The following is a 144,179-nucleotide window of genomic DNA, read 5'->3' as shown; positions in this document are numbered from 1 at the left end:
CAAGACAGGGAGAAATAGAGGAGTGTCTGACACCAGCCTCTGGCCTCCACATTCACTCCAGCATGTGCAGGTACACACACACACACACACACACACACATGCACGCATGCACGTGTGCACACGTGCACACATACATATACACACTCATATACACTCATATGCACACACACACTCACATACACATATATGCATACATACACATATACACATATACACACACAAACACACATATACACACTCACATACACACATATATGAACACACACACAGCATTATCCTTGACATCGTCAAAGCCTGACTAGGGGCCAGAAACTGAATCTCTAATTTTACCAGCAGTGGTTGCCAATTTTGGTTGATTGTACCAGCCCTCTCTTAGTCAAGCACTTTCAAGCACGTGACCTGTCAGAGACACAAGTATGTCTTGGCCTGTGGTGGGGTTCTGTCCCAGTGAACCCACTGGAGGTTGAAAACACCCTGTTGTTGTATAGGCCTCGCCTGCTGACCATCCTAACGTCATCGGCGGCGGCGGCGGCGGCGGCATCTCTCCCTGTGATGTGGTGGCTGACCCGGAAGTGCTGTCGCTGTCGGGGACTGTACCACTGTCACCACCAACCTGGGGAAGATCAGATCGGCTATGGCTTCTGAACCTTTAGAAATTCAAACACTCCATGCCAAGCTGTCATAAGTTGGGAGTCGTCTTGCTGAGAAATGATACTTACCCAAATGTAAGTCACAGACTAAACATTAGTGATGGTTCTTTTAACATCAGAAAACAAAGAACACGTGGTGTTTTCTTTCTACCTCCCAATAAATCATCTTCAGCCTGTGGAGGACCCTCACTGAACTACAAATTACACTTGTGTTTGCATCCTCCCCCTCCGCACTCAGAAAAAGCCTATTTATTTTCAGGCTTCAGCTCATGAATCTTCTTTGGGCGGCTCTTCCAGACCCACCTCCCTCAGGTGGAGCTGAAGGCTGAGCCCCAATCTGAGCACGCCACACAGATGTTACTGCTATTGACTTACCGTGATGAATTGCAAATGTTTGTTTAACCTGTCAGCTCCCAAATCCTGGAGACCCTTTATCCATTCCACCTGTGCCTTGCAGACGGCTCCCGGAGCACAGTATGAATATTGTTTTAGTGTTTGGAGAAAAAAAATGAGCAAACTCATGCATGCAGTTAATCAATACTTTAAGGGAGCCATTGCCTTCTCTGTGGAAGCAGATTCATCCCGCTGCCTCACGGGAAATAACCCACACAGAAAAATGCAATGCAAAAAGCCGTAGACAGCCATGGTGGACTTTACATTTGCGTTTACACCAATCCTAATTTACAACAGAGCTAGAGCTGGAAGCCAGTGAACAGCCTAGACAATCAACAGCAGAGCGAACAGAGTATGTGTGTGTGTGGGGGGGGTGTCTTTTTAACTGAACTTTTTAATTATTCAATTGTCTTACAATCAGGACCCTTTGGCCAAGTGATAATGGGTGGTCTCTGAGGGCTTGGTGAGTTGTCATGAGGCAGGACAAAGGTGGGCAGAGACAGGAAGGTTCGAGAGTATTACAGTCAAAGACTAGCTCTACTCAGGTCTAGTTAAGAATCACCTAATGGAAGCGCCAGGAATTATGTGGCTATAAAAAGAAACTCTGGGAAGCATGGGTCGGACATACGGTGTGTGATAGCAAGTGTCTGCCCTTTGTGAAGTTCAGGTTGCCTGGTTTCTTAGGCACTTTTCCCTCAGCTCCATCAGACACGCTATGATCTTTCCCCAGCTGTCTCCTAGGCAAGGTCACCCTGACCGGAAGAACCCACAAGGTGTGCCCTTCCAAGCAGTAGGGTCCCAGCCGATGAAATAAATGTCACGTGGCCTCCTTGTTGCCACAGAAGCTTCCCCTCCGAAACGAAGTTATGCATGATAGGTTTACCGTCTCAGAGCCAGTTAGCAGAACTGGCCCTGTGGTTTGTTAGAAAGGAAAATACAAGTCTGCACTTTTTTGTTTGGTTTTTGTTGCTTTTTTGTTATTTGGGGTAATGGATGAGTAGCAGTAGCAAGAAGAAAGATCTGATGTTGTTCCCTAAGAGGACTACTGTCAAAGTTAGCTGATAAAAGTACAGAATGCCCAGCTAAATAAGAATGTTACACAGACAATGATAATTTATCACTGTGCCTAATAACTGAAATACTGCACACACCCTCATCTGGCAAACATCTCAACAAGAAGAGGCTCCTTGGGCTCCTATGGGAAGAATTCCTCCCGTGTCTTTGCAAAAATAGCTGAGGTTATATTAACGAAACTCTAAGCCTGAGAATGGAGATGTCTGAGTTCTCTTCTAGCACACTCACTAATGGCTTTGTCATTTTGCATTCTGAATATTTCCTGCCCATCACTGTGTGCCAGGTCCTGGGTTCACTACTGAGGACTCAAAGTGGAGGAGAAAGGCATAGTCTCTGTCCCTGGCCCTCTCTGGCCTCATTTTCACTCCATGGAATATATTAGTTGACTCTTTAGGGACTGTCCTTTGTATGGTGTCATCTAAGCTAATAAATATCTTACCAAAGGAATTTGATGGTCAGAAAATAGTAGACTTAAAGTCAACATTTTGCTTTAAGGTTTTTGGCTTTTTTTTTTTTTTTTGGTTTTGGTTTTTCGAGACAGGGTTTCTCTATGTAGCTTTGCACCTTTCCTGGAACTTGCTTTGTAGACCAGGCTGGCCTCAAACTCACAGAGATCCACCTGACTCTGCCTCCCGAGTGCTGGGATTAAAGGCGTGCGCCACCACCGCCCGGCGGTTTTTGGCATTTAATGTGCTCACTCACTGCCCTTGTTCTCCAAATGCCATCACACTCTGGAGCTGTCTCTCCAAGAGCATTCTGGGAATGAGAGTGCTGAGGAACAGACTTTGGGAAATTTCATAAATCTGGCCTCACATGAGTCTGTGTTTGACTGTTTTTCCTTCTCTGTCTAAACTCTCCTTCATCCTCAAAGACCCTTCCAATGTCCCCTGCTCTGTGATACTGTCTCTTACAGCATCTCTCCACTTCTACTCCTGTTCCTCACACCCTCCACAGCCAAGCAAGGATGACACCCACTTCTGCATCCCAGCACTGAGCCCCGGGCATGGATTATGTCAGTGAATTTACTTGTTAAGGAATGACTCTCTAATCAGCTAACAAATTCTGCCAATGGGACTTGGGCCCTTACCTTCTCATCACATTCTTGTGTTGTTGTGGTTGTGAGACAATCGTTTCTTCAATACTGGAAATCTTTTGAGAACAGTGAAGAAATATTATGAATAAGGCATGCCCAGGATATAAATCCTAGCACATGATTTGCTCTGTGTAATCAACAATAAATTGCACTGATATCTTACTCTATAACACACACCCACAAATTATTTTATATAGGCCTCATGACAATATCATAAAAGGTATTATATATAGCCCTGTGGATTGGCTCACACATCCCCTGTTCTGGAAAGCTAACAACCATGTATGCCAGCTGCCTGTGGAGGTGAGATTTTGCAAGCAAGCTGGGTGTCACCCATCAAAAGCATTTCATAGGCTTGGGAAGGTATGAGAGGTAGAGGCCACTGCTTATCCTGTTTCATTCTGGGAAGCATGGAAAGATGGGGTTCTCTGCAGTGGAATAGCAGCCTTTCTCCTGCTTCCTGGGCACCTGAAGCAGAAGTCATGACAATACATTTCTGCTGCACGTTCTTGACCCGACCTTTCCCCTGATGGTGGCTTCAGAGGCAGTAGTTGTCCTGAAAGGCAGTTATGGGAAAAGAAGCAGCTCTGAGAAGTGGGCTTGAGTGATGGTTCCCCGAGCTGTTTCAACAACTGTGCAACTCATTTCTACATCAGACCCCTTTCTGCGGACACACTGAGGAAATTACTATTGCGAAGCCCCTCTCCAGAAGAGAAAACTAAAAGCACAGATCAACTTAACTCCCCAGAGTCCCAGTGCATTAAGTGACAGGTGAGACTCCTAGACAAGATTGCCAGGGCAGAGCTGATAGGAGAACCCAAGAAGAAAAGTCTGGCTTTATTTATCAATCAACAGCCACTCAAGGTGCCTAGTAAAATAAAAACTGGCTGCAAGAAACATAACGTAGTCACAGGATGGCAAATTACACAGCATTAAAAAGAACAGTATACAAAACAATAATAACCAGAGGAGATGATATAGAGTTCTGTAAGACAAATTGCTAAATTTTTATTAAAAAAAAAAGCCCAGAGCCAGATATTGAGGTTAAAACTGAGAGATCAGAGGAATATGACAAACCATAGCCAACCTCACCTTACCAACCCTCAACCTCCAAAGAGATCTACTTCCTGTATACTCACGCACTTCCTGTATACTCATGCCTATATGCCTTTCTGTCCCTGCCATCTCACTTCCTCTCTCCACCCAGCTGCATCACTTCCTCTTTCTGCTCAGCTTTATCACTTCCTATCTGTCTGTACAGACCTCCAGACTGCTGTGGATATCGCTCTGTATAAATAAAATGCTGATTGGCCAGTAGCCAGGCAGGAAGTATAGGCAGGACAAGCAGAGAAGAGAATTCTGGGAACAGGAAGGCTGAGTCAGGAGACGCTGCCAGCTGCCGCCATGAGTACCAACATGTAAGATACTGGTAAGCCATGAGCCATGTGGCAAGGTATAGATTCATAGAAATAGGTTAATTTAAGATAGAACTAGATAACAAGAAGCCTACCATGGCCATACAGTTTGTAAGCAATATAAGTCTCTGTGTGTTTACTCCATTGGGTCTGAGTGGCTACAGGACTGGCGGGTGAGAGAGATTTGTTCTGACCATGGGCCAGATAGGACTGGAGAAAACTCCAGCTACAAATGGCGCCCCATGTTGGGCACCAGATGTAGCGTGAATCTTAAAAGTTCTTATTAATAAAATCAGACCTGAAGCCAGGTATTGGGCTGAATGCTGGAAGACCAGAGAAGCAGAACAAGCCACAGCCACCTCACCTTGCCAATTCCTCAGCTGATCCTGTTTCATCAGACTGGAAGCCTCTGAGTCCTTATCCAGAATGAATCTCAGCTGAACTGCTGCTAGAAGCCTAAAAGCTTAACCAGCTCTAGTTACTGGTCTTCACACCTTAAATACCTTTCTGCTTTCTGCCATCACTTCCTGGGATTAAAGGCATGTGTCACCATGCCTGGCTGTTTCCAGTGTAGCCTTAAACTCACAGAGATCCAGACGGATTTCTGCCTCTGGAATGCTAGGATTAAAGGTGTCTGTGCCACCATTTTCTAGCCTCTGTATCTAGTGGCTGTTCTGTTCTCTGACCCCAGATAAGTTTACTAGGGTGCACAATATTTTGGGGAACACAGTATCACCACATCAGACCTTTATGGTTAACAAGTATTAGAATTTAAGGCGTGTGTCACCATGTCTGGCTCTGTTTCCAGTGTGGCCTTGAACTCACAGAGATCTGGATGGATCTCTGCTTCCTGAATGCTAGGATTAAGGGTGTGTGCTACCACTGCCTGACTTCTATATTTAATATAGCAGCTGGCTTTTTCTTTTGATCCTCAGATAATCTTTATTAGGGGACACAATACATCACCACAGAGTTCTAGGTAAATTCAAGTAATTTAAGTGAAAGAAGCCACTGAGAAAGACAATCACTTCCCCTTCCATATGCAGAAACTATATCTTACAAACATATGTATGCCATGGAAGAAAGAAGGGGGGACTCAGCAGAGGGAGCAGAGAAGAACAAGAAAGGGGTCTAGGGCGAAAGAAGACAAATATTCTATGTCTTCCCATACACACACAAAAGGGGGGAAGGGTGAGGGGGCAACAATGGAGAGTAAGTGTAAACAAAATATGATATACACACATGCACATGAAAATGTCAGGATGGAACTCATTTTGTACACTAAGCAAAAGTGTGTGTGTGTGTGTGTGTGTGTGTGTGTGTGTGTGTAATCCTGTGTGTGTGATCCTATGTGTAATTGTGAGTACCAAGCAGATATCAACCACAGCATCACTCCTCAGAGATTGGCCATCTTGTTTTTTGAGTCAAGGCTTCTCACTTGGCCTGGAACTCAACAATCATGCTGGACTGCCTGGCCAATGAAGATCAGGGATCCATCTCTCTCCAGGGCTGGGATTACAAAATTCATGTCACCTTTGTGGCGGCTGATGCACTTAGCTGAGAGAGAGAGAGAGAGAGAGAGAGAGAGAGAGAGAGAGAGAGAGAGAGAGGTGTTAGCAACTATAAAGCTCAGCGTCAGCCATTATTCTGGTTTCTACGATGAACCAACATGATGCCAGCTAAAATCCTCAATGACCTAAGCTTCCTCTCTAGATCTGTGCCAGTCACAGCCTGATAATCAGCACAGTCGTGACCTGGGGAACGTTAATCTCGTTCCCTTCACACTCTGTTAGCCTAGCTTTCCCCAGCCCATCTTCCAGCAACTCCTGGCTCCTGGCCTCCTCAGGACCAATTTCTCAGGTTGGCCAGGTAGACACATAAAGCATGTTTGCTTTATAACATCACAGCTTTCCAAAGATGAAACGTCTTCCTTCATAGGTGCAGAAACTGCAAAGAGATTTGAGCTAATAGTGTGCTTTCATGTGACTTTCTGACCCAGCTGGGCCCTTCGAAGCATGTAGTTCCCACCACTGCCTGTGCTTAAAGGCCCTTCTGCATCTGCCTGGAGCCGGTTTGTTGTTGTTCATTTACAGATTGAGGAGAAAAGGGCACTACAATGTGGAATGGAGCGATCTCAGGGAAAGACCTCACTCAGCTAAGCTTCCAATTTGTGAAAAGAATTTAAAGAACAGCTTAGGTTCAGGCTGGTGGTACACACCTTTAATCCCAGCACTCAGGAGACAGAGGCAAGCAGATCTGCATTCAAGGCCAGCCTGGTCTACAGAGCAAGTTCTAGGACATCCAAGTTTAGGCAGTAAAGGAAATCATCAAAACCAGAAAGCTGATGAAGGTGTAATTGAACAAGGAGACCATGTTCCAGCCACAGCCAGCAGTAAACTTGGCAGCTTTAGCCACATGGTTCTGGCTTTAGAATCAAGGATAGAAGAAAGGGGTTATGGAACCGATGACTAAGGAAAGCCACTGAGGCCAGATGTGTGGCAGGGATGTCCCTGCATGGAGGCCCAGAGAGGCCATTGTGTGAAGCTGTGAAGTTGAAGTCTAGATTTCCTTTGGAGACTCCAAGACGTTAGAGATGCCAGAGCTGTGGGATGTCTGCCAAGGAAAGCTGGTAACAGGAAATGGAACCAGCCTAAGAGAAAGAAGTATGTTGCAGTCAACAAAGCTAAAAGGAGTTGGAGATCTGAAGAGCGTTTTGACATCAGACATGGAGATGAAGAGTTTGGAGTTTGCCCAGCTGTTTTTAAGTCTTGCTTTGGTCTAATATTTCCTCACTATCCTTCCTTTTAGAATGGTAATGTATATCCTGTGCCATTGTATGTTGGAAGTATGTGATTTTTTTTTATTTTGATTTTACAGGGGATTACAATTAAGAGACTGCATGAATCTCACTTTTTAAAAAAAGATTTATTATGTATACAGTGTTCTGCCTGCATGCCAGAAGAGGGCGCCAGATCTCATTACAGATGGTTGTGAGCCACCGTGTGGTTGCTGGGAATTGAACTCAGGACCTCTGGAAGAACAGCCAGTCCTCTTAACCACTGAGCCATCTCTCCAGCCCTGTGAATCTCACTTTTAAACATCATTGAGACTGTGATAGACTATTGGAACTTTTGAAGATGGACTAAATGCACTTTGCATTATGGTATGGCTACAAGCCTATGGAGGCCAGGAAATAGAATGTGGTGTTTTGAATAGGTATGGCCCTCATAGACTCATGTGCTTGATTGCTTAGCCTATAGAGAGTGGCACTATTAGGAGATGTGGACTTGTTAGAGAAGGTATGTTACTGTGGAGCCAAGCTTTGAAGTCTCATATGTTCAGGCTACATCCACTGTGGCACACAGTCTCCTTCTGCTCCCAGCAGATCAAGATCTAGAACTCTCAGCTCCTTCTCCAGCACCATGTCTGCCTGCATGCTGCCATGTTTCCTGCCATGATGATGATGGACCAAACCTCTAAAACTGTAAGCCAGCCCCAGTTAAATGTTTTCTTTATAGGAGTTGCCACGGTCATGGTGTCTTTTAACAGTAATAGAAACCCTAACTAAGACATCCATCTTTATGTTCTAATTGGTAAGACCGAACTCATAGCCCCACTGGGCATAATGCTTCAGGGTTCTACTAGAGTTCCCTTAACACACTTTGCTAACTGCCGGTTTTGAGTGAAACCTAAAAAAGGGAAGTAGGTTACTACTTTGAAAAGAAGATGCTGGGATTACAGGAAGTTACGTCCTAAATATTGAGCTAAATGGCAGTAGAAAACCCAGTGTCTACTTCAGAGAACTTACAATTGATTTTGTGTGGAGTGGTGGGTTATACTGCATCACTGTTCAAAACACTTGCTGTCTGTCTTACCACACACTTCTTGCTGAGCTTTCATGGACACACTCTCATTGGAAGATTAAACTCTCCCCAAATCCTTGTGTTTGGTCATCTGACTCACTGGCTTGCGGCATGGGAAGCAATGACAAATGGCACTTCTGGGCAAAGAGCCGCTGTGTAATAGTTTCCTCCAAGATGGAAGTGTTCCATCCTTCAGGGAAGCTCCTTAAGTAGGGGGGTAAACAACTCAGAATAGCTTCAGGAAGTCCCTGAAACTGCCCAGATTCTCTAGACCGTGGGAGCTGAAGATGACTGTGTGAAGGTGACAAGAGACAACCTGATAGAGTATCGTGTCCAATAAAGGCTGTTTTCCCTTCTCCTTCATCTTTCCCGCCCTCCCTAAGAGTTGGGGTTCTAATCTTGGCTCTATGTGGTAGGTTTTCAGTTCCTTTTATAAAATTTAGTATACATCTTGCACTCATCAAATGGTTATTGAATGCCATTACCCATATTTTACAAATAAGAGATTCAATGAGAGACTTAATAACTTTCACAGGTCCTAATATTGGCACATATGTATTTATCTCATTTTCAATGTTTGACAATATTCAACAATATTGACATATTACAACTTACCTTGACATTCCCATTTTGATGACTATTTCCAAGTTATGTTTATATCTTTACCACAAACAAGAAACACCCTCATAAAACTATCATTATACATTCCAAAGTCTAACTACATCTGTAGGATAATTTCTTGGCATTGGATTGCAAGGTCAAAGAGAATAGCAATTCAAATTACGGTAGGTACTATCCAAAAGTCTCTGCAGATGTATCCTCCTGCCCCCACAACGTGATGTTGGTTACCCCTTCCCCAGGGCTCTGTCCCTACACAGTTGTGGAACGTCCCTAGCTTGTGCTTCCAGATCGGTGTTCATGAAACCAAGTTCCCTGGCATAGTCCACGGGGCCCTGCCTTGACCAGGCTACTAAGCAGATGGCTGGTTGGTTTTGTCCCTGCTGAGTTAAAAACTTCTTTCTCCACTTCTACACATGGTGCTCTGGAGGAAGCAGCTGGAAGTGGGCTTTGCCCTGCTCTGAACTACCCAGGAATAATTCATCTATCTCAAACGGAACTTGTATATTGATCCAGAAACATTGCAGTAATGTAGCTTTTTCATTGATTATTTGATAATGGGTTATTTCATTTTTATCTACTCCAACCTCTCTAACTCAGACTAAAAAAAAAAAGTAGGTAACTCTGAGCACATAATTCATCTCATTGGAAAGCATTTTGCTTGCCAATTCACATTAGCTCACAGGATGACCCTATGAACCTCCAGTTCATTCACAATAACACAATTCAGGGATGGCTCCTCTAACCTGCCTCATTTTTGTTTAATATTTGGGTAAGAAACTAAAGGAGTACTTGATTTGAAGTAAATTGCTTCTCATATCATCTTGGAATAAGGCAAAATCAAGTCTGCAGCATCTTCCAATGGAGCAAATGCACATGAATTTGCCGCCTGGGTCTCTTAGCCAGCTTACAACAGCAGTCATTGAATTAATAACGATCATCTGGGACTCAGAAAGGCCTAACAGCCAGGGCGCCATTCTGGGGCTGCTGGCCTGATGTTTAAATATTTATTGATGATAATTGGGTGACAGATAGGCATGAGCTGAGCCAGAAAGAAATTCAATCTGCCTTTGCAAGCAAAGCCACATCCCCAGCAGGATCTCCCTTAGGCCATAGGGCCAGAGCACAACAGACTTCAGAGGAACGTGGCAGTAAAGAAGTTAGGTCGTAATTATTTTTCTGGTTAGAAAGACAAACAGTTTTACATCGTGTGCTTTTGTCTGCCTGTTTTATCAGATTATCATCAAAGAGAAGAGAATTTGGAATTCAACCCTCTGCTTCCTCACCTTCTGCATCAACCTCCTACTTCTGTAAATAGCCAAGCACTACCATGCACCAGGTGTTTGATTGGTCTACAAGTCGTTAAGATTTGGAATTCAAGATCTGCCAGGCTCACAAGAGACATATAGATCAAGGGAATAGAATAAAGGACTCCAAATAAGCCTTCACAGCTATAGCCACTATATTTTTGATATCAGTATCAAACACATACAATGGATTAAAAAAAAAAAAAAACCTCTTCAACAAATAGTGCAGGAGATTACTGGAATCCACATGCAGAAGAACAAAACTAGATCCATATCTCTCACCTTGCATAAAAATCAGTTCAGCCAGGCGGTGGTGGTGCACACCTTTAATCCCAGCACTCGGGAGGCAGAGCTAGGCAAATCTCTGTGAGTTCGAGGCCAGCCTGGGCTACCAAGTGAGTTCCAGGAAAGGCGCAAAGCTACACAGAGAAACCCTGACTCGAAAAACAAAAAAAACAAAAACAAAAACAAAAACAAAAAAATCAGTTCAAGGGATTGAAGACTTCAACGTAAGACTTGGAACTTTGAACAATTAAAGGAAATTATAGGCAGTATACTTCAGTGTATAGGCACAGGCGAGGATTTTCTGAACAATAATCTAGTAGCACTGACTAATAGGATTATACTAAATTAAAAAGCTTCAACACAGTGAACGAAATAATCAAGTGGAGAGGTAGCCTATAGAACGGTAAAAAAGGTCATTATTAGCTATATACATCAGATAGGAGATTAATATAAAGGGCACATAAAGAAATGCAAAAAAAATGGACACCAAAAATCCAAAGCTGCTTATTTATGAACAGGTTAATGAACTGAGAACTGTCTAGCTCTCAAAAGAAGAAATACAAATGGCCAACCAATATTTTTGAAAATGTTCGTTAGGGAAATGCAAATTGAAAGTACCTTGAGTTCCAATCTCATCCTTGACAAAACGGCCATCAAGAAAACAAATGGCAACAAATACTGGCAAAGGATGTTGGGAAAGAGTAACCCGCATACACTCCTTCTTTGGTAGGGGTATAAACTGGGGAACCAATGTGGAAGTTTCTCAAAAACTAGAACTGCCATGTGACCCAACTATATCACTGCTGGGCACACACCCAAAGGACTCTAAGTCCCACCATAGTGACACCTGCACAACCATTGCTCACTCCTGCTCTAGTCACAATAGCTAAGAAATGGAACCAGTCTAGATATCAATAGAATGGATAATGAAAATGTGGTGCAAATACATAATGGAAACTTATTTAGCCATAAAGAAATCACGACATTTGCAGGAAAATGGGTTGAAACAGGAAATCATATTAAACAAAATGGCCAGACTCAGAAAGACAGTTTCCCTCATATGCAGAACCTAGATTAAAATTAAATCTAGAAGCTAGATTTAAATTAATGTGTGTGTGTGTGTGTGTGTGTGTGTGTGTGTGTGTGTGTGTGCGCGCATGCTGATGAAATGAGAAAGGAAAACATGGCAGGGTAAAGGAGGGATGGAGAGGGAATAATGGAATATGTGTGGCAGGAAACAGACACAAAGGGGTTAAATTGGAATGAGAGGACCAGCCAAGTGCCGGGAGCCAGGGAAGGGGTTGAGGGAGGGAGACAAACTAGAACAAAGTATAAACGGAAATGCCACAGTGACACCTATTACTTTGTGTGCTAACTTAAAACAAATTATTTAAAAAAATACTTAAAAACTAACAAAAAAAATCTTCCAAGTTATGCTGCAGTAACAACTCCAACATCTTACGGAGTGAAATCACAAAGGTTTCTGTCATGCTCTGTAGGTCCATCTCAGGCATGGCTCTCAGTCAAGGAAGCAGTCTGATGTAAAAGCCTGTCAGGGCAGCAGAGGGAGGAGGAATGCTCTGCAGACTGACATCCTGTCAGCAACAAGGTGTTCTGGCCTGGAAGCCTACAGTGCTGCTGAGTGCCTCTGAGCCAGACTAAGGGTAGATCTGGTTTGTACCTCCCCTGCCACTCACCAGCCTTTTGAACTTGAACTGGCCACTAAAATCCTTGGAGGCTGATTCCTATCTAAAAAAAAAAAAAAATGGGAATAATATAATCTACTGATTCACTTACCAAGTTGCCCTGAAGAATAAATGATATAATAAATATATAGATCCAAGCACATAGTCTCAGTAAGTAGTAAGACTTGGCTTTGTGCTATGTTAAAAGTTCCATGGAAGTTGAGCCTAGTGGTATATACCTTTGTCCCAACACTCTGGAGACAGATGAAGGAGGATCTCTGTGAGTTTGAGGCCAGCCCGGTCTACAGAGTGAGTTCCAGGACAGCCAGGGCTACATAGTGAGAGCCTGTTTCAAAACAAAGAATAGAAAAGCTTCCACGGAGCACAGTGGGCTGAGGAGGACTCTGCTTTTAGTTATGTCTCCTACATTTCACACAACATTCCTGGAAGTGTGCATGGACTGTGCGCACATGCACCTCAACTCGCTCACTGCCAGGGCTGTGCTTTCTACACAGGGAAGGTACCCCGCAAGTGACTGGTGAATTAACGTCAAGGTTGCTCCTCAGTTCTGAAGATGCGGTATCCAACTCTGGCATCCACCACGATCCTCCAGAGCATTCTGTATGAGAGGAAAGGAGGAAGGAGAGTGTGCTGTGCCCAGCACCCATCTCTGCCAGCTTTTAGACAAGAACCAGCAAGTTAGCAGCTAGATCTGGTGGCAGACACTTGTAATTCCAGCTTTCCAAAGGCTGAGGCAGGAAGCTGAGAACCTGAGGCCAGCCTGGACTGCATACTGAGACCCTTTCTGAAAGGGTAGCGGGGTGGGCAGTATTAGTTCTTTTCTCACTGTTGTGATAAACACCTAAGAGCAATGTAAAGATATTGGGTGTACTTTATCCCAGTTTGGGGGTACAGTCCATCATAGGGGAGTCATGGCAGCAGGAGGCAGCTGCTCACACTCTGTCAGCAGTCGGGAAGCAGAGGCAGGGTAGGATTTCCAGGCACAGAGGACTCTGGGAAGAAGAAAGGCAGAGACGCCAGGAAAGGCAGAGCAAGTGGGATGGGCAGTACGGAGATGAGGTGATAAAGCCACAAGGCAGAAAAAGGCAAATTAATAGAATGAGTTAAGTTAAGTTATAAGAGCTAGTTAGAAGCAAGCCTAAGCTACTGATCAAGTTTTCATAATTAATAATGTTTCTGTGACATTATTGGGGAGTTTATGGTCCCAACCAAAAAAGTCTGCCTACAAGCCTCATGTTATAGGAGAAAGAACCATGGCATCATGAGCTCAAAATTTCCTATACATTCCAGGGACAGTGGGAGAGGACAACACCGGACAGAAAGTCCTCCATCTTGTGTTCATGCTGAGGTCATTCCAGGTTTAACTAGAATCTGATCTCCTTGGTGGAGAATCCCATGGAAAATTACCTGCTCTACTCTAGGACCCAAAGGTCAGGATGTCCTAGCTAACCTAGCTTCTGTTGAAACCATCTGTGCATCTGTGTTGAAGCCCCTCCTCACCCCCCCCCAATCATTTGCCTTATTAGCTTCTGTGAAAATCCCTTACATCTGTGAAGCCCCCCTGCAGCTGCTGAGGGAGATGCCAGGATGTGGTTTCTGCCTTTAAAAACCCTATGTTCTGGATACTTAAGACTATCTACCCAGGTCCCTGAACACTTGGGTGAGGTCCCACCTGACTGGAATAAAGACGTTCTATTGGCTATACACTGTAGTTGAGTGGTCCTCTCTGGTGGGCTCCCTATAACAGCAGAATCAGAATTGAAGCCAGACTGTTTTATTTGGAAGCTTGTGTTCTTAGCCTCCTCAGTATGACTTTCACATACAGGCAGTATTTTGAAATCTTAGTGAATGGGAAAGGCACATGAATAAATGCAATTGGTCCACTGTTTAAGATTGTCCTAGGAACTGTATGCTCACTCACACATACTGTTTTACTCCCATCCAGGATCACACCCAGCATCTCTCTAGGAATAAACAATTAACTCACAGGTACACACTTGAGCAAGTAAAGACAGTCCAGAAAAGTGGGGTAGATTCTAACCCATAGGCTGCCATTTGATGTTTATTGAATGGATGAATGGCAAACCACCACCAGTTGAAAGTGGTGGTTAACAACATTCCTTTCATCACGAGGTTCATTGTCCCATGTCAACCCTTTAACACAAGACACTCCTGCCAGACCCCACATCTCGAGCCTCATTACAGCACTGCCTTCTTCGGGACCCAGGAACGGTTTGGATTGGAATGTCAGAGAAATGTCCATGTAGAAGCAAAGCAGGGGTGGTGAGGACCCCACAGATGGGGCAGTGGACTCTATCCAGTCCCACATTTGCTATCAGTGTTAAAGGACCAAGGAATGGAAGACACAACTGAGTACATCTTATTTTAACACACACAAAAGAAATATTTGAATTCTATATTTATGTATTTGTCAAGTAGGACCCAGTAGCTTACACAAACCCCAAGATGTCACAGTTATACTCTGTTAAACAAAACACATTTCTTTATAGGTGAAAAATACATTTAATATAAATTCTCTGTGTGTTTTATATGTATAACCATTAACAGTTACTCAAGGATGAAGTAATAGAACTTGCTGGGTTTCCCTTCCTGAATTCTCAGAAATATTTGCAATGAAATGGGATGGAATTTATTAGAGTAAGCCCATGAGCCATTTCTAAGTCCATAGCTTTATTTTTTTTCTCTCACATGATAACATGAGCTGCAAGTTATAATTTTGTGATCATAAACAATGGTCACTACTTCCAAGTGAAGGCTGAAGGTACAGTAGCAGCTTTCCAGGGTAGGTTAGTGTATTAATCCCTTTGCTGTTGCTCGAATAAATACTTGAGGCTGAAAAGAAAAGAGGTTTGTACAGTTCATGGTTTTAGAGATTGACAGTCCATTTGGCCTCTGGTAAAGGCCCACACAATATTATGGCAGATGGCATCATGGTGGGAATGGGTGTAAAAATGAGAGATTCCATTGTGAGTGGGAAGCCAGAGACGCTAGGAAGGGGTCATGTTGCTCCTTTATAATGACCCAAGAGCTTTCGAGACTGACTCAGTGCCTGCCCAAGGTGGTACCCCCATCACCCATCTGTCTTGCACTGAGGCCCTCCTTTTAAAGGCTCCAGCACATCTCACATTGCCACATTAGAGTGGAAGCTTCCTATGCATTAGTATCCAAGACAGACTATAAACCATAGCAGTGAGAATCCCACACAAGCCCATCAGTCACAGAAACATGTGACACAGCTGCTCCCTGTCTCCTTAGCTATGTTTATAGAGAAAGCCTCAGCAACCAGCGTGCTTGGGGAGTAGTCTGCGGACCCACGAGGACTGTGAATTGAAAACTCCAGGAGACAGAACTGTTGGGGGAGGTCGAGACATATCTAAACACATACGCTCTAAAACAATTACGTAAGTTGTCAAAGCTACCACTTTGCTGTCAATGCCCTTCATGGCATCCCCTGTGACACCACAGAGCTCCTATGGCTTTTGATTGTTACAGATCTTTGGTTCAGAAGAAGTGATGGGCAAAACTTCTCTCTTTGCGCCCGGAGCAGATTTGTAGCTTCCGAGAAGTCATCCTTATGCTTCTGTGGTATTCTGAGCTGGGACACAGAGGCTGTGGTGGAAATGGGTGCCTCCATCACCACCATCCACATTTCTACATGCCCTTTATAGAACACAACTTGTCACTTTCTTCTAGGGAGCAACTAGCTCCAAGTATCAAATGGCTTTGTAGAGACTAGCGCTGGTGTTGGTGACACACTCACACGCTTTGGTGAAACCAGAGATCTCTACCTAGCCTTAAAGAGTGTCATGATCTGGAAAATGTCTTCCACGTTTCCAAGCACAGTTCGAGCTTTCCACCGTTCTGCAGGTGTCAGGTGCTGTGGAAGGGCCTGTGGCGCACTGCCAAGAGAAAGGGGAGAGAAAAACGTCAAAAGGATGGAAAACCTGCACACCCCCGTCACTCCATCTTCTCTGTTGAATGTACAGGGCTGTGGAGAGGTCAGACTCTTAAATTGTTTGAAAATCACTGTTCCAGGAGGTGCCTGTGAGTTGGAGAGATCAGCTTGTATCTAGTGTGACCTAAGACAGAGAAGCAGCTCCCTTACAGAAATGTCTTGAGTGTCATTTGTGAAGGACTTTCCCATCTCAGCACTGACCCTTGGTACCCCACCAGCATCCCAGCTCTCCTGGGTGCCTTGATAGCCTAACAGAACCCTTACCCATTCACCTACCTGAAAAGGAAAAGAAATGCAGGAAAGAAGTCAGGGAGAAAAGAGAACACACAAGTCAGAAAACCACCAAAATTGGGACACCATAAAAAAAATGCTGTCTTGCCCCTTGCTTTCTGAAACTTACCCAGTTACCTCTATAGGGATGGCCTGGCCCAGCTATCACCAATACACACAGAGAGGAGCAAAGCAGGAGAAAGCGGCTGAGGAGATGCTGTGTCTGCATTTAGAAGGCCTTTGGGGACCATCAGCTCATAGTCCTGCTGTCTACCGAGACAGAGAAACCAGACCCAGGCTGAGTAATCTGTAGTTAATTCTGGACGCAGCTCCCAACGAAACAGCAGCCAGACACCCTGGCACCAGAGATATGACCAAGAAAATGTTGAGGACACGTCTCTGTTTACAAGTCTGTGGTCCCCAAAGAACCCTTTAATAAAAAGTCTTCGATTCCAGATACTTCAGTCTGCCTTAACCTTGGTTGTCCCTGGAAATAGACATGCCTTCCTTATGTTCATCCTTAAGCAAAGTAGTATCCACCATGGAGGAAGGGGATTCTCCTTCCAAAAAAACCCAGACTCCCGAACCTAAAAGGATTCTTTTGATCCTAGAAGCCCCTACATGGGAACCATTTTGTCCACATGGCTCCTAAATTTATCCTGTCTCCTTTAGAAACCAGACAAAGGGAGTTAAACAACCCAGAGAGGTAAATCTGTATTAGAGTTGGCAGTAGATGGAGAAAGAGACCCAGGGCTTGGGCAGTGGGGCCTTGGAACTCAGCCTGCCTCTAATTTTTTTTTTTCATGTGGAAACAGGTTTAAATCTCAGACATCCTGGGACATCACCCTGTTTCCCATCCCCCATTACACCCCCTGCAGTTCTAGTAAATGCTTCTCAGACTGGGGCTCCTTAGGAGACTCCACAGAGGTCACGGCTTCAGGAGATGCTCCTAGCTCTGTTCAGAGGGCCTGGTTCCCACACAGCTTCTCTGAGCTGACTGCCTGAGATTTTCAGGTGGATTATGTACTGTGGCTCGCTTCTCTGACCATCAAGGACCTTTTCCATCTTGCTTCTGATGGTCATTTTCCATCTTTCTCTGATCATCGAAGACCTGTTCCCACCCAGCCCGAGGGACCCCAAAGTCGTAGACTAATCCTTCTTCTTCCCCAAATAAAGCAACTTCTATCATACAATTGCAAAGGCTCAGAGTGGAGGCTCCACAGCTTGGAGACAGAAGGCTCTTCTCCGTGTTTTCACTGTAATATCTCAGAAAAACTTGGGGCTATTTTCTAAACTCCAAAGGCATGTGCTGGGATTTCAAGATTCATGAGCTCATAAAATCCTAGGTTATGTCATTGCTGTTCATAAGCCAATTGGAAGAGATCTGAAATATACACCTCTACTAACCCCACGGCTCTTCACAATGAGATAGCTCCATAGTAGGGCCAGTGCGTGACCAAATGTCGAGGTAAGAACCATACAAGGGCAGTGTCCCTGTATGGTTCAGTCTCAGCACCCCTAACCCAGTAGACTCAAAGTTCCAATTTTTATTTCTGTCTGTTGACAAAAACACTCATCTGTCTGGAACTCATCTGTGAAGGATCTTTCGGGAACTTGGCAGTCACATCAGAGCAGAGGAACTCATTCAGGGTGATTAGAATGGAAAGTTACGACCATAACTTTCTAATACCACCAATTCACAGCAGGGATCTGAGATCCCGGGGGACTGAGTCACCATTTAACATATTAGGATGGAAAAACACAAAGCTCAGCCAAAGGAATTTGGATCCTCTTGATGCAATGCCATGTGAAGGCTGAGGGCATGTCTACAAGTGCGCAGACAAAGAAGAAAAAGTGAGGCTACCAAATCAGCACGGAGTAAGCAAGGAATGAAAGATAGTAGCCAATGTCATGGTTTTCACCTTCCTGCTCAAACTTGCCGTGAGGACAGTGGAAATAAGGGCCCGTGCAGAGACCATCCCTTCCACATCAGAGGTACTGGGCTCTGCTTCTTTCGACAGCTTGATATTAAAACGGAAAGGTATAGGAGAGAAGTCTTGAATAGAGTTCAAACAAAACTTCACTCTGAACACTAAAGCCCATGCCGATGACTCCCCACTCTGGATTTCTTTAAAACGTAGGGGAGCCAATGCTTTAGGACATAAAATGAGTGACAGTGAAAGGGAAGGGAGTGGGGGAGTCGGGCAAGGTAGGGAATTTGATGTTTCATTGTGCTGTCTGCCGTTTCCCAACAAGCCTTAAGGAGATGCAGCTATTTCTTGGTGAGTACACCTTAGTCACACATGTCATCGCTGGCCAGACTATAGAGAAGGAAAAGGCAGCATCAGACTGTCCATCCAAGGGAAGACTGGAGAGAGGATGTATTTACCCATCCTCAATCTTGTTGGGTAATTTCTGAGTTGCATCAAATGTCCCATTGTCCTAGAGAAGCCAGGATCCCGCACCCTGTGGCACGATGCTCATTCATGTCCAGAAGGTAGCAGAAGCAGAGACTCAGAGCGTTAGCTTCAGGCATCAGCTTTATACCAGAGCTTTACCAGAATCAATCTTCATGACCGAGACAGTACAATCCTTGGAGATCTGAGAGGCAGTAGATATAATGACAGGACACTTGGCAAAAGGAAACCACTTCCCCTCAATCCCAGACAGCTATTGTCAACATAGCTGTCTTCATCTTTTAACCCATCACCCAGATGGACAGTCTGAAGATTAGTGAGCAAAGGCTCCTTGTGTGTCTACCTCTCTAGGCTGATGCTTGCTTTCCTGTTGCCATGGTAAACACCGACTTAAGGGGACAAAGGGGTTTACTTCAGCTTCCGATTCCGTTACTGACAGACATCGGAGCAGGAACTCAAGGCAGGAACCTAAAGCAGAAACCATGGTCTTTGTCATCACCATCATCTATTAGCTCAGACTATTAGGTACAGACTGAGGCTCGATCATGAGGTGAAGATGGAAAAGGAGCCACTGTAAATCACTCTCTGTCCTTGTCTTCAATAGGCATCCAGGAGAACAGGGCAAAAGTAAAGGGCGAGTCTCACAATCCTGAGAAACCAGGCAACCCAAGCAGGCAAAAGCACCTTGGCCTGAGTGTTGGCATTTTGACTTCAGACTCTCTTATCTGCAGGGTAAAATACAGTTCAGGTTTCCCAGCTCCCCTACAGCTTGGGAACCTTCCAATGGCTGATCCACCTCCTCCTTAAACCATAGAAATAGTCGTCATACATCTTTAGTTCTTTAGAAACATCATGGCCATTCCTAACCACAGAAGGAACAAATGGATCTGATTGGTCGGACTGAAAGGCTTGCACTGTATCTCTAAATCTTGATTGGTGAAAACTGTAACCATAACTTGACAACAAATGTTTGTGATGTTTGTGCTTATAAACCCCAATTCTGCTCCTGCTGGGGCTGTCAGGAGAAACAAGGCTCCTGAGTCTTTGTCCTGCAGCCCTGATCGATCAGTGACCTGCTTATGTGGTGAATTATTAAAATCTTTGGAACCCATAAGTGTTGTCTCTCAATAACTATTGAGGGCTAGGGGTAACAGCATACATAATTATTTTTTCTTTTTAATTTTTCCTTTATTAACCAAACTGTAATTTTGAGCATGGATATACTACTACAATTTACCGTTTTCCTTACACTGTTCTTCTGATAATGGCTCAGACAATAGTTATTTGCTAATCTCTTGTAATCTGGGGCAGCTTTTGTCCTTTATACCACGGACTTTTTTGTGATCATAATATAATTAGATCATTTCTCCCTTCCCTTTTCTCCCTCCAAGCCCTCCCATATATCCCTCTTTGCTCTTTCAAATTCAAGGCCTCTTTTTTCATTTATTGTGGCTATATGCATAAATGTGTATATGTATTCTTAAATACAGCCTACACAGTCTGTATAATTGTATGTGTGTGTATGTTCTGGACCGTCTGGTGGTGGGTAACCAATTGGTGTGTTCCTCCGCGAGGAAGACTGTTTCTCCCATGCCCAGCATTCACTCCTTAGGCACCTGTAGTTCTTTGTGCGGGGTCTACCCACTTTTCTTTATCTACTTTGACAAGTCTGTTGTTGTTGTCTTTGTTCAGCTCATGTTTGAGCAGTCGTGTGGTTGAAACATGGTGGGTGCGGCTTCTGATATTACTAGGAGACACAATCTCACAGCAAACTCACTGATCCTCTGACACAATCTCTCCTCCCCCTCTTCCTGAGTGTTCCCTGAGCCTCGGGTGTGGGAGTGTTCTGTAGATGTATCCAATGGGACTGTGGCCCACAATTCTGCATTTTGACTGGCTGTGGGTTTACCCATGACTTTTTGAAATGTCTAGGTCAACTGTTTTTTTTTTTTCAGAATATCTCTTGATTTAGATTTATGTAATTGTTTCTTCTTGATTCGGTTCATATTTGTCATTTGGGGCAAGAATCTTTTGCAGGAAGTGTTGTGTCCTCACATGACACACCAGAGGTGTGGACTTAGCCACCACTGAAACAAAGTCTGGTCATTTAAGTAAATGGTATCTGCCAGATTTCAACACCACAAAGGGCACCTTTTCTTGTGTAGTTAGCAAGTTATCTACCAGGCAGTACTTTGAAACAGAATATGCTGTTCCGAACAACCTTTCACTCAATGATTTTAGCATCTATTAAAATTCCTCTCCTGAATTATTATGATGATGATTGAAGTGGTGTTTTTCAATTCTACCATTCCTTTGTATCATTAACTGCCATTCCTCTACCAAAGAGGGGGGTGCTTTTCAGGGGCTGAAGACCTGGCTCAGTGGCTAAGAGCACTGGCTGCTCTTACAGAGGACCAAAATCCAGTTCTCAGTACCTACAAGGTGGTTCACAATGGCCTGGAATTATAGTTCCAGGGGATCCAGCACCCTCTGCTGGCTTCTGTGAACACTGCATGCACCTGGTGCACAAAAATTTAATTATTTTAAGGAGGTATTCCCTTCTCTCTTCCCCTTTTATTTTGGTATAAGTATAGACTGATAGTTTTGTTTGCTTGGCTAAAAGAACTCCTTCAAGCTAATCCTACACCCTTCAGTTTTGAGCACATTATAGTGGTACTTAAAATAAAAGCAAGAGCTTGAAGGACCATGAAGAACTGACAATATAAGAAGCTATAAAAATACCAACAGGGACTCATCTGTGGCCAGAACCATGAAGACAGGCCTGACCGCGGTCTGCATGCATGCAAAGTATCTATAGGCAGGCTTAAAAATGCTATTTGCTTGGCAAATAGTCCAGAAGGCTATGGGAAGGTGTGACCTGCTGTAGCGGAAGTGGGAAGCAGGCACAACTACTGGATCCTTACTTGTCATTCTGGCTTCTTTTCTGTTGCTGATAAAAACACTGACCAAAAGCAACAGGGAGGGAAGGGTTCATTTCAGTTACAGTCCGTCACTGAAGGAAGCCAAGGCACGCAAACAGGAACCTGGGTACAGGAGCCACGGGAACACTGCCTGCTGGTTCACTCGGGCTCCTGCCCAGCTATTTCTTTTTTTTTCTACAGCCCAGGACCACAGGCTCAGGAAAGGGTACCACCCACAGTGGGAAGGGCTCTCCTTCTTCTTCAACAGTCCCCTAAAGACATGCCCACAGGCCAATCTGATTTAGGCAGTTTCTCAAATAAGGCTGTCTTAGTTAGGGTTACTATTGCTGTGATGAAACACCATGCCTAAAACCAAGGTGGGGAGGAAAGGGTTTATTTGGCTTACACTTCCACATCACTGTTGATCACTGAAGAAGTCAGGACAGGAACTCAAGCAGGACAGGAACCTGGAGGCAGGAACTGATGCAGAGGCCATGGAGGAGTGCTGCTTACTGGCCTCCTCAGCCTGCTTTCTTGTAGAACCTAGGACCATCAGCCCACGGATGGCACCACCCACAATGGGCTGGGTCCTCCCCATCAATCACTAATTTAAAAAATGCCCTACAGTGTGATCTTATGGGGGTATTTTCTCAACAGAGGTTCTATCCTCTCAGAGGACTCTAGCTTGTGTCATGTGGACATAGGACTAAAAGCACCCCTCTCAGGTGCTGTGGGAGGTCTTTCTGTACACTGTGAATATGTGCTGCTCTTATTGGTTGATAAATAAAGCTGTTTAGCCAATGGTGAGGCAGAATAAGGTTAGGCAGTGCATTCCAACTGGAGAGAGAGGAGGAGAGTGAGGTAGATGCTTCGAGCCACCACCAGGAGAAGCAAGATGTGAAAGTACCAGTAAGCCACAAAGCCACGTGGCAACGCATAGATGAATAGAAATGGGCTGAGTTAAGTTGTAAGAGCTAGCTAGCGAGGAGCCTGAGCCAATAGGCCATAGAACTGGTAATTAATACAAGCCTCTGTGTAATTATTTTATAAGCAGCTGCAGGACCCCAGGCCTGGGCGGGACTGGAGAAACATGTGACCGGAGAAACTTACGGCTACACTCAGGGGACTCTAGGCTTTGTCTAATTGACAATTAACCTAACTAGGACAATTGCCTGGGGAGAGCAGGTTGTCAAGGCAAAGATCTGGGGCCACTATGCAAGGTTACCTCTGCTAGCCCTGAGGTGAGAAAGGCAACCAAGAGGAAGCTGAGCCCTGCAGTTCATGAAGGCTGGAGCAAAACTGAGTCACTTCATTAAAAAATTTAAAAAACCACTCTTCCCTCGGGTGGAGCAACCTGTTAAGGATTGGATATCGGTGTCCCCCAAATTCTAAGCCCCCAGTGTTAGGCTTGGGCTGGGTATGGTATCACACATCTTTAATTCCAGCACTTGGGAGGCAGAGGCAGATGGACCTCTGAGTCTGAGGCCAGCCTGGTCTACATAGCAAGTTCCAGGACAGCTAGGGCTACATAGAAAGAACCTGTCCGAAATAACAAAACAAAAACAAATCAAAGGAGAGGTGTGGGCCCTGGGAGATGAGCACATCCCGAAAGCTGAGCCCTCATCAGTGGGACTGGTACCCCAGTAAAAGGGGCCACGTGCTCTCTTACTTTCTTTTCAGCACATAAAGAGAAGTGGTCTGGGACACCCATCTTCATGGACACGAAGCAGGCCATCTGCAACCCAAAAGAGGTCCTCACCAGAACCTAACCACGCCTGCCCCAATCTCAGACTTCTCACATCCAGAATGGTAGGGAATACACTCCTGGTGTTTACGTCTGTCTACAGAATTGTGTTGATAGCAGACCTAATAGACCAGGAATGCTGTGATTTTAGCTCAGGAAAACCACAGAGGAATCCATTGAGGCTGGGGTTGGGGAGAGGTCACACGTATCTGGGGGAGCAGAGCAGTCCCAGTGAGGGTGTATTCACAGAAGAACTTTGGAACTGGCCTCAGGAAACCCTTGAGGAACGGAGGAAACAGAATGTGGCCAACCACAGTGCTACAAAGTAAACAGCCTTTTACTTACAGGCCGACAGGTTACCTGAAGTTACCACCTCTCCAGGAAAGGCATGGCAGGGGTCTGCCGGCCTCGAGGCCAACTAGGCACTCACTGGTTGGTATTACAGGCCTGAAACGTGGTCTGGCAATTCTTTCCACCAGGCAGAATGGAAATGAAGACAGATGGAATCTCAGAATAACGGAAAGAGAGAAGAACAAATTCCCATAAGAAGAAAAGTGGGGATGAGATGAACTAGAAATATCCAGCGTAGTATGCAAAGTATCCGAACAGGCCAACCTCAGAGGCCCCCAGGGGAGTCACATGGAACTTTGCAGGCCAATTGCAGGCTCAGATGGCGATGGGATGGGATGGGGAGGGTGAGGCACCCCAGAGGAAACAGAAACCACCACAGGTAGAGCTCCACAGGCAAGAAGTCAGAGTAGAAAAAGGCTGTTGAGCCGACATGCTGGTGACAGAGGAAGCTGCCTTTGTGTGACCAAAGCTCTAACCTCAATGAGGAGGGCAGCCAGCCCTGAAAACAAACCTCTGTTTACCTATGCTACGTCCCCAAGCATCACTTAAAAAAAAAGACTTTCCTTCCAGGACTGAGTTTGCTTATATGCATTGTCTATTACCTCCCCCTAGTGACTGAATATGTGAATGTGTGAGAGGAGCTGGAAGTTAAAGGACCCCATGATGGATGACGATGGTGATGCTGATCATGATTGTGGTGGTGGCCGCGGGGCAGTGGTGGTGAGACTTCTTTTTGCTCCTGTGCTGTGGCAGACCCCTGGGTGTGCTTCTGCAGGTAAGCTCGTGCATCTGGACAGCTCTGGAGAACAGGATACACTCTCCCACCAACACATCTCACTCGGGCACTGCTTTAGACTCGGGCTTCTTCAGCCTTTTGATATCAGAAGTCAATATTCTCATCTCCAAATTCACACTTGAGAACTGTGCAGTCAAGCTCCAAGGGAAAAAAAAATCACAAACATGGGCTGGAGAGATGGCTTGGTCATCTAAGGGCACTTTCTACTTACAGAGGACCCCAGTTTGGTTCCCAAGACCTCCATCAGGTGACTGCTCCAACTCCAAGGGATCTGTGGCCCTGCCTGGCCTCCAAGGATCATACATGTACATGGCATACAAACATACTGTGGTAGTATGAATGTAATTGACCCCCATAAACTCATAGGGAGTGGCACTAATAGTAGGTGTGGCCTTGGAGTGAGTACATCACTGTGTGGTGGGCTATGAGGTCTCCCTTGCTCAAGCTTCGCTCAGTGTGACAGTTCACCTCCTGTTGCCTTGAGATCAAGACGTAGACTCCTCAGCTCCTTCTGCAGCACCATGTCTGCCATGTCCCACCATGATGATAAAGGACTAGACCTCCAAACTGTAAGCCACCCCAATTAAATGTTTTCCTTTTTAAGAGTTGCCATGGTCATGGTGTCTCTTCACAGCAATAATAAACCTTAACTAAGATACATACACTTAGGCACATACACGTAGAATACATTTTTAAAATATTTTAAATTGTAAACAAAACCTCCTAATGTTTGCATATGTATATGGTGGTGTGTGTACTTGCTAGTGTGCAGGTGTGTGTGGGTGCACGTGGAGGCCAGCGGTGCACATCAGATGTCTGATCCTTTTTTATCACTCTCCACCTTTTTTGCTGTGGCTGTTATAATGTGAATGGGTGTTTTGCCTGAATGTGTAGCTGCACCATGTGAGTACCTGGTACCCTTGAAGGCCAGAGAAGGACAATGAGATGCAGACAGTTGTGAGCCACCAATGTGAGTACTGAAACTTGAACCTGGATCCTCTGGAAGAGCAGCCAGTGCTCTGAACCAGAACCAGCTCCCCAGTTCCTCCATCTATAATTATTTTTATCTTTTTTTTATACTTTTTACTTTTATATTTTATTATTTCTTATTATTATTAAGATATTTTCTATTCATTTTACATACCAACCACAGATTCCCCTCTCCTCCCTCCTCCTGCCCCCCAGCCTTCCCCCCTCAACCCACCCTCCATTCCCACCTCCTCCAAGGCAAGGTCTCCCATGGAGAGTCAGCAGAGCCTGGTACATTCAGTTGCAGCAGGTCCAAGCCTCCCCCGCACCCCAAGGCTGCACAAAGTGTCCCACCATAGGTAATGGGCTCCAAAAAGCCAGCTCATGCACCAGGGATGGGTCCTGATCCCACTGTCTGGGGCCCCCTAAAGAGTTCAAGCCAAACAACTGCCATCTATAATTTTTGAGACAGGTCCTCTCACTGAATGTGAGCCTCACCAAGTCACCTAGGCTGGTAGAGTGCTTTTGTTTTTTTTAACTTTTTACTGTTTGTGAATTTCCCACCATTCACCCCAATCCTACTCCTCTCCCCAGCCCTCCATATCTTCCCCTGCCCTGGCAATCTCCCCCCAAAGTAAACAAAAACAAAATCAATTAAAATTAAATTAAAACAGACAAAAATCTCGCCATGGAAGCTGGGGTGTCACAGTGTGTCACACAGTATAACTTTTCGGCCAAACAGCTTTACTTGTAAATGTTCATTGCAGAGTCATTGGTCTGATTTGAGGCTTCTGGCTTCTACTACACCATCAACACTGGATCCTTCCCAGAACTCCTCTCAGATGTCCTGTTGGTGCCTCGTGTCTTGGAGATCTTGCAGCTTTGGTTCTGCAGGACCAGCCCCTTCACTCACTCCAGCAGTTCTTAGATGGGGCAGATGCTGGGATGGGCCAGCTCAAAGCCCTGGATCTGGGCCCTGGTGAGGGGCAAGACCAGTTCACCCAAATACCAAAGCTGGCAAGTGGGGGGCATCTCTCCTGTGCCCACACACCCCCACCCAGCTGATAAGGGGCCAGCTCTGCACAGTCCTCGGACATCAATATGGCCCCAGGTTGCAGCCCAGACCAGGGACATCCACATGGCCTTTGGTGGTAACGTGGGCCACGGACATTGACCCAAGACCCCCCCCCCCCCCCACCGCAGGGCCATGGACCCAGACATGGCCCTCGGCAGCAGCACAAGTTGGGACATCTCCATGGCCTCAGGTGGCAGTACAGGCTATCACATCAGGCCACCTCTAAGCTCCAGTTCCACTTCTCTTCATAGTGCACAAACTGGTCCACTTCTTTCTCTCCCATCTCTCAACACATACTTGCTCATCGTAGCGGCACCATGAGCCATATGTAAGCAGAGGGCCTCTCTGGTGTCATCTTCTGCTCTGCCCAAGCCAGGTGGCTGCAGGTGGGGACATGTCAGGTGGTGTAGTATTTTTGATGAAAATGGCCCATAGGCTCATATATTTGAATACTTGGTTCCTAGTTGGTAGAACTGATTGGAAAGGATTAGGAGGTGTGGCCTTGGAGTTGGTGTCGCTTGGGGCAGTCTTTGAGACAGAGTAGCTCTCTTTCTCTGCCTGTGCCTGTCGATTAAGACATGAGCCCTCAGCTATGGTTCCAGTGCCAGGCCGACCTGTGTGCTGCCAAGCTCCCCACCTCGATGTTCACGGACTGGTCCTCTGAAATAGTGAGACCCAAACTGAATGCTTTGTTTTATAAATTTCCTCGGTCGTGGTATCTTATCACCGCAATAGAACAGTGACTAAGCCAGAAGTTGATACCAGGGAGTGGGCTACTATTGTGACAGGCTGGACCATGCTGGCTTTTGGAGAAAGAAATTTTGTTGTAAGAAACTTTGGACTAGAAAAACAGCTGAATACTGTAAGCTGGGCTTACCAGGCCAACCTAATAGGAACTTATAAAACAATCGTGCCAAGAGGAGTGTGAACTATGGAGGCCAGCTCAGAAGCTTTCAGAGGGGAACAATGTTAGTAGTTATTCTAGAGACCATTTCTGTGATATTTTGGCAAAGAATTTAGCTGGGTTTTTTTTTTTTTTCTAAGAATCCGTATGAGGCTAAAATTTTAAAGTTTTGGATTAATGTCGTTGACAAAGGAGACATCTCTATACTTAATATTGACCATGCCTCATGGCTGTTATCACAATAGAAAAATAACTAAGACAGCAGGGTAGCCAATGAGGTTCAAAGATCCACATTTCTCTTTGCTCCACCTCATCCCTCAGCATTAGGGATACAGGAATGGACCAAGTTGCCTGGAATTTTTTACATGGGTGCTTGGGATTCAAACTCAGATCCTCATGCCTGCATGGCAGGCGCTTCACCAACTGAGTTAACTCCCCAATCCTCCCATAATGTTTTCAGTAAGTGAACTATTTTAATGTCTTGGGCTACATTCTAACCATCTTCTCCCATGTTTAGCCTATGAGCCCACAGGTTGCACATGCTGGTTACAGCCTACCAATCAAAACGGGAGAAGGGAAAGCACCCTGGGGTTTGAAGCCCTTCTGGTCCCCGAAGCATGGTGAATTGCTGATAAATCCTGGGTCCTGCAGGGTGAGGCCACAAGCTGGAGATCCAGGAAGATCTCCAGTGTTTTAACTTCAAGAAGGCAGGGAAATACAGTGTCCTCATTCATCACCAGGCAATAGGAATTCCTTCCTATTGGAGAAAGCTGTCCTTCCTCTGGCCAAGCTTTCAACAATGTGTGGAACCCACTCTCACCAGTGTGGAGTGTTAAGGCAAACAGTCCACCAACTTCAATGTTTGTCTTACCTGGACTCACCCTGACAGCAACACCCAGAATAGCACACCCCATGTTCTAGCCTCGTGTGCAGCAGGCTTTTCTCACTAAGCTATGCCTCTGAGTTCCTCCTGGCTTTCTTGTCTTCAGCTCAGGACAGCAGCCATGATGCTCTGTTCCTTCTGATTACCAGGTTTCCAGATTGAGGGTGAGGCAAGAAGGTCCTTCTGTAATCAGATGCACACACTGTCCAGATGAACGTCTGTGCAGCCACACTATGTACTGGAACACAGGAAGAGGAAATGGCTACATCTGGCGGCCACATGCACCAGAATTCTGATTCTACCTCCTCCTGGCTGAGCATCATAATCTGTCCACCTACAAAAGGGAAATCAAGACCAAAGCAAAACCCTTGACCCTCTGAGGACCTCAGTAAAGAGGAGCTTTGTCACTGTCCCCAGTAATCCTGTTAAGGGCCTCTGATGTCAGCCTTCAGGAGCGGCCTCCCCTCGCTGTGTCACCTGCCTGGCCCTGCAGCACCCACCCTTTGCTTCCTTGTGGCTAATGGCCCTCCATCATCACTCTTGTTATCTAGCGGCTGAGCTTCATTAATTGTAGAAATCTGCTAGGCACAACCCTCTCAAGACTTCTACCATGCCACAGAATGGCGTGCAATTCTTCATATTAAAACTGAATGTGCCTGACTCTTCTTTTCCTACCCCAAGCCTCCTGGGACACATCGAAAACTATAATCAAAGCAGTATAAGCAGTTGGCACAAGCCAACTAAAGGCAGGCTGCCTCTAATCCTGTTTCTCTTAAGCTTGCTAAAAGGCTTCGGTTCACTTTAAACGAAGTCTTTCTTTCCAGGGATGGAGAGGGATGCTTAACATCCTGAAGTTACTCTGCCCGCTCCCCTGAGCTGGGCTCCCTGCTTCTGTGCATGTTCACCCTCCTTTCCATAACCTCCACACTTCCCTACTATCTTGCCCTAAGTAGGCGTGTGTTGAGTGTGAGCATGTGTGGGTTGGGGGGGAGCTGTTAACATACCGAAAACTTGCCGTGTCCCAGGCACAGGACAAGCATTCTGTACACAGTGCCTTCTCCTGCCATTCACTCTGCAGAGGAGACAGAGAACTCACATGGCTGAAGAGCTTGCCCTAGTCATAAACTGCTGGAAGCCCAAACCTACCTCATTTTCAGGATCTGCCAGCTATCTCCACCCTGTCGATTCCTTTACCGGCCTCATCCCACCCGTTTCTCTCATGGTGGAGGCTGGTTCTCTATGGCCTGGGCTCACTGACACCAGTGTCCCTCCCCCATCTCCTCGATGTCCTCCACAGGACCACATTTACTCACTCCACAGAGCACTAGTAAGTTGCTGGTCTGCTCTTACAGTCCAGTCACAGTAGTAGACTTTTTGGGGGTCACCAAAATGAGTAAGATTGTCCTCGGCGCCAAGGCACTCACAGAATCGGGAACTCTGTGACGTTCAGTGACAGGGATGGAAAGTTGCATCCGTGAAGATTAGGCAGACCGGAAGGACTCGAGTCCCCCAGTGCGGCACGGCAGGACCGGGTGGGGCGGACCAGGACCGGAGTCCCCCAGTGTGGCACGGCAGGACCGGATGGGGCGGAAATCACTGTGGTCTTTGGTTTTTGTTGTTGTTGTTGTTGTTGTTTTGTTTTTTTGCATACCCTAATGTCTGGAGGTGAGAAAAGTTTCTAAGCTGGGTCATTTTCAATGACTTATTCTGCAGATTTGGGCCCTTTCCTTCACGGACACTGGATAGCTACTGCATCCATATCTAGCGGCCCTTCTTTCTTCAAAGTCCTCACTCTGGAACTTTCCAGTTCCTTCTGTTGTCACTTAACTGTCTGAATTCCCCTCCCTCTTTCTACATTTAAAGGACTCTTGTGATTTCATTGCTCACCTCACCCCTCCCTCCTAAGAATCCAGAACCATCTGTCAATCATCTTAATTCTACCTACAACTTGACTTCCCCCTTGACATTTCACAGGTTTTAGAGATTAGAACACGCAGATCTCTGGGGTCATTATTCTGTCTGCTCTACAGGAAGCCAAGAGATACTCTTCTACCTCTGAGTTGGCAGTTAGGTGAGGAAGTTTACCAATGGGAAGCCTACCATCCCCTGGGCTGGGAGTGGACACTCAACACTGGTGAGCACCAGTGTACGCCTCCCACACATGCTGCTGAGAGCTGCTGTCCTGGAGCGAGGAGATGGATGACACCAGAGAGAAAGTGCTCCCAGGCTACCTCCTTCCTGTTGTGTTGACACAGCTTAGTCAGGCTTCGGAGGAGGAGGCTTTGGAAGACCCAGCTCTACCTTTCAGTGAGCAATGGAAGGTATACACAGAACTAACATGTAATAAAAGTGGCACCAGGGGCCTAGCATTTGGGGAGTAGGCAGGGATGGTGCTCCGTGAAGCTGGTGAGCTCACTGCTCTGAGTGACCAGAACTCTGGAGTAGTTGCGACAGAGCTGGAGGCTTTGACAGTGTGCAGCTGATCTAGCCACCATGTGTGGATGTATCATCTGGTGCATCATAGTCTAAGCCATACCCAGTCAAACCAGAGAACCCAAGATTTGTTAGGCTGGGTTCTGGGGAGCAGCCAAGGCCAGATTTGTGAATAACACCTAATTCACTAAGGACTTTCCCCAACACTTAAAGATCCTAACGCATCAAATTACACTCGTTCTCACTCCTAGACTCTAGCCCATGTGGACCCATTTAGTCCAAGCAACAATCACCAGGAAACGCACTGGTTCTATTCTGGCACACAATAGTCGTAACCGCAAATCCTCATGCTCATCTTACAAGCTAACTCAGGTTTCACCTAAATGCTGTAGTCAGGAGTCCTTTGACAGCCCTAGAAGCAGGAGGAGGTAAATATGATCCCGTTAGACAGGCTGGGAGCCAGGTGAGCTCATCAAGTGTGTTAGGACACAGATCACTCAAATACTTCAAATGAAAGACTATGGCTGCCATGAAGATGGTGGAAACAGAATCTGCCATCCTTTCCTTCTGAATGAGATAAAGGACTCCGCGTTGGCCCAACTGTGCCTGCCATCAACGTTCCCGGGCTGTTCTGTCCATTAGGCTTCTTTAGGAAGGGTGCGTTCCCCCTCGAGGCTCTGTGCCTGGCATCTGACAAACAGTCAGGCTCAGAGGAACAATACTGAAAACCTGCCGCAGCCAGTCCTACCATGGTCAAGGAAGTGGGTGCTGGGATCTGAAGTAGGAAAGGGAGCAGAAACGACACCTTAGTGCACAGGCCTATGAGGCAGGCGAGCCTGGGGGGCTGCCTGCCTTAAGCTCCAGACACACCCTCTCAATAATGCACTCAACAACCTGGGACTCCACTGGAGGGGATCTACCTGCACACGCCCTCTCCAACCAAGCAATCGGGTCACTCCAAGCCTTTTTGTGGTCAAACAAAGCCTGAAACATTCTAAAACTAGGGGTAGTGAGCCAGTGCAGACTGGTTTGGAGTGCATGCACAATCAGGCAAAATGAACTTTAAGAGAAAGCCTATTTAGCAGCTTATGCCTATGTATAATGGGCCATGAATATGATTAAAAGCAGATGCATCATGGGAGAAGATGTGTACAGTGAACCAAGGTTTAGGTGACCCAAACCTGTCAATAAAAACAGACCACCACCAACACTCTTTCCCTACTAATCTACTCCTCCTCCTGAATCCACAAAAAGCAGCTCCGGGCAGCAACCACAACTCTTGCATAAATCAGAGGCCCCTGCTCTCTTACAGAAAGCATATCAATCCTAAATGCTTGCCTTGCTCCTTTGATACTCACATGTATTTCAATTCTTTGACGTCAGGTCCAGACAGACCATTAGTAATGCTGCTAACTTTCTCCTGGTTCAGAATCCTGCCCTTCTCCAACCCCACCCCTCCCAAGCAGGATAAGGATTCTTATCTTTTACCCTGGGTTTAAACAGGTACAACAAGAGCACTAAGAACAAAACTAATATGCACTACCCTGAAGGGCGACTCTAGACATTTCATGAGAGCTTAGGGCTGGGTTGTACGTACTTAGTTATACACAAGTCTCATCTATAAATGCACTAGCTTTCTCTGTAACAGCCCAGCCTGGGAGGAGAGAACCTCAATTGAGTAAATAAGTTCATTAGTTTATCCTGTAAGCAAGTCTAATGTAGGAGGGTCCAGGTCCCTATGGCCAGTGCCACCTCTGGGCACGTGATCCTATGAGGTATAAGAAAGGTAGCTGAGCAATGAGCCTGATCAAGTCAGTAAGCAGTGTTCCTCCACGCCTCCTGCCTGTGCTCCTGTTTGAGTTCACACCCTGAATGCCGTCAATGATGGCCTGTGATCAGGACATGTAAGCCAAATAAGCCCTTTACACTCATGCTGGGTTTGGTCATGTGTTTATTACAGCAACAGAAAGCAAATTAGAACATATTCAAACCTTTATTCCCAGAGGGGATAAGCTCATTATAATAAACAGTATATACAGTACCATACACTCAGAAATATAAAGAACTATGTTTATTACTCTGAGTCAAAGGAGCCAGACAAAAGCTGTACCTGCTATATAGTCCACTTATATAAATACAAGAAATTTCAAAGTAATCTGAAGTGACAGAAAACATATGAGCTGCCTGGGAACAAGGAAGTAGAGACACAGAAATGCTTGGCAGTTAATGGTTTTGTTCATTTTCATAGGTATACAGCAAAATGTGTCCAAGTGTAACGTGTACTACACAGAGCACTGTTGAACACGAACCACAGGTGTCTCAGTGCACTCCCACTGTACTGACAAGAGTACTCTAGATCAAGCAGGTGAGTTACAGAACAAGGGAACTCCTGCTCACTGTCTATGCAATGTGAACTAACACTCCACAAGCCGTCTGCCGGTCTTAACAGAACTGAGCAAATGCGCACTCTACAAACCGAGAGTTCCATTCCTAGGCATGGAGCCTTAAATCTACCGCTAACCTAAGCGAACGGCAGAATGGCTTACACACATTTTGAAAGCATACAAAACATTTGTTAAGTAAGAGTATGTACATAGTTATGTGGCTACATGACAACATAAACAACACGTTCAACTTACCCTCGGTGCAAGGGCTATATCCTACCCAAGGGGGAGACGGGGCCAGAAGGCCACACAAGACAGTCCAACCACAGGTTGGTTGTGGAAGTCAGGCAAACATGTGAATAACTGATAAATGACAAAAGCTGATTGCCTCTTATTTCCTACAGGCTTGAAATATTTTAATATATTCCAAGATAACAAATCCCTATGTATAAAAATCTGTAACAAAGTAATCCAGAGGAAAACTTACAGCCTAAAATGAATTTATTGAAAACAAATTTTACACAAAAGTTGTCAAAGAGCAAAATGGAAATTATAAAAATATAAAATAAGATGTATTTTTTTAAAGTGTAGATAATTGCCAGATGTCATTAAAAACTACAGGAAAGAAACAGTATGCAGAAACAGTGACTCTCCAATTTTTGGTCTCAGAATTCCTTTAGATTTAAAAATCTCTGATATTTCTATCAATATATAATGTACTAAAATTAAAACTAAGAAAAAAATTATTAAAAACTTTTTCATACAACATATCTGACTGTGCTTTCCCCTTCCCCAAAGGCCTCCCAACCCTCCCTATCTCTCCATGCACCCAACTTCATACCCTCTTTAAAAAAAAAAAAAAAAGTACACCCCCCCCACACACACACACAAAAGCCCCACAAGAAACAGAAGCCAAAATATACAAGCAAAAGATCAGTAGGACAAAAAAATGCCCAAACAAAAGTAAAATGAGATAGAAATTCTACAAAAATATCACTGAGCCCATTTTATGCTGGTCAAATACTCCTGGGCACGGAGCTTGCCCTGAAGTGAGGTTTTTATACCCAGTTAGACTCCATTGGAGAAAAGCAATCTTCCCTTTGCCAGTGGGTATCAAGTGCAGATTGCTTCTTGGTTAGGGGTGGGAGCCTGTGTCCACTTCCCCCTAGCAGTGCTGGGACTCCATCTGGCATCAACTTGTGCATGCCGCCAGGCTCTGTGAGTTTATATGTGCATCGGTCCTGTTGGGTCTGGAAGACACTGTTTTCCTGGAGTAGCACAAATGTCAACACAGTGAAAAAGGCAGATGGTATCTTATCAAAGTGGTTTTGACCTTCAAGACCCCTAGAAATCAAGGATCATGGGGTGCCAAGTGGTCTGAATGTCATACTTCTGAGAACCACTCAGGAGACAGTCCCTTAGAAACTATCAAGAGAAGACAAGAAAGGCACAGTGGTAACAGAACAAAACCATTTTAAAATTATTCTTTTCCTACACAATCTTAAACTTTTCTCTAGCTACAATTACATACACATCATTACAGAGATGTATATGTAGGCATGTGTGTGCTCACATGTCCGCCAAAGGCCAGATGGCTTAGGCTGAGGACTGGCTCTCCTGAGTAGCCAAGACAGGTTTTCACATCTACAGTGGAGAAGATGACAGAAGTATATCCCTTCCCTACCTCAAAATAATCTAGTGAAGAGTCAAATGTCCAACCCAAGTAAATGCGTTTAAGCTAGTTAGCAAATGATGAATTGTGCATGATATTGTTACATAACAGAATTCTACCAATGAACATGAAATGGTCTACTTTTCTAGGGAAGCATAAAAAGCAAACCTTGAGTGAAATGAGACACACCGACCTGAACTCAGTCCTCTGCCAGTCGCTCCCCACGTTGCCTGGCGCAGCTTCCTCTTGTCTTATGTCAAGCCTGCCCAGCCCCACAGCTGTAGTGCTCTAATCAAGAGACTGTCTGTCCTTTCCTTCCTCCACTGTCTTGTCTTGGGGGGGGGGGGGGGCTGAGAATGGAATCTCTGGGTGGGGGGGTGCTCCTGGCAGCCTTCTCCTGGTGGTCTCTGCTCCTCCCAACCACAACCACCACCTTCCATTGCTGGACCTGACAAAATCCACTGGTTTCAGTCCATTACTGGCTGACTTCACTGCTTGGGGCCTTACAGAGCATCATGCCCGGGTTGAGTGTACAGTGCAGGCCAGAACCCTTATACACAATCACCAGGGCCACCAGCTGCAGAGGAGTCCAACACAAACCTTGGGAGCAGGGGAACTGTGTTTCCTATCCGTAACACATACCATCTAGGGGAGTCCTCCCAGCATTGGCCCCAAAGCTCCAATTCTGGGGGAAACACACAACTGTTCCTCTCACTTGTAGCTCAAAAACTCAAGACAGCTGAAGCCTAGTCTTTTAGACAGTGTCACTGACTTCTAGGAAACCAATGAGCTTCCTCACACCAAGAGAAATGGGCTGCTTCATGGGCATTCCCATCCCACCTCTTCATTCTCTTTGAGTATCAAGTCCCCTTTCCAAATATGTACGTTGTTAAGACAGTGGAAAGATGAGCATTGGGACCAAAAGGCAAAGTGTCTAGCAAGGCCTTTCACTATTCATATGACTGGAGCTCTAGGAATATTTAATCTAACGGCAGAGACTGAGAGCACAGAGCTACAACTCTCCAACTGAACCATCACTGAATGGGAGTATGGTTACCTTTCCCTATGTTACTCCAGAGTGGAGAGGCTGGCTAGACTGACAGACCAGGGACAAAACTTCTAATGTGATTTCATACAGGAAGTCATTAAAAATTACTCATGTCTCAAATAGGGATGAGCAGTACTGCGAATGTCCCACTACTTCAGAGGCAAAAGACGCTTGAATGTTTGGTTATGACATTGAGGAATGGGCACAAAATAACAGGGATTAAGCTGACATTTAAAACAAAAGAGGCCATTGTTTGTAATTGAGTCTTGCTTTGTAACCCAGGCTAGCTTCTAATTCATGATCCCCTTGCCTCTACTGACCAGCTGAAGTCTGATGAGTGCTGTGGTGTTTTGAATTGGTAAGGCCCCCATAGACTCATGTGTTTGAATGCTTGGCCCGTAGGGAGTGGCACTATTAGGAGGTGGGGCCTTGTTGGAGGAAGTGTGTCACTGTGGGGGCAGGCTTTGAGGTCTCATATGTGCTCAAGCTACTCCCAGTACACGGTCCACTTCCTGCTGCCTGCAGATCAAGATGTAGAAGTCTCAGCTTCTTCTCCAGTACCATGTCTGCCTACATGCCACCATGATGACAAAGGACTAAACCTCTAAAACTGTAAGCCCCAATTAGATGTTTTCCTTTATAAGAGTTTGTCATGGTCATGGTGTCTCTTCACAGCAACAGAAACCCTAACTAAGACATGTGTATACCACTAGACCTACTTCAAAAATAAAACAGCTCTAGACAAAAGGAATACAAAGTGCAAAACCTTTGTGTGGTAGAAGCATGAATTTGTCCAAGAAATATCAATAAGGGCAGGAGAGACACCTCAGTGGTTAAGAGAACTTCTGCTCTTCCAGGAGACCTGGGCTGGATTCTCAGCACCCACATGGCAGCTCACAAGTCTTTAAAGTCCAGCTCTAGGAGATTCAGTGGACACTAAACGTATGTGTTTCACATCACATGCATACAAGCAAATCACTAATGCACAAAAAATAAAAAGAAACACCAATAATACTAAAAGGTACTTTAATACTTAGTGGTACAAGATACTTGTCAATTGTTATTGCCATTTGAAGAAAACAGTGACACCTTCCCCAAGCGCGCGTGCACGCGCACGCGCACACGCGCACACACACACACACACACACACACACACTTTTCAACAGAAAAGAGAATGTATACAACACAGTCTCTGGACAGGAAAACTTAACAATAGTAATAATAGTAAAAAGAAAGCAGAGCCCTCCTCATGATGGAGGGAACCAAACGCCTGCAGGATCCTTGTCGCCCAAGTCATGGTACCTGACACAGCCCTGACCCACAGAGGACACAAGGTCTAGTCAGGAGGTTGCAGGAGCAACAAGACTTTTGGTGGCGGCAACTAGAAGCTGCATTCTAAATGATCTGAATGCTGATGACACCTGTTCAAACTCAATGAGAAGTAGAGTGACTCGTGTTTGAATAATAAGTGTCCCTTTATTTGCTGATTACATTAGCAACAAAAGTGTTTCCTTGAGTTGATGTCAGAGGCAGTTACTTCCCAAGTGTTAAGTAAAGCAGTGTACAACATCAGTATTAAAATGTTAAATTTCACGTTGTCTACACCACTTTGATCTTCTGAACAATTTAATTGACCAAAATAAGGTAAAAGATTACATTTATTTTATATTTAGGAATGTAAAGGTCTAATTATTCAAACAGTTTTATTATAAAACTAAACTCTGGAGGTGTCTACAGAGTTGGCTTTTTAAAGTGTTTTTAAGTCAGTAGTCTAACAAGGGTTAGAAAAGACAAAACTGTTCAGTGTCTGACAAAGTAGAAAGGGTAAAACATAAATAAGGCTTTAATTTGGCAAAATATAATACAACGCCTTCTGTTAGCTTCTAACGAGTAATTTCCCAATTACTTCACTCTGTAAAAGATAAGAAAGCAATCCATTTAGAACAAAGTAAGAAAGGTACCCTGAGTGCTGTAGTCCACACATACTTCATGAGATCACCCTGGCACTTTCAGGGGCACCCAGAGCAATGCGTTCTGATGGTCATCAACATGAAAAGAGTCTCAACATTCAGAAGAAGATTTCAAGAACATATTTTAAAAAGAGAACAACCCTGAGAAGTCATTCTTATTAGTGTTGCTCAGGATATGTAAACCTAAGGTGCCAGTGCTGAACAGACTGAATTTACAAACCCCACCACTAATAAGCACAAACACGGTCTGAAGCCAGCAGGAAGTAGCCAATCATCTCAGGACTTGTTTAAAGCTCTCTAATAATTAAGCCCTTTTCATAGCACCAAGTCGGTATACTTGGCGTATTTTGTCCAGACTTCCAGTATCTATGCCATTCACTGTATGCAAAGAAAAGCTTCAGTAAATCATTAATGATGTTGGCAAAACAGTTTTAGACAGACATTATTCTAGAGTAGACAGAGAAATTACAGCAAGGAAAGAAAAAAACACACTGAGAAAAATGTCTTCTTGGGAACACTTGTTAAAAAGTAAAATAAAAACTTAGACTGGTGAGGCAACGGTGGCGCACACCTTTAATCCCAGGACTCGGGAGACATAGGCAGGCGGATCTGTGTGAGTTTGAGGCCAGCCTGGGCTACAGAGTGAGTTCCAGGACAGCCAGAGAAAGCCTGTCTTTTGTTTGTAACAAACAAACAAAAATTAAAAAAAAAAAAAAAAAGGTTTAAAACGAACAAAATACTTAGACTGACAACATGCAGGAAAAACAAGATTAAAGCAAGGGTCGGGCCATGCTCACAAGACAGAAAAAAAAAATGTCAGGCTGAAGCTACAGAAAGAAGTGAAATGCAAGAAATTCTCTATGAACAGAAAGCAAAGCTGCCTGCCATTTGGAAAAGCCAAGTGCCAGAAACATGACTTCAGGAAATGGGAAAAGGACTCACACTGGAGAGCAAGTAAAGCCTGAGATGGGTTCACTGTGCCCAGTCTTCTGAGGGGAGTTAGCATTTGTAAGAGCACGAGCTTGGGAGGCTAAAGGAGACGTATCATAAACACAAACTGTGACACTACATGCCTGCCACATGACAAGAGAAGCCTGTCAACTTTGCCACAGACTTCCTAACCTATCCCTGGGACCTTTGATACAGGTTCTGAATGGCAGTTTCAGGTGTCCCTTTGTGCCGACAGGGTATCACCATTATTTTGGAGCAAACAGCCTCAAAAGGAGAATATCCGAAATATTCTGTGTATACTTAAATGTTCTACAGGTAGTATGCTTTAAGTCATCTATAGAAAGCAAAACATAGATAACAAAGCCTCCATTCAGCAGCAGGAACACAAGGCATTTTTAAATGCTGCTAATGCTGAGCTTTCTATAGTCATGTAGGCAACAAGAGCTCACAGCATGATCTAATGATGAATTTGTTATTTCTCCTAAAGCAAAACTCTCACTTCAAGCATAAAAAATTAAACTTTTTAGATTATCTACAAAAGCAAACTCAAACAAAACACCAACTTGGTATGGTGGTGCCTCTGTAATTCTAGCACAATGGAGGCCTCGCCTACCACTACCTGAGCAAGTCACCACAAAACAAGAAACAGGCAAAACAAAATGCCAAGCCAGCTTCCAATCTACAGCAATGGTGTTAATCTAATACTCCTCCCATCTCTAGATAGACAATAAACATTGTACACCTGTTTCATGTTACAAAGTTATGATGGTTTCATTTTCAGTCTGGCATTGATAAAACAAAGGCAAAAGCATAAAGGGAAGGAAAATGTCACACAGACACCTGCCCTGAACTAGGATCAGAATCAACTAATGGGCAGCTGAAGACATCATGCCAACAGACCAACCCAGGCAGGCAGTCAAGTCACAAAGCATCTGCCCAACAGAGGCTGAAGTAACCACACCAAGATGCTCTTCCTCTAGACCAAGGACTGCAAAATATGCGCAGGCAGGAGAGAAACCAAGCAAGAAAAGTCAGCCATGGAAAACTGGGAGAGGGATGAAAAGGGCATCTTTTCTACAGTGAAATGAAAAGTGACCTATCTTACGGCGAGTATGTATTTTATATGTACTTCTCCCCGACTACGTTACGGATAAAGAAACAGCAGTACTTGGTGTCCCTACCCCGCAGCCAGAATCACTTCTCCTTCATGAGTTGCTGATTTACTTCCTGAAGCAACTGCTGTAACTGTGTCACAGTCTGATTGAGACTCACAGACATTGTCTCTTTCTCGGGAGACCCCTGAAAAGAAGGTGGAAGGGATAAATAATTTCAAAAACCTCCAAACACAAGACCAAGAATGTGCAACCAAAAAGGGAAACTGATGTTTTTAAAATTGTAAAAGAGGAAAATCTGAACATTCATTAAAAAATATTAGCAACGGTAAAATGTTTGCTGATTAGTAGCACAAACTGGCATGAAAGGAAATGCTGCATAAAATGCTGGCCACAGAGGGAAAAATCTAGTCTGTGGACATTGTAAATAATGTATTGTTTTCCTTTCAAAAGACAAAAAATGACTATATTAAAAAAAAAAAAAAAAAAAAAAAAGGCTTGTCCAGCAAAGGAGAGCATACCTCCAACAATCCCAGCCACAGGTGCCACCCACAGGGTTCTTAGTGGGTGCCAGAGCTGCCCTCTCTTCAAGGTATTTTACAGGGCACTCAGTTGTTCCTCTGACAACCCAGGACAGGAGTTATTACCATTTTCTTTTATTGAAGCAGAGCAACTAGGGAATTTCCCTCAGACCACACATGAAGTTAATAAGCAGCACTACTCTATCCTCAAGTCTGTCCCCTTGCCCCAGACATGGAAGCACAGATTGGAGCCAAAGACTGGTCTTGCACATGCTTGTTCTTCAAAAAGTTTACAGGGCAATTAGCCTAGAATCTTGCGGGTAAAGGAAATACACACCGTTTCTGAGGAAACAGCACTGTTCTCAATAACAGTAGAGTCTCCAGCAGCTTTTAGTGAAATTCTTGAATGGATGAAGTTCAGTGACTGTTGAGCCTGTACCACAAGCAACAAGGAGCAAATACATCAAAACACACAAAAGAAATAACTTGAATATGTATTTTGCACAATGTACAACTTTTGTCACCAAAATGAAAATAGCTACATCTCCCACAGTGTTTACACTGTGTTTGAATTATTGAAAGTGTCTACACTTTCAATAATTCAAACACAGGAACTGTATAAAGAAATTAAAACTAGGAATAATCACACTGATATTTAAGTTTTAGTCTAGATGACAAGTCTGCCAAATCCCACCCACAATCTGCCTTTTACAGCTCACATTTAAGAATAGGTTTTATGTTTTTAATTAATTTTGAGATAGCCTGATAGCTCAGATTGGCTTTGGACTCATTAAGTAGACAAGGGTTATGTTGAACTAACCATCCTCTGGCCCTGCTGCCCAAGTAGTTATATTATAGGCATGTGCCACCACACTTGGACTTTCTAGTTTTGTTTTTGAATGAAACACATAAGAATATCACACTCAGACCACTGAGTTTGCTGACTACTATTCTGAATCCTTCTAGGAACATAAAACACATTTAGAGAAAACTAGCAGAAAATTTGATATAAATGGGCTCCAACAACATACTTTAAGTTTTACACTCCAGGTTTTACAAAATGTTGTGTTAAAACACTTTCAGTCCATAAATATTTACGTGCATTTCCAATCCCAATCAAGTACTCCTATAACATAAAGGTAGGTGACTGGCACCTATCCTTGCCATTTCCGCCATCACACATACCATGGCCTATCTACATTTTTAAAATCCTGAAAGTACTGTCTGAGAAACTGCACTGCCAGGCTAAAATTACATCTTTTATATTTTGATTCATGGGCCAAAATTTAAAATAACATACCAAATTAAAGTAAGAGTTTGTACTCTCTCTGGGCATGGTGGCAAACACCTTTAATCCTAGCTCAGGAGGCAGCTTGAGGCAAGCTGGTCTACATAGAGAATTACAGGCCAACCAAGGCTACATAGTGGGACCCTTTCTCAAAATAAAACAAAAAAGAGTTTGTACTCTAACATAAACTTCCTGAATTCTCATTTAACATTTCATCTGCATTTAAATAATCTGACATTTTTCAAGCGTTTTTTAATTCTTAGTTTTCTGTATTAATAACAATAAGCTTTAAGTTTGAAAAGAAAAATACTTTTCATATTCTTATGAAATGATATGGCATGATATTTAAATGAGAAACTTTTAAAAGATCTGTTAGCATATTAATATTTAAATGTTTAGTAGTACCCAGTAATTGGTACAGGTATCAAAATTTAAGCTGTGCAAACCCTTGATTCTGCAATTCCAACAGAGTGACATGTAATTTTTCTGATTAAAAAAAATCTTCATAAATACTAGCATAGCTCTAAGCCAACTTTGCTTTCAAGAATGCAAGAACAACTACAAACACAGCACATCAGACTGGTAAATAACCTGTTAAACAAATGCGGAGTAATAAACACAATCCTATCATCAATTTGAATGTGAGAATAAGAAAAACATTTGTGCTCCGCATGGTGGCACACACCTGCAATCCAGCAGTCAGGAGGCTAAGTCACTGAGTTCAAGGCCAGCCTGGGCTACATAGTGAGGCCCTGTCTCAGATAAAAGAACAGGGTGAGAGAAGAAACAAACACTGGTACAAAGAACTGAATGAAAGGAATGAACTTCTAAAACTACAGGTATTTCCACACTCTTCCTTTCCATCAACAAAAAGAAAGGCGCTTTATAAATGACAATGGCAAATTTTATTGTAAAACTTGAGAGTGCTGGAGAGGTGGATCAGTAGCTAATAGCGTGGCTGCTCTTCCAGAGGACCTGAGTCCAATTACAGCACCCACATGTAGCTCATAAGCATCTGCAACTCCAGTTACAGGGAGTCCAAAGCCCCCCTGAAGTCTCCAGAGGTACTAAGTACCCATGTGGTATATGACATACATGCCAACAAAATATCCATATACATCAAATAATAATTTTAAAGAATTTTTCAAAAGTAAAGAAATAAAAAGTAAAAACTTTAACTCTAAATGGGGAAGCAAGTGAAAATTTTTGTCCCAGCAATCAGCAGCCTACACTTCTAAAGACCCAAAAGGACAAGAGCAGTTTTACAGTGTGTCTACTCAGGACGCGTGCACAGCACAGGTTGGGGATACTGTCTCCGAGCCAAGCAGCATCTTACCTTATGCAAATCATCAGCTACCTTCTTTCTCTCACTTTGTTCATTTTGAAGTTTTGTGAGTGTTTCATTTAATTGTGTCTTCAACTGTAGAAACACAGGAACAGAATGATTAACTTCATTTGCATGCTTATTTGCTAATGCAGCATGAATATAGAATGAGCTCTTAACAGCCATTATACACAGTGGATTAGCTAAGAGCTGGCCAGAGGTATAGAGGAGCTGGCAGCAGAAGTCCCATCTGCAGAGCAGAACCGAAGAGAAGCTACAGAATGAAGAGAATTTAGTGTAGAAACTGTCAACCCCAAACCAGAGTCAGATGCTAGCAAAGTGCCTTTGAAAGTTACTCTTCATAGTTATTGAAATTATTCCAAATCAAAAGGAAAATGGAAAATTTCCAACCAGCTTTAAAACACTCCTTTAATCTAGAGTTCTCTTAAAAACTCTATTTTGGGGGGGCTGGAGAGATGGCTCAGAGGTTAAGAGAACTGGCTGTTCTCCCAAAGGTCCTGAGTTCAATTTCCAGCTCACTACCATCTGTAATGAGATCTGGTGCCCTCTTCTGGCCTGCAAGGATGTGTGCAGGCAGAACACTGTATACATAATAAATAAATAAATCTTAAAAAACAAAAAAAACCCCAACAACTCTATTGTGGAATAATCATTTTGTACACTGTGAAGATGTGTCAAGATATGTTACTCAGATAGGTTTAATAAAAAGCTGAATGGCCAATAGCTAGTCGGGATTTTCAGGGCACAGAGGAGCTGGGAAGAAGCAGAGTGAAGTTGCCAGCCAGAGGCAGAAGAAGCAGGAGGAGAGATAACAGCCACGAGCTAGGTGGCTGGACATACGTTTAAAAAAAATGGGTTAATGTAAGTTATAAGAGCTAGTTAGAAACAAGCCTAAGCTATCGGCTGAGCTCTCACAATTAATGTCATTATTGAGAAGCCGAGGAGGGTCCTGATGAAGAAGTCTGACTACAAATGGTATCCAACGTGGGGACACGTATTTCCACATAAGACCTAAAAGAGTTCTAAAAAAGGTTCCAAACAAACAAAAATGAAGCCAACAAAGCTTCCGAGTCCCACAGTTCTCCTGAGGCCGCAGTACAGAGCACATCTCCCACCCACTGCCTGTAGGCAGCGCACCATGAGCTAAGCTGCATGGTGGTTTAAGATTTTGATCATGCAAACAGAAAAGGTTTCAAATAAAAGCAGGGTCAGACAGAAAAACACTCTAAACGGGTTACAGTGTGTTGAAACTGTGTGTGGGCTAAAAAAAGAAAAGAAAATGGGTGTAGATAGTTACATAAAAAAATAGTTTATAAATAATAAGATAAAGTCTTTAAAGAAAACAAAATAATACAAAAAATACATGTAGAGGTGAAAAATGCACAGTCTGGATCTTGTATGGTGTTGTGTTGACTTTACATTTTTTGATTGCTGCTGAGCAAACAATAGCTGCTGAGAGACATTGGATTATAAAAGCTACTATTTTTAAAATGTCTTAACTTCAAAATGGAAGTAAAAAAAGACGTTATGTTGGGGAAGAGGTTATTTAGGTTATGCTTGTCTCCACAGAAAACAAAAGGCTATGGATTCATTCAAGGCTGATAGAGATCAGGTTTGATCAGGGGAGACACCTGAAAATCCTGGCTATAAACAAAGAAACATAAAAAAACTACAAGACAGGTAACATATATTTTACCTGCTCAAACATAGAAAAATTATCTTTAACTGACTTGTGTTCACTGCACATTCCATACTTGTGTTAATGCAGATACGCATGTTACTTTTGAAAGTTTATGGGTTTTCAGAACCAGGGGACCAGACACCAATGAAAATGGGTGGCCCAGGTGATCCAGCCTCTCAGATGCCTCTGTTGCAGTTTCCTCAGAGTTCTGCATCCAAAACAGCTTCAAGGCTGCTGGCTGAGATGGCCCAGCCTCACAGACTATAATAGCCAGGACTTGACCATTATCCTAATTTTCTCAGGGTTCCTCAAAGATGCTAGTGCCCAGCCAACAAGAAGCAGACTAGAGAACAAAACGCCCACATTCCCAAGAGATCAGGTGGGTAGTTTTTGTCATTTGGTGGGTTATGGATGTTTGTCATTGTTTAGGGGGAGGGGAACTAGTTACAAATTATTATTGGTCATGATGAAGGAGATTAGATTCAGGGATCTCTTTATGAAAAGAAAAGAGAAGAGAAATATTTTATATTGCTATGGATTTTTGAATATTGGTACAAATATAAGGTTATTTTTGTCAGAACATACTATACATACATTTCTTCTCTTGTTTAAGGTAGTGTAACTATGCATCTCATTTAATGGAAATTTCTAGTCCTTGAAAGTTATTATTACAAACTATTAAGGATAATAAAGAAGTGCAGGTTAGTAGTTAGTCATCTATAACTTGTAGTCATGTTAGGTATATTTTCAAGGTCAAACATAGATGTTTTAGATACATGGTCTTCAAACATTTCAAAGACTGATAGATATGGCATTTAAAATATTTTTAATAACATAAGCCTTTTTATGACAGTTAGACTCGTCTGCTCCTGGCAGCACCAATTTATTTCAAAATAGGATGATGGACATTGAAAATACTCCATATGGATTTTGCTTTCAGTGTGGCAAAACTAGCCATTTGGGCAAGAAACTGCTCTTGTCCTGACTGCTGATAGTACACTACACAAACTGGACATGCAAGACACAAAGGAAAAAGACCATTGAACTTTGCCAAGATAAGGCAGGATCATCCTTAAAAATTCCTGTTTCATAGAAAATTCTGCCAGACATTCTGCAGGACATACAGGAAAGTGACTACCAAACTTTGGCGAAACAAGGTGGGGCAGTCCTTCAAAATTCTTGCTTCCCAGAAAAGTCTGTCAGATACTCTATGCCTACAAGCCGAAGATGGTGCCCCAACATTGCAGAGGAACCTTGGGGTGACTGTCCAGGAGGCTAGATGTTTCTGTCATTTCTTAGTCTTGGAAGTGGCTTGCTCTGCACTTTCTGTTTACTCAGGTAATATTATTTCCTTCTCGGGTCTTTCATGGAGTTGTAGACGATGTAGGTTATAGTTGCAATTTTCCTTAGTTATGATAGAAGGTAAATTAGGCACACAGCTTTAGACTCATGAAGATAGAATATTGGAATATTTTCTCCTAATATGCCAAATGGAATGGACATTGTAAACGTAATTCTTACTTGATAATTATTCTTATTTTATATAGTTTCAATACCTTCCCTTTCTATTTAGACAATGCCTAATAATTGTTCTTATTGTATATAGTTTTACTACGTTACTATGTTAGAGTTAAAACCTTTCCTTTTTATTTACACAAAAAGGGGGAAATGTTGTGGAATAATTTTTTTTGTATACTGTGAAGATATGTCACTGAGACTGGTTTAATAAAAAGCTGAATGGCCAATAACTAGGCAGGACTTTTGGGGCACACCGGATGCTGGGAAAAAGCAGGGTGGAGTTGCCAGCCAGATGCAGAGGAAGCAGGATGTGCAGGAGGAGAGATAACAGCCATGAGCCATGTGGCAGGTCATAGATTAATAGAAATGGGTTAATATAAATTAGAAGAGCTAGTTAGAGACAAGTCTAAGCTATAGGTCAAGCTTTCATAATTAACACTAAGTCTCCATGTCATTATTGGGGAGCCGATGGTCCCAATGGAAAAGGTCGACTACAAAAGTCAGTCGGGGTACTGAAGAGTTGGCTATGTTTAAGAGCACTTGTTCTTGGAGAGGACATTGGTTTTGAAGCTCAGCACCCACATATGCTGTGGGATGTCTTTCTGTATGCCGTGAATATGTATTGCTCCCACTGGCTAGTAAATAAAGCTGTTTTGGCCTATGGCAAGGCAGCTTAGAAACAGGTAGGAAATCTAAGCAGAGATACCGAGAGAAGAAAAGAGAGGAGGGAGATGCCAGCCGCGACCCAAGGAGCAACAAGATACCAGAATGGTAACCCCATGGCCACGTGGCAAAACATAAATTAATAGAAATGGGTTAATTTAAGATGAAAGAGCTAGCAAGAAGCCTGCCATAGGCCATACAGTTTGTAAATAATATTAAGCCTCTGAGTGATTATAAGCAGCTGCAGGACCGGGGGCCGGGTGGGACCATGGGGCCAGGCAGGAAAGGAGAAACTTACTACTACACTACACACATGCTGTCTTTAACTCCAGTTCTAGGGGATCCAATGCCTCTTCTGGTCTCTGCAGGTACCAGACATGCATGTGGTGCAAAAACATACAGATAGGCAAAATACCCATACACATAAAATAATAAATCTAAATTTTTTTAAGAGAGTCAACTGCTTATCACTTTAAGACAATGAATAGTTTAAGTAATTTTTAAAACAGCTATGTAAGGTCACTCTAGCCTGAACTGCACCAGTAAGAAATGCTAAGATAGAATTCTCAATAGCCAACTTGTCAAAAACAGGTTGTATATAAACCCAGTATCCATGTATAATAACTCTTTTCTCACAACTGTTTCAATTAGATAGAAAGGAAATTGTCCACATTACCTAAAGAGTTATTGCTAGGCATGGTGACATACACCTTTAATCCCAGCACCTGGGAGGCAGAGGCAGGCAGATCTCTGAGTTTGAGGGCACCCTGGTCAACAGAATGAGTTTCAAGACAGCCAGGGCTACACTGAAATCCCATCTCAAAAAATGGAAAGAAAAAAAAAATTACTGATTTTGCCTCCCAGCCACAGGCATGACCTTCCAAACACTTTTAGAGACTTAACAGGAGTAACAAGTAAACAAACAAATACACTAACATTTAAAAGGGGATGGAGAATCCCCACTAGGACAATTTATTTGGAGAACTACATTTAAATGCCTAAAGCTTTTGCTTTTTGTGAAACTTAACTGAGAGTTTTGTAAAGCTTTGGCAGAGAGGGTCATCTTTTGGCACAAAAACACAACAGTGTGTGTATGGCCAAGCAAATTCATTTTATTTTAAAATAAAGCAACTATTACAATCACTTAAAATGTTCTCCTGATAGCAGAAAGAACCTTCTAAAAACATACTACAGGCTAACAAGGGTGGCCTATCACATGCCTGACAGGTGCAGTATATAGCAAATACATGCACAAAACTAGTCTTATACTACACTGGAGATGGGTCTACTTAAAACAAAGCATTGGTCAATGAAACAAGATCATGAAGAACAGTTTGTGTGTGTGTGTGTGTGTGTGTGTGTGTGTACACATACGTACAATACTCTTTATTTACTCCTCATACAACTCTAAAAACTAATTCTCATCAATCACTGTCATACTGAACATCATGGTGCACACCTGTAAATCTCAATAAACTGCAACACTCCGCAAGCTGAAGCAGGAAGACTGCTGCCAGTTCAAGGCTAGCCTGGATTATATAACCAAGGACGCCAACTAGGACAAATCCAACTAGGTAGAGGGAACGGGAAGACAGGGAAGGTGGGGAGGAAGGGAATGCTGAGATACATGCATGAAGATGCTTGATGAAAGCCAGTATTGCATGTTAACCTAAAAAATGCTTTAACACTAGAGCAAAAACTCCAGATTTAATAAACATAACTGCTGTAAGAAAGAGTGATCAGAAATGAGAATAAATAAGTAAGTTCTCCTTGTACATGTGCAGTGCTAAATGAAACAACTCTCAACTAGCAGGACTGATTTGGAGTAAGGAAAAACTTACTGTCTTCTTCCTAAAGTATGCTCAGATACTTAAAAAAAGTTAATCTGTAACATTTTAAATCACAAGAAGTTAAGATGATTAGTGTATAAAACAGAACAAGACCGCTGTATCTATTCAACAGCTCAGCATGTCAACAATCCACATAAATCCCTAAAAAAGACAAGAACAGGAATGCAAGAGCGTCATGTCTTAAAACCTGTAGCTGCAGCTAGGCCTGGTGGTGCAGTCCCCGCTCCTTGGACAGCCTGGGCTATAAAAACTCACAGCTACCTTAGGCAATTTAGCAAGACCCGTTATCAAAACTAAAGGGAAAGGCTGAGGATGTAATTCAGAGAAAGAATGCTTACCCATTATGCATTCCGTCCTAGGTTTAACTCCTAGGACCACGAGAGAAGGAGGGAGGAGGAGAGGGAGGGAGGGAGGGAGGGAGGGAGGGAGGGAGGGAGGGAGGGAGGGAGGGAGGGAGGGAGTCAGGAAGTCAGTCAGTCGGTCAGTCGGTCAGTCAGCAGTCATTTTGGGTTATTATGTGTTAGGTAATATATTGACAATAAACACTGGCTCATATCTGTAATCCCAGCCAAAAGACAGAGACAGAATGATTACTGAGTTTGAGATCAGCCTATGTAACAAACAGACCCTGTCTCAAAAGAACAAACAGAAAGGAAATTACTTTAAAAAGTTCTGAAATTTACTTTTAGAAAGACTAGTGAGAAGCTCTGGTTGGGTCACTCCCTTGAATGAAAACCATGTGTGTAAGCTTCAACAAGCTTCCTCCAGGTTACAAACTTAGTTAACTATGAGAGTTCGAGAAAATAATCCTTAAAACTCCACCAATCTTTTGCTTCTTTAGTCACCAAAAGTAGCACTGTTCAAGAAATTAGGCTGTAAAAGGCAGAAAACGTTGAAACAGCTGGAAGCCAAACATGCCATTATTAGGAGAAAAGAAAAACCATCCTCGGAGACCTCAGGAAAGGAAGGCTGGCTCTAACCGAACCAAAGTGCCAAGCTGAAGGGTTGGTTAGCCAGGGGAAGCCTGGTGGGCCTGTGCGCCAGCACACGTGGCTCCAGACGGGAAACTCAGTGGAGGGCAGGCCGCTTACCAAGTTAAGCTCCTCATTCTGTCTTACTGCTTCAGAATATGAGTCATCAAGTTTTTTCTGCAATTCAGTCAACAGATCTTTCAGCTGCAATGAAGTTTAAAGTTTAAGATTGATCTCCATGATGACCCATACTTGGTAGCTACTGGGAAGCTCTTCTACAAACAACTTAAACGGAAATACTTTAACACTCTGTTGCAACTGAATGTGAACTGGAAAGCAAGGTTGAAGACCTTCTGTCATGAGTACCTCTCTGACTTCTGTCACGTAAGTTGATCGTTCGATCTCTGCCTTCTCCAGCTCCATCTCCAAGTGCTCTCGTTCCCGCCTCAGCTGTCAGCACAAAACAAGGAATCAATACACTGAAATGTCTTGTCCATGGTTTTTCCATAATGGAAAGTTAGGAGTTTAAAACTATTAACTCAAACTACTCAAGATAATAAAAACATAATTAGATCATTAGACATAAAAGTAACATAATGCTAAAAGCAAGTTACAAGTGTAGCCATCAGATAGCATACATTTTCCATATCTTTGTTCTCTCTTCTCAGTCGCTCCAGCTCTTGCTCTGAGGATGTGAAGGAGGATTGCATCTGAAACGTGAGACAGCAGAGAAGAGAACACTGAGGACAGGCATTCAACCTGCAGAGGGGACGGCAAGACACCTCTACCCTCATGGTGGTGGCTGCTCCACTGTGACATGCACGATATACAGATGTTTGGGCCACATTCACCTCTGTCTTAGACCACATTCACCTCTGTCCTAGGCCACAGGCTAGAAATTCACCTTAAGAGATTTTTTTAGTTCTGCTTTTTAAATTTTTACTTATTTTATTCGGGGGAAGGGCAAATACAAGCCCCTGTACATCTGAGGTCAGAGAACAACTTGTAGGAGTCAGTTCCCTCCTTCCATGTGGGGTCCCGAGGGTGGACCAGGTGTCAGGTTTCGGCAGATGCCGTTATCTGCAAGCCTTTCATCAGTCCTGCTCAGAGGTTTCAAAGCTGTATACCATCCTGAACTGTCAATTAAAGCTCTCAAAAGCTCACATGTAACTTCATTCCAATAATGCTCAGAACCTACCCATCTGTATGATCCTCTATTAAAAGTCAGCTAGAATCACTTGATTTCTGGTGACATGAACAGATAATCACTATATTTAATCCCCAAAGGTATTAACACAGAACACAACTAGCAACCTACAGCCTGCATGCACACTGGCACAAAAAATAAAAAATATCCCATGCAGCCGGGCGGTGGTGGCGCACGTCTTTAATCCCAGCACTCAGGAGGCAGAGGCAGGTGGATCTCTGTGAGTTCGAGGCCAGCCCAGTCTACAAAGTGAGTTCCAGGACAGCCAGAGATGTAACACAGAGAAACTCTTGTCTCGAAAAACCACCAAAAAAAAAAAAAAAAAAAAAAAAAAATCCACCCCATGCATCTCTTCCACATCCATCCGATGGGTGGTTTTCAAATGGGTGAACATCAGAATCACCCAGGGTTCCTTCACACAATCCACTACCCCTGCACACGTGTAAGACTCAGGTGATGTATCAATGGTGTACCCCAGACGGCACTAGAGGGGATCCACATGCTCAGTACAGCTGCTCTAAGCACTTCCTTAAATACCTGCTTAATAGTCCTTCGTGACTCGTCAGCTTTAATCTTCCATTTACTTTCTTCTTGTTCCACACTGCGCTGCAGCTTCTGTAAAATCCCTTCCTAGAGGCAAAGGCAGAACTATTCTGAAAAATCTGTATTCTGATGTCAAGATAAAATCACTTAGGCCAGGAAGAAATAAGTCAATGATTTAAAAAAAAAAAAAAAAAAAAAAAAAACGAAATGTAAACTCAGTCATTCCCTACTGTTTCTGCAAGGACGGCTTTGTATTTTTCACACTCTAGCTGTAGCAGTGTGTGCACCTCGTCAGCCTCTTTCAATCTGTGTTCCAAAACCTGTGGTGACAAAATGACAAAGAGGAGGGTTGCAGTTTCTATTAGTTCAACCTCGAGTGACATAATAAACAGACAGAAATGACTTAGGACGGAATATTACATCGCAACCTTCCTAAGCAGCAATGCAGTCCGATGGCCTTTTGGTCACATGGTGTCCATTTGTGACACTCTTTTAAGTCCATCACACATTTACAGCAAGGATGTTACTCTTTATACACGAGGCAACATATCTAAGGAGGCCCATAAATACACTTTACAATGCTTAAGCCACACAGAAGGAAGATTTTATTCCTGCCGCCTAGGATTCAGAACAATCATGGGTCTGCACACTCTTGGTGGTCAAGGGTAAGAAGGAAGCTAGTTCCAGAATGCTGCTGAAATTATCTGGGGGTGCTTCAGCAAGCCAGAGAGACCAGCTACAAATCTTAGCTGAGCTTTACTTTGAAAACTTAAGCTATAAAGAGATGAGAGTAACTAAATTAAACATTTGGTTTTAAAAATGCAGGCACCATATTCTTTTCACTACCCAACTAATAATACATCCTTTTATCAGCCAATGTTCCTGAGAACAAGTTCTGATTTGCTCCACCTCACAGTTTGCTTAAATACATAGTTCATTTCCTGAACTAACCTTGACTGTCTCTGCATCCGAAGCTCCAGCTACACATGCTTTTGCCTTCTTTTCAAAGCCACGTAACCATTCAGTGTAAGTCTGTAGAGGAGAAAAGTCCAAGGCACAGATTTTTTATAAGTCTGATTAGTAAAAGAAATAATCAAACATTTAAAAGCACCAAATCAGATAATATAAAACAACAACAAAACAAAACAAAAAACCCTACATACATTGTCATTATACTTTCAGAATTTCAAAGGAAGATATAACTTTCACAGACTGAACATAATCCAGTTTTAAAAAACAAACAAATAAAAAATAAAAAAAACACTAAAAGCCAAATGATGCTACCTGCCTATAGCTACACAGCCTAGGAAGCATGAACAGAAAGATACTGAGTTCAAGGCCAACCTGGGTTTGAATGTGAGTTTCAGGCCACCCACCCTAGGCTATATAGGGAGACTATCATTTAAAATAAAATAAAATAAAATCAAAAATAAAAAAAAAACTGAGACAAGGCTTCACTATGTAGTCTGGCCTTGAACTAAAAGAAATCCTCCTGCCTCTGCCTCCCAATTACTGGGATTAAAGACAAATGGCACTATGGCCAGCAATAAATAAGTAAATAATTTAATGTACATTAAAAATTAAATATACACACATTACTATCAAAATAAGATACTTTTTAATTCATATCAAATTATTTGCAACTGAATTTTGGACTCCAAGACAGTAGACCTCAGCTCAAACTTCACATTCTAATGCCATGAGACGTAGTCATGAGTAACAGGCCACTAAGCTCAATCTGTGAAAAACTCAAAATCTAGATGAGCAGCTTTTTCAAAAACCTTTCCAGGTAAAACAATTCTTAAAATGAAGTAGAATTCAAACATTCAAAGACTAACTGAGGGGGTTCTGTTCAGAGGATTTCAAATTCTTTGAAGGTACTCCAAAGTTCCTGAAAATACTTCAAATTAAAAGACAAAACATGTATTATAAGCACATTTTAAATCATAATAGGGGATGATACGCACATATTTATTTAACTCCAACACAAAACTGGTTTCTGTTTACAGGTCAAGTAAAGAAAACAATACATGCTTTAGCCATTATCTGGAACTTTAGAATAAATTACAGATTTTTGAAGCTTCTTAATAGAACTTTAAACTGTGGTAACAAGTGTCTAATATTTTAAAATCAAGTTTCTTCTTACACTTTTGGTTTAGTTTAATTGATAAAGAAAGTGGATAAATGTTTACTAACTCTATAATGTAAAGCTTCTGACTTATGTAGCTGGATCAGGATATCTTACAAGTACCGCATGAGAAGAGTGGGTGATGCTGAGTCACCTCACGGCACGGAGTTTAATGTCGTGCTAGTGTTCAAAGCCTCTATCCATTTAAAAAGAACAGCATCCTCACAACACAAACGCAAACCACATCTCTGCCCACTACTAGACTACTCTAGGCTCAAATACCGGAATCCAACATAATTAAAACCCGATGAAAAGTTCCTGTCTGGATCTGCTTTACACAGTGGCAACAGCAAGCAATGAAAAGCTCCGCACAAAAGCCCCTTCCTGTTTGATGGTTATGTTAATTTATCCTGATAAGAATGAGGCTTAAGTTAACTCTGTGCTCTTTTTCTCTTGTACGTAGTCCTGGCTAGTCTGTTACAGAGACCAGCATGGCCCACCTCTGCCTCCCTAGTGCTGGGATTAAAGGTGTGCACCACCATGCCTGGCTAAATTAAGAAATTCTTTTAAAAATCTAGAATACTAATCTCTTAACTAGCACATGAAAAGTTTAAGACAACATGATGCAACATTCAACAAGTATGTGAACAAAACACAAAGAATATTGTCATGTCTTATGGTGATCTATAAATTTTTACAGAGCCTTGAAGATTTAGTTTTTGAAGGTCAACAGTAATGCCATTAAGAATAAATTTAACCAGGCATGGTGGCACACACTTGCTTGTAATCTCAAGCCAGGATTCGGAGGCAGAAGAATCAGGAATTCAAGGTCAGCCTGAGCCACATGGCAAGACTATATCCCCAAACAAATGAGCAAGTAATAATAAGATAATCAATAGATCTGTTACATTAAAAGAAAAACTGGGGGCTCAAGAGATGGCTCAGTGGTTAAGAGAACTGGATGTTCTACCAGAAGCCCTAGGTTCAATTCCCAGCACCTACATGGCAGCTCACAGCTGTCTGTAACTCCAGTTCCAGGGTACCTGACACCCTCATACAGATATACATGCAGGCAAAACACCAACGCACATAAATACTTTTATTTTTTTAATTAGAAAAAAAAAAGAAAAAGAAAAAACACTGACTACTGGCAATTTTCTACAATCTTTGAAGAACAGAAACTAGGTATCTTCAGCACTCTTGGCTCATAAATACTGTCAAATAAATAAATCCACCAATAAAACATACAGTAGAAACAAAACCAGATTATGGCCACAGAAGAAAAGGACATGAATGTATTAACACCCTTTCTCTAGGTTATCTCTCTGTCTAATATAAGACATTTTCCCAGTTCAGATGGCAGTAACACCTGCTATTCAAGCCTGTGTACCCTCCTCACAGCTACAAAGGAAACAGGAACCTTCCCTCCTTACTTGAATTAACAGTAGGTGCCTGTATCCATAACCTTAAGAGAAAAAGCAGCTGACCCTCTACATCTCATACAGTACACTCTGCCCCTGCACCCACACCTGGAGGAAGGAGCCGGTCCATGCTTGAAGCTTTGACTGTATCCAATAAATCAGGAACATCTTGTTACAGCACAAGGCACAAGCGCTACCAAAGGCCATCGCAGCCAGCCTGAAGAAGCTCCAGGGAACCACACAAGCAGATACCATAGACCTCAGTACCCACCACCATCCATGCACCTTGAAATACTGACCCTGAGTCAGGTAAGCCTCTAATGGGTACTGATTTATGAGTTATACTAAGGACAGGGAACACATCGGCACTAGGAATGCAGTCAGCTAAATCCAAACTATCAGAAACTGCAACAGGACACTTCTAGGCTTCAAATGGGAGAGGAGGAAAACAGATGGGATGCAGCACACTTGCAGGGATTTAGCAGACTGAAAACACCAATCACTTGTTGATTTTATTTGGGTTCTAATTATAAAATAAAATACCTCATTATTTAATTGGCATGAGCACTGTATATGGAAATTAGGGGAATGACTAAATATGTGTAATTAAAGATGTATTATTTAAACTAAAATAATTCTTATCTCTTTAGGATTATGTGTTAAAATATTTACAGATAAAATACCCTGATGTCTGAGTTCCTTCTGGGTGATCTAATACAGAGGTTCTCAACCTGTGGGTCATAACCCCTCAGCCAAATTTTTATCTCCAAAAATATTTACATTACAATTCACAGCAGTAGCAAAACTACTGTTACGAAGTAGCAACAAAATAATTTTATGGTTGGAGGTCACCACAGCATGAGGAACTGTAGTAAAGGGTGGAAGCATTAGGAAGTTTGAGAACTAATGGGATGGGAAGTATAAAGCCATTTATATATTAACATAAGCACGCATGGTGATTCCCAAAATGGGTCCTGTGATCATTATTCCACCGCCTACTTTTGAGTATATATACATTTGTTTTGTTCAAAATTTAAGAAGGCCTATCTGTACATTTCAGGAACTTCAAGGGCATTCCCTCAACGTTTAAGGGACACTCCCTGGTATGTGTCCTCAAGCACTCGCTGCTATCTGAGCTGGTCATCTTTCTGTCCTACAAGAACCACGTTCACCCTCATTCCCTGGGGTGAAGAGGAAATGAAACTCATGGTTTTCAAATATAAAAGACCCTAGTGCGTAGCATGGAATACATTAAAGGATTGATGTTAAAACTAAGAAGTAATCACTTAAATTATTATTGGTTTTATTACCATTCAGAAAAACCTCTTTTCCAAACATATCTACAAGCCATTCAATTTGATAGAATACAACGAAAGTTTCAGGTACAGAGCTTTGGACCAACTTACTCAGAAGCACACCTGCCTTGTTAAATGGCAGGGACACGCTAACAACTCAAATTCAGAAATCAAATGCTGCTACTGACAACTTCCTACATAAGTCAGGTGAAATGTGAAAAAGCCAGAGAGTCATCTTACCAAATTAGAAGGAACAGACACCATTGGAAATAATCTTTTGAGAAGTTCTTTGGACTCTAACTCAACAGCTTCCACATGTTGTTGTCTTTCCTAAAGCAAAAGACATACCAAATCAAACTTAAAAGGTTATACAATTTTGAAAGGAAAAAAAAAAAAAAGCTATGACCTTTGAAACTTTAATGGAGAAAAAAGTCAATTTTTAAAACTTAAAATTGAAAAATACCATTTTTCTTACTTTAAGGCATTAAAGGATACTTGCTTAAAGACAAGATCTCTAATGCATCCTAAATAGCAAATAATACCTTGAGTTAATCAAGGAAAAGCAGTAACTGACAATACAGATCTTTGTCATTAGAAACAAAGCGATTTGCCTCTCCAGGAACACTTCAAACATACATCCCTTCCTACCATTAAAACCTCACAGACGACTTTACCAAGAAACACGCATCTGGGTGGGATAAATGAGGCTTACTGACCAGTAATGGTTTACAAAAAAAAACAGTGATACTTTCCTATTCTGTTAAACAAAAGGGACATATAAATTGGGATGGAAGTAAAGGGGGAGGGGCAGAGCTGACCACTGCACCAATGCCACACATCAGTAAGAGTATACAGTGGGCTATCAAGTTCAACTGATATTTAATCTAAAGTTGTTGATTTCTAACTCCAATTATAAACTCAGAACCAGGGTTTGTCAAAATTAGGGAAACCATTTGACCACATACACATATCCCTTCAAATCTAATGCTCAAACTATTTCTACAAGATTTAAAAAAAAAAAAAGACACCTCTAAAAACGTACACCAAAACCATTTCACACACTACTGAGTCCAGCAAGCGACAGCAGGGGACGAGCAGAACCTCGAGCTCCGCTCAGCTCTTTGAAACCTGTCACTGATTTAAGACACATACACTTCAATTTAAGGAAACATTAATCACATGAAAATCTAAATGTACACAACAGAAACTAGAAACTGTATTCTATGCACTAAAACGTGCTGTATTATTAAAGATTAGTGGCAATATTTTACCACTAATAGCCGCTTTACCCAGTATTTTCAATAATTTAGTGAAGTCCACGAACTTGTACGCATATACCTAACTGCACAAAGCAGGGTATATTCACTTGAAGGAAACAACTGTTACTTCAGAGATGATCAAGAGGAGATTGTTCTCATTTGCCTACAGACAGCATGGAACAGAAGCATCCTGAGACCACAGAGGGAGAAAACGTAGCTCATCAGCAGCAGCCACCAAGCAAACTACTTTATTCTACAGAGAATTTGGTGGTAAACAATTTCCATTCAACACTTAAAATAGATCTAATTTTAGAAACTGAATTATTTCCTTAGTTCCAGCATTGATTAGAATATGCAAAGTACCTTTTATGTAAGTCTGTCATTTATAGTTTCTTACAAGTATTTACTACTTTACAAGTAACTCCAGGCTAGGTTTGGGGGCTCACACTTTTACCCAGTAGAGACAGAGGCAGAGGTAGGCAGATCTCTAGGAGTTTGAAGCTATCCTGGTCTAATTAGCTAGTTTCAGGCCAGCCAAAGCTACTCTGTAGTGAGACCCTGTCTCAAAAGAAAAAATAAATAAATAAGCAAAGCTCCAGAAGCTGGTATGGTGGCACACGCCTGTAACCCCAGACCTGGGAAGCTGAAGCAGGAGAATCTCAAGAGTCAGGCCAGCATGGACTATGTACTGAGAGCCAACCACACACAAAAGAAAAAGAAAAATCTAGTTAATAAAAACTAAACATTTACAGCCAGGGCTACACAAAGAAACCCTGTTTCAAAAAAAAAAATCAATAAATAAACATCTAAGAACAGTATGCTACCCTTTATTTTGACTTTATTTCTAGCACCTAAAAACACTAAAGGTGCTATACGTAGTCACATCACAATTTGTGGCACTTAGTAAATCAACATCATTTACACCCATGCTGTGAAAGGATTCTCAATTCTGTTAAGGGAAGACTGGAGTCTATTCCCTATAAATCATATAGCTATCAAGCCATCATGCACATACTGGAGCTCCCTTTGTCCATTAGAGGACACACAATGCCTTGTACAGGAAAGGTTAGAAGAACACTTTAGTTCTCAATAGTCCAAAGCCCACACTAGAAGCCTCCTTTGTGACAGGTGACTCACAACAGGAACCCTTCACAATTAAACACTGCCTGTGTGGCTAGAGCCTCCGTCTCTGGCTGAAATCCCTCTGGCAGTAATAGCTGCCAACTGTCTCAACTTAATGAAAATTTTTACCAGGTTAAGTACTGCAGTAAGTATAAATCTACTGCACTAAAGGAAATATAACTGTACACATGATATTAGCAAATCTTAAAATTGTATCTACTAAAAAACTGTTTCCAATGTCCTTAAGACTAATTAAAATGCAATAGATTACCTTGGCACACAAACACTTTCAGAATGTGGAATTAATCATATGGGGCATTCATTAACCTGGCTTCAAAAACCAATATTCCTGTTGCATTCATGCTCAGTTGTCCCACTATCTAGTTTACACCTCCACTCTGACCCTTTCCCCTAGTGGACAGACAGGCTAAAGAAGAATGCCCTTTGTTGTTTTGAAGATAAAGGGAACATATTTGTCAGAAGTATTTTATATACTCATCAAGAGAATTCTCCATTCATACTAATATTACATACTTCACAGGACACGTGTGCCGCAACTGTCCAGCCACTTCAAAATAGAACGTTTAAGTCTCTCTCTTCTAAGGAATCATCCCCAGTAGCAAACTTTGAACTGAAACTTTTTCTGTACTATTTAAGATTTTGCTGTTTTCCTACCTTGTCTGAATCCTCCTGGTATGCTCTAGAAACCCCACTTTACTATGCATCACAGATACATGCTAGGTTTTCAAACCTGTTCCATTAATTCACATTGATTTCTCTGATTTAGAGACTCCATCAAAGTTCTCTTAACTATGCCATTGGCCCACACCATCTGACAAGGAGAGACCTGAACACACAGTGTTAAGTCTGAGCCTCTCCCACCTACAGCTGTGCTCACCAAAACACCACCAACAAGGTCATCCCAACAGATCAGAGTGCCCAAAAGTCTCCAGGAGCAGACAGATGAAGAAGCAGAGATGATGGAGAAGATAAATGGGGGTGACAAAGAGACACTATATTTAAACTGCAGTGACAGGAAATGCTTTAGTCTGATCTGACAAGCTGCTGACTCTCTGTGCACGGTGTTTCTGGAGTTAATTACAACCTTGGAAGTCTTGTTCACTTTGTCCTGCAGCATTTTTTCAGTTGATGCCAATGCCTCCATTGCTTCCCAGTTTTTCTCCCGAAGGTCCTAATCATTTTTAGAAAGAATGATTTCAGTTTATCCATTATTAAAAGATTTCTCCTTTAACTTCATCAATATTTTGCACTGCATTTAAATGCTGGTTACTGCAAAATTATTTCAGTGGGAAATGTGTATATTAGCCAAAAAAGGTAATGTTTAGAAGTTTGAATGAGGAAATAAAGATGCCCACTTCTCACGTTTTAGTACGCACACCAAATATGCCAGTTTTTACAGACAATCAACTGTACAAATGTGACAAAGAGGAAAGCATTCGAAGGTAAACATGCCAACCGGAATTACAGTTAGGACTTCAAGTTCATCATTAGAGCTGAGAACAGCAAATGCACAGTACTGCAAAAACGCTTCTCTGTGATTGTAAAAGATTGCCCAACATCACCCTCCCGGGACTTTATACTGCCGCATAACATCTTTTTTTCTCTAATTCTATTTTAAATAAAATTAGTACATTTCCAGGGTTGAGGATTTAGCTTAGTGGTAGAGTGCTTGCCTACAAGGCCCTGGGTTCGGTCCTCAGCTCCAGAAAATTAAAAAAAAAAAAAAAAAAAAAAATCAGTACATTTCCACTCTTCCTAGGAAAGGCAAACAAAGTAACCCTCTGTGTTCTGTATCTTAACATGGTTGAAATGGATACCACAAGCAATCAGACACAACTGTGCTAGCCAGTTGACTGAAGCAAATAAAGCAGAGAAATGATAAAACACTTTTCACTAAGGAGAAACAGAGGCCATTTCAAAGCAAGCTCTAAAAGAAAGCAATTCCTTACCAAATACAAATAAAAACAATATGCTATATTTCATCTTCAGAATCAGGAATAAACATGAAAAAACCCTAAAAGCCAATAATTACCATTTATTGCAAGTTTACATGCCAAATACTGTATTTAGCATTCCACAAATTCTCATTAATCCTTACAACAATTTATGATCTTTTATTCCCACTTTATAGATGGGAAACCAGAGATGAAAGTTAAGAAATCTGGCAAAATGTGTGGAACAAATGAGTGGCAGAGCTGGACTGGGCTGACGCTGCACCCTGCTGCCTCCACTGCCCTGGCTTTTCCCAGGCTTGAAATCAAGACCTGCAGAGCTGCTGCTGCTGCTGCTGCTATGGTGAATGAATTAAACTCCACTATTGTGCCTTCCTTATCTCAGAATCCCAGGAATAAAACACAGTTACAATGTTAGAAATATATTGAAACACTCATGCCAAATTTGGTGGCTAAGTAATGCTGTTAGTAATTAACATTACGTAACACACAAAGAGCAGTTCACATACCTAATTTTGACAAACTCAGGGTATAAGAAAATGCCAACTTGTTAGTTAGCAATTTAACACAAACTTTCAAAGATTTATCTTACATTGAAAAATACACATCTATTTATTATCAATATTCTCCTATCACTTAATAACATTTTGATCTTGCTCATAATTAGCAAGCACACTTTTGTGTGAAAAAAACATCTTCTAGCAAGAATACTTAAGACTACTAGTTACTACCTTTTAGTAAGAGAGAATTTATGAAATTCAACTGCATCTACTATTTGCTAGGTAAAAGCACTAGGATTTAGAATTCTTAAAGAACTAATCATTTCCATTTTAGCAAATATATTCAAGTTCGAAGACCACTAGCAAATTTAATTACCAATATTTTTTACTGTCTCTCATTTGAAAAAAGCAGAGTTACAGAAGGTTTTGCAAGCTTAATTACAAAGATTGAAACTGATATGTCTTTTAGTATATCAGAAAAAAAGGAACACAAAAATAACAAAAACTTAGCCCTGTTTAAATAAAAGGAAATGCCTTTGTTTTTAAAATAACAAGTCTGAAAGGCTTATTTTTCTAAACCAAAGTTTTAACACAAAGTCAATCATATTTTTGGGTTTTTTTTAAAGCTTTTTTTGAAATAGCTCAATACCAGTATTTTTTGGTATAAAAATTCATCTTTTTACTATTAAAACTGCTTTCCAATAAAATGATGACTCTAGTAACATCCTCAAAGACAGGAAGAAATCAAAAGTGCTCCCACACAAAGATCAAAAATTCTAAAGCAAAAATAGACACACACACACACACACACACACACACACACACACACACACACACACACACACACACACAATCCCTGCCCATGTTTCAACTCTAATGCTCTACAATGGAAAAGTCTGTTTTTCATGAATAGTGGCTTACATTGTTTTTCTTCCTCTGATGTTCAACATCATTCTTCAAAGAATCTAATTCATTGCGAAGATTAGTTAATTCTTTTTCTTTTTCTGAAATTCTAAATCAGAATGTGAATATATTTTAGGTAAACAGCATCTAAAATAAACAATACTATAACTTACATATTAGATAAACAGTAATACCATCCAGATACCTACATTTCAATATTTTTAATACAAAATAAAAACAGGTGAACCTGTGAAAATGTAACACTAGATCAACTACTGTTTAGCACAAAGAACCTGTCCTATGAATTCTTGATTTCAAAAGTGATTTCTGGGGCAAGAGCTGTACCTCCCCAGTCGGTAGAGTGCTTACACCTAAGATGCACAAAACCCTGGTTTCAATTCCCAGCCTATGAGTCCCATGTGTGACTGACTGCACAGCTCACAATACTAACACTTGCATAGTGGAGCCACGAAGAGTGGAAGTTCAAGGTCACCCTCACTATACAGTGAGCTGAAGGCCAGCCTGAGTTATGTAACTGTCTAAATGGGGCTTGGGGGTGAGTTTGATACAAAGGCAGTCTTTAAAAGTGTTTTATTTTAAGGCAATGAAATCAGTTATGACTAATTGGCTCATTAAACCAACAACATTATATTAAAGTAACCTGGTAGTCTATTGTTATTTTTACCCAATCTTAGGATTCATGGTTTTGATTTTTGTTCGATTTTCTCCTGGTCCTGTCCAATGTCTTAGTTGTTTCCCAGAAATGCAGAAAGCAAAGAAAGGCAAATTTTCAGAATTCATTTGTGTTATACTTGAGCAGAATGTCCCATCACAAACAGCTTTCTTAAGACTAAAGGGCTGCCCAACAACCAATCTGGTCCTTGAGCTTAAAAACTGTTGGCTATACAACATGAAGTCTTCTCAAAAAGACTCATGTGATGGGAGTCTGGCCCCACATGGTGCTGCTGTTTTGAAAGGGTCTGCTAGGACCCCTATGGAGAAAGTGTATCACTAGCAATGATCACTGAGAAGTATCTTGTTCCAGTCCAGATCCTCTGGGGTGGGGTTCCTAATCCTCTGTTCTCCCCGTTACAGCCCAGGGTCAGTAGAGCTGAGGACAGTGGGCTGCCAAGCATCTCGGTCAATCACAGTCTGATTAACACAGTCATTAATACTTTTAGTTTCACTTTGGGGGTGTTTTTTTTTTTTCAGAGGAGGAGTTGCTATGAGACAGAATCTATGTTGCCAAGGTTGGTCCAACAATCACTGCTCAGGTCATCCACCTGCCTCCTCATGCCAAATAACTGGGATTACGGGTGTGCACCACTGTGCCAGTGTCCTGCTTCCACAGTTTTAAATGTTTAAAAAACTAAAATAGGAGCCAGGCGGTGGTGGCGCACGCCTTTAATCCCAGCACTCGGGAGGCAGAGCCAGGCAGATCTCTATGAGTTCGAGGCCAGCCTGGGCTACAGAGTGAGATCCAGGACAGGCACCAAAACTACACAGAGAAACCCTGTCTTGAAAAAAACCAAAACAAACAAACAAAAAACCCCTAGGGGCTGGAGTGCTCCTCAGTGGTTCAGAGCACTGCTCCTCTTGCCATGGACACAGCTGCTCCAGTCCCAGCACCCACATCTGGACACTCACCACCACTTTCAACTCCAGGTTCAGGAAATCCAGTATCCTCCTCTGACCTCGATGGGCACTGTGTGCACACGAGCACACACAGAAAGGCAGGAAAACACACATACAAACAATAAAATAAAACCTACGGCCGGGCGGTGGTGGCGCACGCCTTTCATCCCAGCACTCGGGAGGCAGAGGCAGGCGGATCTCCGTGAGTTCGAGGCCAGCCTGGGCTACAAAGCGAGTTCCAGGAAAGGCACAAAGCTACACAGAGAAACCCTGTCTCGAAAAACAAAACAAAACCCTATGTACACAAAACAGAGTAACAATAGGAAACTTGGACTGCTATGGTCCCTGAGGCTTAAAGTACTGTCAGCTCATTACAGAAAACGTCTGCAGACTCTTTCCTTCATACAGCTGACCTCAGGACTCAGTTAAAACAACTAACAACCTGAGCCTACTAAATGGCCAGCTTCACAAATAGGCCAGGATGGGAGAACATTTAGACTCTTGTGTACTGACAGATGTAATATGGTTGGCATTTAGCATTTCGAAACATACTGTAAGCAGAAATGACTCTCATTTAGTAGCCTCTTAGAGAAATCAAAGGCCAACAACAACAACAACAACAACAACAAAAAAACCAAAGAGAACTGTAACAACCCTAAGTTTCATAAAAATGCAGTAGTCAAACCAAAGTCTGCACCACGGGCCCAGAGTGGGACCCGAGCAAGAGCAAGCAGTGGAGCTGAGGCTGTGCTAACTGAGGAAAAGCTCCACCGTGCAGCTCCACCCCCAACCTCCCCATCTGAGTTCTCTGACCGTCTACAGAAGACAGGAGTAAGAAAGGAAAGCCCAAACATCTCCCTCAACCAAAGGATGGAAGGGAGAGACGTGCCTCAAGAGGTGCTTCAGTCAGCAAAAGCTCACTGGCCTGCAGTCCAGAGCATTCACTGACAACTACTCAATTTAGAGCACCATTCGAAATTACAGTAAATTCCCGTCTGAGGGTAATCAGCACTTAACTTACAACACACCAAACTTTGAATCAATGCATTACTTACACTGTTTGTAATTCTTCCTGAGAGGGAAAAGATGCCTATTAAAAGAGTTAAATATTAGTTCAAAATAAAGCTCTCTAGAACATAACAAAATTAAATTCTTCTTGGAGATAAATAAACACCAAAGTGAAAAATATTATATACTTTATTATGCCAGCACTCTGATTAAGCAGTTTTAATAAAAGTATATTCAAATTTATAAAATGTACTGAGTGGTACGTCCAATTTTCACTATCACTCCATAAAGTATTTACTTTGTATAGCACCGAGGTACTTTTCATATTGGCTCCTAAAACTATCTAAATAAAATCAACAACAACAAAAAAATTAAGAAAAGCTGATTTTCTCAAATCCAAAAAAAGTGATTTTATATAGTATGCAAAGGTATACACATTTGGATACATAGTATGATGACCACCAGAAGCTGTTTGTCAGCAGGGACTCTCAAGTGTCTCATAAATGCATTCTGACCTACCCATGCATGTTCATAAAAACGATGGGTACACATATTTGGTAGGGCTTACAACTTTGCTCAGTGGTAGAGCACTTGGCTGGCATGCACAAGGCCCCTAGGTTCACCTCCAGAATGCCAAAAACTGTGTGAATATCATATATACATATACATCTTCTTAAACACCTTATGCTTACTTTACCAAGCAGAAATATATAAAGGGGCATATTAATGCTAGCCTATTGCTTATAACATCTATCTTACATATCTGTTAGTTTCTTTCCAATTACTGATTGTTTTGTTTAAGAGGAGAAGAAGGGTGTGCATTTAGATTTAAACAGATCTCTGCTAAGACATTAGCTGACTTCCTAAGAAAAGCATTCTGTAAGACTGGGACATATGCAGGCACATTAGCACGTGTGTATATAATAGAGCTGGAACACTGATCAGAGCACACACACAAGTGTATATAATACAGCTGGAACACTGATCAGAGAACACACACACATATAATAGAGCTGGAACACTGGTCAGAGCGCGCGCACACACACACACACACACGTGTATATAATAGAGCTGGAACACTGATCAGAGCACACACGTGTATATAATAGAGCTGGAACACTGATCAGAGCACACACACAAGTGTATATAATAGAGCTGGAACACTGATCAGAGCACACACACAAGTGTATATAATAGAGCTGGAACACTGATCAGAGCACACATGTATATATAATAGAGCTGGAACACTGATCAGAGCACACATGTAAATATCATAGAGCTGGAACACTGATCAGAGCACACATGTAAATATCATAGAGCTGGAACACTGATCAGAGCACACACACGTGTATATAACAGAGCTGGAACACTGATCACAGCACACACACAAGTGTATATAATAGAGCTGGAACACTGATCAGAGCACACAAGTGTATATAATAGAGCTGGAACACTGATCAGAGCACACATGTATATATATAATAGAGCTGGAACACTGATCAGAGCACACATGTATATATAATAGAGCGGGAACACTGGTCAGAGAAATCAGAGAACACACGTATATATAATAGAGCTGGAACACAGATCAGAGCACACACATACACACACACATATATATATAATAGAGCTGGAACACTGATCAGAGCACACACACACATGTATATAATAGAGCTAGAACACTGGTCAGCACACACACACACACACACACGTGTATATCATAGAGCTGGAACACTGGTCAGCACACACACACACACACACACATGTGAATGTATAGTAGAGCTGGAACACTGATCAGAGCACACACACAAGTGTATATAATAGAGCTGGAACGCTGGTCATCACACACGCGCGCGCACACACACACACACACACACACACATGTGCGTATAAAGTAGAGCTGGAACACTGATTAGGGCACACACAAGTATATGTATGTAATCAACCTGGAACACTGACACTAAGACTACTTGTACATATTTTATGTTACACTTTATTTTTACCTTAGACACGGCACAGTCAATTGCTTTTATAGGAAATTTAAAGAATAAAAGAACCATCACTTTACTCTCCGTGAACATGTAAAAAGGACAGGAGCAAGTGTAAACAGCTATCACTGTAGATAAAGGAGAGACATGGAATAGAACCTACCTGTGGGTGATTCTGCTGACTAAGCTGCTCAACTTGGGATTTAAATAATTTATTTTCATCTTGTACCTCCTATCAACAAAAATTAAACATGAATACCTATATAAGCTTTTAAAATGTCATACGGTTGAGGAAATTTCCACAATAGTAACAATTATAAAAAGATGGAAAGGGCCACATTAAAACATGCTACTAAATTTCAGTAATTGTGTTTAGTTCTAGTCTTGGAAGGGATGTTTCAGTGGAGTGAGCTGACCCAACACGGTTAAGAATCTAGTGGAGGGTGGCATGCATCTGGCGGGCAGGGTGCAAGCCTCACACCGTAGCCTTGGTCTAGGCTCCTCCATCATCTAGTAAGATGAACAGGCTCAGCGACAACCTGAGGTGGCTGCTCCTACTATCAAATAAACACCCTGGGGAGCACAGCCACTGCATCCTGACGGGGAGTAACAGCACAGGTGACTTCCTCTCCTGAGGTTAGAATGCTGTTCTCACCACTCAGTGAGGTAAATTACATATGAACTAAAAATATAAGATTAAACTTATTAAAAGGAAATACAAAAGTGTTTATAATCACAAAATGAGAGGACTTTCTTCTTGTGACTTAAAACAGGAAACTGCTTATATTGTATATACAAAATTCTCAATTTTTGGAAGAGGGGGTGAGAATCAGAGGAAATGTAACCATACATAATAACAAAACATTCATTTTCCATATTACATAAAGATCCTAAAAATCAGTTGTTTTTTTTTAAAGTCATCCCAAAGAAAAACTGTAGAACAAAATTTAAAGAGCACTGAGTATACAAATGGCTTAAACATACTAAGAAATCTCAACTTCTCTGTATAAAGCAATTTAAAATGATCCCTCTTCTCAGATAGGACATCACATCTACACCTTCTGCCAACTTCGAACATGAAGGGGAAACAGTGCTGTCAGCAAGAGTGTAGATTAAGTAAGAACACGGACAAGGAGCACTTCAGCATGGCCTAAGAAAACTAAACCTAAGTGTCCTGAGGAGAGAGGGGGTGACAGAACAAAGGCTCGCCCTAGAGCGTGAAGCAGGCGCTTCAAGGTACTCCAGGCTGCTATCAATTTGCTGCCCTTCAGACTAATGTCCTGAATGAATTACACTGAATAGTAATTACATGAAAGTGAGAACTGAGCTTCTCTTTAAACTATGAATCTCTCTGAAAACAAAGCAAACTTGCTTAAGCCATTAACACAAATTTTTACTTCTAGAAAGTATAAGACAAATAGTATTCAAAATCTGTATGCAAGATAGCCACTCAAGTATAGTTTGTAACAGGAGAACAACCCTAAACTCCAGGTACCCTTATCAGCTGGGATTGCCTATACAGTACAATACATAAACCCATTAAAGGTCAAGGGCAGCTGGACATGGTGACTCACACCTTTAATTCCAACACTCCAGCTCAGATGCAGGAGACTACAAGTCAGAGGTAGCAATTGCAAGGCCAGGCTGAGAAACATAACTTGACACTGTCTCAAAAAACTTTTAAAATCAAAAGCTAGTGATGTAGGTAAGCGATAGAGCATTTGTCTTGCATGTACAAAGCCTTGGGTTCCTTGGATTTGATCAACACAAAACAAAACAAACTGTTAAAAAGCAGAGGAAGGCACTCTATGAAACTGAGAACTTTCTCAAAAGACAGAACCAGCCCCCAGAGCACTCAGCTTTGATGGACAAGCCTCACAACCTGAACAACCAAAAATAACAACACACACTTACCTGTAACAGTTTTGATTTGTTGGAAAGATCACTCTCTGTGTCTTTTAATATAGCTTCTATTCTCTTAATTTCGTTTTCCTTTTCTTTTAAACTAGAATTTTTACAAAGATCTTACGTTAGTTATGTACATGGAAAAGAAAAAACAGATTCTGCTGTCACCCCTGAGAAAATGCAAGCAATGCCTACCAGCCACTGCTTTCTGTACCCTATCTACTTACAGTTTGTTTTAAAGATGGTATTTCCAAGCTCATTCTACTTCCTAGTCAAGAACAATCTAAAACAACATATTTTACTCTAACACTTCTTAAGTAAATATGGCATTACATAAGAGAAAGCTAAAATAAATGCTAAGTGCAAAACAGCATTTCAGCTACTTACTATAAAAACCACTACTTAAAAAAAAATGAAAGGGCCGGGCGTGGTGGCGCACGCCTTTAATCCCAGCACTCGGGAGGCTGAGCCAGGCGGATCTTTGTGAGTTCGAGGCCAGCCTGGGCTACCAAGTGAGCTCCAGGAAAGGCGCAAAGCTACACAGAGAAACCCTGTCTCGAAAAAACCAAAAAAAAAAAAAAAAAAAAAAAAAAAAAAAAAATGAAAGGAATTTTGCTTCCAGAAATCTTAGCCATAATTCATTAAATCTCAAAGTTAAAAAACACTCCTTGTACTAAAGATATGTGCATAGTATTTAATTTAGTATTTCCTTACCCAAATTTTCTTCTACTTTTTTAAACTTTTTAGTACATTTATGTGGGTAGGGTATAGGTATATAGCTGCCATGGTGCACACTGAAGCTCAGAAAACAATTTATATGAGTAAATTCTCTTCTACCGTGTGTGTGTGTGTATGTGTGTGTATGTGTGTGTGTGTGTGTGTGTGTGTGTGTGTGTGTGTGTTCTTGTGTGCCTACTGCCACAGTATGAAGAAGTCAGTTTTCTCTCTTAACCAACGGATCCTAGGAACTGGAACTCAGGGAACTGGGCTTGGGAGCAAGCACCTTCACCCAGTGAGCCTTCCCTTGCACACATAAGGCTTCAATCTAGCCCAAGACAATTCCAACTGCCCTTGCCATTCTAAGCAACAGTGTTCTCTCAACACCTAACACTACTAAATGATTTGTCGGTCTGTATTCTCAGGGCTAGCACTTCTTCTTTATTTATTTTGGCATCCCCAGTGTCTGAAGACATACAAGGCTCATCGAGTATTTGCTGAGCAGAACACTCCCTTTATCCTTCCTTAATTTACAAAGTGTCAAGACATTTATAGATACTTATAAAAAGTAATACAATAGCATACATAAAGAGTAAACTGAAAAAAAATAGAGAGAAAGCCAGACATATTGGTATATGCATGCATTCAAGAAGCTGAGGTAGGAAGAGTACAGTGTATTCAAGGCCTGCCTGGACTACAGAGAAAACCTTGTTTCCTGAATGGGAACAAAAGAAAAAAAAAAAAAAAGGTGGAGAACAAGAAGAGGAGAGGGATGGATAAAAAGAAAGTGAGCAAGAGAAAGAAAAAAATATATATATGGAAAGACAGGGCAAGTCTTAGATGTATACCCCTAAGTGAAGTCGATCTAAAAAGGCTGTGTACTGTATGGCTCCAACTAGGACACTCTGGAAAAGGTAAAACACAGAGGAAGACAGTCAGTGGCCGCCAGGCTTTCAGGGAGATACTGGTTGGAGAGTGAATAGAGAGGGGTGAAAAGGTTAACAAGAGAGATTTCAGTAGGAGAGTGAAAGTATCCTGCATGACACTGTGGGATGCATTGTTCTTAAACATTTGCTAAGAAAGACCTAATGGAAAACATGGTGTTCGGCTGCTAACAACTGTAGAGCTATTTGTTCATCTGTGGTGATGTCGTGCATCAACACTGATGTGTTAGTAACAGGAGAAAAGGGAGTAGTGATACAGAAACTCTACTTCTCAACTTTTTCTGTAGATCTGATAGTGATTCCCCCAAAATAAAGTCTATTAATTTACTAAAGAAAAGGTCAAGAGCTAGGTACAGTGCACACACCTTTAGTCCCAGCACTCAGGAGGCAGAGGCAGGGAGATATTCTGAGTCCCAGGCCAGCCAGGCTACAGAGTAAGACCCTGTCTTAAAAAAGAAAATGACAGGACAGGACAAGAAAAAGTAAGGATAGAAATAAGCCTAAAACTATATACTTTAGTGATTATATACCTACTGCAAGACACCATAAATGTATCTCTAAGCTACAAAGAGAAACTGTCTCAAAAAACCAAAAAGAGAAAGAAAAGAAGGAGAGAGGGGGTTGGGGGGGGGGGGGGGGACAGAAACAGAGACAGAGAAAGAAAATCAACTTTTGCTGGGCATGGTGGCTCATACCTATATTCCCAGCAGTTGGGAAAAGAAAGTCATGGCAAGTTGGAGGCCAGCCTGATCTACCTAGTAAGTTTCAAGCCAGCCTGAGCAACAAAGTGAGACTCCATCTCAAAAAATAATGACTTTTGCAGGATAAAAAAAAAAATACTGTTCTGGTATTAACACCTAAGAAGGCAGATGGCAGATTTCTATAATCTAACTGGTGGTGATATTTTTATTATTCAGCATGGAACTAGCCTGGCAAGATCCATGCTTCCTATAAGGAAGTACAATTATGATATTCCCATAATCTGTTATGGCTAAGATTACCTCCTGATTTAAATGAAAATCAATTGATTTCCTCTTTATAATAATTGAATGATTTGTTTGTGAGAAAAAAAATCTAAATTTGCAGAAATAATATTGGAGAAAATGGGCACGTCTTTAGACATTCTAAAACATTTAAAAGATCTCTTTACCAGTCATCAGGCAGAAATTTCTGTCTCTAGACTATAATTAATACTTGACTATGAAATCAATGGCCTTTCAGAGACCCCTAAATATTTAATTTTATGTACATTCTGGCACACATCATCAAAATACTAGCTAAAAGCATACTTACATATTTTCAAGTTCTTCAAATCGTGCTGTCGAACATACCTAAGAAACAGATTCACCTTTTTAATGTTAATATCAAAACAAATCAGTTATTACATTATACATGCCAAACCACCCAAGTATAAAATAAAATTAACCATGTGTTAAATTTAAGGTTGATTGTTTATTAAAAAGAAAAGAAAAGAAATGCTTTTTTTCCCTGTCCATCATTTTTTGGAACAGGAGCTCACTATGTAACCCAGGCTGGTCTCAAGCCCACAGTGATCCTTTTACTTCAGCCGTCCAAGAGATGGGATCACAGGTATGAGCCAACAAGCCTGGAGAGAATGAGTTTTCCTCATCATACTTACCTTCTAAAAGGGATTTTTCTAAGCCAGGCTGTGGCAGTGCATGCCTTTAATCCCAGCACTTGGGAGGCAAAGGCAGGAGGATCTCTCAGTTTGAGGCCAGCCTGGTCTACAAAGTGAGATCCAAGACCACCAGGGCTACACAGAGAAACCTTGTCTCGAAACACCAAAAAGAAAGGGGGGAATGTTTTCTAAAGGATCACAGAGTAGTATGCCAAAGGAGCACAATGAAGCACAAGCCTAGAGCACATGTTGGACAAAGGAAGGGGAAGAAGCACTGAGGCTACTAGCTGGACACGTGGGCAACCAGCCTTGGCTGGAGAGCAGTAAGTAAACTATGACGCACCCCAGAAACTGAGAGTGTGTGTCTTCTTATCTCTAGAGCCTTACACAGAAGGGCACACTGTCGGGTTTATACTGTACCTGTGGAGAATCGGGCTGTGCTGCCTCGTGAACATGAGCCTTCAGAGATTCGTTTTCTTCTTGAAGATCCTTAAAAAGAATAGATGGGAATTGATACTCAAATATCAGCAAAGGGTTCTTGTCCCTTATGTTTTTAACTCCTCACCTGTATCCACTTCCCTCTATCCGTCAGGTCTTTGTCCTTGGCTTCCAAAGCAGCCTTCATGGTGTTCACCTGTTCTTCCTTGCCTCTTAACCTGGCAAGTCAGTAAGAGAGAGAAATAAAAATTTTTCATGATCTTAAAAAGCAAAAGTACTGAAGACTGTTAGTGTTTTTGTAGTCCAGATCCACTGGACTATTGTAGAAATAAGTATTTTTATAAACCATTAATATAAACGAATACAAGATTTGAGACACCAAATTGAAAAGAGTAAGATAATGAAAGAAAGTCATGTTATCACTGAATAAACAAGGTGGATACATTAATGTAGCTCTGCTCTTACCCTGCGTCCTCCCATCTAGTCAGCATCAGTAAATTCACAGCTTAGCAAACAGGTGTAGGCGTCAATTACACAGCCACTTTCACCTGGCCATTAAACTATGCAAGAAGCAACACCTCCATTTAAGGTATACTCTGATTATGACTCAAAAGAATAAGAGTCCTCACACTACCACCTCCTTCCCACAAAAAACTAGTAGCTGTTAAAATATGAGAACCAAAAATACTTTTAAAAAAAAAAAAACAACCCTAAAGTGTTTTGAAAAACCTTAGTATTTTCCAGAACATTGAAGTCAAATGATAAAAAAGCTATATTTTTCATTAAATTTAACTTGTAGGAAAGAGGTATTTATAGGAAAATGAGACAAACATTACTTACAAGTTCTGAAGCTCCTGAACTTGAGAAGAGACAGACAACTAAAACACAAAGGACAGAAAAAGCAATTCAAAATCCTTTCCTTCCCCTGATCAAGCTTTATGTTATAATCTTTACAATGTATACACTTCAAAATATCAAAGTCCAAGCTAAATTGTCCACCATGCCAAATTAAGATGTGTTCACATTTCACTCCTCTTGTTCCAGGGAAAGGGACAGTAAAAACCCTAACAGGAAGGACGGGGTCAAATAAGGAAGGTGACTATAAAGAGCACACTTGCATAAGGAGGTATTGTTACAGTTGAGAACACAAGTCTTTACCATGCCACACATCACCATACAGTACCAGAATTCTCCAGCCCAGTCTTCAAGAACATGCTCTACAGGGCTCTGTGACTTCCTTAATTTCCTGTTTATTTATCGATGTATTTATTTATGATTTTCTGTGTGCTGAATGTGTGCACATGCACATGCAAATGTGCAAAGAGGCCAGGTCAACACTGTGAATCTAGACTCCTGTAGTGCTCTTCACACCGTGCTCTCAGTCTCCTAACTGAACTGACGCTCTCTGATCGGGTTCACCTAACTGGCCAGTGAGGCCCCGGGACCTTCCTGTCTCTCCTCCAGTGCTCAGGTTACAGCTGTGGGCTGCCATGCGGGGCCTGGGCACAGGAGCTGGACACCTCAACTCCGGTCCTCGTGCTGGCACAAGCAGCATGAAACCCACTGAGCCGTCTCCCCAGCCCTGGTGTCTTTTCTAGTCAGTCACAGGCAATCTAATGCTTTATCCCATGCCCTCTCAGCCTTGATTCAGACGTCAGCTCTTCAGAAGGAGCCTCTCCTCAAGTCTCAGTCACAAAAACTATCTCCAATCCTAGCACAGGGCTTTGACGATGGATGAACGAATCATCTCGTCCATACAATCCCACCATTTTAATGATGACTTAACAGATTCAATTTCATAAAACCATCTACCAAGTAAAAATGTCTACTTCTAGAATCTCCAAGGAAATTCCTTTTTTTTTTCTTCTACATTCAGAGGATGAATACACATTCTAGTCCATGTAGTTTGTTTTATCAGAGTGTTCTGTATTTGCATGTCTTAAACTGACTAAAATGAAACATTAATACAGAGAATTTGTTCTAGAAGAGGGCCTTAGTAAAAGGTTTTAAAAAGCAATATAAATAAATATACTTGTAGCAAAATATTAAAGGACTTTTTCTGAATAGCAAGAGGTACAAAATTTAAAAGTAGCTCACAAATAACAAAAACACTAATAAGTCTGTCATGCTGTGGCTCTGGGAGTTTTACCTGGTGAGCCTTTTCAAGCTGGGCATTTCCTATTTCTTCTTTTAGAACCTCTATTTCCTGTTTCAAAGCCTTGACAATGATAAAACAGACAAGATTGGACAATGGAAAACACACTGAAGTTGACAAAGAAATGCAACATACAAACACATGAAATCAAATGGTATTAACTCGACGTGATCAACAGAAAGGCCAGACACTGCTCTCTCTCCTAATACCTGAACAGTTTTCTCCTTATTAGCAACTTTGAGAAGTTCAACTTCTAGAAGCTCTTCCACAGACTTGATCTGTCCATCTTTCTCATGGATCCTTAAACAAACAAATCAAGTATTAACCTGACTAGAAATCACTGCAATCCACCAACTAAGTATAAAAACAGCACCACATCATGAGAAGCCTTTCCAAGCCAACTCCTTCATTTAAAGTGAAACAGTAACTCGACTTCACAGACAAAAAGTAGAGGAAATACCTAAAGCTCCTTTTCAGTAAGAATTTAATCAGCAACTACTAAGATCTATGCATACAAGAAGTTGGTGGTTTACTTCAAAAATACACAGAAAATCTGTTTGTACCATGAAAAATACCAACACCAGGGAGAATCAAATTCCATTCAGTGACACTGGATTACAGGATTTTGAGCTTACTACACAATATGGCATTAAAACTGATAGGTACCTCGCAAGGGGAATGAATACATGCATGGAACTATCTCTCTATGCAACATAAACTCATCTGTAATATCTTCTGCTAAACACGGAAAATTAACAATTGATGTTACAAAAAAAAGAATCAATTATGAAAATGAATTTTAAAAAAGATAAAAATCTTTGAATTTGGGTAGCACAGCTAATCTCCCTTAGTCCACAGATGAGAAATTCTAGAATGAAGATTCAACTGAGCCAGGTGTGGTGGTATACTCAGGAAGGTGAGAGGGAGGAGAGTCAGGAATGAAGACACCATCCCAAGTATGTAGTGAACCCTGGCCAGACTGGACTAGAAAGGGAGAGAGGGTGAGGAGGAGGCAGAAGAGGGGGAAGCAGGGGAGTAATGTATGTCAATTCTAGACAGATAGATTAGATGACTGACTGACTGATTTTTAGAGAGAGAGATAGAGAGACAGAGATAGAGAGATAGATGTAATAATGTATGTCAACTCTCCCAAATAAACAAAACTCCATTTAATAGCATTAAGAAAACAAGTCAAAAGAAAAAGACCAATTTATAACAATGTTATCACTTACGCTTTCCTAAGTTCTTCAATTAGAGACACAAAAGAAACCTAGAAATAGAAAGGTGCATAATTTAGTAATTTTTAAAATTGTGAGTCAGAAATAGAAATACATAATCCCTAAATTTGTTATTATACAAATAAAAACCAAAAGGAAAAAAGGAAACCTAGAAATTCTTTCTAGATTTGCTTAACGTCATAATGGTGAAAAGGAGTATCATTTTGAGACTACTAAGTACAGCCTAGAAGAATAATCATTAGATAAATGCTTAATTAGTTAATTAGTAATTCTAACCAGGGGAGAAATTACACCTAAGAAATAGCCTCATTTCATGTAGCCTTTGTTGCCATTATTAGAGACTCGAGTTCTGTGTGTAGTCAAAACCTTTATTGTTGTATTAAAGAGAAAATAACCAGCAAGACGGCTCAGAGGATAAGTGCTCATCATGCAAGCCTGATGATGATGTACACAAATGTGGAAGGAGAGAGCGAGCACGTCCTAAGTGGTCCTGTGACATAGGTACCTTCATATATCCTACACACAGCAACAACAACAATAATAAAGTTTTTAGATAAAGAAAGTTGGGCTGGAGAGACGGCTGAAAAGCGGAAAGCACGTGTTACTCTTGCAGAGGACCCAGCTTCTCCACCTAGCACCCACACAGCAACTCACAATCACCTTCAGACTCCAGACACATGCAATTCGGTGCCCTCTTCAGACCTCTGTGGGCACTGCCGGCATGTGGTGCACGGGCAAACATACAAGCAAAATACTCAATCACATACAATATAAGCAACTATAACTAAAGAGAAGAAAAAGAGGAAATCCTATTTGGAGTAGTTCACAGAATGCCTACCTAGCATGCAGACAGTTTTCAATAAATTACATCTTCTATTACTACTTAAGTCACTAATGATTCATTGATGAAAAGTTTAATTGAAAATTTCAGCCTTGGAAAAAAACAACCTGGGTGTTACATTTCATGCTGTGCCTACTGAAGGGGAGTGTGGGGGTCAACAGTGTGCAGTACCTGATCACTCTGCTTGGCCTTTAGCTCTTGAACTTCTTTCGTCAGGGTTGAGTTTTCCGTTCTTATGGCCTGTTTTCAAAACCATAAGCACAATATCCTTTTTTATTCTTGAACCATTAACTAGCTCCAAATAATCTATCCCACTCTGTCATCCTTCCTCTTCTACCCTTTTCCCTATAACCTTCATAGTTAGTCAACCATTTCGTAATTCAATTATCACCATATACATTTCAACTGAAATGCTGGCATCCTCAAAGACACAGTGTGCCACTTTTCAGTTAAGCCACGGACGGCAGTCATAAATTCAATTACACCTTCTAATTTTCTTCCCCAAAGGTCCACGTTAATGTAGTAAGGGCTACCAGTGAGCACAGAGCAGCTGTACTTGTTCTCAAGTCATCCCAAAGCCACTCACAGACTTAGGATGTCTGCTAGGGACCGCTGGTTAGAATCTGAACATACACACTACAAACCGCAGTGACAATATCTACCTAACTGAGGTGAACACTACCATCATCTACGCATTTTTAATTTCTAGAGAAATATCGTGTAAATTCAATGACATTTTTTATGAACTTGTAACATGTAGTACAGCGCTTCGGGAAAACAATTACAATGAAACCCCTTTGCACTGACTGAATCAAGTCAAGGAAAACAATCCAGAAAATGTCTCACATTCAGCTCCTCCTCCTTGGTGGCCACCTGAATGAGTCCAGTTTCAAGTAATTCTTCTACCGTCTTCAACTTCTCATCTTTTTCTTGAATGCTGAAATTATAAATTTAAAACATACATATGAACTATTAGGTCAAGGTAAATATCATTCCTAAGTATTTTACATAGATCAACTCCTCTATTCCTTATTCATTATGAACTTTTAATTCTAGAAAGATTTCTGAGGATTTCAATTATGGTGTTAAGGTGAACTCTTCACTAACAAGGAAAATGTGCTCAGGGAATGTATGGACTAACAGTCTGAACAAGTCAATCAATATCACATGACACCCACAAGATACCATAAGGGAACCCGGCTAATCCACACCCCAGAACATTCTTTTCTACCACAAAATACAAATACAAATAGTACTTTAAGAATCTAGATGATTACTATGATTATTATTATTATTAGCTAACAATTCTGTCACCACAAATTTGGTAGGAATGAGTCACCAAAGGATGAAAAGTTAAACTCTTACCATTTTTCCATTTGTTCCACAACATCTTTATTAGGCTAAAAACAAAAACATCAAAAAAGGCTTAAATTCTACCAAGTTTGCATAAGATAAAATTAGTTCAGAAAAAGACTCTGTGGAAATAACTTAGGATTCTAAGTAATTCCAAAGTGTAGTCCTTATTTGAGGACTGCTCACAATTATAAATTTTTTTCTTCAAAACAGTAGGAAAGAGACCTCTAGATACAGGATACAGAAGGAGGGGCATGGCGCTGGCAAAAGGAACTCAGAACTTAAGGATACCTTTTAGTCACTAAGAAGGATAATTAATGGGAAGATTTCCTCAAGGCAAAATTTAGGCCTGTAAGGCTGAAGTCACAAGAGGCCTTTTCCTTCTGTCAGCTGTTATTTCCCTATACCGTAGATAACATAAATGCAACTGCACAGACCTTGTCATAGTCCAATGGTTTCTGAACATGTAGAGAGAGATCATGAAAATGTTACCAGACCGAAACAGAGACTCTATTTAAAGTGCTTGCACAAACGCATCTCCTCAGGAAGCACAGAAAACATGACATTAAAACTGACCCTAGGCCCTTGACCCTCAGTCCTAGAGCCCCACTGTGTGCTCACAGACACAATTCCCAGGGTTACCAGTGTGTGTCTGGAAGCAAAGCTTTCTCCCTCCGTGTTCTCAGACACTGAGCAATTTAGTAGTCTGGCAAACAGGTCGGGGTTTTCTGTCCACATCTCATGAAACAATCTCCTAATCCTGTTATTTTCTGATTTTTTAAACTATCTCATTATACTCATTTTCAAAAATAAAACTAAAGTTTCCATTGCCAAATCTGAGGCCTAAGATTCCAGCTCTTCTATATTTCTAAATTAGTCCCTTCAGTGCCTACATTCAGGTCCTCATCTTGACTCATCTTGAACATCACAATGCCCAAATTCTGTCTGTAGTTCATAAGGACTGCTTTGTTAGTTCCAAAGGAAGAGTGCCCCAATGAGGAAAATTTGTTCCTACCATAAAAAAGGACAGAACAATTTCCTAAAGTACATTATACCAATCTGACAGTATAGAAACAACTCTTAGAGAAGTTACTTTGTATAAACTTAAAACTCTCATGAAGTCAGTTTTTAATCCATATTTGTTTCAATGAATCCCATCTTCCAAGAGAGACAACACTCTGAAGACCAGCTTTGCTGTGCCTAATTATTTAGGTGTCCCATGCGCTCACTCTACCCTACTGCTTTTCTGACTCCCGGCTTCAGAGGCCTCACCTCTGCCACTGGGACTTCTCTCACACGTAGAGTAAATGTTTATCCCCCCTTGCAATGCTCTTCAGGGTTGCATCGGGTTCACAGCCTTATACAATGAACAAAGGTTTCCTAATTACACCCTAGCAAGTCTGTCTCTAGCCCCTACAGCCTATTCTCTACACAAGATCTCAGCCTGTTCTCAATGTATGGCAATGCTGTTGCACACCACCATGCTGTTGAAAAGTTTTCTCTCAGCCTCAACTGCCCCTCACTGTTCAGCCAATTCTTGGCTAAGCTATCCCATGTTACCTTCAAACAAAATCTTACTGCACACCTAGACACAGTTCAAGAATTTAACTCACCACATTTTCCTTCTATATACAGCTATCTGCATATTAAGTCATATTCTCAAGGCAAGAATCATGTCTCATTCGCCTCCAGAGCCTCAGCATAGAAATAAATACCTAGTGTATACTCAACTAAACAAATACTCAATGAACTCAATTTCTCTTAATGAAATAATGTTTAGTTAAGTATTCTGGTTCTTCAGCTCAAATACTGACCAACATTTTACTTTACTACACACTTTATCAACCTAATCCAATCCTATTACTTCCTGCAGGATGATTAACCTAAATCTTCTATAATTCAGTATGATCATGAAGAGGTGGAAGGCAAAGAAAAACAATTTCCCATGATTTCTACTTAGTAACACTGATCACAGACTCTTAAAAGCCTACAGGAGCAAGAATGAAGGCATACCGCTGCTCAGTTATCACTCCAGCAAGCACACCCAGCCAGGATGACAAACAGAGCGTGCCTGTCTTCCCTAGGCATCAGCTAGTGACCGGCAAACATGCACACAGCCAGCCTGCCTTTCCTCGGTGTCTAAGCACATTCCCATAGCTGAGGCCTCTGGCCTTCGCTCCTCCTACACCTGCAGAAACACCAGCATGGCAACATGACCAGCTTCTCCTGCACTCAGTTCAACTTCTTCCTCCAGAATAAAACCATCGGGCAAGAGAGCCGAAAGTTTCACATCACAAACTTGTTCTCTTAACTGTCACTTGGAATTCTAATTGCTACACAGGAAGGAGGAGGTTAAGCAAAGTTTTTATCTCTTATTTCACAATCAGAAACAATGAAAGGTGACCTCAGGAGGAGCCACAGAGTGAAGCTGGCAAGGTGGCTGAGGAAAGAGAGGAGCCTGTAGTCAAGCCTGACGGCCAGAGTTCACCACGGGCGGTCCACGTGGTGGAGGGAGAACTGAGTCCTGAACTACACTGCAGGCTGTTCTCAGAACGCCCTACAATGGATGCACACAATAAGTCAATGTTTAAAGAAAAGCACAAGTCTTCTTTACTAAGACAAAAGGGCTCAGGTACATATCAAATTTTAAAATAAACATACATGTCACTCATGTACCTTCTAATTTATTTTTTATAAAACCAGAGAACATATTTAAGAATTATCTAATAGCAGATCTAAATTAGTCTCACAAAATGAGGTTCCATCTCCTTGATTCTTTTAAATAAATACCAATTTGTGGCTACAAAAAATGTGTTCAGAGAACATGAGAAAACTCCACCTCACACTAACAGAATACCTCAAGTGTACATCATGTCAGATAGAAAGCTGAGTTGTTAATAAAAGAATGAGAGATTTTTGTTCAAAATAGTTATTTCTACAACTGTGGTTTAAACTTCTGTGTAAAACAATAGAAAGCCGTGTTTTCAAAGCACCATGGGATCTGGAGGTTCCTGTTAAATAGGCTGGGAATATCAGTTTGGCAAAGAACAGAAGTTTACAAGGTTGTTTCTATTTTTTCCTATTGACAAATATCTTATGAAAATGTTAAGTATGTCTGACAAATGTAAGAAAAGGCATTCATTTTCATTTCCTTACTGACATTTTCAGGCCCCGTGAGTTAAAAGGGGTCTTAAAGACTCGGGATTCCCAGCTATCAGGAAGGCTTGACAGGTAAAGTGCGAGTTTAATCCACAGAACCCATATGATGCAGGAGAGAGAGCACATACCAACACACAACTCACACACAGACACATGCATGTGCTCACTCCCTCATATACATACCCCTACATAAATTAATAAATAAGTGTTTTTAAAAATAGAATGAAAAAAGATTCAGGCTTTCTTTTCAAATGCAGGCACTTTTTTTGGTTTGGTTTGGTTTTTCAAGACAAGGCTTCTCTGTGTAACTTTGGCTGTCTTGCAACTCACTACATAGACCAAGCCTGGCCTGGAACTCAAGAGATTCACCTGCCTCTACCTCCAAAGTGCTGGGATTAAAGGTATGTGCCACCACTGCCTGGCTACCAAGTTTATATTCTAATGTAGCATGAAAGAGCAAGAGTTTCTAGACTACTTTGTTGCAAAATTTTTCATATATTTATTTGTTTGTTTGTTTGTTGAAGTGCATGCACGTGACTGTGTGTGCACACGTGCGCATGCGTGCATGCGTATCTCATGGCTCACATGTGGAGGTCAAAGAACAACTAGTGGGCGGTGGTCCTCTCCTTCCACCTTGTAGTTCCCAGAAATCAAACTGAGGTCCTCAGGATTGGTAGGAAATACCTTCAGCTGCTCAGCTGTCTGGCCAGCTCCTAGAATACTTTCTGGAAGTATAACCTGAAGGGTTTATGTGAGGAAAGCAGGAAAGGAACACTATGGAAGCACCAGAGAAAGACACCATTGGATGCTGGCTTATGAAGAAGCAGAGCCACTCATACAGAAAGACGGAGAGTGGGGATGTGGGTGATAAGGAATATCTACTTTCTTTTAAAGAATATATACGTATGTGTATTGTAAAAGGGACCGTGTGTGTGTGTGTGTGTGTGTGTGTGTGTGTGTGTGTGTGTGTGTGTGTGGTGTGTGTGTGTACTCCTCATCATCCACCTTACCACTATATGTATGTGTGTGTGTGTGTGTGTGTGTGTGTATACACACACACACATATTTTTAAAATGGAACGATTTAGATAGATGTGACCTATATGCAAATTATGAGACTAAACAATATATTTAAGCTTTGCCATTCAAATCTAAGAAATCAGTATAACTTTGGTGTGAAAGACTGAGTAAAAGGTCTCAGAAACGTTATGCAATTTCAAGGTACTCATAAGTTGCAAACTCACTCTCCTTTTGAGAAACTATAATGCCTGTATGAAAAGGTTAAGGCTCCAAAAACTGATTTCTTTTTCTTTCCTTTTTTTGCAAAATATTTATGAAAAGATTGACATTTGCTTCATCTCAGATGAGACACAAAACTTTAATTTTGAAACCTGGTAGGCACAAAATGAGCAGGGTGCATTTAAGAGACACATCTAACTTTAAGCATGCTTTCTCAATCAGATGTTTCTCACTAGACCTTCTTACTCTCTGGCTGTCCCACACTACTGCATGAAAAGCCTCACCTGCTGAGAAATGACGATCTGCAGCTTCTGAACTTCCAGCTGTAATGCTTTGTTCTGGTCGTTCAGAATCTGGAAAAACGAAGCCCAGTTTACTTTTTGAGAGGGGGAAAGGCAGTAACTGTATGAATCGAGCTTCAGAACAAGCAACCCCATACTGCTGCTTCAGGTGTTCAGAGCAATGCTGCAGTTCCATGCAGACATAAAATCCAGGGCTCAACGGAGATTAGCACTGCAGCATCAGTGCAGACAGCAAAACCCGCACAATGTGAAATACTCATTTCAAGATGCCAAGGCATGCTGGGGGCGGAATAAATGTCAAACATTTGATTTAAGATACGATAAAATACATCCAGGCAAAAAGCCTATTAAAAATTCACTATTCACATAAGCTACCAAATAAATTAAGGAAACAATGTTTCCAAATGACTGTATTAAAAAATAGCATTTTTAGAGTCATTATAACTAAACTTATATGAAGTTATTCTGAGAAAGCTGAGTACACAAGATTAATCACACACCTTAAATTCTTCCATTTTGCTTGCAATTTCATGCTGCAGCTGCTCTTCAAGCAATCTTATTTTATCATCCTTGACCTGAATACTATGAGAAGAAGCGTATCAATTAAAACTCGTTCATTCAAGGTTTTCAGGGGCTCTCTATGTAAGACGCCTCAGTTGGAAGCAGCACTGCCCATGACAGAGAATGCGCCAGTCAGTGTCTGCACAGGACACAGTGCTCACCTTTTCTGCGCCTTTTCTACCGCATGGACTGCAGCAGCCTGTAGTCAGAATAAAACCAAAGTCTCATCACTTCTTAGGAAACAATAGAACTAGTCACTTATCCATATAAAACTTGTATTTCCATACATTTGGATTAAAGCTATAACAAAACTACATACTTCGGTGTTCTATTGTCCATTATTTTTTACTTCTCAGAGGCAAATTTTCCCTGATTAAAAAGTTTGCCTTTTGTACATTAGAAGAAAAGGGATGAAACGAGCAGCAGATTAAGACTGTCTGAACAATCTCCTCTATCTCAGAAATAATTAATTCATTGTATCCAATTCATAGTTCCAATAGGAATAGTTAAGTAAGAAAAGGCAAATCAAAATTCTTCAGAGGAAAATAGACAAAAATCATGTACCTGTTCATTAGCCAGGGCCTGCAATTTCTGCACTTCAGCTTTTAATAAGAAATTCATATTCTGTATATCCTAGAGCAATAAAAAGTGTACATGGCATTAAAAGTATTTCATAAAATTTACTTTACAACATATCTGTTCTACTTTAAGAGTTAGTTAAAGGTCTCAAATTACAAATTTCCTAAATCAAAAAGAAACATCATCTATTTCTATTACTTGCCAAATTTCTGAAATTGTTATGAAATGCATCCTCTGAGTAAAAACCTTTTGGTGAGTTCCAGAGTATGTCACCCTTCATGGAACACATGCTGACTATAATCTTCAACTCTGAGTCCTATCAAATACTGAAGCAGCAAGCTGTAGGAATCACTGTACCTTAAGCTCCTCCTCTTTGTTTGCTAAGTGGTCGTGTTCACTTGCTAAAGAATCTTCAGTCTGCTTTAGCTGCTTGTCCTTTTCTGCAATCCTTCAAAAAGGAAAAACATTTGTGCTTTCAATAAACATTTACAAACCAAAGAATTGAGTCTCATCTGGAAAGGATAATCTTAACTAAGTTTCATATAACTGTACTTTCTCTTTCAACAGACTCTATTTAGTCTACTAGTAACTGTCATACATAATACACTAAAATATCATTCGTGTGTGTGTGTGTGTGTGTGTGTGTGTGTGTGTGTGTGTGTGTGTGTAAGAGAGAGAGAGAGAGAACAACTTGCAAAGTCTGCTCCCTCCTTCTAGCATGTGAGACCAGGAGATAAAATTTGGGTCATCAGGCTGGACAATGAGAGCCTTTTCTACTAAGGCATTTCTCCAGCCCAAAATATCCCCTATTTATGGCAAGATGGTGGCTCAAACCTGTACTCAAGAAGCTAAGGCAGGAGGATCACCACAAATTAAAGGCCAGCCTGGGTTACAGAATGAGACCTCAAATCATAGATAGATACACAGATGGATAGACAGACAGATCCATTGTTTAAAACTTGAGTCAAAGAAGTTAGTTTACATTAAGAAGTCTGACATCGGGGCTGAAGAGATGGCTCAGAAGTTAAGAGCACCAACTGTTCTTCCAGAGGTCCTGAGTTCAATTCCCAGCACCCACATGGTGGCTCACAACCATCTGTAATGAGATCTGGAACCCTCTTCTGTATACATAATAAATAAATAAGTCTTTAAAAAAAAAAAAAGTCTGACATCAAAACCAGATTATAGGACATCTGTAAACACAACCCATATCGTATAGTTATCCAACACAAAACAACGCAAATGGACTGAGTGTACAGCCTACTGTCACGGGGCTAGACACAGAAGAGCCACATGTACAAAGCAAATACAAGCACTAATTCCTTCCACTACTCTGAAAACAGAACTGCCTCTTCTACATAATGACCAATTTCCCAAATGAAGGAAAGCTTGCCCAGCTCTTTTACAATAACAAAAAACAGCATGTAATGTTTGGGGACTAAACAGAAACAGGCTAAAAGAAAAGAGCAAAATAGAGCTTACAGTAATCTTCAAACAGATCAGAGTATGCAGTTAATTGTATATTGTATCAAACGAGTATCTGTTAGTGGTTATAACACAATTGTAAGAGAAGTATAGAATGGCAGGCTTACACTTTATGTAATTCTTCTGCTAGAACTGAAGCGGAGGTCTGAGAAAGAAAAACATTATCAACATAAGAGTATTTGAGAAAAGGCTTAAAAGCTGTACAATAATAATCACAACAGAGCTTTAAAAAAAAAAAAACAAGAAATTAACATACACCAAGTTGTTAAAGACATATCTGGCCTATGGTGAGTTGCCATCATTCTGAAAGCACATCTGATCACCAACAGCCAGTATTAGGAAATTACATACACATCACGTCACAGAATAGTACGACTTAAGCAAGTGGGCAGGCCTGGGGACTATAAAACTGACAAGATACAAGTATGTAAGGGGCAGGTCCATCTCTTCCTCAACACAATCTTCTGAAATGATACTCTTCACAATTAAGACAACAGGGAGAACGCAAGTGCCACCTTTCCACTATTAAAGGTGTTCTCAGCACCCTCTAAGGCATTTCTGACCAAGTCTGTCCGCTGACGATAAAGATATCAATCCAATCTGAGTTGGTAACTCACAAATCTACAGCTCCATTCTGCTATATTAAGTAGTTCTCCCTCAATTAATTTTAAAGTATCATCTACAAGAAAGCAATTAGGAAAAAACATTTATGTGCACCAAGCTTTGGGAGTTTGAACTCTAAAGTATACTTACAATGTTAAAATCACTTTTTACATAAATCAATTTTCCTTTTTAAAGATTTATTTTTATTTTGAATATGTGTAAGTGTTGTTGGGGGCATAGGCACACAAGTGCAGATGATGGAGGAGGCATTAGATCCCTGAATTGCCTGGTACAGATACTGGGAATTGAACTCTGGTTCTCTGGAACAGGAGCAGGCACACTTTACTACTGAGCCACCTCTCCAACCCAAGAGTCAAATTTCTAGTACTTGTTGCTACAAATAATTTTTATAATTGGAAAGTTGAACTGAAATTGAAATTTGTACTATGAATATTTGTGGAAACTTTCTCTTTTTTCTGAACATTTAATCATATATATTCCAAAGCCAATCTATCAATCAATCAAAGTGCAGGGCAATGGTATCAAACATCAAGTCTTACCATACCGGTTTTTAAAATTCTGCAATGTTTATCATTAACTAAACTGAAACACACATTTCAAATTGAGTCCTCTGCAAATAACACCTTGGAAGCTGTGGTTGACACAGCTACCTCTATGCATGTGAGAGATTCCTAAGGGTAAGTCATTATTCTGTGACAGTGCACCAATCAATACATCAGTCCCTATCCTAAGATCTGCTTGGCTATCCTTCTGTTTTGTGACAGAGCTTGGAGCATTTTTCCCAGAGGTGAGTGCTCTCACCTAACTCTTCTAATTATACAGATTTGGGTTCTTGGTACTTCCCAAGTATTACACATAATATTTAGTGTTTGAAACTTGGGGCCACTACATACTAATTCACTGACTAGTCTCCCAACTACTGAAGTCTGGTAATACACAGGCATTCAGATAATTGTTCAAACAGCTAGAAAGCTACGATTAATGGTAAACAATTAAAAATGCACCATTACCTGGGCAGCTATCTGGGAATGGAATTGTTGAATCTGAGCTTTCAAAGCCTCATTTTGTTCCAAAATATCCTTTTCATCAACATAAAACAAAAGAGAGGGGACAAATGTGTTATTAATGTATATCCACATGTACATGAACTCAATGATTTACATGTTCTTGGTTTATCTTTAAATTGTCTTTATTTAAAGTAGTTAAGCATTTTATTTTGAGTTAATTTATAAGGCAGACATTTAGGCTGTTTTACTGTCCCTGATCCTACTATAAGAAGTCCTAAGGAAGTAGTTAATTCATCTTTTAACAAGTTCTCAAAGATTAAATGTTAATTATTTACCACTATTAAGAATTAAGACATACATACCACACTTATCTCAATTCCTTTTTCTTAATGATTTAGAATTGAAATGGAAATTTATTTGAACGTAATATATTTACATAGACATAGTTTTTAATTTTTTTGCAATTTTTAAATTAAAATATAATTATACCACCCTCCCCAATATCCCCAATGGCTCCTCTCCCACTCTCTCAAATTCATGATCTTTCTTTAATTATTAGTGTTACACATATAAACACATAAATACAACCCCTTATTTTTAAAGAGAGAACAATAATACCTGAACTTGAATTTGCAAAGACTCTTCTTTGCTCGCCCTCTTCTGCTCTGACTCCATTAATTGCATTAGTCTTTGCTCCAACTGCTGTTTCGATACCAATGTGTCTGTGAGCTTACTATGCAGACTCTGGACTTCATTTTCTTTGGCCACAAATTTACTTTGTAAGTCTGTAGCAAACAAAAACACTCCATCTTATCAAATGCCTCATCTTTCCCCCTTCCACCCTGAGTGTATGCGTCTTCTCAAGAACCCTTCCACGATGTCTCTGCCCTTCTGCAGCCTCCGCGTCATCCTTCCCTATAATACCCTCTCTAATTCCTGCTGGCCTAAGAGTGAATTCTTCTGGGTCAGAGATTGTCTTGGCACAATACTCAAAGAACATTAACTAAATGGGATACAAAACTTTTAAATGGTTCTACCATTTCCTGAAAGGACTCTTTATTTCCCCAAAGATACATTAATAATTATGTTAGCAAATTTCATGTAAATTCCTTGAACTCTGCTACAAAGAAAGATGCCAAGAAAATCTATTATGTAAAAGCTGACATTTAAAATGCCATTTAATTAATTTGAAATGAAGGGTAACTTTTCTGTTTGTCTTTCTTCTTTCCTACAGATAACACCCGAAGAAGATATATCAGAAAAAGTATAAACCATCTTAACTCAAAAATCACAATAAATGAAGACAAAATGAATTTAAAGACAACCACTAACTTGGCAGAAAAGAGGAAGGGGAACACCCTAAATCAAAATGATTAATGACAGGACATATCAGGCAGCATGAGAACCATCGCCCTGTCCCATACCATGAACAAGTCCATACATAGGTCAGAGTGAACCCATTACCACAGACAGAAACAAGCTATGCTTGAGCACCTGTCTCCATTAAGAAAGATAAATTTTCACATCTATAAAACAATACAACTCAGAAAGAAATCCTAAAAATTAAATATATAATGGACATGTCTGGGATTAAAATTCAAGAAGTATAATATTTACTACCAAAAGTTAAAGCATTAAGTTTATGATGTCAAAATTCTGTAGAGGAAATTATTGATGACTTACAACTCAACCTCCAGTCAAACCAATCTACAACGGTAAAGATGTGAGCAGATTACTTAAGACCTCCACAAATACACTTCTAGGAATACTCATATACAGCTAGTGAAAACCAAGCTTTAGTCAACCAAGGAAGGGGACCGTGGCAGTGACAGAGACTCCAAACAGAATGGTAGAGAGGAAGCGAATCTTAGGAAGGCAACTGTGGAGGAACCTAGAAAGTCACATGCACCAGAGCATCAACAGTGACCTCCGGGAGGGACCATGAGGAAAATCTAACACAACCCCCTGCCTCTCGCACCTAAGATGTTGAGGGGAGGTGAATTAAGAAACGTTTAACATTAGGCAAAAATTTTAAAATAAAATGCATCAAGCAAGGGCAAAATAAAGTAACAATAACCTTCAGGAAATAAATAGAGCAAAGGAACAAATCAGTTTTAACATATATCCTGGATTACCATTCCATTATAGTCATGCTGACAAAAAAAATGAATTGATGTAATGAAAATACATCAACAATTCAGGACAATGAGATACAAGTGGAAGGAATGAGATTAAGACTTTACTTTCTGGCCAGGCAGTGGTGGCACAGGCCTTTAATCCCAGCACTCGGGAGGCAGAGCCAGGTGGATCTCTGTGAGTTCAAGGCCAGCCTGGTCTACAGAGCGAGATCCAGGACAGGCACCAAAACTACATAGAGAAACCCTGGGGGGGGGGGGTTGACTCTCCTTTCTGTAACAGGAAATCAGTTTCTACCCAGGGGAAGCACTTCTTTATGGCTGCTTTACTAACAACAGCAAAGAATCAAAATCAACCCAGATGTCCATCAACAGATGAATAGATAATGAAAATGTGGTACACACAAGTGCCTGTCTGCGTGCGTGTGTGCATGCATATAGAATACCGCCCAGCTCTAAAGAAAAATGTAATCACAAAATTTGGAGAAAATAGACTGAGGTCACAAAATTTCAGAAAGAAATAAATCCTGCATTTATTCTTTTATGTGGACTCCAGACAATAATAGACGCATATATGTAAACAAATGTACATGTGGAGACACTATAACATAAGAAAAAGAACAAGAAATGTTAATTATGAGGGCACAAGGAAGGACTGGACACAGGTGACAGACACAAGTTATGAAAAGGGATATAAAATCAGTTGCTCCTCTAGTTAAACTTTGCTATGGATTTTCTATTTTTGGTGGTGAATAAATACAGGTATATTTGATAGTGAAAATGTAAACTTTAATGTGAAGCCCCTCAGCTCTGGAATACCTACTCTGAGTGAACAACTCATTGAGATTATAAAATTGGGTTTGATTTACAAGGTTTTTTTTATAATAAAGTTTATTTTTAAAAAAAGAAACACTAAGTACCAGTATTGTATTTGCTTAGAAATACAGAGTAAAATACTGAAGCTGTAATGTCAGGATCCAAGCACGATAGTTAAACAGAAATACGAGGTAAGTCACCAAAGGCAGGCGGTAGAAGAGCACAGTCACAGGTGATGGATAGCTCAGGAGTGGAGAGCACTGCGGCTCGTCCAGAGGACCCAGCTTTGGTTCCTAGCACATACATGGCAGCCCACAACCATTTAACTCCAGTTCCAGGGGATCCCATGCCTTCTTCTGACCTCTTTGGGCACCAGGCATACATGCACACGATACACATACATATACATATAGATACACATACACTCATATAGGTAAAATAAAATAAATAAACCTAAGCAAATGTTTAATAAAAAGAGTGCCATTTTACTCTCTATAGCTACCTGGTTTATCCCGACAGTCCTTCCTCTCAAGACTCCTGTGTTTCACTGATTCAATAACTATCTTCACAGAAATACCAACTTTATATAAAAGCAGAAGTCTTAAAGTAGCTTGTGTACATTTTGGTGTTGAGCAAAGAGAGAATTAGAGGAAAACAGAGCGCTGACAAGTCCGAACTCTTGTCTAGCCTATGCAGAGCCACACTTGAGTAAGAAGATGTGCTCGCTAGTTTTCATGCCATTCTGACAAAGGTGGGATCATCGAGGAAGAAGCAGTCTTAATTAAGCAACTGTCTCCAGAAGACCGGCCTGTGGACGAACCCATGGGGCATTTTCTTAACTGACAACTGATGTGGGAGAGCCCAGGGTGGTGGCCCCATTAGGCTAGTGGTTCTGGGTGCTATAAGAAGGTAGACTAAGACCAGATGGTGGTGGCACACACCTTTAATCCCAGCTCTCAGGAGGCAGAGGCAGGCCAGCCTGGTCTACAGAGCAAGTTCCAGGATAGCCAGGCCTACACAGAAAAACCCTGTCTTGAAAAACCAAAACCAAAGAAGAAAAAGAAGTCAGGCTGAGCAAGCCATGAAAAGAAAGTAAGCAGCACTCTTCCATGGCCTCTGCATCAGTTCCTGCGGTGAGTTCCTACCCTGACTGCCCCACATGACAGACTACAAGCCCTAAGACTAAATATTTCCTCCCCAAGTTGACTTTGGTCATAGTACTTATCCAAACAATAGACACCCTGACAAAGACAAAAGGGGGCAGTAGGGATAAAAACAGCGCACAGCAATGCATCAAATTATGGATAAATGAGCAGACAAAGCTAACATTTATTAAGATAGACAGATTTGGCCGGGCGGTGGTGGCGCACGCCTTTAATCCCAGCACTCGGGAGGCAGAGCCAGGCGGATCTCTGTGAGTTCGAGGCCAGCCTGGGCTACCAAGTGAGTTCCAGGAAAGGCGCAAAGCTACGCAGAGAAACCCCGTCTCGAAAAACCAAAATACCGACAAGCCGAAATGCAGGCAGAGCACAGAAGAAGACAATGTCACAACCACGCTCTTCTGCCTGGCAGGTGTGATTCGCCTGCAGTTGACAGCACCACAGAAGGCTATCAAGGCCCAGTATCTTCAAACTCCTAGCGAATACTGGAGAACAACGACAATCCAAACAGACAAAACCTGATTTTATTTGGCTCTACTAAGTGCCGATCATCTTCCTCTGCAGACAGAGGCTGCAGTCGCCCGGCCTGCACAGCACCTCTGCCTTTACCTTGCTGCGCAGCCTCGTGCTCTGCTGTTCTCTTCCTGATGTAGCTCTGAACTTCCTCCCACCTCCTCTCCGCTTCCTGTAGTTGAACCTTGATATTTAAGGAGAGAAAGAAAACAAGTAAAAACAACAAAAAAAGACCAACGGACAAGACTTCAATTGTAAACAAAGGGAGAGAGCCATCTGTCAGGCACATCCACCCTTCTCCTCCACCAGCGCAGAAACTCAATCACGAGCAATCTTGGATCAAGACAGCCAGCTGCTGCGGCATCCTCACTTCATCCACCAGCTATGACCTACTGTTCACCAACCATTCTTAAGTCCTTAAGCTTTGGAGTGACAAGACAGTACCTTTACTGCTAAATCTCAGCAAGTACTTAAAATTCGCATTTTGAAATATACATACTGCAAAACACTAAGATTATTAATTATGTCACTTATTAGTTATTCATATCTATAGAGAACACATTTCCACATCCATGTCAGCCGTTAATCTCCCAGAGAATCCAGTATTAAAGGAGAGACGTTGACATCACTTTCACAAAGGATTCATCAAAACTCGGGGAAAAAAAAGATCAAGTTATACATTATCTAACGGCAACTGTAAAACTGTCTGGAAATAGCCTCAAGGTATACTGTATATCAATATGGATGAGGATCTTACAGTGAGATTTCTCAGTAAAAGGAGGGACAGGTACCTATCACTCCTCAGAACACCTAAGTTCCAGAGTTCATGTAATGTGAGAGAGTAATAACTGTGCTCCTCCTTCAGGCAGCCAGAGCAACCTTCCACATCCCCTGAACACATAAGCGCCTCACCACACAAGCTATCATTCCAGAATCTGAAAACAGTAAGATTTTTCTACACAATGGGCTCAAGTGCAAGCCACTGGAGTACTTTGGTGTTATATTCAAAAGAAGAAAGAAAAAAAACCTATTCCAATGCCGGAAGGGGTTCTATTGGACTTGAGAAATTTAAGTTCTAATGATAAAAGTAATGCTAAACGTCCTTTTCTAAAATAATTTTTGCCTTACATGTGTGGATTCTAACCACCATATATAAACAAAATTCCATCCTTACTTGTCAACCACTTGGTTTGATATCTTCAGTCTTTATTGTCAAATCCAGGCCTACATTCAATTCTTTCATCAAAATATAACTTTAAAAAGGCAGAAACCAGCCAGGTGGTGGTGACGCATGCCTTTAATCCCAGCACTCGGGAGGCAGAGCCAGGCGGATCTCTGTGAGTTCGAGGCCAGCCTGGGCTACAGAGTGAGTTCCAGGAAAGGCGCAAAGCTACACAGAGAAACCCTGTCTCAAAAAAACAACAACAACAACAAAAAAGGCAGAACCCTTACAGTGTGGGTCTTATTAAACTTCCCACTCCATTCCTCAACCGTACACACACGTTTAGGTCATGAAGCTGGACATCAATAACACTGACAAATGACACAAAGAGGAGGGTGGGGTCACCTTCAACTGTGCAGCTGCTTGCTCAGCGTTCTTCTTCTGGACTCCCTCCTGCTGCAGCTTCCCTGTCTTCTCGTTCAGCTCACTCACCAGCCTCCCACAGTCCTGGCGCAGTTTAGTTAGCTCTGCAGTCTGCCTGGAAACAGAGACTAGGTTGGGCTTTGCACTGTTACACACATAAAAACTCACAAGCACAGCGTGTTCTGGGTTCGTTGTGCTGAGCTAGTAACACCACTCACAGGCAAACGGAAAGGAACATGACTAGGCAGTAATACTGTTCCCCTAAGTATGACAGTGTACCCTAAATACTTCAGATCATGACGGTAAACTAAAAAGCACACTATAGGGCTGAATGGAGAGCTAAGAAGGTAAGAGCATCCCCGGATTCCATGGTGGCAGGAGAGGACTGACTCCCCAAAGCTGCTGTGTATCCTCTAGATACAATCCATGGAACACAGGACAGGAAACACACACTGTGGCATATACTCAGTAATAATAAAATAATTTTAAATTTGAAAATCACTATAAAATATTTTAAAAAAGGATAACCAAAAAACTCAGGAGCATACAAAGTTGCCATTAAACTGATCTAAAAGCCTCCTAGTACGGAGGTTAGAGAGAAAGCCCAGTGGTCAAGAGCACTTGTTGCTTCTGAAGAAGGCCCAGGTTCAGTTCCCATCACCCACATATGGCTCAGAACCATCCTTAATTCTAGTTCTAGGAATCCAACACCCTTTTCTGGTCTCCTATAGGCACCAGGCATACATGTGGCACACAGAGGCAAACATATAAACTAAATTAAATCTTTAAAAAAACCAACACCTTCCTAATACCAATATCACTGTAACAGGATCTGCCCTATTAGCCAGAGGAAAAGAGTATTTTTAATTCTAATGAATAAGTTTTTACTTCATATTGAAAGAAAAAAATAACCAGTTAAAGTGCTTACTTTATGCAAGACTACTAGCCTCTCTAAGGTATGGTTTCTCAAATGGCCCACGAACCACCTAGGCTCCACTTTTGGGCCCTTGGATCACAATCTGTATAGAGGTAGGAGGACCAAGACTATGCTTTAAATTAGCATGACAGGTGCTATTGAGAATACTGAAATAGAAGTGCTGGCCTGGAGACAGACAGCCGGCTTCAGTACATGTGTGCTACTCCACCAGCAACAGCGCTGCCCAAGGGCTTTAGTCTGCAAACTACTAGAGCTAAAGAGCCAGAGGTCTTCACGCAAAGAAAACAGCTGTCCTGAGAACAAGATCAGAAGCAAAAGGAGGAAGCGAAAGTCTAACAAGTTACTATCAAGCACCCTTTTGATGACGGAAGAAAACAGTCTGCCATTTAGTTGAGAATGAAGAATCTGGAGACATACTTGCTTTCCAGCTGGTTTGTAGTGTTGCTGACAGCATCTCTCAGTATACCATTTTCCTGCTTCAAATGAGCTATCTCTGCTTCCATTTGTTCCCGAACTTGCTGAAACTATTTTTAAAATATATAAGATTCAGTAAACAAAGATCAGCAAAAAGAAAACCCAAACCATACTTTTCCGTCAATATGAAGACACCTAAAGAAAGAGCTGCTCGGCGATGAATGGAAAGTCACTACAAGCTGCCCAGCTCAAAACCCAATCAGATCGAAGCTACTCTCACATCTCAGATAAGAAACGAGCACGCGTCGGGTTTCAGAACCAAGGTATGGTTTGGGACTTCTCATACCCAACACAGAAGTAGTCCTGTCCTGAACCCAGAAAAGGTCAACATTACTTTAACAATATTTTTAAAGGTGTAAATTGGATGAGCTGGCACACATCTTTAATTCCAGCACATGGGGGGGCAGAAACAGGTAGATTTCTGTGAGTTTTAAAGCCGGCCTGGTCTACACAGCAAGTTCTAGACCACCCAGGACAACAAATGGAGGACCACCCCCCCATCTTTAAAACAAAACAAAAAACAAAACAAAAGGTTTTAGTCAAAGTTTAAACATAAAAATGCATAAACACATTTATAAAGTTATAAATTAAGCATAACTAATAGACATCACAAAATCTATTTGAAAAACATTCAAGACTGAGGTTTTTTTTTTTACTGTTCTAAATAACATATAGTAAATGACATAAAATGTACTATCTTAGCCATTTTCTTCTTTAATTCCACTATTTGGTGTGTGCATATGTATGTTGTGTGTGAGTGTGTATGTGTCTGTGTTCAGAGGACACATTAGGGCATTAATTCTCTCTACCACTTTAGTCCCCGGGACTGAACTCACATCATCAGGCTTAGGCGCAAGTTCCTTTACCCACTGAGCCACATTGCTAACTCCACCATTTTCATGTGTACAAAGAACAATGATATTAAAACTACCATTCTGCTATATAACCATCATTACCATTCATACACACGACTCCTAAGTAACTCCTATTCACCCTCAACCCCTACAACCACTCACTACTCTTACATTCCTTTGACAACTAATTGTTTAATTTCAGAATTATAAAATCAGACAATAAAGAACATTGATTCTTACAGTCATATAAGGACATGTCTTCCTTCACTATATAAATTATTCCATTAAAATGAATACCTGTTGACAATTCTTACTAACAATTCAGCTAGTAAAAGTGAAAGTACTGATTTCTAGTTTTCAAAAGATTCCTATAGACTCCATACGTGGATTTATATAACCTGACCTCTACCAGCCATCAAGCAGAAGCAGAGTGAGGGAATTCCATTAACCTTTCACCTTCAATAGGAAAGGCTGCTCTAACAGCTGTCTGGCTTTCACATAAGCTGTAAATAGTAACCAAGAAAAGATCACTGGGCTGGAGAGACGGCTCAGTGTTAGGAGCACTTGCTGCTCCTATAGAGGATCCAAGTTGATCCCCAGCTCCCACATGGCAGTTCTCAACCATCTGCAATGCCAGGGGATCTCATGCTCTCTTCTGACCTCTGAGGGCACTAGGCATGCATATGGTACAAAAACATTAAATGCAGGCAAACATTCATACACATAAAATAATAAAATATTTTTTAATATTAAAAAAATTATTTAAAAACCTGATGAGAGAGAATGTCTCAAATGACTAAGGACTAAGAAAACAAACATTAGAAACAATGGACAGCAACAACTTAACAATGCCATTCATTTCTGTTATTGGTATTTGATATTTCTGTGGGAAACACTGAACTTTGTTAGCCGTGAAGAATAATTTTAAAACTGGAACCAATTACAGGTTAGAATACAAAGAAAAACATACTGGTAAAGGGCTATAATTGTGCGCGCACACATACACACACACACACACACACACACACACACACACACACATTCTAAGCTAAGCACTGAACACAAGAATACCCTATTACTAGGGTTACTGTCTGAACTAGATGTTTCCAGGTTCTTGCCATCTTATTCAAAAACCTGACAAAGTGCACACATATTTCAAACGGACCAGGAAACCATACGGAAGTAACACTAAATCACAGGTCAGATGTGCTGGAAGTACGCAGTGGCTTCTTCAGCTAGGGCACTCAAATATCCCTGACTATTGTCTGGGCCATTGTTTATGGGTACCAGGAGAAGGAATTGATTGCTAAAGGCAAATAAATATGGGCAGTTCTGTTCTGATTGACAGGCTTGGATTATGTAAACCTTTGCTCACCATAGCTGTCCCTTCCTGTGACATATCTGATTTTAATATATGCATACCCAACTATACAAGGCTATAAGAAGGTAGGTTAAACAGAGATTTTCTCCTATTTACTCTGAGGACAGAGTTTCTCTTACCACTCATGCATCCAAAACTAGGTCATCCTAGATGGAGCTACTGCTTCCTGTACCTGGATATGTCCCAAAATATGTTTACTAGAAACTAACCACAACAAGGTTGTTAGAGAAGGAGAAATCTACTCCACTGTTTAAGATAAAGTGGGACAACCACGCACTTCACTGCAGGTAGGGATTCCAAAGTTGCTAGGTGCACTCTTAGGAGAGAGATATATGGATAGCCTCAACCAAGCTCAGACTCTTCCCTTGTAAAAGCTGTTCTTACATTCACCTGCCTCAACTCTTTATCAAGTATCTGTAAGATTCAGACCAATTTGTAAACTGAGCATTAAAGACAAAAAGTCAAGGGATTCACTGTAAGGAAAATGTCTTAAACTATTGGAAAATAAAAACAACTTGATCAGTAAGAATCTGATATTAGTTATGTTAAATCTCGGGTCTATACATTCTTTTAGAACTAAAGCATCAGCCAACAAATGAAAGGAATAATTTGGAAGAGTTCCATTATGGATAATATTAAAACCTGAACTAACAAACAAATCCAAGTCTTGTTCTGCAAGAGCTAGGAGAAAGAAGTGAGGAGAGGAGTAAGAATTCACTGGTCAGACTTAACTGAAATCTTGATAATGAATGATACATGGAAAACATCCTAAGAACCAGATCTCTGGAGACTGGTGAAAAGTGTACAAACACCAGGACACAGCAGTCTCTTTCACTAGCCCTCTGGGAATCATCACCCCTTACCATCCCTCTCCTCCAGCTCTCTGGATCAGACCAACTCATCTTCTCATTGCCAGCACCTGGTTTCTCTCTGGCCGCTCTGACTTGATTCCTGCAAACTTTTCCAACTGCCCCCATTTCACTTTCCACACTGCTGCCAGAATGACCACTGAAAATAACTATGAATCACACTGCTAGCTCCCCTAAATTCAGTCACTGGCTGTCCAATCTTCAGGCATAGACCTTTTAAATGGGCCCATACTTATTTCTATATCTTTTCTTCATTCCAACCTTGGCTCTCAACTCTTAAAACATTTATTGTATTTTTCACAAAGTTCTGGATTCCCACAATACAGCCAGTGGCCCACTATCTACAGAGATGGGAATAAAGAACTACACCAAGTAACTCTTACAGCCTAGCCCATTCCTTCAGTCTCCCTTGACAATGTTGACTCACAATGTCCAACACAGTCTGAATACGGTGTCTAACAACTCTTCTATCTACTACCAATCCTCTTTCCCACCTTCCTAATCGTCTATTGTAAAGCACACGATGCTTACCTCTACTGGCATGGTGTTATTTTCATATTAGCTTCCAGCCCTCTACCTTATCCCAACACAGAACACTTATTTACTTTGGAATGATGAGGAGTGAGTTTAACTAGCCACTATAGGTCAATGGACCAACCCAAACAAGGCACTTAAAGGTTTGTTAACTAAATGAATAGACATATTTCATCTTCCTTTCCAAGACTTCAAACATACCTTCATCTGCATCTGCTGCGTCTCCTGGTAGCTGACATGCATCTTGTTCTGAAACACATTATGTTCCTTCTCTAGTGTCCCAATCCGATCTTTCATCCTTGCTATAACTACACTGCTTCTTTCTTTCTCTGTCATCATTTCCTAGAAGAGTAACCAGAAAATCAATTTATGAAAAACTTGTTATGAAAAAGGTATTATAACACTATCAAAGCAAGCCAATGTTTTAACAGGAACACAATTGTGAATGTTCACTCAGGGCTTGGGTACAAAGCAAAGCTAGGGATTAAAAAACAAGAAACCAAGGGACTTCTACATCTCCCCACTCTTCACAATTCCCTTCATAGTACAAACATTCACCAGTTTGATTCTATTTTAAATGCACTTCTTATTTAATCATCAAAGACTGTGTGCCCGAAATAAATCCTATATTCTGATGCAATTGATCATAAGAAACAATATTTTAAGGCAAAACAGTGATTGTTTCTTACTCTTCTTGGAGTTCAGGGAAAAGATTGGGGAAGGTGTTAGAATGGGGGACAAAGGAAGGCCTCTCTTTTGACAGGCATTTTTATAGCAAAAAAGAAATTTGAAAACAGCTAAGTTAGAAAACAAAATCAATTTTAGTTATCTGAAGGTATGAACACATTCCTGCTTTAACAAACTGTGACAAAACTTAAGTTTTTATGTAATTTATAAGGTTATTTATATATTTCTACTTCATATTTTAGATTTATATTTGAAAGTTGTTATATTGATATACAATACACTTCACAATTTCTTTTTAAAGAATTACACTAAGCCAGGTGGTGGCACACACCTTTAATCTCAACACTCAGGAGGCAGAGGCAGGCAGATCTGTGAGTTCAAGGCCAGCCTGGTCTACAAATCAAGTCATAGAACAGCCAGAGCTGTTACACAGAGAAACCCTATCTCAAAAAACAACAAAAAGAATGACACTAAATACATTTTACAAAATACTAAAGCACACACCTATAATTCCAGCACCTGGAGATGGAGGCAGGAGGATCAGGAGTTCAAGGTCACCCTCAGCTACACAGCCCGTTTTAGTTCAGCCTGGGCTAAATAAAACTGTCCCAAAATAAAACAGAAAACAAGCACTGCACTTTATTTAACTCCATACAAAATATGGTGTTCAAAAGCATTAATAAGTTTTATTTGAAGATAACTAAGTCAGATTGTTTTTATGCAGCCATTTAACTTAGTTACCAAGTATACACAAACCCAGTATACAGAACGATGAGTTATTAAAACTTAGTGGGCTGGAGAAATAATTAGCCATTAAAGGCTAGGCTCATAACCAAAACATCCAAAAGTAACTTATCTATATTTTTAAACTTCAAAAAACATATTAAACGACAGTCACATCAAGCTATATCAAAGTTAACTCTAAGGAAGCCGGCGGATGGATTCTGTGCTGCCACTGACTCTTCTCATCAGTCAAAAGCATACAAAGGTTTACAGTGCTGCCGTGGGTGAAGACAAGGCCCACGAGCTTGTCTATACTACTCCATCTGATGAAGGTTTCCGGAGACCACATTCCCTCTGGAGTTTCAATTCTCTTTTCTTATTCTACACAGCATTTTAAAAACGTTTGTCTGGGTTTACATTTTACCCCTCAGACTAAAATATCTTAGGTTTTAAAGAAGTTGATTTTAAAAGTATGAATATTTATCACAAGACTTTCCATATGTAAGTAATATAAAAGCTTCACACGTATCACATAATTGGATGTTATACTTCTATGAAGAACAGACACATCAGATCCATTTCAAACAAACTCTGATGCTCTGAGCACAGTGGCTCTGCTATTCTGGTTAGACTGTCTAATAAATATCTTCATCTGTTACATCCGGAAAGACTGCAAGTCTTCCATATCAAACTCCTACAAGGAGAGGACTTTTGTTGTGTGTAAGTTTTGACACACGAATTACATCAAGGAGCACGGGTGCCCCTTGAGGCCTCCCTGCTTCTGACTCAGGACACACACCCTTAACCCAAGAATGTCTTCACCTGCGTCAACTGCTTACAGCGCTCCTTTGTGGCAGTGGCCTCCTCCTTCACAGCAGAGAGCAGCCTTTCCTTTTCCTGAAGCTGATGCAAAAGGGCACTCAATTCTCCTTTATTCGACTGTAATTGGAAGTCAATACAGAATGAGCAAGTTAACACGATCCACTGAAAACTGTGAGCGTCAACTATCTATCATCAGGAGCCCTTGGGTCAATGGGGAGCACAACATCTAAAACAAAACGACTGCTAAATATTAGTCAGCCAAATAAAACCAAGTAAGTCCCTCCAACAGTGTGGCATATCCTGAAATTAGAGGAGTAGAAACATATTTCAACAAAGAAGTATAGGACTAACACGTACAAGCCCAGAAGTCAAAAACAGTAACTTTGTTTGTGACCTCTCACCAATATGCAATCATGTGTAATTCCAAAGCACAATACAGGAAAGACAAGACAGAGCAGTGAAAAAAAACACAGTGCTCAACAACTCTGTTACAACATGCCCAGATGCCACCACTGCCCAGTTCTCTGATGTCAACGGGCATCATTCCCAAATAGAAAAAGTCCAAAACACCACCACGAAGTCCCACTTTACATGAGGAACAAATGCAAAGTTTCAGGCAAGACCTTTCTTGGAAGACAGTTGTAAAGGATATATGAGGGCTAGAGAACACAATAGAGAAATGGTACTTTTCTAAGTAACCAACTTTACTAAGAGCACAGCAAGCAGGCATTTGGGGGTCTCTATGGGAGGACCCAACAGAAGGGCTCACTGCCTACACTGCCAAGGAGGACAAATGCACCATTATCCACTCCCAACCCAAAGACTGGTCAAGAAAGGAGCCCTCTTAGGAGAGGGCCACTCCACACTGGATCATCAGAACAATTTCCCTTCTTTTCCCTTCCTCTCCCGACCTCTGTCAATGACACCATTTCCATTTGCCACGTGTACCTTAGAATTCCCACCTGCCTCACACTTTCAGTCTTGGCTCCGGGGTTTGGAGGTGGCCCAGGCCTTGGCTGTCCCACCATACTTCTTCAAACTTCTCAGCTACAGCTGTGTTTCTATGAGTCTCCAAGATGGTTTTGTGGAAACTTTACTGCCAAGATTTTGTCACATTAAGATTCTGCTTTGGGGCGCTAGAGAGATGGCTCAATGGCTAAAAGTACTGACTGCTCTTCCAGAAACCTGAGTTCAATTCCCAGCACCCACATAGCAGCTCACAACTGTCTGTTACTTCAGTTGAAGGGGACCTAAAACCCATGGCAAAACACTAATGCACATAAAATAAAATTTAAAAAATTAAAAAGATTCTGCTTTGTTAATTTTGGACTTGAACAATAGTTTAGTGAGATTAAACATTACTTGCCCTGAGTTTCACTCTCCTTCCTTGAATTTAATTACTTGTCATTATTTTCCACATAAACAGATCTGGGGGTGGCCAGCCTGAATTTCACATGCTTGCCAGAGTCCCATCAAATTGCACTCTCACAACAGAAGCATTCTTTAAATAACAAGCTGTGTTTATCTACTGGTTCACCTGTTCCCCACACTGGTAGCCATTAGGGGGCTTGGTTAGTGGGAAATTCAGCAGTACTTCTATTTATAATGTGGTACTGTGGAATAATCCTTCTGTATACCATGTGAATATGTCGTTATGATTGGTTTATAAACAAGCTGACTGGCCAATAGCTGAACAGGATAAAGCTAGGTAGAAAAGCCAAACTGAGAACAATGGGATGAAGAAGGGCAAAATCTGGAGATGCCAGCCAGCTGCTGAGGAAGCAGAATGTGTAGAAAATGAGGTAACAAGCTATGAGCCACATGGCAAAGCCTAGATAAGAAATACGGGTTAATTTGAATGTAAGCTAGTTAGTAATAAGCCTGAGCTATTGGCCGAGCATTAAAATTAATCTAAGTCTCTGTGTGGTAATTTGGAAATGACTCCCAAACCATGAAAATTCCAACTACAATGTGCAAACACCACACCTTTCAACCATTATTTTCAAGTTAATTACTAGAAAATTACTAATTTTCCATAATGTCCTTGAAAGCATCAAAATCATTTGTGTCAAGCAACATTAGCTCTCCGTTGCCTGTCTTCCTATTGTATCTTAGTCCTTAAAAAAAAAAAATGTGTAAATGAAAAAAACACATTACTAACACTGAACAAAAGGTCCTAGAGTCTTTCTAATGTGAAATCTTGGATCACAAAAGTATTATCTGTGTTTTTTATCTAGAAATCACCTGACATTGACTTCATCTGGACTTCTAGTTAAAGCAAAGCAGGATCCAACTTAGTTAAGAGCACTAGTTAAGGGGCTGGAGAGATGGCTCAGAGGTTAAGGGCACTGACTGTTCTTCCAGAGGTCCTGAGTTCAATTCCCAGCAACCACATGGTGGCTCACAACCATCTGTAATGAGATTTGGTGCCCTCTTCTGGCCTGCAGGCATACATGCTGTATACATAATAAATAAATCTTTATTTTTTTTTTAAAAAAAAGAGCACTAGTTAAAGCAAAGCAGGAATCAGCTTAGTTAAGAGCCAAATGACTTCAAAGCCATAAAAACCTTGCCTATTTTAAACAATTGTCTTTTGTCAAAGCACCAGGTGACTCAAAGGATGTTTGACTAAACAAGTACATAAATTAGCATAGATATATGAAATGATTTCTAAAGTATTCCTGACTATAATGGCATTAAAAACAAAAATATCAATAATAATAATAATTTAATATTTGGACAAGCACCTCTCATTTGGAAAACTCTTAATAACTGTTCACAACTGTGCCATAATCAAAAACTATGCTTACCTTCTTTAAAGCATCTTTTATCACACCAGACTTCTCCTTCAGCAGGTCTACAACACAAAGAGCCTCATCTTCAGAAAACATCATAGTCTTCAAGGACATAAGGAAATCTTTAAACTTCACTTCAGCATTTTCTTAATTAAAAAACAAAAGGAGGAGAAAGTTAGGAGTAGAGACCCAAGCAATAATTTGAGCAAAGGTAAACATAAAATATTCTGACCAAGAAAGTCAGTAACCACAAGAAAATAGACTTTTCAAGTCAAGTAACAATAGATAACTTGAGTCAAGAGGGAAAGCACGTGGTTAGCATCTGTACTGCAGAAAAGTTACGACAGATGAAAGTTTTCCCAGACTGCAGGATACTAAAGTCCCAGTATGCTATGCTCTCACTTTTGATTTCATCTATATATTTGTTTATTTAGGAGGGGAGCATACATGTTCAATTCAGGGGATAACCTGCCTCAGAGTCTATCTTTCTGCCATGTTTGAGGCCCAAGGCTTGAATTCAGGGCACCAGGATTGGCAGCAAATGCCTTTATCTACTCAGGCATTCCACTAGGCCTGCCTCACTTTTAAAACCACTTCAATGTTTAGTGTATGTTAGCATCTGCACCAGGTATATCCACAGTATCCTCATTTAACTTTAATAATCCTGACTTTGTAAACCAGATTCCACTGATGAAATTTAAGTCTAGGATAATTATAACAATGCAATCTGCTTCTAAAAAGAGCAAATATATACAAATATATATTAAAACACTGTATGCAGAAACACCTCCTAGATTCACCTATTCTAATTCCCCTAGGACTCCCTGTTAAGCAACCAATTCCCTTTCTTCAAGAAACTACTACCCCCAAGGCCCGAAGCAGGCAGCCTAAGCATTTTACATGTCAGCAGCACTGCTTGTTTAAAAACACATGTGTGCATGTGTGGGATGAAGGGGTAAATGGAAACTCTGAGTTTCCTTCTCTATTCTGACATGAAGTTAAAGCTGCTCCTAAATATACATGGAGACAGTATCACTTCATGTAGTCCCAGTTGGTCTTAAACTTAGAATCCTCATTCTCACTCTCCAGAGCATTGGAAGTACAGGAACGTGCCCAGCTAAAACAATCTATTTAGGGGCTGGAGAGATGACTCAGTAGTTAAGAGCAATGGCTACTCTTCCAGAGGACCCAGGATCAATTCCCAGTACCGACATGTAGGCTCACAGCCATCTCTAACTCCAGTCCCAGATCACATACCCTCTTCTGACTTCTACCTTCCATATCACAGTCTATCACTGAAGGAAGTCAGGGCAGGAGGTCAGCACAAATGTTGCTTACTGTCTTGTTCCCTATGGCTTGCTCAGCCTGCTTTCTTAAATAACCTAGGACCAACTGCCTGGGGTGTCACTGCCCACAGAAAGCTAGGCCTGCCAACATCCATCAAGAAAATGCCCTACAGCCTACAGGCCAATCTGATGGAGGAGGAGGTATCATCTCAACTGAGGATCCCTCTTCCTAAATGGCCCTGATTTGTACCCAATTGCCAAACAGACAGACAGAGCACAGCAGAGTGCCTGAAATAAACTGCAATGTCTTTACAGTACACACCAATTCCTCTGCTCTTTAGAAACAATGGTTTAATGACAGAAATGATGAACTTGTGTTTTCCAACTGTCATTCTCAGTGTATTCTCTAGATTGTGTTGTTAGAATGTTTGATTTTTTAAATGCTGTTTCAGTTACTGAGGTTTTTGTTTTTGTTTTCTAATGCTAAGTGAATTTTGGCTTAGAATTTGGACAGAATTTCCAACAATTTCTGAAATGGTCCTAAACATACTTCTGTCATTTTGTACTGCATATTTATATAAGGCAACATTCTTGGCATAGAGGATTTTAAAATCAAAATATCAACCAATTCAGAAAGATACAGATGTCCTGCAATACCAAACACTTAATCAACATGTAATTCTTTATGTAAAAATAAATAAGCATATCCATCTCCTTAGAATGCAAATTTGCTTTCAACTTTAACAAATGGTAAATTTATATATATATATATATATATATATATATATATATATATATATATATACCAAAGAATTGTTTTGAAACAAATTTCTTTGACTTATTAACAGTAAATGTTTTGTTGGCATACCATTTTATACACCTAGGATTTCATAATAATTTCTCAAGCAAAAAATGGTCAAGTGTTGAAAAGTTAAGAAGGTCTGAATTAGACAGAAGTCTTTTATTTCAAGGGTGTCAGTCTTTTCCAATTCATTGATCCTGTAAGAAAATGTGCGCCAGTCCAAGACTCAAAAATCATAATTTTATAATGTAAGAGATCACAATGTTTTGCATACTACCTTTGTCAGTTTCAATCTTCAGCTTTTTAGCTCCAGATTTATGGATCCCTTCTACATGGTCAGGTTTAATCATATCAATAATTTCTCTCTTATCCATCACAAGATTTGAGTTAGCATTATCCATCAAAGGAATGTAAGTAGTTGCATGAATAAGGGGCTCATCTACCACAACTGCAATTTAAATAACAAGATCATAATTACTAAGTTGTTACAACAGAGTAATTAAACAATATACAGGCACACTTAATTACCAATGCAGTGATTCTAAAATCTCTATTAGCTCAATTTAGTTTCAAATTTCTACTTCATCATTTAACATGATTTCTAGAGTATCAGTTTAATATTCTTAAGTCACTCAAGTCATCTTAAAATGGGGTATATATTCTCTAATAGAAAACATCTTACATCTACCCTTTAGCTAACTCTTATTTAATCTTTACGAGGTTGTCTTCTGTTTCTGAGATGAGATTTCACTGTGTAGCCCAGGATAACCCTGAATGCAGGATCCTCCATGCCTCAACCTTCTAAGAGATGAAATTATAGGTGTGCTACAACACCAAACTACTTCTCTATCTGAGCAGAAGATAACCCTTTTCATCTCATTAGTGCTCTTAAGAAGCTGATTTCTATTTATGGTAATGAATTACTCTTATGTCGCACTGAACTCACTACACAGCCCAGGATGACTCTAATGATTCCCTAGGTGGTATGCACCTCTATGCCTGGTTTTAGCAGTGCTGAGGATTAAACCCATAGCTCTCTGCATGCTTGCCAACCCATAAGTGATCATTTGAAATGATCTCTTTTCTATGCTAGGTACAAAATCAGTCATTTTTGCTTGCAGATAGCTTCTCATTTTAATAGTTAATTTCTATGGCATACCCTACTATAAGCATCAAGAATGGAGGAAGGGCCAGATGTGGTGTGCATGCATGCCTTTAATCCCAGCACTCAGGAGGCAGAGACAGGTGATCTCTTGAGTTTGAGGCCAGCTGGTCTACATAATGAGTTCCAGGAAAGACAATGTTATATATATAGGGAGAAAGGCCCTGTCTTGGGGAGGCAAAAAATGGAATGGAGGGTAACCTGAAGATTTTGCTTCCAATTTTAATGTGAGAAACTCTACAAAGAATTTGAGTGACAGTATCTTGTTTAAAGAAAACAAATATCTATATTACCCCGATGAAAATCTTACTACATTCCTTTACAATCAGACTGCCAGGTCATGGGGCTACAGCTCAGTGGCAATGCACTTCCCTAGCATACGTAAGCCCTGCATTTGATCTTGTACTGCTTCCCCATAAGCACTTTTGTGTTAATAATTCCTATCTCCTACTTAAAGTTGGTGAAGTTTAACTGTTATCAAAAATGTCCAGGTAATATTGTCTGATAACTTATGTCTGACACACCATAATATTAACATAAATAAAATTGTACCATTTCTTTCCAAATAATGTTTTCTAGCACTAAGTAATATAACAGCCCAACACCATTTGTAAACATTGCTGTTTAATCTCCAAAAACCTTACAGTCAAGCTTTCTCTGGAAAATTCTGAAATATAGGATTGCTTTGCCACTTCTAACTGGATGTCTACCATAAACACATGCAAATTTGTAGGACTTAATAAAAAATGCAGGGTATTGCTAGGTCTAACAAATGTGAATTATAATTTTCAAATGGTATTAAAAAGCATGAATATTGCATGTATTCTCTCATTTGTAAAAAAACTAACTTGAAAACAGAAGCATGACTATGAAGGAAGAGGAGAGAGTGGAGGAAGGAGAAGGGGCATTAAGGAAGGAAGGATGGTAAGAGGATGGATAAGATCAAAAGGACACATCTATATGAACATCTCACAGAGAACATGTCACATTACAGCCCATTAGTGGAGTTGGGGATGCAGCTCAGTTAGCAGAGTGCACATCTAGCATGCAATAGCCCTGGGTTCAATCCTCAGCATCACACACAATCTGGACCAACCAGGTAAACCTAGCACTGGGGAGCTGTAGGCAGGAAAATCAGAAGTTCGAAGTCATCCTCAACTACATGGTGAGTTAGAAAACAGGCTGGGCATGAGACAATCTCAAAACACCTAAGTAAATAACTTCTTAAAAATTATTAGTGTGTCCAATTAACAGGTTAATAAGTGTAATAAAAATAAAATGTTTGGAAAAATTTTAAGTACTAACATTTGGGGAACATTTTTACTCTATATAGCTTGTACATACTGTTAATTATTTTTCAGAATCAAGAATGACTATTTAAACACAAGCATTCTTAGTATTTTAGACTTGCACTAGACTTCCAGTGGTTACGGTACACACGGTCTCCAGAGCTTCCGCCCGCATCTTTCTACAATCAGCATTCAGAAAGCGTGCATCCCCGTCTCACCATTTTCTGCCTTCTGCTTCTTTGACAGACCTTTCTTCTTTCCCAGGCCACCTTCCTGTTTAGTCTCTTGATGGAGGAGTGACATGTCTTGCTTTTTTAAAGGTGCCATCAGCATTTCCACCTTTTTATCTTGGTCATCTTTATTAAATATAAGTGGGAGAAAAATCATCATAGCAAACAATGAACACATCAGAAAACAAGAAAATATTAATAAATAACTCCCAGCATGCTTTACCACAACAAAGCTTAGTCTCATATTCAATCTCTTACCAGCACCTTTTCCTCTGGCTTTCTTACACTACAATATCAAACCTTTAATGTACTTGGCCCTTTTTCCCTCCTTTCAGAGACATTCCCAGCACCATTCAGGCCACAGTATGGCCAACTATCATTTTATAGATAAAAACCTTCCCTACCGCTGCCAATTCCCACCTTCCACATCCATTCCCATGGATAAAACAATAGCCTGTGCTTTCTTTTCTATAGACCACTAACTACAGCCTAATTTTTATCTCTCCCACTCCAATTAAGGATTAACTCAGCCAGGCAGTGGTGGACCACACTTTTAATCCCAGCACTTGGGAGGCAGAGCCAGGTGGATCTCCGTGAGCTCCAGGCCAGCCTGGGCTACAGAGTGAGTTCCAGGAAAGGCACAAAGCTAAACATAGAGAAACCCTGTCTCAAAAAAACCAAAAAAAAAAAAAAAGAATTAACTCAAATTTGAGTCCCAAATTTTACTAAAATTAAAAAAGTTAAGCTCCCCAACTCTCTTCTCACATCCCTTTCGAGTGTCCTTTGTGAACTGCTTCTAAGGAAAACCTCACGTTGGCATTCGCCACAGTGAATGACTATAGCCACGACTTCAACCACTGCCTTCACACTTCCGGCTTCTAAGCCTACACTGTACCCTGGCCCTCACACGGATGTACTCGGCTGCACCCTCAGTGGCTATCTATGTGAATGGCACCCACAGGCACCTGAGACACAAACTGGAAACATTCTCTTCTCTTCTTGCATTCAGTCTCTCCAACTTAATTCCTGACCTTAGTGCTGACAAACAATCACAGACTGGAAATGTGTCTTTATTCTGAAGGCCAGAGAATAAATGCTTCATTCAGCCTTGCAGGCCACCACATGCTCCGCCACAACCATCCAAGTCCACTATCGACCACTGTGAAGACTGGTCACAAATGTACACAAGTGACTGTGCTCAAAACTAATGATGGACACGGAAGCCTAACTGATAATTTCTACATTTCTCCAAGTATTACTCTTCTTCGACTCTTTTCCACAATCATTAAAAACGTAAAATCTGTTCTTGGCAGCGAAAGTCAAGATGACTTACTCACTGACTGAAGTCTCCAAACCCATCCTAACTTAGAATCCCCACCAGCTCTGACCTCACTTCCTTACCACCCCACTCCAGTCTGAGGTTGGGGTTCCTAACGTGTGCACTCCTCTCCCTCCCTCCTTTGGCAGCACCACAGCCTGACCCCATGACCTAACTCTGCAGTGCTGGTGAACCATCTTTATGCCTATGTGAAAATGTCATGGAATCTGTTCTCATAAATTCTGTCCAAGAACTCTCTAAAATATAGATCTAATCAGGGACTGGAGAGATGGCTCAGCAGTTATGAGTACTTTCTACTCTTGCAGAGGACCTGGGTTCAGTACTCAGGACCTACATGGTACCTCACAATCACCTGTAAAACTCTAGTTCCAGAAAATATGACACACTTAAGGCACCAGGAATGTAACTGGTACACAAATATACTTGTAGGCAAATACTCATATACATATACACATAAAATAAAGATAAATCCTTAAAATATATATTTACATATATGTAAATCAAATGCAATCCAACATTGCTCAATTCACTGTTCCCCTACAATGTACTCAATAAATTGATTAGATAGATAGATAGATAGATAGATAGATAGATAGATAGATAGATAGACAGACAGACAGCGGAAGGAAGGAAGGAAGGAAGGAAGGAAGGAAGGAAGGAAGGAAGGAAGGAAGGAAAAAAGGAAGGAAGGAAAAAAGGAAGGAAGGAAAAAAGGAAGGAAGGAAGGAAGGAAGGAAGGAAGGAAGGAAGGAAGGAAGGAAGGAAGGAAAAAAGGAAGGAAGGAAGGAAGGAAGGAAGAACAAACTATATTAACCTGACTGAAAGCTCTAACAGTAACTAATATAAGCCCCACTTCCTGGGGTGTTTACAAAAACCATCATGACCTAGGTACTATGACCTTTTCAGGTTTGTTCACTATTCCCACCACCCCAAGCAGGGTTTCTGTGTAGCCCTGGCTGTCCTGGAATTTGCTCTGTAGCCCAGGCTGGCCTCAAACTCAGGGATCCACCTGCCTCTGCCTCATGAGTGCTGGGATTAAACTGGTCACTATACTCTTACCAATACTCTATACTCATGTATCTCTCCTGTGCCCTGACAAGTAGCTTTCTGTCAGTGTAGGGTGAGACCCACTATTGACTTGGTAAAGTGACTTAGCCCTAAAGACAGCTTAGGCAATGCCTCCTCTGGAAACCCTTAAATTAAATTCCATTAATTATTGTTGCTTTGGTTTCTATATTTCTTCTCTATTATCTCTTCTATATTTTTACATAAATCACCTTTGTCACTGGCTTACACATTCTCCTTCCTAAGGTATGCCATGCTTACTATTATTTCTCTAGTACCATATGTGGTCATAGCTGCAAGAAAGACCTTGAAGTTCAACATAACCGCTAACAATATAAATAAGGATACACAAAGAATTTCAGTCTCTTCATATACTGCCGACACTCTGAAGCTGTACACATCAGTTGCCATTTCTCAGGGACTTTCCACTGTACACTCCTTCTCTGACACCCATGGGGGAAACAGATTCTAGAAAGCACCACCAATATCAAAGCCTGAGAATGCTCAACTCCCTTACAGCAAATGACACTGTATTTCAATACAACCCATGTACTTCTCCTGTATACTTTAAACATCTCTAGATTATTTATAATAGGTTATAAAAAGTGGATGTTATGTAAACAGTTGTTGTACCATATTGTCTAGGAAATAATGGCAATTTTAAATGACTGCCCATATTGAAAACGGACTCTCTTTCACATATTTTCACAGACAATCCTTTTTCAAGTATTTTCAATCCAATGTTTATTATATGTACATACGTGCATGCATGTGTGTATGTGTGTGTGTGTACACGAGATATACACACACATATATATTTACATACACAATCACAACTAGCCAGCACTTTCTCAAGCTTTAAAATTAATGCCTGGCACTGCACGTTCCAAGGAACCCACCTTAACAGCCCTGAGACCTGGGTCATCTGATCTTTTCTACCATCATGACCTGTTATTCCAGTGTCTACAGCTGGCAAATGACTCATCCCCCGAGGCCCAGGGCCTCCAGATATGTGACTGTTTGAAAACTGAATCAAAAGGGAGCAACATTTCCCCTTTTCAACTCCAATACACTGATTACAATGTGTTCACTGAAATGTCACTATCAGTAACTGCAAGCCCTTAAGCAACCAAAACCAGGTTAAATTTCCAATGAGTCTTTTACATAGTTATGGATGAGTTTAAAGTGTTTCTTTAACCATTGCTAATTTCTATCGGCAATTCCTGTTAACCAGAGCAAACAGTGAGGTGAACAATTGTTTCAGATTACTACATAGAATCATGCAATGAGTTAAAAGATTATGTACCGCTGCCATTTTTAGACTTCTTCTGCCCTGCTTTCTTCTTCAAGGCAGCTGCTTCAGGAGGTGGGGCCGGCTGCTTTGTAACTAGGACGGGCTCCACTTTTTTGCCTGGAATCTTTGATGTATCACTTTCTTTGATGGTCTGCTCTTCAGGTGAAGGCTTTTGTTTCTTTTCCTTCTTCTTTCTTTCCTTAACACTGCTGGAAGTTTCAAACACATTCAATGGAGCAGGTACAAACTGTTCCTCCTCCATGGCCGAAGCATCAGATAATTTAAAGTCCCGAGGTAGATTCTCAGAATCAGATTCATGAATGGCCCCATTCTGGACTTCTTTCTTTTTGTTCTTTTTCTTTTCTGCCTTCTTTTTATCTGTTTTTGTAGAAATCAGCTTTTGTTCTCTTTTTTGTTTTGCAAGAACTTCATCATATAATGTTTCTTTCATGAAAAGCCAGAAGAAAAGGAAAATGACGGTAATCACTACTGAAGGGATAAGGACAACAAAATATGTTGACTCATAAAACTCCATGGTGCTTTTCTTAACGTGAGCCTATGAAATCTAAATGGAGGAGGCAAAAAAGACAAAGAAAAACTCCAGTCAGTTATAAAACACTACTTATAACACCCTGCCCTTTCAATTATCATTTCAAATCTAATCCAATCTACAAGCATAGCCCAAAACTAGCTAGCTGTTTAAAACATGGGTTCTACAAGTGAACTATGCTATGAAAGGGAAATGGCTGGTAACTAAGGAGTGTGGCATATCCTTTCCTTCTCAAACCACATGAAAAGACCCTAAAAGGGGCAGGTGGGGGAGGGTAGTTCTTCTCCACTGCCTTCCCTTTTTTGACAAGGTAGGAGTTGAAAAAAGTAATACTGCTAGAAATTAAACTCAGAACATCCCAAACATATTATAGAATACACTGCTGTGGAATAATCCTTTTGTACACTGTGAGGATGTGTTGCTCCACTGCTTTAATAAAGAGCTAAGTGGCCGAAAGCTAGGGAGGAAGAGGCTAAATGGGAGAGCCAGACTGAGAGAACGCTGTTCCAGAAAAAGAAGGGCAGAGTCACCAGCCAGGCACAGAGGAAGCAGGACATATACAAGATGAGGTAGCAACCCATGAGCGACGTGGCAGCATGTAAATTAATAAATGTGTTAATTTAAGTTGTAAGAGCTTGTTAGTAACAAGCATAAGCTATCGGCCAAGCATTTATAATTAATAAGTCTCTGTGTGGCTATTTGGGAGCTAACAAGCAGGACAGAATATTACACCTACAACACACTATTCCTCTGGCCTCATTTTTGGTACTTACTTTAATACTTAGTTTCCCCCATTTTAGTATATAACATATACTACTTACTACATGTGAAAATAGAGACATATTAGCAATTACCAACATACTAATGTCATTAAAGTACCAAACTTTAGAGTCTGGCCATGGTAGCACACACCTTTAATCCCAGGATTCTGGAGGCAGAGGCAGATGGATCTTGAGGCCAGCCTGGGCTACAGCGTGAGTTCCAAGACAGCCAGAGCTACACAGAAAAACCCTGTCTCAAAGAAATTTAAAAAAAAAAAAAAAAATGTAAAAGGAAAAAATAGGGACAGTTAAGACAATTGCTAGCAAATTCCATTCCTCTAACAACCAGCCTCATGATGTAATGGGATACAGCAAGAATAAGGAAACAGAAGTAAAAAAAAAATCACAATGATTTGATATGGCATTTGACATTACAAACACAAAGTAGATGCTTTTCTTAAATCCTCTGATCTTACTTCGTGTATATTAACAATTTACTGTGCACTGCCATCACTGTCTTCTCCAAGGCTCCCACAGCAGCACCCAATGTCCACTACCTGATGACTCAATGCTGCCTGAAGGTGTGATCTCATTATCTGGTCACATCTGCCTGTCTGAACACAGACACCATATGCCTCACCTCCAGGAGTTTTTAGGGAACTTAAAGAAAAAGTGATTTGGGAGTTTAGATTCTAGACGTTAGTATTCCTACATAGATGTCTATGCTACGTGTATTCTTATGTTATCTCCAATATGTTGTGGAAAAGGACAGTATGTATAACACAAGATGTAATTATATCCTATGACACACTTGTAATAAAGCAAACTGAAGCAAGTTAATTAACTTTTGTATCTTTTTAAAGATTGTTTTTTATTATGTGTATGTATGTGTATGCGTGTACATGTGCACTTGAATGTAGGTGTCCTCAAAGTCCAGAAGCATCAGAATTCCTGGAGCTAGGATTACAGGTCTGCCATCTGACACAGGAATCAAACGCAAATCCTCAGCAAGAACAGTACATGTTCTTAACCACTAAGTACCAAATTTTGCACAATTAATGTAGAATAAATTTAAGAATATTTAAGCTTTTTAACTAGTGCTCTTGAGATGATTAAAGCAGCCAAATTCTGAGGCTGAGGATGGATCTACTAGTAGGCCTAGCAGTCACAAAGCAGTCACAGAGATCCAGCACCTCGTAAAAACCAAGCGTGGTAGTACAAGCCCCTAATCTCAGCACTCTAGAGGTAGAGCAGGAGCATTTTACATCCTAGGTTATTGAAGCATTAATCTAATTAATCTTTATCAATAAAAAATTGGGAGTCAAATATTGGGGTAAGAACCTGAAAGATCAGAGAACCGGGAGCTGCCACCAGTTGCTTCCTACCTCTTCCATTCCTCCATCCAAAAGGCCAAGATCCTCTCTCAGCCCCGCCTTACCACTTCCTGTCTCCTCTCTGTCTACAGTCCTCCAAACCTCTATGGTCAGCTAGTGGCTAGCTCCACCCTTTGACTCCAAGTAAACTTTATTTTTCAGAACACAATCAAAATATCACAGAACATTTCCCCCATTTTGTCTAAATAAAAAGTAAAGGTTTTAGCTAACATAGTAAAACTATATACAAAACAATAACTATATACAAATATATACACGCAATAATTATATTAACAATGTCTAGTCCATTTGCATTTGTCCCTGTCATAGGTAACATTTCACCCTTCTGGGGTCTTTGATGTACATGAAGACTAAATAGTTATAATTACAGTTTTCCTTAGTTATAATAGAAAGTAAATTAGATACAAAACTTTAGACTCACCAAGATAAGATAAATAGTATTTTCTCTAATTTTCTCAAATGCAAATGGATTGGATATTGCCATTGTAATTCTTACTTAATAACTGCTTTGTTGTATATGGTTTTACTATATTAAGACTAAAACCTTCCTTTTTGGTTAGACAAAAGGGGGGAAATGCTATGGAATAATACTTTTCTATACTATGAATATGTATTACTTTCATTGGTTAATAAAAAGCTGACAGGCGGAGGCTTTGCCCTGGAGGAGGTGGGAATGGGGGGTGGGCTGGGGATAAGGGAAGGGGGTGGGAGGGGGGAGAACAGGGGAACCCGTGGCTGATATGTAGAACTGAATGGTATTGTAAAATAAAATAAAAGGGAAAAAAAAAGCTGATAGGCCAGTAGCTAGGCAGGAAGTTAGGTGGAAAAGCCAAACTGAGAATGATGAGAAAGAGGAGGGCAGAGTCAGAAAGTCACCAGTAAACGTAGAGAAAGGAGATAAGAGCGCCATACTGAGAAAAGGTACCAAGCCACATGGCTAAACATAGATGAGAATTATGGGTTAATTTAAGTATAAGAGCTAGTCAGTAATAAGCCTGAGATATCGGCTGAGCATTTATAATTAATATAAGCCTCTGTGTGGTAATTTGGGAAGCGGCTGTTGGATATCTGGGAACAGGCTCTTGGGACAGGAAACGTCCGTCCCCAACTATATAGTGAACTCAAAACCAGCCTATTATACATGTGATCTTTTTCTTAATTGAGGCAATCAATGAATATGTAAATAGTGTTGTTTTTAAAGAGGATGGTCTGGGGATGTAAACAGTTGATAGAGTGCTTGCTTACCATACATGAAGTTTGATTCCCAACACCTCATAAACCTAGGTATAGTGGCACATGATTCTTGAATCCCAGCAGTCAAGAGATGGAGGCAGAATAGTAAGAAGTTCAAACACCCTCACACCAAGTCAGGCCAAAGTGTGAGACCCTAACTAAAAGGAAAAAAAATGAACAAATTCTTCCTAAATGTGGAATCATTGTTCTTATAGTTATTTTAGAACTTTGCTTTACCAGAAGTATTTTTACAAAGTTAAATATTACAAGACAAAATAAAGGTACTGGGGACAGAGTGGTGGCTCAGGCCTGCAATCCCAGCATTAGGTAGGCAGAGGGGCAAAATAAAGGTACTGGGGACAGTGTGCTGGCTCAGGCCTGCAATCCCAGCATGCAGGCTGAGGCAGAAGAATCAAGAGTTGAAACCCAACCTGAGCCACATGAGATCCTCCCTGAATATAGATGTCAGTAAAAGAGTCATTTATATTTATTTGTCTGTGTTAACTGCCAAGCCAAACAGAATGACTATATATGGTAATCATAAACAGCTTTAAGCTTATTAAAATCAACTTTGCCTTTCAATTAATTAATAGCTCATTTTAAAACCAGAGCATTCTTAATTTAAGTTACACCAGCAATGACCCACATCTAAAATTGAAACAGAACCTGAAAACAAAATAGTTCAATAGGCATAAGATTAATCTTTCTGACTAAAAGTCACATTTCCACAAGCAATTTATTACGGTAAGATCACACAAGTTCAAGGGGGGAAGGAATCACATGCTAAATGTTTAAAATTGTTCCTCCCTGACAACTCATCTCATTTGTGAGTCAATTAAACACAATTTGCTTTGTCTGCCTGTTAGCTACTGTTCAACTGAAATGCTTTTAAAGATGAGTGTTTTGTGTTCTATTTTTTTTTTTAAAGCATCCACAGGATATACAGCTGTGCTGGGCCATTGAGAGAAGAAGAAAAATGAATTGGTACACATTTCAAAGTTTTGCTTAGCAGCAGACAGAGAAGCTACAAGAGTAGTACGCCAAATCCATACACCTACCTATACACACCTACGTAGGCTTCCAGAATCTTCCTCTGTGATCATACTAACCAAGTTCATCCAAACAAAAAGCAAAAGCAGCAAACACTGATGGCAAAGAGACCCAACGCCAGAGCACAGAGGTCTGAAACACTGTCCTCACATTAGGCTCACTTTCTATGTCCATTTTCAGGTCCCACAGATCTGAAGGAATGGTGCTGCCTTCCTCTGGATTTTCATGGAATTCCCTCAAGACTTTTGCTTGAACTCATACAGATCTCAACTGTATGTGGAGGAACCTAGCCACAATGTCAGGACACAGAGCAGCATCACATACAAGCTGAAGACATAAAACACTCAGCTTCAAGACCAACTCAGAGTATAGCTATTAAACCTACAAGTACTTGGGGTTGCTTAGTTCACAGAGTGCTTGCTAGCACAAGATTCAATCCTTAGAACCATTTAAACTGGATGTGCTGGTACACATTCAAAGCCAGCTTGAATAACGTAAGACTCTATTTTAAAAAAATAAAATAAACAAAAACTATAAATACTATGGTTATAATTAAATTCAATTCTACTAAAGTCAAAAATCACACTTTTAATCCCTTTGGGAGGCAGAGGCAGGGGGGGTCTCTGTAAGTTCGAGGCCAGCCTGGTCTAAAGAGCTACACAGAGAAACCCTGTCTCGAAGAAAGAGAAGAGGGGGTTGGGAGGTGTTATATAAGCCAGGTATAGTGGCACATGCCTTTAATCCTAGCACTCAGGAGTCAGAGGCAGGTGGATCTTGAGTTCAAGGCCTGGTCTACATAATGAGTTCCAGGATAGCCAGAGGTACACAGTGAAACCCTGTCTTGGAGCAGGGGGTTGGGGTGGAGGATATGTTACATATAAAAAATGCAATAATTAAAGTTTAAAAAAGTCATAATTTTATATAATTAAGATATGTTATATATAATAAATTCAATAACTAAAAATAGGGATATAGCACTGTCAGAATCACTTGCCTTAAAATGTTAAGCTTTGACTTTAAAAAGATTACAAAATGTTCAATTCCATATTTGTTACAGGTAAAATTAAGTGCTTAATAAAGAAGCATGTATTATATCTATTAGTACACCCTAAATTCACTTTATAGCTACAGGTAACAGGGTTATACATTGATGACCTAGGAACAAAATAAAAGGGAACTAAAAAAAAAAAAAAAGGCGGTGGTGGCGCATGCCTTTAATCCCAGCACTTGGGAGGCAGAGGCAGGCAGATAGATCTCTGTGAGTTCAAGGCCAGCCTAGGCTACAGAGCAAGATCCAGGACAGGCACCAAAACTACACAGAAAAACTCCATCTCGGAAAGGAAAAAAGACGAGCTAAGGAATTTACCAGGTAGAGGTAATGGGAAAGCGGAGGAAAAGGGTTGAGACAAAGTTATCTGTAGTTGATGGAAACTCCATCATTAACATTTTCTAAGCCCTGTTTGTTGAATTGGTAACAGAGACCAGGTAGACTTGGCAAAAGTGACCTTTGTTAATTTCCCCTTATCAGGCATGAAGCATTAATTACCTTTTCAACCTAGCCATATGCAAATTTTAATGGATTCTAATCTGAATGTTGGAAACAGCCAATAATGGCAAATGAAATTTCTGTTAAGTAAATCAAGAGCGAATTTTGCACAGGACACAAGAAATCAAGCCCAAACTTTGCTCAAAGCACAGTCCACACAATAGTCTCTTTTCTATTTTACTCAGGAGTAAACCCTTCAAGAAATTAATGAGGCCAGGCAGTGGTGGTGCATGCCTTTAATCCCAGCACTCGGGAGGCTGAGCCAGGCGGATCTCTGTGAGCTCAAGGCCAGCCTAGTCTACAGAGCAAGATCCAGGACAGGCACCAAAACTACACAGAAAAACCCTGTCTTGAAAAACCAAAAAATAAAATAAATTAATGAAATATACTATTTCTTTACTACAAACAAAGAAAAGTATACCCACTAATGTTTACAAATAATTCCCAGATTCTCTAAAGGGAAAACATACATCTTTGCACAAAAACCTTGTTCTAATAAGACAAAATAAGAATCAAAATAAGAATCAAAGAGTTCAACCCTGCAATGCAGTACATTTAAAGAATTTCAAAAATATTAACAATATAGGGGACAGGATTACTCAATGGTAAAGCACATGCCTGGCATGCATGACTCCCATAGCACTACAAGACCAAGAAAAAATATGGAGAAATAAGATTCATATGCTGTATTTCAGAGTATTTATTATGAATGGTAATCATCTTGCTTTTAAATTCTATTTACTTATTCTCTTAAAATTTATACATTTTCTTATAAAAAAAATTGAGCTATATCACTGAGTTAAAATGAGTTGTATAAATCTCTTAGAAGGCACAAAAGCCAGTTCATATTAAGAATATGTGTAATACAAAATTTTCATGGTATGAGACATGTGGCAAGTTGTGACTTGCAAACTGAAGCAGGAAGACCACCAGTGAGACCTGTCTCAAAGATATTTAAGTCTAAAAATAATTTTAAGAATTTCAATCAAACTACTTAACTAGTAAAAGTATATGTGTCTATATACTGAGAGAGAGATGGATTTCACTGTTCTTAATGGGAAAACAAATAATTTCAATGTGGAACATCTACAGAAATATTATACAACAGTTAAGACTACAATATAGAAAAATATATAAAAGAGCACTTATATTGAACATAACAGTTACATAAACTGAAACTATACATAAAAAAACAAAAATCATTACATTTTTAAAAAGAATGAGATCACAAATAGTTAAATCTCTTTCACATTAAAATAGATATTTAAGGAACCACTTTTTCATTGTTTGTTTTTTGAGACAAAGTTTTTCCCTGTGTAGCCCTGGCTGTCCTGGAACTAGTTCTGTAGACCAGGCCAGCCTCACACTCAAGAGATTCACCTGCCTGCTTCTGCTTCCTGAGTGATGGTTCTTAAAGCAGTGGTGTTGGGGGATGTCTTTCTGTGCACTGTAAATATATGTCGTTCCCATTGGTTAATAAATAAGCTGCTTTGCCCTATGGCAAGGCATCTTAAAAGTAGGCAGAAAATCCAAGGAGACAGGAAAGAGAAAGGCGGAGTCTGAGAGACTGAGCCGCCCAAGATGACAGAGCTAGCTAGCAAAAAACTTAAGCCATTGGCCATACAGTTTGTAAATAATATTAAGCCTTCTAATGTTTATTTTATAAGCAGCTGGGGGACCACAGGGCCAAGCAGGACCAGAAAAACCTTCCAGCTACACAGTGGTTCAAGTGCTCTTAAAGCAGTGCTCTCAACCTGTGGGTTACGACTCCTTTAGGGTTAAACGACCCTTCCAAAGGGGTCACATATCAGATATTTACATTACAATTCATAACAGCAGCAAAATTATAGTTATGAAGTAGAAACAAAAATAATTTTATGGTTGGAGGTCACCACAATACAAGGAACTGTATTAAAGCAAGTTGAGACCCGCAAGATTAAGGCATACACCACCATGCTCCACTAGGAACCTTTTTTTTCCCTAAGCATTGGTGTTTTGTCTATATTCATGCCTTCGTGACGATGTTAGATCCCCTGGAACTGTAGTTACAGACAGTGTGAGCTACCATGTGGGTGCTGGGAATTAAACCTACATCTTCTAGAATAGCAGTCAGTGATCTTAACCACTGAGCCATCTCTCCAGCCTGGAACCATCCTTAATGCACACTATTATTTTTTTAAATAGATATGGTCTTACTAGGTAGCTCAAGCTGGCCTCATACTCCCAAATACATAATTGAAGGTGTAAATCACCACACTCAGTTACATTATACTTTTAGAAGTAAAAACAGAAATAAAAATTGTCTTCTTGCACAGAGGAAAACTGAAGCAATATCGTCATATACTATTAAATTTCAAATAAATAAAAGAAACTTGGAATTCTATTTTCTTCTTACTGGGATGTTCACTTATTCTCACATCTACTAACATTTTCTTCAAACTAAGCCTTAAAAAATGAAAGTGATACACACACACACCCTACTTTTAAATGTTTTCTGTACTTGAACAAAATTACCTAAGCTGGATGACTTAAAAGAACAACTGGAAGCTAGGCAGTGGTGGCGCACGCCTTTAATCCCAGTTCTCAGGAGGCAGAGGCAAGCGGATCTCTGAATTCAAGGCCAGCCTGGTCTACAGGGCATATTCCAGAACAAAGAAACCCTGTATCCAAAAAAAAAAAAAACCAATTGGGGGGAAATTATCGAAACACAAGACTAAGCAAACTAAAAGTGGTTCTCACCCCCATTCATATACAGTCACCAAAAACACAAGCCAACAGACACATCCAAGAAAACAAGACTATGTATATCCAACAACAGGTAGTTCTCAACCTAGGAACTTAAAATTCCTTAACTATAAAACAACGAAATGGGACTAAGTGAATCCAACTTTAAAAGAAGCACATGTTCATGAGTTAGCCCATAAGCATGCTATTCAATGGACAAGAATAGCTGTAAGGTCACACTGAGCAAGCAAGTTTATTACATCTTGGTAAAATAATCTGTAATCTCATCACTGAGCCTCAGAACAGACCACCATTATACCATGTTTCCTGTCCTTTAAGCCTATAATACCTAATTTTATGTTGCCTTTTTTTAAGCCAAATGCATTTTTTTTAGAAAAATGGTTCATTTATAGGCAGTATGCAATAGTGATAAGCAATTATCTATTACTGGTAGTCAAAATGTCCAAAAGCAATACTCAGCAAAAGGAACATTACTAGAGCTATCACAGTGCCTGGTTTCAGTTTAAACTACAGAGCCCCAGTAACAAATACAGCATGGCACTGACATAAAGATAACCCCAGAGCTGGTTTAAGGACTCAGAAACAAACCCAAGCATGTATGGCCAACCGACAACAAAGGTGCAAAACACGCGAGAGAAAGGCAGCCTCTTTCTGTGCTGGGAAAACCAGGCATCCACACGGAGAAGACTGAGACTAGAGCCGTCTCTCTCACCTACCTGAAAATCCACCGAAAGCAAGTCAAGAGTGTTGCTGGAGGGCTTCTCTCCAGGTTCCAAGACCCGCAGTCCCACAATCCACTTATAAAATAATCACTCAGACACTTATATCACTTATAAACTGTATGGCCGTGGCAGGCTTCTTGCTAACTGTTCTTATAGCTTAAATTAATCCATTTCCATAAATCTATACCTTGCCACATGGCTGGTGGCTTACCGGCATCTTCACATGCTGCTGGTCATGGCGGCGGCTACAGTGTCTCTCCGCCTCAGCCTTCTGCTTCCCACAATTCTCCTCTCTCCTTGTCCCACCTACTTCTTGCCTGGCCACTGGCCAATCAGTGTTTTATTTATTGACCAATCAGAGCAATTTGACATACAGACCATCCCACAGCACAAGAGCCTGTAACCCTGAAACTGCCAGCAGAGAAGACGTTAAGATAGAGGCACAGGCAATGACTAGACATTATCCTCACAGCTCAGGAAGGACTAGTAAATGACAGATGAGATTGCACCAAACAAACCAATTCTACACTGAGAAGGAAAGAGTGAAAAAGTCAGCTAAAAAACAAGGAAATCTCTACAGACTACTCATTCGACAGAGAATTAATATCCAGGACTTAATTAATAACTTTGAAAAAAAAAAAACTTAAACCAAAAGATCGTGGTGGGGGTAGTAATGTATACTGTTAGAAATGTTGTACAACCACTTTGGAAATCTGTATGAGGGACTATGGTGATATTTTATTTGTACTGAAATGTGATTTTAATTTTATGTTAATAAATAAAGTTGCCCTGGGGTCAGAGCTATTAGAGCCATAGCAAGAGCGTGGTGGTTAGAAGAGCTAGGTAGATTTCTGTGTGTTCAGGGATACAGCCAGTATTGGAGACATACGCCTTTAAGACCTGGAGGGCGGTACTTACAGGCAGTGATGAGGCAGTCATGTGGTTGGGTTTACAACCAATGAGAAGGCAGAATAGAAAGACTATTTAAACACAGACAAACAGGAAGTAGCTCTCTCTGGGGAAGTTAGGAGCACTGCAGGAGGTAAGATTTTATCTCTGAGCTCTGACCTCTCGGCTTTCTCTTTTACATTGGCTCTGTGTTTCTTATTTTAAAAAGACGATTGGTTACATCTACAAGGGACTCTAAAAATCGAAAAATAAAACTATCATATGATCCTGCTATACCACTCCCTAAGTAAATATTAAAGGAATCAAAAACAGCATATAGTAAAGATGCTTACACATCCATGTTTATTGCAACAGCCAAGTTTATGGAATCAACTCAGGTGTCTATCAACTAAGAGAATGTAGTATATGCCAGTAGAGAATTCATTCAGCCACAAAGAAGAAAATCCTCTCATTTACAGGACACAGACAGAACTAGAGACAATCATGTTGGGGGAGGGGGGGGGCAGACAGAGACAAGCATCAGCGATTTTCTCCTATGTAGAATACAGGAAGAAACACATGAAAGTAGAAAGGGCACTCCAGGGAAGGACAGAGGGATGGACAGATGAGGTAACAGAGGCATGAATATGATCAAAATATGCTATATCCATGCATGAATACGTCACATTCATTAATATTGTGCAGGCTAGTGTTATGTAAAATTTGATAAACACTATAGAGTCATTATGGAAAAAAGAACCTCAACTGAGAAAACACCCCCACCAGATAGGCCTGTGGGCAAGCCCATCCCAGGGCTGTGAACATGCATGCAATCAAGAAGGCAGGCTAGACAAACCATGAGGAGCAAGCCAGTGGGCAGCACTCCTCCAGGGCCTCTCCACAATTCTTGCCTCCAGGCGCCTGAATTTCTGATCTGATTTCTCTGGATGATGGACTATAACCTATAAGATGGAATTGTCGGGTCCCAAAGAAACCTGGGACAAGTCTCACTCAGTACCTGCGGCTCCTCCCAGCACTTCTCACCCCACCCCTACCCTAAACCTCTCCTGCCCAGGTGGCTGGGCTTCACTTCCCTTCCCCCAGCCTCTGATTGCTGTGTAACTCAGCCATTTTGGCTACACGCCTTCTTGGTTCCCATGTGCTCTCTTGGCCTCTTGGTTCCTCTCTCTTCTCCCTCACTCTCCTTCCTCTCTCTCTTCTCATAGCCTGGTTCAGACTGCTGGCCATGTTCAATCTGCACCCTTCCAGATGCCTCTGGCTGTTTGTTCTCTCCATAATATCTACAATAAAAAAAACTTCCTCATCCATACCTGGGAGAGGTCATGTCCTCATTTTCATTCAAAACACACAGAGTTTAGTCATGATATTTTATTACAGCAATAGAAACCCTAACTAAAACAAATACTAACAAAAAGCAGTCAATATAAAGAAGCGACTAAACAAATATGAATTGGAATTTCTGCAAAATAAAAGTAAAAAGCAATCAAAAATTTAAAACTAATAAATGACAAAAATAGGTTAGAGGGCCTAGGTATGGTGGTGCATGCCTATCACACCAACACTTGGAGGGCTAATGCAGGAGGATAGGGAATTTGAGGGCAGCCTGGACTAGAGAGAGATACTGTCTCAAAGGACATCCATTAACAGGCCTTCAGTTAGATTAGAGGAGAAACTCAAGCCAATACAGACACAAGACACAAGTACTGGAGTGTAACCACTTACAAAGCAAGGTAACTTTGTAAATTAAGGAGCCCAAAATAACTGTTTGTATTTTGCAAGAGTCCAGAAATGAAAAAAAAAATCACTTTACATAGACACACAAAGAGTAAAGGTCAGTACTAATTTCTTTTCATAATTAAAGGAAAAAACAACTAACCCGGGAGCACTCATTTAACTCCAGTGCTCAAGGCACAGACAGGCTCGTCTCTGTGAGTTCAAGGCCTACCTGATCTACATATGAGTTTTAGATCATCTAGGACTACACTGTGAGACCCTGTCTCACAAAACTTAACTAACTCAAGGAAACCCAAATAGATTGCCGAAAGTTATTTCAAATCAGTAGAGCAAAGACAAGATCATTTACATCAAACAAAAACATCCAGAGCCAGTGAGATGTCTTCACCAGGACCGAAGCCTGCTGCTGTCTCTGGTGGTTCAGTGAGACGCGTCCCTGACGGGCTCACATATCTGGGGTACTGCTGAAGGGTAGGAACCCAGGGCCGTGCCAGATAGAGGAAGGCCAGCGCTAGAGGGCCGCGCCAGCTTCCCGCTCCTGCCGCTGCACCTCCCTCCACAGTCCCCTCCACCTTTCCTCCCCTAACTTGTTTTTTGTCGAGGTGTTTTATCCATACAAAAGTAACTGGCAACCACCCAAGCCTGCCAACATGAAGTCTGACCCCTGGACCCTCCGGTGGAAAGCCAGATAATTCCAGGAGGTTGTGTTCTGAACTCTGCTCATACACTGTGGCAGATGGGTACCCACACACATACACCATCATAAACACACACCATAATGTTTTATATAAATAATCCAAAGTTTTATTCATAGAAAACAAAGTACTTAAAACCTGAAAAATAGTGAATTCCCTTTATACAAGCTAAAGGTTTACAAATCCACTATATTTGTCAGTAAGATCTTAAAAACAAGCTTGATATAAATAAATTTGCAAAAGATAAACAATATGAGCTGGAGAGATGGCTTAGCAATTAAGAGCACTGACTGCTCTTTCAGAGGACCCAGGTTCAATTCCCATCACCCACATGGCAGCTCACAACTGTCTGTAACTCCAAGATCTGACACCCTCACACAGACATACATGTAGGCAAAACATCAATGCAAATAAAAAATAAATTATTTTTTAAAAAGAGATAAATAACACAAAAGAAAATAAAGACAAAGTATTAACCTTTCCTGAAATGACCATCAAAATGCAAAATTTCACCTAAAATCATATTCTAGTCAAATCACCATGCTGGTCAGGTTGTTAACTTGACTTAAACCTAGACATGTCTGGCAAGAGGGAATCTCCACTGAGGAGAAAATGCCTCCACCAGACTGGCTTGTAGACATTTTTTTTCTTCTTTTTTCTCCCCCTCTTGGTTTCTGCCATAGGGTTTCAGGCTGATGCCACCATGCTCACCCACATGTATTTTCAAAGCAACCTCGGTAACATTAAAGATACACAAACTGAAATACTGTAAAATCTCTTTTCAGTTAGGCAACCAGGACAAGAGAGTAATAGATTACTAAGAAAACCAAGAAACTGCGACAGGAGTACAAGGTCAGTGCCTTGAGAATGGAAACCACTTCACCAGTGCAGTAACACTTTAAACAATGGGCTTAGTCCATGCTAGATCTCATGAAACCATCGGAAATTACATTTGGAAATTACATCGGAAAAATACATGTATACACACACACACACACACACACACACACACACACACACACACACAGAGTAAGTACAAAAATAGTGCATCCTCTTCAACAGAGAAAATTCCTTTCTTGGTGGTTTATGCTATGGACACACACTCTCAGACGGGCACACTCGAGGGTGCTCACGGATTCTTGTTTCTAAAACCTTACTATCTAATCTGTAGTCTAAACTTTAATTTTGACTTTAATGTCACTCCACAAGCAAATTCCTAACCATCCGTTTAAGGGAAAGCAGAGATGGAAAGCCTACACAAGTGGGGGGGGGGGGGGGTACGGGACGGGGCACGAAAGGAGAGCAGAGAGCAGCACTGTGGGAGAGCTGAGAGCTTACTCAGTCCAGCACTCACCAGCTGGACACAAAGGAACCGGTCCTCACAGCACTGACTCAGGCAGCAAGCACTGACAAATTAAGAAAACCACAGCAAACACAGGCCTGGTCTGAGAGGCTTACAAATCTTTTACATTTCCTATGGGCGTTGGGTTTGATATTTCAAAGAATATAACTATCCTCACTTCCTCACTTTTTTTAATGAATCCTACATAATCAATAAAGCAAAACACAGATACAATCCTTAAAACAACCCTATTTTGTAGGAAACTACTGAGGAATCTAGTAAACAAACACATCTTAGCCCTGAAAAACTGGAACCTTGACACAATGCAGAGCTGGCAGAAAAAGAAACAATCACATAAAGAAGAATTACAAAGTCAACTTCAGGAACAAAACGGAGGCAGCATAGAAACTTTCTAAGAAATAGGCAGAAACATTCTCATAATCTTGATCTTAATACAATCTCAGGATACAATGTATAAATCACTGAGGAAAATAATGATAAATTAAAACTAAACTAGTTTTAATACAGTCAACATAAAAAATGACAACAAACCATAATGTAGCAGAAGTTATTTGTAATACATAACTGACTGTGAATGAGTATTCAGGTCATACGAATAACTCCTAGCAGCCAAAAAGAAAGATATATAACCCAACAGAAAAATCAACAGCCATGTGTTAAGAAAAGGAGACAAGAATGTCCAGCAACACACAGAAAGCTACACACAGGCACAATGAATGATGCAGCTGCTTTCTAAAGTCAGCACTGGGGGCAAACAGGGAGGTCCTGAGTTCAAGGTCAGTCTGGGCAACCTGTCTCAGAAAAAAACAACAATCAAACAAAAATCTGTGTGGCAAAAAATAAGTACCATGACTACAAAGTTTGAATGGAAAAGGGAAGTTTCAAATAAATTCATACAAAAAGAGTCCTGCTTACAGAGTTCAAAAGGAACAAAACAAACAAAAAAATGGCTTAGGGACAAAATATACATGCAAGTTTGAAAAAAAGCAAAGAGCAATGAGTTCGAGGTGACTGTTGTAGTTGGCCATGGCCAGGTGGCACTAACCAGCAAGGTGACTCAAAGCAAAGCTCTTCAGACTGCCTAACACTGTCCCTAACGCAGACACATGAATGCACGTAATTAAGAACTGGAAGGTAAAGAACTTAACAGAAAACCTTAGCGTTAATAAGGCCTAAGACCTGCAAGTTTCCTTTCAAATTCTAGCTTATTACTGTTTACTTGGCAACTCAGCTGGTTCCTGTGTAACAATAAAGAATTGTCCCACATTTTTCAATGAGCATGTAACATAACAATGTGTCCTAATAAACAATGTACTCACTGAATCTCAAAAAATTACTGATAATTACAAATTTACTCAGATCAAAACAAAGAAATGGATGGAGGCTGTAACTCAATGATAGAGCACTTTCCCAAGCTTACATAAGTCCCTAGATTCAATCACCAGCACCCCCTCTGAAAAAAGAAAAGGAAAACAGTAAAATAAAGAAATGTGGGCAAAGGGCATTCTCCTTAGCAGTAGGGACTGCTAAGACCCTAGAGCTACTATGATGTTTACTCAAAATGGTGCTGTCTTGGCCTCTCCCTGAAGGCACTAGCGTGTCTCTCTTTTGCAGAAATATATGACTAATGTCTGCCAAAAGCTAAATGTAGGAAAATAAATCAAGACCTTTTGAAGGGCTGGAAAACTCCAGGATTTTGAATTCCTCACTATCAACATTTTCATTCATTTAAAGAAACCAATATTACAAGTTTTAGACATTCAGGTGGTGGTACATGAGGCAGGCAGAACTCTCTAAGTTCAAAGCCAGCCTGGGCTACAGAGTGAGTTTTGGGATCTAAAGCTACACAGAGAAACCCTGTCTCAAAAAACCAAAAGGGGGGGGGGGGGGAGCAGCTAAAGAGATGGCTCTGTGGTTAAGAGCACTGGCTCTTAACCAGAGGACCTGGGTTCAATTCCCAGAAACCACATGGCAGCTTACAACTGTATATAAAACTCTAGTTCCAGGGGATCTGACACCTCCACACCAATGTACATAAAATAAATTTTAAAAAAAGTTAGAAACAATGAAGTTATAGACAATGCTTTTAGAATACAATCTATGGAAAGAAAATCAGAAGACCCCCTATTCTAAGAAAATTGATTATTCTAAATAAAAAGATATACATATAAATTAATGTTAAATGCTTTGAGTACAAATATTTAATGTGTCATGGTTTGGTTTGGGATATTTTTTCAAGACAGGATCTCGTTACATAGCTCTGGCTGTCCTCGAACTCACTATATAGACCAGGCTGGCCTTGAACTCACAGAAATCCACCTGCCTGTTCCCCACACCACTCAAGTGCTGGAATTAAAGGCACATATCACTTCACCTGACTAAAGTACCTATGTATTTTAAGTCCTTCTTTTAACCAATTTTTTTAAATTAACCAATAGTCTTAATTATATGGAGTGGGTAACTCAATCTCTACCACAGTGTAACATTATTTATTCCCTCTACCAAAAGGTTCCAGAGTCTCCCTGCCACTCCTTTCTGTTCTCTGAAAGTTCTTAGGAACTGTCTAAGAAACAAACTAAAAGCCACAGGATCCAGAAGGCAGTATCCACAAAAGACAGGAGCTGCAGGACGCAGGCTTAATTAACTCATTTGACCAATTCTTTCTTAGCACCTATCATGAGCCAGGCAATGCCTTAAATACTTAGGTTAAACAAAGAAGTGTGAGTTGTAACTGCATGTATTCATAATCCCATACTGGGAAGGAGAAGGCAGAAAGGTTGAAAATTCAAACCAACCTGGGTTACATAGCCTGGACTACCTAGCAAGTTCAAGGACAGACAGCCTCAGCTATATGAGAAGACTCTCTCTCAAAACAAATACATAAATAAAGAAGCAAAACAAATAAAATGCCTGTTCTCTTAAAAGTTGTATTATAGTATGTGTGTGAGTATAGAAGAAATAATAAACCCAATTAACAGGAATATTATCAGGTATGCTAAAAGGCACAAGTGCTAAAAGAGAAAATGGAGCATGGTACAGAGACTAGAACACAGTAGAGACTAGAAGGAGAGGTATAGTTCTAAACAAAACAGGCATAAAAATGACCCCTGAATAACAATGCTTTACCGGGGAAGTGATAGAAGAAGGGTAACAAACAACCTGGGTGGGGTCTAAACTGAGGCCAGGAGAGCTAGAGAGAACATGCCCAGATTGTGTATGGCCTTCCAGGCTGTAAGGACTACTTCTGAGAAGCGGTATGATCTGGCTGCTGTGGTGTACGCAATCTTGATTAGTCTTAACAATAAAAACCTGGAGTCAGATATCAAGAGTGAAAGCTGAAAGATCAGAGAAGGAGAGCAGCCAGCCACCAGGGACTTATCTCTATGAACTCTCAGACCGAAGAGGGGCTCCAGTCTCTACTACTGAATGGAGGCGGAGATCCTGTCTCCACCTCCCTACTGCTGGGATTCTCTTTTAGACTGGTTCAATCTTGTGTAGCCCAGGGTGGCCTTAAACTCCACAATTTCCTGCTTACTCCTCCCAAGTGCTGGGATTAAAGGCACATGCCACCACTGCCTGGCCTCTCTGGTTAACTAGTGGCTAGCTCTGATCTCCAGGTGAGCTTTATTTGTCAGACACAAACGATCACACAACAGTAGGGAGTCAGGACTGAAGCAAGGAGACCATGAGGAGGACAACTTCACGTATCTAAGCAAGAGTGGGAGTGCCTTGGACCAGGCCGTTAGCAGTGCCAAGTGTTTGGATTCTCATCATGTTATTAGGACAAGAAAAATCAGAGAGTGTCAACCATCAAACAGGTAAGTCAGAAATAACTCCAACCATTTTGCCAGACTGTAGGGTGGATGGCATCAGCTATAAGTGGGTTCAGCAGCATCAGAAGAAGTGGGTGGAGGAGAAACAGGGAAGCTTAGTTTGAGTGGAAAGCCCTAACATTGTCTCAAGTGCAGAGGGAAACCAGACTAGACATTTAAGTAGATATTTGAGCCATGACACTGGATGAAACTGCCAGAAGAATATAAAGAGAAAGTGAATCAAGGATTGAGCACATCAACTTTTACAGGATGACCAATAAAGAAAAAGAGCCAGTTAGTGAGGATGGAACCCAATATGCAGAGAATCCTGGAAGAAAAAGGAGTACAAACAATTGCTACAATTAGTAACAAATCACTTTGCTGAAAGCCGACTTAAAGAGTTCAAAGTTCTCAGTCCCCTGTAGTAGTTAAGATGATAGAGTAGTTAAGATGATAGAGAGCTAGGTACCTAGGTGAACAATACACCCCTCGCCTACCAAAGGGAGGACTGGAGGGGGGAGGGGGGAAATGTCATGTAGAGTAGCAGAACACAACTTTTTAAAGAGCTTTTCCTGGGAATGTTGTATTTCCCATCGGAATCTCTACCAAAAAAAAAAATTTTATTGAAAGTTTGTCTTGCTTCTCTGTCTATAAAAGCAAATAAAAGCCCACAGGAGTCAGGTGTACTGCTCAAGAGGCAGCTGTAGACAGAGATCTCTGTGAGCTGAAGGCCAGTCAAGGCTATAGAGTGAGCCCCTTTCTTTTTTCTTTATTTTAGCCTTTGTTCTCTTACCTTATTATATGGACCTACATGTACACTGTTGTACATAAAGAGAAATTATAGGCTAGACTCCACTTACAAGAGACAACATTCAGCTATTCCTAACTGAGATTGTGTGACCTTGATTACTAGTATACATTCCACTTTCTATCCACTTTCCTGCAAATTTTTTGACCTAATTTTTCCCTAGAGCTAGGTAGTATTCTGTTTTATATACAGACCTAATTTTCATTATCCACTCATCTGCTGATGGACAACTAGGTTGATTCCAATCCTTTGCTACAGTGTACTACAGTGTACTACATGGGAGTACAAATGTCTCTATGGTAGAGTAGAGACCAGACCCTTTCTTTTAAAGATGGGTGAGGAGATTGTTTAAATTTTTAGTAAAGCTTTTTAGTTAAATGCTAAAGCTCAAGCGAGGCACCTTTAATCCCAGCACTCAGGAGGTAGAGCCAGGCGGATCTCTGTGAGTTAGAGGCCAGCCTGGTCTACAGAGTAAGATCCAGGACAGGCTCCAAAACTACAGAGAAACCCTGTCTTGAAAAACAACAACAAAAAAGCTAAAGCTTGAACCTTTATTTTTATTTTGGAACCAAGGTCTTCACTATGTGACCTTAGCTGTCCTGGAACTGACAGAGACCCACTTGCCTCTGGCTCAGGAGTACTGTACTGGGTTTAAAGCACCATTGCGCCCAACAGTATTTTTTGGGTTTTTTTGGTCCCCCTGCCCCCAGCTAAGGACCGAACCCAGGGCCTTGCACTTGCCTAGCGCTCTACCACTGAGCTAAATCCCAAGTATTTTTTAGAAGTCCAAAGGCTTAAAAACAATTTAACACTGTCACTTCTTTCAAAGACACTGTAAACACCAATTCCTTCACCTGACAAACACTTGTAAAACATTACTTTCCTCTTCTAGACTTTTAGAGACAGCTTTAAGTTAAACTCTTTGGTTCATGGCACCTTGTTTTTCTCCTTAAATTCCTATTTACAGGAAAAATACAGTTCATATTCTTAGACCAATTTCCCCCAGCCACTTACACATAAACTACATCTTTTTTTATCAGGACACCCCAAACTATGTTCCTAAAAATGGAAGCAGCATGAAATGAAATGCAGTCTGTTTATGAATACGAGGTAGTCCCTGTCTCCTCTAGACAGTGGCTTCTAGTCTCTATGGACACTCAGGATTTGCCTTCAGAGTACTCTGAGACCCCACACAAGCACCCAAAGGTACTCTCCAACACCTGAATGTTATGTAAAGCTTTTTCCCTGCATTTTCTAAACCAAACTCTCCTGGAACCATTAAGTTCGCTAAATTTTAACTTTTACGAAGTATTGAAAATCTTTTTAATTAAAATTTTGCTATAAAAAAAGCACACAAATAGCAATACATATCCCAGGGCTAGAGGTGTCCCTCTAAAGCACAGTGTTGGTTGGGCATTCTCAAGATTCTTGGTTCATCCCAATGTGCCCCTCCCTGGAAAAACAATACATCCTCCAAATAGTTCAAGTAAAATTCCAGCTAAAAACTGACCAACAACCAATCTTAACATGGTCCTTTACAAGTTAAGCCTCAGAAGCCGGGCGTTGGTGGCGCACGCCTTTAATCCCAGCACTCGGGAGGCAGAGCCAGGCGGATCTCTGTGAGTTCGAGGCCAGCCTGGGCTACCAAGTGAGCTCCAGGAAAGGCACAAAGCTACACAGAGAAACCCTGTCTCGAAAAACCAAAAAAAAAAAAAAAAAACAAGTTAAGCCTCAGAACAAGAACTGTCTAGTCTTTAGTTATAAACGTAACAAAAGAAAATGAAAACTTAGAAACTAGCAAGCCTGTGAGCTGCTTGAGGTGAGAGGATTTTGGATAGATTTATTGGATTCTGTTTGTTTAAGGGGAAACTACCCAACAGACTGCTAATACTTAGGGAGGACACAGAAATATCCCAATGCAATAAAAAAAAAAAAAAACCTAATGCCTCTTCATAATGCTGACTATGAATCAAGAAAAGGATAAACTGAGTAGCCTTTATGATATTGAAGTTTTTAATACATTTGAGGAATTTTTTCCAATAGGTCCTGTTATATTTTAAGTTTCAGTCAGTGTGTGTCTCAGTAAAGTAGAACACCTTATTCTCTAAACGCACCTGATAATTAAGACACTTATGTCTACTGAGGGCTACAAAATTAAAAGAGACATTTCGAACTCAAGGTAGGCATGAGAAAGAAACCTACATAATTAAGCCCAGCTATTTCTTGTACGGTCCGGAAAAGGAATGGGGGAGGGGCTGATTTATCCAGCAATATGTCAAATATGAACGGCCACTGCGGGACATACAAAATACAGGTCAGCGGGAGTGCCCCAGCTCAGCTCATGGGAAGGAAGATTAGTTCAAGTCTCAAGCCACACCGGGGCCGCTGTTGCATTGCTCATTAATGCGGGCAAAAACTCAAATCACCCTAAGTCACCTGCTACACATCGCAGTGTTTACTTCACCTTTGGGGTGCTCGTCTTCACCTGGGTAAGGGGTGTACATTTCTCAGAACACCCTACAACTCAGAACTGTTCAGCAGTAAGCTTCTGGAGCTATGTTTAAGCTGCTCCGGAATCCGTGTCTAGCAAAGGCCCCTGCTGTTAGAACCCCGGTTTCCTCCTCCACCCCCAGGAGGACCGGCTGACACTATAACCAGCCCACTTTTTAACCTCATCGAGGTGCACGCCGGACAAAGGAGAGGACGCTGCTCCCTTCGCGTCCCGGTCTCGGGTGGCCGGACTCTGCTCCCCCACTCCCGAACGGGACCAGATCCCGGACACCCCCAAATCCCATTGTTGGGCACGGAGGCGGACACACCCCTGGGAGGGAGGGAGGGAGAACTTCGCGGATTTCCCCGAACTCTGCGCACCGGGCGGTGGGAGGGGCCGCGCTCCGGGACCAGCGAGAGGCGAGCGGCTCCAGCATGGCGCACGCGTGGCCCAGCCGCGGTCCAGGGCGCCCCGGGCCAGGCGCTGCCTCCGTCCGCCCTCCTCGGAGCCTTAATCCACCCTCCCTCCCGGGGGCCCGCGGGCCGGGCTAAAAATAGGCTCCACGGTCACCCCGCGGCCCGAGCGGGCCGACCTCGCCCTCGGGAGCCGGCCCCGGAGCTCCGGCCACCGGCGAGAGCAAGGGTCGGGCCTGGCGGCCCGGCAGAAGCCGAGGCGGCGCCCCGGAGCCGGAACCCGCAGGCGGATCCTCAGAGCGGGCCAGCGGCGGCGCGGCCTGGGCGGACGCTGCAGACTGCGACCCCCGGGGCCGAGGCCTACCCGGAGAACGCGCCCCGCGCCCGAGCGCACGGAAGCCGCCGCCCCCCGACCCCACCCCACCCCCGGAGGCCCCGCTCCTCACCCTGGTGCGCAGCCGGGAACCAGGCCGGGACGACGCGGCGGCGCGGGCTCCACAGCCGGCTCGGCGCGCTCGCTCCCAGGCCCCCGCCGCAGTAGCTCAGGTGCCGTCGCGCCGCCCCGCAGGAAACGGGCGGCTTCGGGGCGGGGCGGCTCCGCACGTCCGGGCGTCGCGGCCAGAGGGGCCCGGAGACCGGCCCCTTAAAGGGACAGGCCCGCGCGCCCGGCGGCCTCCAGATGCCCCCGCGGCCCTGCGGGGACGTCACCCCCTCAGCCTGGAGGTCTCTATGGAGTCCCTTCAGCGACTCAACTCGACTCTGACTCCCAGCCCCCATCCCGCGGCCTTGGTCTCACGTGACCCTCGCACCAGAGTACCACTTGGCACCGGACACCGGATAATTCCTCTGAACCATACTCAAAGTTGCTGGACATCACACACACACACACGCAGCAGATATTCCTCTGAAATTTAAAAGCAAAAAAACAAAAACGAGCTCCCTTTGCTGAGTAGCTAGAGTTCTCTCTGAATTCTGGGAGCCATCCTAGCTACACAAACCGAGAGAGATTAAACACCGACCTAAATAAATTGTGCAAATACTATGAGGCTGCAGTGTCTGCTGGCTGGTGGCCATTCCTTAAACCAGGGTAAATAATGAGAAACGGCAGCGCAAAGAGGGATTGGCCCCAATCCCTTGCTTCTCTTTGCTCTCCGCTGCGAGGATGCAAGCGGTTTATCCGGTGTTAATTTTTTTAGTGATTAATTTGTATTATTCTCTCAAAGAATGCCGGTCACTGCCCAGAACGCAGTTTCAAAATACTCAAAGCTCTTCTCAAAAGTTACCCCGCTTCAGGAGTGCGGGTAGAGATACAGGACTCGCTGTCACCCACATCCTGACTAGGGACATCCTTTAAGGATTTGAGCTGCAGATAGGTCTTAACATTAACAGAATGGCTGTTACAAGAATACTGTGCACCTGGATTCAGATGATTTCTGGCCCAGCTCTCCAGAGCACCTCCAAAGCAGAAATGGAAACTGAAGCAGATGCCCCAGCAGCCTGAGGAGGTGTTGAGAATTCTGCCAGCAACTAGTCACCACTTTCTCCACCGCGACTCTCTATCAGATTTTAACTCAGGGAGCCTGCTCTTCTTTTTCCTTCTCATAAGCATTACTCAGCCCTCAGCGGCTCCAAGGCCAGCAAAACGCTGTTGCTGAGCGGCTGTCTCCTGAGCCTGTGAATGCCAGAAGAGCCGGCTTTGTTGGGAAGTGAAACCATTAATGGCTTAATACAAAGTGGAGCTGTATCATTTCTGTAATGGAATTTAAAGGTTCTTGAATAGCTTACAAACAACTCTAATTACCTCCCCCCCCAAAAAAAAAAAAAGAGAAGAAGAAAAACTATCTGACTTTAGGAAAAGGACACCATCATTTTACACACAAATAATACTTTGGTGCATTTGTTAGACAGCAAAATGGTCTTTAGGGAACCAGTTCTATAAATGTACTGCTGCTTGTAGTCGATAAAGAAGTATAAATGCATCGGCTACTTCATCTTTTCTGGATGAATTTGACTCTTCAAAGGGAAGTGACTGGATGCTTCATTATATATAAACTTTCCAATGGCTCACATCAAAACAAAAAGATTTACTGGAAATGTTACAGGTGGCAAGCCCTATTGGGGTGTAAGATCGACCCTCGAAGTTTTGAAGTATAGTAAAATATAACATAATTATCTGTAATTAACACATATAATTAACCTAAGTTATAACTAAAGTTATAGTAACTTTGCTGCTTACTACCCACCCATGTTGCTGGAACCCACAACTAACTTGCTAAAAAGCATTAGCACTCAGCATTAAAATAACCAAGAAATTAAGCCTTCTTGAAACTATAAGCTATAACGTAGCTACCTAAAGAGTATTTCTCCTCTCCCTCTCAATTGACAAAAGTGCAATTTACTGCTTTTAGCATGTAGCAATTCCATGTTCCTGGACTTTGAAAAAGATTTAAAGACATGGAATATACAGATAGATGAGGGAGAAGCCTGCCTATTCCTGCAACATATGAGTAAGAGATTGTATCTCCTAACTCCTCCAGCTCAGGGAAGGCAGAGACGGCAGCGCACAGAACTGGGAGTGGGGATTTCAGGACCACCTTCACTTGAATAACAAATAAGAAGGTAACCAGCTCTTAAACAAAAAAATTGAGCCAGGCAGTGATGGCCCATGCCTTTAATCCCAGCACTTGGCAGACAGGGGCAGGAGTATCTCTGTGAGTTTGAGGCCAGCCTCATCTGCAAAGTGAGTTCCAGAAAAGCCAGGGCTCCACGGAGAAACCCTGTCTGGAGAAAAGAAAACAAAGGAGCTGATGCACAGAAGGGAGTCTGTGCTGTGCCCCTTTCGTAGGTAATCTTTTCAAACATGTGGCATGCAAGGGCTTGTATAACAATAAGGGTCACAAGTCATCTGTCACTCAGGATGTGTGTCCTCATTCTTGAATCTGGGAGGGCTCTGTCATAGCTATGACCAATCCAATGCGGCAGAATTAACATTATGCCAAGTTTCAGGCCCACATCATTTCACTAACTGCTTCTTGGAACCACTCATCTTTGAACTCTAAATTGCCTCTTAAGAAATCCCACTCCAGCAGACCTCGAGGTCCTTGTTGCTCCTTTGTCGGGTCCCTGTGCTGTGCCGGAATGCGATCTGGAGCATATGACACTCTCCACTCAGGTCTTGTATTGTGGAGCTTGAGGCTACAAGCCCAATTATCTCCAGCTCAAGGAGAAACTAGAACATGAGTTTCCTGGATGCCTGGACATTTGTGGTGAGGGGACTCCCCAGGTCACGGAATTCTTTGAAGTGACAGTAGCTGGGGAGTGGGTTCACTCCCAGAAGAGAGGTGATGGCTACGTGGATACCGAGAACCAGTTTCGGAAACTGGTGACCACCCTCAGAGCTGCCCTGGCTCAGTGCCAGTGACCCCTGGAGGTGGGGTCCTGAGACCCCCTGGCAGCCGCCTTATGACAGCAAGAATGAAATGTCTCAAAGACCACAGGTCTTCGATGTTCCTGCAGCCACCAAGTCAAGCCAGAGGGCGCCTCTGTGCGGGGGAAGGGGGGCCTCCCCAGAATCCACCTGTGCAGGAGCCCTGCCCTGCCCTCTTCCTCACCTCTCCCTGAATTCTTCCATGTCTCCCATCTACCCTCCTGCCTTGGTTTCTCTTCTCCAGCTCAGACTGCAAGAGGATAAGCAGCCATGTTGCCAGTTGTTCCCAGTTGAATAAAAGTTGGATGAGGCCACTTTAAAAAATAAAAATAAAAAAGAAAGAAAGAAAAGAAATCCCACTCCATTACTGAGGAGACCACTTAGAGAGACCCTGAGACTAGACGGAGAGGAAAAAGAGGCTCAACTGGACCCCCAGTCTTTCAAGTAACTGTCCCGTCCAGGATGCCACATTGATGAATGAACCTTCCAACTGCCACCATGCCCAGCTGGTTGAACAGTTTTTAAAAGCTACTTTTTGGTACGTCTATATATTGTTTAGGAAATGTCAGACTTTTGAGAAGAAGTAAGCAGAGTCCAAGCTCTGTTTCAAGTCACTATTCTGTGAAGGCTACAGAATAATTTTTCTGGATCACAAGTCCCATGACCCAGAGCTCTCTGGCTGTCAGCCCTCTGGCATCCTGAGGGGCCTCACTCCATCAGTAATGCTCTCCTGGCTCTCCTGTTCATAGGCTCTCACTCTCTAGCTCTCCCTGACTGTCAGTAATGTGAGAGGTACTCACCTGACAGTGTATCCTCTCTACCCATTTGATACTCAACCTACAACAATTTGCTTCTGTACCCACAGCTAGATCCTGCAGGACTCCTTAGCATAGTGGCCAGAGACATTCCACACAGCGTCTTACACTTCATCTGGTAGACCCTCTCTGTCATGTGACACCACAGACTGTTTCTTGCAAAGCTCCTCTTTCTTTCTTTGCTTCAGTCACGAGGTCTTTCTGAAATACAAGATGCCCTGGCTTCTGAGATGCGAACCCATTTCCCATCAGGAAGATTCATGCCACAGCGAGGGCTGTGTATTTCCCAGAAGCAGCTGACATGATAGAGTGGTGGGAAATGACTGTTAAAGTTCGGGTGATGAGCAAGAGAGATGATGGCTTGTAACACTGCAGTGTTGCTCTAATAGGAGCAAGATAAGCTCTAAAGAGATGCCAACTGCAGTCAGAACACGTAAGAGCACAGACCTCTAAAGTGCATTATAGGAGCAGAAACAGAGATGGAAGGGAGATGGCTCTTCACAATGTGCGCGCTCTCGCTCTCTCTCTCTCTCTCTCTCTCTCTCTCTCTCTCTCTCTCTCTCTCTCACACACACACACACACACACACACACACACACACACACACACACACACAATTGCCTCCTAATATTTGCAGATTTCAAGGTCTCTATTCAATGAGAGGAAGGCACCTGTCGAGAGACATCTACCTACTTGAACAGAAATTTGAGGCCTCCATCTTGCCTTTTTTGTTTCTTTTTTGGTTTTTCGAGACAGGGTTTCTCTGCGTAGCTTTGCATCTTTCCTGGAGCTCACTTGGTAGCCCAGGCTGGCCTTGAACTCACAGAGATCCGCCTGGCTCTGCCTCCCGAGTGCTGGGATGAAAGGCGTGCGCCACCACCGCCCGACTGCCTTTTTTGTTTCTAAAACCAACAAACCACACAGGAGGGGTGTGCTCTTCTGACTTGGGTGTCATAGGTCTCTGTTAGCAAGACCTAACTTCTGATCAGGTCTCTCATAACGGGGTAATCAGCACATGTCAAAGTGTTGGTGGTGTCTGAGACTTCTTCAGCTTTATCATGGACTCACATCCTAGAGAATCCCTCAATCCTAGGACAACTGGAACAGTTGATCATTCGTCTTCTTTTCCCCGAGCATCAAAACTATGCAATACATTTGCTTTAGAGTGGATCTTACATATGTCAGGCAGAATCTGCCCCTACATTTCAAAGTTCATCCTTGATGACACTCAGACTTCTTTTGCAGTCCAGGGAGAAAATGTTCGAAGATGAAATAGGATTGCCCCTTCACTCGGTCACTCTGTTCACAGACATCTTTAGTGGCTTGAATTCATTTCATTACAACAATGCTTCTTTGGCGGCAACTTGATGGAAAAGTGCTGAAGGATACACACTTCAGCTCATTTCAACTCTACCTCTCCCTTCGAATCTCTCTCTCTTTCGTGTGTGTGTGTGTGTTTGTGTGTGTGTGTGTGTGTGTGTGTGTGTGTGTGTGCTGGGGTAGAAGATATATATTTAGCCATACAGGTACATGTGGAGGCCAGAGAATGATCTCAGGATGACTTTGTCCATCATGTCTCCACCTTATTTTTTGAGACAAGCTCTCTCACTGAACCTAGAGCTTACGCTTTGGCTAGACTGGCTGGTTGACATTCCCAGAATTCATCTGTTTGGGTCCCCTCAATCCTGGGGTCACAGGTGTGTGCAACTACACCCGGCTTTTATGTGAGTTCTGGAGATCCAAACTCAGGACCTCACACTTATGTTGTAAACACTAACCACTGAACCATTCTCCCAGTCCCAACATCTTCCAGTACCGTCATGATCTTGACCTTTTTGTGTATATTTTCTTAATCTAACTTTTCCACTATGGGATTGTAGACATCATCCCAAACTCAGACACTGCAGGTTCATTTGTAATTACTCCGTTCTTAAACTCTATTACTTTTCTTTTAGTTTACAATCTGTCGTGGTCCTCAGGCATTCCGACAGATACAGCAACAATACACTCGAATTTCTCATTCAGCAGGTCATTGATTTCTGCTTGTACCGTGCTGGTGACCTCTGGCTTTCAAAACCTCTGTGTTCTTCTCTAGCATCTTATTAACAATCACGCCTCAGCGAGAGCTTGTTCGGAAGGGGCTTCGAGTTCGCACCTCAGTGTCATTCTCTGCTGTGCCCTGGCAAAGACAGCTGTGATTATCAAAAGATATACTTCCATGTGGACTCGGTTTACTGTGCCAACCACAGATTAGAACTCAAAAACCAAGAGTAAGTTTCGGTTCATTTGAGGGGAGAAGCAACTGGGGTAGAACAGTACCTTCCCGCCAAACCTCCAGTGGTGATGCCCTCAAGCAAACCATGGCTTACGTAAACCACTCATCTTGAGATCTGTTCCTACTAATCAGTTCTTTAATTTTTCTAGGACAACAATAAAGAACAGCAGGTCCTGCAGAAACAATTGGCTGTCCTTTTGTTCTGTGCTAACCAAGAAATATCCAGTGTGCTTAGAGACTCACTCCAGTTTGTTAGAGTCTCCAAAGGACCTGGGGGAAAAGAGCTAGCTCATGATTTTTTTTTATTTTTGTTAAAAATCTTATTATTTTATATGTTTAGCCTCTTATTTGTGGGCAGTGGGGTGGCCATGAGGCAGGCCAGCTCCTACTGGTTCCCGGCTTTGCATAGACACTGAGATTATAGAAGCACAAAGGCTAACAGCAACAATGTTCTCTTCAGTTTCTGACCAGACAATGGAGAATAGAAAGAAAAACTGCTCCGCAGAAGCTCTAACGCTGACTCTCAGAGAGCGTTCTAGGAATACTCATGCTGGAAATCACTTAGTGTGGAGAAGGGGAAAGAACAGAAAGAAACAAATGTTTCCATTTAAAAGGCTTTTGTTATTGTTTTGCTTTGAATCACCTGCTGAAAGCTTCCCAAAAAACCTTCATGTTTAAATGGTCCTTGACCTTTTCCAGCTTCTTTTCGCATTCTCTTACTTGATCCTATCTCACCATCTTGTGAGTCTGTTACAGGTAACAAGAAACCTTCAAGGACTTTGGAGCAAAATGGAAGTCCAGAGGAGAGTTATAAGAGCTGATTAAGAAGTCAGGAGAGGGGCTGGAGAGATGGCTCAGTGGTTAAGAGCACCAGACCCAGGTTCAATTCCCAGTACCAGCACAGTAGCTCACAACTGTCTGGCCTCTGCTGACCACCAGGCACACATCTTGTGCACAGATATAAATGTAATCAACATCTACACATTTAGAAAAGTCTAGAGATGATTCAGTCTGTAAAGTCTGTACCCAGCTGTAAGCTGGGTATGCTGGTGAAATCCCAGCACTCAAGAGGCAGAGGCAGACACAGAGGCATCTGTGAGTTCAAGGCCATCCTGGTCTACACCATCCTGGTCCACAGTGAGTTCCAGGACAGCCAGAGCTATGGAGATAGACTTCGGGTATAGTGACACACACTCATAATATGTAAAAGCAGAGGATCCCTGGGGCCCACTGGCCAGTGAACCCCACTCCAGGCCAGGCCAGGGATAGCACCTGAGGAATCACACTTACGCACATGAGAACATGCGCCACACATCAGGAGAAATTAGGGTGGAGTCTCACAGACACTTGAAGACAGGAAGAGGCCTTCTTAGAAGGTGTTAAATGCATCTTGCATCCTCTCTCTTAAAAAGCAGTATGTTTAAGAATTTAAAGCAATAGGGAGTCCAAGATGGATAAAAGCAAAGAGATGCTTCGACTTGGCCTTTATATAGTAGATTATTAGCTGACACTCAGTTTCGCAGCAGAGGTAGTGGAACCTGATGGATTGCCAGCTCTGCTCAAGGTGTGATTCATGGGTTATTCGGCAGGGCAGGGTGAGGATGAGAGGCATTTCTACAAATCAGCTGTTTTTTCTCTCTCTTTGGGAAACGGCCTCACTATGAACTCTGGTTGGCCTTGAATTTGCGATCCCATGTGTTGGCCCCCGAGTGCTGGTGTTACGTATGTGCCACACTTTTTAACGGCTGCTATTCACCTCAAACAGAGCTACTCATTCCATTCCTCAATAGGCACAAGCTACTACTCTACCAGGCTGGAATACCACTGCCATTTGCTCCTCACGTGATCCCATCTGTTCTTCAGAAAACAGTGATAGATCAATTAGACAAAGACAACATACATATCCTGCATCCCATAAGCACAAAAAAATCAAACACTTAAATGTGAAAAATAAAACAATTCCTTTAGAAAAAAAATACAAGTCGGGTGGTGGTGACGCATGCCTTTAATCCCAGCACTCGAAAGGCAGAGCCAGGTGGATCTCTGTGAGTTCAAGGCCAGCCTGGGCTACCAGGTGAGTTACAGGAAAGGCACAAAGCTACACAGAGAAATCCTGTCTCAAAAACAAAAACAAAAACAAAAAAAAAAAAAAGAAAGAAAGGAAAAAAATACATAAGAAAGTATGTTCAAAATCTTAAAGTGGACATCTAGCCAATGAAAGGCAATATATATATATATATATATATATATATATATATATATATATAAATACAACATAAAATATTAAACATCATACTAAAGCTAAGAATCTTTCTCCTTCCCTCAGCAGTGGAGACAAAGACTGTGGTTTAACCCAGAAGGGAAATGTTACTCTGGTTCTAGTCACAGATGGCATGAGCTTGTAGACAAAAATCCCATCAGGTCCACAAAAGGTATTAGAAATGACACATGACCTTGAATCCCAGCACTCGGGAGGCAGAGGCAGGCGGATCTCTGTGAGTTCGAGGCCAGCCTGGGCTACCAAGTGAGTTCCAGGAAAGGCGCAAAGCTACACAGAGAAACCCTGTCTCGAAAAACCAAAAAAAAAAAAAAAAAAAAAAAAAGAAATGACACATGAATTCAGCAGACTTGTAGGATGCGGTGTCAACACATAAAAATCACCTATGTTTCTATACACTCGCTCTATACAATCCTACAAGAGCATTCATTTATAATAACAGAATAATAAAATATTTAGAAATAAATTTAATTCAAGAGAATTTGCTCTGAACACTGCAAAACACTGCTTTAAAAAAAAAAATTAAGCCGGGCGGTGGTGGCGCACGCCTTTCATCCCAGCACTCGGGAGGCAGAGCCAGGCGGATCTCTGTGAGTTCGAGGCCAGCCTGGGCTACCAAGTGAGTCCCAGGAAAGGCGCAAAGCTACACAGAGAAACCCTGTCTCGAAAAACCCAAAAAAAAAAAAAAAAAAAAAAAAAATTAAAAGCCCTGTCAGGGGTTGGTGGCACACACCTTTAATCCCAGCACTCCAAAGGCAGAGCCGGGTAGATTTTTGAGTTTGAGGCCAGCCTGGTTTACAGAGCGGGTTCCAGGATAGCCAGGGCTACACAGATAAACCTGTCTCGAAAAACCAAAAAAAAAAGAAAAAAAAGAAAAAAGTTAAAGCCCCAAATCAAAGAAAACATAGAAAGACAACTCTTGTTTTGTTTTCTGAGGCAGGGTCTTACTATGTAGACCAGGCTGGCTTTGAACTCTCGAGAGATATGACTGCTTCCTGCCGTCTGAGTACCGGGATTGAAGTTGTGTATTCCACTACTTGGGACCCTGGAAAGAAATCTTTCGTTCATTGCTGCGTCCTACTTGGTCCTGGGACACTGATTGGGGGTGGCCAGGGAATGAAG

General features: G+C 41.4%; 1 protein-coding gene, 1 long non-coding RNA gene and 1 pseudogene across 18 annotated transcripts; 1 reads left to right on the top strand and 2 right to left on the bottom strand.

Moving 5' to 3' along the window:
- Window positions 1-15,078: 15,078 nt before the first annotated feature.
- On the bottom strand, window positions 15,079-19,447 carry LOC121832270 (uncharacterized). The gene is made up of 2 exons (XR_013042359.1): window positions 18,058-19,447; window positions 15,079-16,324 (listed from the first exon to the last, which is right to left on the bottom strand). It is a non-coding gene; the product is annotated as an uncharacterized LOC121832270 (long non-coding RNA).
- An 18,256-nt stretch (window positions 19,448-37,703) lies between these two features.
- Ktn1 (kinectin 1) lies at window positions 37,704-135,030 on the bottom strand. Of its 17 annotated transcripts, XM_076544870.1 has the most exons (44): window positions 134,709-135,030; window positions 112,049-112,601; window positions 108,327-108,464; window positions 105,935-106,105; window positions 103,585-103,715; window positions 100,775-100,891; window positions 98,744-98,884; window positions 94,848-94,954; window positions 93,476-93,608; window positions 92,005-92,092; window positions 87,903-88,069; window positions 87,288-87,356; window positions 85,761-85,798; window positions 84,526-84,616; window positions 84,154-84,222; window positions 83,751-83,788; window positions 83,529-83,610; window positions 83,011-83,079; window positions 78,342-78,376; window positions 77,823-77,913; window positions 77,148-77,216; window positions 76,130-76,167; window positions 75,107-75,197; window positions 74,892-74,960; window positions 73,583-73,620; window positions 72,870-72,960; window positions 72,725-72,793; window positions 71,959-71,996; window positions 69,014-69,104; window positions 67,263-67,331; window positions 65,159-65,193; window positions 62,487-62,577; window positions 60,198-60,284; window positions 56,952-57,041; window positions 52,819-52,899; window positions 52,098-52,187; window positions 51,862-51,954; window positions 50,756-50,827; window positions 50,484-50,567; window positions 50,238-50,321; window positions 43,426-43,509; window positions 41,139-41,234; window positions 40,350-40,467; window positions 37,704-38,159 (listed from the first exon to the last, which is right to left on the bottom strand). In XM_076544870.1, the coding sequence occupies exons 2-43, from the start codon at window positions 112,569-112,571 to the stop codon at window positions 40,363-40,365; spliced, it is 4,053 nt and encodes a 1,350-aa protein (XP_076400985.1). In that variant the 5' UTR covers window positions 112,572-112,601; window positions 134,709-135,030; the 3' UTR covers window positions 37,704-38,159; window positions 40,350-40,362. The 17 variants fall into 17 exon arrangements, with proteins under 17 accessions (XP_076400985.1, XP_076400988.1, XP_076400989.1 ...); XM_076544873.1 differs by lacking the exon at window positions 50,238-50,321; XM_076544874.1 differs by lacking the exon at window positions 60,198-60,284.
- Window positions 135,031-137,315: 2,285 nt separating this feature from the next.
- Window positions 137,316-137,858, top strand: LOC102911840 (selenoprotein W pseudogene; annotated as a pseudogene).
- Window positions 137,859-144,179: the final 6,321 nt, after the last annotated feature.

Source organism: Peromyscus maniculatus, chromosome 9, assembly GCF_049852395.1.
Source record: "Peromyscus maniculatus bairdii isolate BWxNUB_F1_BW_parent chromosome 9, HU_Pman_BW_mat_3.1, whole genome shotgun sequence".
NCBI lineage: Eukaryota > Metazoa > Chordata > Mammalia > Rodentia > Cricetidae > Peromyscus > Peromyscus maniculatus.
Note: the sequence above shows the minus strand (reverse complement) of the source record. Positions and strands in the feature narration are given on the sequence as shown.

Bases quoted from the DNA above. Each gene is read 5' to 3' on its own strand.
- Ktn1 (XM_076544870.1), bottom strand. From the start codon at position 112,571: ATGGAGTTTTATGAGTCAACATATTTTGTTGTCCTTATCCCTTCAGTA. The intron at 94,955-98,743 runs GTATGTTTGAAG...TTTTAAAAATAG, and splicing joins CGCAGCAGATGCAGATGAAG to TTTCAGCAAGTTCGGGAACA. The intron at 77,217-77,822 runs GTGAGACATTTT...TTTTGAAAACAG, and splicing joins CCAAGGAGGAGGAGCTGAAT to GCCATAAGAACGGAAAACTC.